This window comes from Furipterus horrens, unplaced genomic scaffold (assembly GCF_987537825.1).
Source record: "Furipterus horrens unplaced genomic scaffold, mFurHor1.1.pri manual_scaffold_2, whole genome shotgun sequence".
NCBI lineage: Eukaryota > Metazoa > Chordata > Mammalia > Chiroptera > Furipteridae > Furipterus > Furipterus horrens.
The window spans coordinates 14,694,218-14,838,396 of record NW_028327172.1 but is presented as its reverse complement, the minus strand read 5'-3'; the positions used below and the strand labels follow the sequence as shown (position 1 = coordinate 14,838,396).

The 144,179-nt window shown below is 39.7% G+C and overlaps 2 protein-coding genes, 1 non-coding gene and 1 pseudogene across 9 annotated transcripts; all 4 read left to right on the top strand.

Moving 5' to 3' along the window:
- The first annotated feature begins 2,109 nt into the window (after positions 1 to 2,109).
- Positions 2,110 to 26,455, top strand: API5 (apoptosis inhibitor 5). Of its 2 annotated transcripts, none has more exons than XM_090262506.1 (14): positions 2,110 to 2,324; positions 7,339 to 7,500; positions 8,599 to 8,692; positions 9,154 to 9,219; positions 9,616 to 9,767; positions 10,822 to 11,028; positions 11,745 to 11,849; positions 14,370 to 14,459; positions 15,853 to 16,034; positions 19,387 to 19,480; positions 20,173 to 20,229; positions 20,648 to 20,724; positions 21,212 to 21,348; positions 25,796 to 26,455. In XM_090262506.1, exons 1-14 carry the CDS (start codon positions 2,256 to 2,258, stop codon positions 25,876 to 25,878), a joined length of 1,575 nt encoding a protein of 524 aa, XP_090118632.1. In that variant the 5' UTR covers positions 2,110 to 2,255; the 3' UTR covers positions 25,879 to 26,455. The 2 variants fall into 2 exon arrangements, with proteins under 2 accessions (XP_090118632.1, XP_090118638.1); XM_090262512.1 differs by having other exon boundaries at positions 25,801 to 25,894.
- Positions 12,103 to 12,251, top strand: LOC150017945 (small nucleolar RNA SNORA57). Its single transcript, XR_016509485.1, has one exon. It is a non-coding gene; the product is annotated as a small nucleolar RNA SNORA57 (small nucleolar RNA).
- Positions 16,595 to 16,935, top strand: LOC150017944 (small nuclear ribonucleoprotein E pseudogene; annotated as a pseudogene).
- Positions 26,456 to 30,513: 4,058 nt separating the features above from the next.
- TTC17 (tetratricopeptide repeat domain 17) lies at positions 30,514 to 124,965 on the top strand. Of its 6 annotated transcripts, XM_090262462.1 has the most exons (25): positions 30,514 to 30,690; positions 47,063 to 47,152; positions 53,059 to 53,228; positions 53,891 to 54,002; positions 54,208 to 54,339; positions 56,509 to 56,618; positions 57,187 to 57,331; positions 57,738 to 57,877; positions 59,336 to 59,496; positions 60,889 to 61,001; positions 61,738 to 61,884; positions 63,199 to 63,314; positions 63,471 to 63,636; positions 64,795 to 64,872; positions 65,010 to 65,234; positions 71,539 to 71,725; positions 87,546 to 87,716; positions 98,248 to 98,507; positions 98,980 to 99,133; positions 102,692 to 102,812; positions 104,868 to 105,027; positions 107,233 to 107,316; positions 120,106 to 120,225; positions 121,862 to 122,005; positions 123,828 to 124,965. In XM_090262462.1, exons 1-25 carry the CDS (start codon positions 30,532 to 30,534, stop codon positions 123,957 to 123,959), a joined length of 3,597 nt encoding a protein of 1,198 aa, XP_090118588.1. In that variant the 5' UTR covers positions 30,514 to 30,531; the 3' UTR covers positions 123,960 to 124,965. The 6 variants fall into 6 exon arrangements, with proteins under 6 accessions (XP_090118588.1, XP_090118597.1, XP_090118602.1 ...); XM_090262471.1 differs by lacking the exon at positions 47,063 to 47,152; XM_090262476.1 differs by lacking the exon at positions 87,546 to 87,716.
- The last annotated feature ends 19,214 nt before the right edge of the window (positions 124,966 to 144,179 follow it).

Here is a 144,179-nt window from a genome sequence, read left to right as displayed (position 1 = left end):
TACTTCTAGGGAAAAGGGTTGTAAAAAGGAGCTTTTGCTTTTTGTATACAATATTTTGTAGTATTTGAATGTATTATGATTACACTATATTCTTATGTAACTTGCTAAATTAAAGGAAAAAGAACTCTAAACTTTGAAAAGATACTCAGTAAGCAGTAGAGTTGAATGAGACCAGAGATAAGGAAACCATTTAAGAAGTCATGGACATCACTCAAACGGGAGGGGGTGGGGACCTGAGCTGGGGCAGAAGGGGTGAGGAAGAGATAAATGTGTGGTCCAGTTAGTATGTAGAATTAAGACTGGTGGTGAAGGGGAGAGAGAGTTCAGGGATGAGAGGCAATATAATTTCATGGTTAAGAGCATGGGCTTTGGAATTCAGCTGTCAAGACCTGAAGCCCAACACACCCATACATCAGTAAGGAACACTGGACTGGTTAGTTCACATCTCTGTGTTCCAGTTTGCTCAGTTGTCAATGGAGATGCTAATATTGTTTCCTAGCCTACAGTGTTTTTCTGAGTAAGTTCACATAAAGTGCTTAAAACTTTGTCATTGCTCAATGTGTTGGTTATCATTAGAATGACTCCTATAATTATCACCATCAGTAGCAGCAGCAGCAGCATCAATGTCATCAACATTATCATCATTAGGACCAATCCTAGACCCTTAGCTTAATGAGCAGCTGGAAATAGAGAAAAATATAAAATGCCTTTAAGCATTCCTCAGGACTGAGAATCGGAGAAGAAAGAGACCACACAGGAGTTCACAGGCCTGATTATTGTAGTGAACTAATAGATTGCACTGGAGAGGGGAGGAAGCAGTGCTGAATGAAACTGCCTGGCAAGTTAGTTAAGAATTAGGTATGAAGAAATTTGTATGAATAGCTACGTCTTAGAAAAGAGAAACACTAGTTGAGTGTTATTCCTCTTTTTAAATTTATGCTTAAAATTTTAGATATATAAAGTTATAGACATGTAAAGATATTATATGTTCATGTTAGCATACTCTTATTGTAATTAAAACATTAAGCCAATGCAGAAATCCCCTGAACAAACACAGCCTCACTTCCTGCCTTAGATCCCCTTCTCTGCTTTTACACATATATCCAACGCTACATTGAATATCTAACTTGGGGGATCTGATTGAAATAGGTCTTTGTTATTGTCTTCCATTACCTCTTTAAAATTTATTGAGGTAGAGCAATTTCATTCTGGTCGAGAAGAGAAATTCTGGCAGACCCATGAATTTTCTGCTCACTTTTAGTTAAAAGGTGGTCCTCCCAATTTCTTCCTTTTTCTTTATAAAATAATATTCCTCTCCACAGTTTGTTGGACTTGCCTATGGTTGTTACTATAGCTTGTTTATCCCAAATTGCAATTCTTCAGCAATTCCAAAAACAAACCCATTTTACTGAAAAAAATAACTGGCTTTGATTTTTAAGGTCAATTTTTTTTTTTTACATAAAGGTGATTATTTTACATTATTTTTGCAACTTTCATTGTTTTAAATTTAAACTTGTAATTTAGAGACTCCTACCAGTAACTGCATATGGTTTCCCTTATTTATTGGTCCCTTGGAATTAGATACAATCATATGGTCCTAACTTTCCTCTGGTGGCAAGCAAAGATAAACAGACTTTTCCAGTAAGCTAAACTTCACCCAAAGACTTGTTTAGATTTGTGGACATTGTTTGTTTTTTAGTGACATTTGAATCTTGTTTTCTTTAAAACAATAAATAAATAAAAACGGGACATACTGGCCCCTATTGCTAGAGATTTATGTTATCCTTCTTGAGACAGGAGGAAATAAGAGTTCATGACTTCTCATACAGTTTGAACTCCCACCCTCATTCTATTTTTCTCCCTTTAAGGTCACTTTTCTGGCCAACGTGAGATCTTTCAAGGGGAGAAACGCAATCGTCTTTGAACGTACGTTGCTCCATTCTAAACCCAAAGCTGCTAGCCAAGAACAAGCCTTCAAAAGAGCGTCGCGCTTGCAGCCTTTTGCACCTCCCGGCGTTAGAGGGCAACAGAACCCCAGGCTGTGCATTGGCTGTCGCTGAAGACCGCTCCCGACGCGCGCGTCTTTACGTAACGTTGGGGGCGGGGCCTCCCTGTGCGCGCAGACTGGCGGCGGGGCTGGCGGCATCTAAAGGCTTAATAGTGCGGCTCGCGGGCTCGGGGAACTTAAGGGGAGGCGGTGGCGCCGGCGAGGACGACGACGACAGCAGGAGCGAGCCGTCGGCTTGTCGCTCACCATGCCGACCGTGGAGGAGCTTTACCGCAACTATGGCATCCTAGCCGATGCCACGGAGCAAGTGGGCCAGGTAAGTCCCCGAGCGGCCTGCAGGGCCCGGCCCTCCGCGGCCTTTCGGAAGCGCTGGCCCGGCCGGGCTGGGGCGGGGCGGGGCGGGGCGGGCGGAGGGCACTGTTCAGCGCCCTCCCGCGAGCTCCCCAGCGCGCCCGCTACCTCTTCGGGGTGGGCCCCTCTCTGGGAGTGTCGGCTCCGGCGTCCCCAGGGCGAGCGCCTCTGCCGCCCTTGGTCAGCCTTTCCTCGCCGTGGCGTTTTCTAACTCCCGTTCATTCTCTTCCCGAGCCTTGCCTTCTGAATTTCTCTTCGGTGTTTCTCTCTTCCGGTGGGGTTCAGTCGCTCAGATTAGACAGAGTTCTCAAGAGGTAAAAAAAATACACAGTTTCTCTTTAAGTAAAAGGAAAAGTGCCTTAGGAGACAAGTTTGTGGGGGAATAAATAAGAGGGGAACTTCCGTTCCGGTCTTGAATAAGCGCTCACGGTTTCATTTCTTCGGGACGGGATTGGAACGCCTACCAAGCGCCCGGACGCGGTGCCGGGGGCTGGCGACACGAGACAGACCGGACCTCTACCGGAATGTCCTTGTAGTGATGGAGACTAGCGGTCAATAAATAGAGAGATCGGTTGTTTGAGTTTTAATGCAAAGTGTTGTGAGAAGTACAGCAGGGCCGTGCAGTGGGAGGGGGAGTGAGAGGACAGCTTTAAGTAGAGTTGTCTGGCAGCAGCGCTGTCTCCGCGGCGTTAGCCGCACGCACACGGTTGCAGCAGGGTCGTCCCGAGGAGCCGTGGCTTCTTCGTGAGTTTTCCAGCCCTGGAGTCCGTTGAACTTGAGAAGTTGATAACTGTGCGTGTGCTTTGTTGGGAAAAGAACCAGGCTCTCCCGGGGGGTAATCCTGATCGTTGTTGTTGGAAATCCCATGCCACGTATATTTTCATTGCTTAGCACTTCGTGTGATTCTTCTGCATACCCATCCCATGGAGCAGGCAGTGAAAGATCCTGGAGTCTAATACCATGAGCAAAACTGTGGCGCTGCCCTCCTGTCCCCTTTGCTGGACAGGTGTGATTTAGGTAGAAACTTTCTGAGCCGGATGATGTCAGAACCTTATTTTAACTTAATTTGTAGTTGTAAGTATACAGTTGCAAGTACGTATCACGATTTTCCTTCCCTACATAACTTCCGTTTCAGGAGGGAATTTTGACATCACCAATGAGAAGTATGCCGAGTCTGCTGGAGATGCGTTAATTGGTTGTGAGGGAGAAATGGCCCGTTCAGACAAGGTTGGAAAAGCTATAGTCAATCGCAGTTTGATTTTGTTGTTGTTCCTAGAAAGAAGTGGTGAAGGTACTTTCATTCATTGTGAACTGAGTTGGAGAAGATTGTAGGAAATCGTTCTACCAGAAACTGACTTTGTTGTACAGCAGCAGAGGAAATGGGGAGAAGTCAGACCAATGATTTTCTGTCGCTCTGTAGACGGTGCTCCCCCAGAGAGGGCTTCTAGGGACACTTAGAAACCAGAATACGGAGTGCGGTCCCATACCCCCACCCTTATGTTTTGCTGGAATGGAGAAAAGGTTGACAGCCACCTACTTGCAGTGTATGATCCGGCACATGGAAGCCAAACGAGAATGGACCTGTTCTATGAAAAATTGAGAATTGCTCGCATTCCCTTCTTACATCACCTTTCATTATAAATACCGGATTAAATTGAGAGCCCTCCTTCAAGGGGTCAAAAACGACTTTCTCAAAGTAAAAATCCGCTTTTAATCTAGGAAGAGTACTTAGAAGCCGTAAGTTTGTGAAAAACAAGCACACCCTGCCCTGCAGACTTTAATGAAGGCCCACAGTGTTATGGATTCAGTACATTTTTGGGGTGCCCGCCGTGTAGCAGACACTGCGTTGGGTGATGACACTGTAGCGCAGTTCCCTGAGGGGGAGATCAGTCCCTTCCTGATACTGTCATGACAGCTGTCAAGCAGCCATTTAAGACCAAAAGACCTCTGCATAACGAAGTGTTGTGATTTCCTCGGCCTCATGCAGTGACTTCTGAGGGCACTACAGCTGGACTAATCATATGCTTACAGATTCTTCTCTCGTGCGTAATGCTTGTTCCCTTTTAGAAAAAAAATCTCTGAAACTGCTCACCAGAAAAGAGAGTGGGGTTCAGGGCACTGCTTGTGAATTTCAGCATACAAAAGCAAAAGCCAGCCTAATGGAAGGGACAACATTCACTTTTTTTTAGGAGAGAAAAAAGTGTTTTCATTCTTAGTGTAACAAAGCCTGATTTTCATGTTAACTTACGACATTTATAGTTAAGCCTTCAGTTTCCTGGTGGGTACCTGTCTGGACACTTCTGATACCATGTTTGAGTTTCTTAGTCTAGAACTGCCTTTTTACTTTTTCACCCTTTGCTCACGTTGCTGCCACTGAGGGGAGTGCCCTTTCCACTACTGTCAATACTAAACACAAGTCCTCTAAGGTTTTTATCAGCTAATTTTCCTCAAGCAGATCAGATCTTTCTCTTTTTGAACCTCCTTATACTATGTATTCATTTATGAATTTCAGGTTTGTATTTTATTTCACGTGAGGACTTTTCTTCCCTTACTAAATTGTAAACTCTGGGAGTTAAGGGTTTAAATCCTTTTACAGTGGACCCTTGAACAACATGGGTTTGAACTGTGATGATCCATATATACATGAATTTTTTTCAATAAATATCTGTGCCCTGGCTGGTGTGGCTCAGTGGATTGAGCACCAACCTGCGGACCAAATGGTCGCCAGTTTGATTCCCAGTCAGGATACATGCCTGGGTTGTGGGCCAGGTCCCCAGTTGGGAGCATGTGAGGGACAATTGATTAATGTATCTCTCACACATTGATGTTTCTCTCTCTCTCTCCCTCCCCTCTCTAAAAATAAATCAATAAAACATTTTTTAAAAATAAAATAAACATATCTGCACTGTTTTAGGTCCATAGTTGGTTGGTGTCCCTAACCCTGATGTTCAGGGGTCAGCTGTATATTCAAAGAATATATATATACACACACACACACACACACACACACACACATATATATATATATATATATATATATATGTGTGTGTATGTATATGTAAAAAGCTGCTTACAAAGATCGTCTTATGAATGAAGAGGGGACCTTTACACACACACATACACACACACACTTAGACCATGAACATGTATTTTCTAATAAGCAAACAGCAATTGATAAATTCTAAATGAAGCAATTTTTAATACCTCAAAACCTTCCCATTCCTCTGTCACCTCTCCCCTTATAGCTCCTGTGTTCTACCTACTTATTCAGCTTCCCTTGCCCCCACTCTGCCCTTGCCATTTCTTCAGGTCTCCTTGCCCTGCTGTGTGTTCCTTTAGCTCCACTGTGCTCTGCCCTGGGCTCCTGGCCATAATAAAGCAAACGGTGGCCCACCATTATTTTAAACTGTTTCAAATTTTTCTGAATTTACTTAATGTTGAAGTGTAGATACTTTACTTGATGTAGTCAGAAATTTTTTTTAATATAAATATAATGGCAAACACCTGTTACGAGACTGTGGCTGTTAGGCTGATCTCAGATTGGATCATATACAGTAATACCCGAACTCTCGTTTTCACTATGTTCTCTTACACAGGAGTACACTGACTTTTCAGGGTGGAAGGGTGTAAACTTTACTGACTTGTACTTCATGAAATAGCATTCTTTTGGTATTTTTTAATGAAATTTATGTTTTTTACAACTGATTTTTAGAATCTTTTTTAGGTAGGTTGGCAGTATATGACCTAACCTTTTGATACATAGAACATTTTATTTCTGATTATAAAAAAGAATGTTCTTAATTGAGATCCTACTATACCTTGATAACTTTGCATCCTGCTTTAACTAAATTTTTGGTAATTCTATAACCCTTTGAATGTTTATTAGTCAGTTCCCTCTTGATGGCCTGAAGTAAGCTCATGTGTCTAAAGCACTTAGCACATTGCCTTACACAGAGTAAACAATATGCTATGTACACATTTGGTATAATTATTATAATGTTTAAGGGTTAAGGTTTTCTAGTAATTAGAAGTTCTATCCATATTCCAAACAGGAGATGTAGCTATAGTTTCAATGTATAGTACTGTTATTTGCCAGATTGATCATTGTGATTTAATGAAAGAACTAGTTTGGAGGAAGGTGAATAGGGGGATTAAGATTGGGAACTATCGATAGTTGACTCATCACATTATGAGTATCTGAGGGAGAGCACTTCTGAATTTTTTAAAGGAAACAATTGTCTTTGAATGTATTATGCTAATAAAAAGCTAAATATGTGACATTAAAAGCTGTCTTAATAAAAAATTAGCTGGCTATATAGAATCAGTTTTCATTTTCAAATTCCAAAATGTGAGGCAAAGAAAAGCTTCCTAGCCTTTCTGGTATTGCTTAATTTCAAGAATGTATTTTCTTCGCCTGCTTTAAGGTGCTAATTGGAAACATGAACATATTTAAGTAAATGTAGCACAGTTCTCTGAGAATTCCGTGATGTTCATTACAATTTTTAAAGCATGATGCAGTCACAAGGCTAGGGTCACTGATCACTAGAATGAACAAGTGTTGGTACATCAACAAGCCTACTTGCTTCTTGCACTTAAAATTTGAGTCATTCACCCTGGCCAGGTGGCTCAGTTGCTTGCAGGTTCGATCCCCAGTCCAGGCGCATACAGGAGGCAACCAGTCAGTGTTTCTCTCTTACATCAATCTTTCTCTCTCTTCCTCTCTCTGAAATCAATAAACATGTCCCCTGGTAAGGATTTTTTTAAAAATTGAGTCATCCTTCTCTCTTTCCCAAAGCACAAATAACTCGTAGGGGGCAGGGAACCAGATGGCAGGAAGGTAGGTGTCCGATTTAATCAGTAACACTTCAAAAATAAGCCCTATTTCAAAGCTTAGTCTTTGTAAAATTTTACTAATTTAGATTCAGACAAGTTTGCTTATCTTTTCGACATTGTGTTTCTTTTCTGCTTCATTCCTTCAGCATAAAGATGCCTATCAAGTGATATTGGATGGTGTGAAAGGTGGTACCAAGGAAAAACGATTAGCAGCTCAGTTTATTCCAAAATTCTTTAAGCATTTTCCAGAATTGGCTGATTCTGCTATCAATGCACAGTTAGACCTCTGTGAGGATGAAGATGTATCAGTAAGTTTATGATTGATGCTTTTCAACAAGCTTTCAGATGTTTTTCTTGCCATTTCCAGACACTTTCTTTATGTAGCTAATGTAATTGAAGTACCAATCATATCATTGCCCAATAAAACACTGCAGTGTGGTCTGGCACAGTGTCATACATCAAGGCTTAATCTACATTTGAGAAAATATATTTGCTCTTTCACCATCTTTCAACTGTGAAAAATACATAGAATTACAAAATACTTTGATATTTTTTATTTGTTGTCCAGTTTAAAACAGATTGTGGCTCACATCTTTTTCATAAATTCCTATACATTGTGCATATGGAATTAGACTAATGTTAGTTTTCAGTCAATTTATGCTTGGCTTAGATATTTAAAATATTAGTAGTATTACATCGTAAAACATAGTTTCAACAATCCCAAATATTTTGCAAAGCAGAAAAATATTTGTTTGTGTAATAATTTTATGTGATTAATGGAACAAGAAGAATTAGCCTTTAGCCATTTTGGCTGCAGATACATACAGGTTCCTGAAAATTTTTAACTATTAATTCATGACTTTTCTAACAAAATTAGAGAATTATCAACATTTCATACAGAATTTGCTAGGTAGAACTCTTATACATATTTTATGGTAAAATAAATAAGCCAAGACCACTTATTTGGAGTGAAGTACACAATATAGTCACAAATGTGTATTAAGTAGTCAATACTGAACATTATAAAGTAGTTACGTACTAGATATGACATCACCACTATATGCTTTCTTAAGGGATACTATGTTATATGCCCAAAAATTGTTAAAACCCAATTGTTGTATACAATTGGTATATAAACCATGGGTTATAATCTCAAATCTGTCTACTCCAGTTAGATAATTGTATTTAATGTCCTTTACTACCACATTTTTAATTTTGTGAAGCTTGAATGTTAAATTGAAGAAAATTATTTCTAAAACTGCTAGAAATCTCATGTTTTATATTTTTGTGACTCATATGCCCCTAATTATGTTTTTTTGTGTGGTTTTAGTTTTCTTTAAAGATTGGTTTTGTTGATTTTATTGATGATAGTATTTGGTCAAATTTTTGTTTGAAATTATATCCAGATTCGACGGCAAGCAATTAAAGAGCTTCCTCAGTTTGCCACTGGAGACAATCTTCCCCGAGTGGCAGATATTCTAACTCAACTTTTGCAAACAGGTAAAGAATTTTAACATTACTCTTTAAATAAATATAGCTTCTCTCTGAAATAATGACTGTGTTTTAGCTTTTTAAAAATAAAATTCTTTTTTTTATTTAGTAGTTTGAAACTTAATGACTTGTGATTATCTAATTCCTGGCGTTGTTTTGTTTTTTAATTCTATTTATAAAAACAAAATTACTGGATTCTCTGGGGGAATTGTGATGCATCATCTCCTCCCCTACCACCACAGCCAATTTTCTATAGTTTCATAATTGTACAATCTTAATATCAAACTTTTCCAGGTATGCTACATCAGGTTCCCTACCTTTTTAAGGAAGATGTATTTTCTTAGTACTTGAGAGAAATACATGTGTCTCAATATAATCTGTGAGAATCTATGTTGAATCTTAAGTTTGAAAATGAAGCAGATGATATTTTTTATTTATTTTATACCTTGTATCACTTTTTCTCTATCTAGATGACTCTGCAGAATTTAACTTAGTGAACAATGCCCTGTTAAGTATATTTAAAATGGATGCAAAAGGTAAGCCCACTTCTTGTTCTGAATTATGTCTGAACTGTTTAGCTAAAGAGGTTTGTGACTCAAAAATCCAACAGAAATAATTGCAAAAACAGATCAAACGTTTTCATTAGAAATCTGTTGGTAAAACTCCCCTGGCCTCTAATAAAAAATTCTTCCAAAACACCTGAGTTTTACTTATTAGTAGTAATGATAAGAAAGGTAAGTCATGCTCAAGTTGACTCTGAATCCATGACCAAACATCTGATCACTTTTACATTTGGAGCTGTAGAAATTTCAGACTAATTAAACCAGTATCAGTGATACACAGGATGTTTATTAACTCACTTGTGAAGAAATACTATAAACTTCATTATGATATAGAATTGACTTGCTAAATACAACTGTTTTGTTTTGCAGGAACTTTAGGTGGCTTATTCAGCCAAATCCTCCAAGGAGAGGACATAGTTAGAGAAAGAGCAATCAAATTCCTTTCTACAAAACTTAAGACTTTGCCAGATGAAGTCTTAACAAAAGAAGTAGAGGAACTTATACTAACTGAATCTAAAAAGGTAAGCTTCGGTCATCATTTAATAGACCTTGCCTAAAGCAAAAGTCCGTGTTAGAAATTAGCAGTATTCATCAATGTGTATAAAATGACATATCCAATTAGAACCACCATAGAACATCAAGCTTTTCTTATCTTGTATTTTGCACTTCAGTTACTTATAATGTACCCTTGTCTTCATCTTAGGATACTCTCTCAGATTCTAGATCATTTCAAAATAAAAATGAAATCACATCAAAATGACCTATGTTTTCATTTTGCCCCATAACACTATAAGCTCTTCTAGGGGTACCCCCAGATCTAGCGAAGTTACAGATGATGAGATTCTCAAGATGTGTCACTTATAAAATGCCAGAGTTTGAGAATAATTCACTTTTTTACATGTTTAGGAAAATTTCAAAATTTCCCTAATAGCACTATTCACTTATTTAGTGGTAAGATTTCTTTAATGAAATAGAAAGAAGCAGCTGTCCAGCTGGGAATGTCAGCACATATTACCTGTGCCCCAACTAGGAATCTGGTGAAATATGAAATGATTGCTTGATCCTTTGGCCATTAAGCAGAAAGGCTTAGACGCACTGATAAAGAGCACTTGCAGTAAGACTTGCAACTAACATATTAGTGTGAATGAAGCTGCTTTTAAATACAGGAAACTGCATCTGATTTACTATGGAATTTCTCAATCTTTATTTTGTTACCACCCCAGAAGAGCCTTTTTAGACTTCTTTTTCCCTTACCAACCTTGCATGAAATTTTAATGCCACAGATATACTGTATATCTTTTTACGTATACATATCTGTGCTTTAAACATAACAAACTCAAATTTTCCAAGAACTGAATTGTGCCCCTTTGGAGACAGTATTGTGCCCCATATTGAAAGTAATGATCTACTCTGAAGTTAAATTGACTGAAGCTAGAAGTTATACTCTCATCGGTATTTCAGAAACATTAAGAACAAACTAACTTTAGTAACTGAAATCGTTTTGTTTACAATTTTAATATTGGTCCTTTCCCATTCAAGTGATAAAGATACTTATTTTGAATTATCTCTTTCCAGGTCCTAGAAGATGTGACTGGTGAAGAATTTGTCCTGTTTATGAAGATATTATCTGGGTTAAAGAGCTTACAGACAGTGAGTGGAAGACAGCAACTTGTAGAGTTGGTGGCTGAACAGGCTGACCTGGAACAAACCTTCAACCCGGCAGATCCCGACTGTGTGGACAGGCTCTTACAGTGCACTCGGCAGGCAGTACCCCTCTTCTCTGTGAGCTCTTTGTTTTACATCACTGGTGTTTTGATTACTCCGTTAGCTTGTATTTCTGTAGATGTTAACTTGAACATTCTCCTCAAACCTTTGCATAAAAGTAGTAACACAGTGGAATCAATATTTAGTTATGGGGGCACAAGTGGGGTTGGTGAGAGGCGAAGGCAGCAAGAAGTTTCCCTGAAGTCTTTCTAAGAGACTTTTTTACGTCTTGAGAATTTTGCACCATACTTTATAGTTTGGCTGAGTTTCTAAACTACTTGCTTTAGTAATTTAATATTTCTTCTTAAGTTTTCTAACAGATTGTTGTTCTAAGTAAATATGCTCTTTATCTCTGGCTTTATCTCTTGCCATGAGTGTTCTGGGATGTGCATACCATAGTTTGGAAAACAGTTTAAATGATCTCTCTTTTGTGAAAAATGTACTGTCTGAAATGCAACACTAATATTTTCTTCAAAATATGACCTGAGAATGAACAGTTCAAAGATGTATATATTTTCCAGTGATCCCGACAAACTACATATTGTCTGTTGCGGTCATTTCTGAGCTGCTCTGGGGTGTGCACTGTATTATAATTGTAGCCGTAGTACTTGATGCCGTGGTGCTCAGTTAGCGTTTGCGGAATGACATTCTACTGTTATATTTGAGGGAATATGTCTTGTCTTTTTTTTTTTTTTTTTTTTTTTTTTTGACAACTCTTTCTTGGATTTTTACAGAAAAATGTGCATTCTACAAGATTTGTGACTTACTTCTGTGAGCACGTTCTCCCTAATCTCAGTTCCTTGACTACTCCAGTAGAGGGTCTTGATATACAGTTGGAGGTAAGAGAAAATTTCTGTATTTAGTACTGAAAAGCCATTCTCATATTTTAATACAAATATAAACCACTACCTTAGATCTGACTTCTGCGACAGTAAGGGTCTAGTGATGACTCGCTAGTAATCTGTCCCAGGAGTAATGATATAGGGATGCTTTGTGGAACCAGTTAAAGGTTGCTGCAATGAGAAGGCACTGCTTATAGTTTTCATTATAGTCAGTTCTCTGCCTTTGTAGCCTTAAAACTTTTAAATAAACCCTCCTCTTCTTGGCGGGGGTCGGGCGTGCGGTCCCGGTCCCCGTAATGTAGGGAGGCAGAGGGAAAGGGCTCCGGCCCCCTCGGCGTCATGTCTTCGGTGCCGACGGTTTCCAGTCCGCCGGTTCTATCCTCAAGCGCCGGGACACCAGAAAAATAAATAAATAAAATAAAAATAAATAAAAAAAATAAAAAAATTTTTAAAAAAAGCAAAAACTTTTAAATAAGGTACTTAATTAATGACAGTTCCCATCTCTATCCACAACTGATAAAGCCAGATTTACACTGGGTTAACACAAAATATACTCTATCCTTTCTCCAAAAGAACTGACCGCTCTTTCTCTCCCCTTTGTATCTCAGCTGTAATGTTCATGATACATTTTTTCACAGCATGTGTAATACTTTACATTTATTTACCTCCCCACATTTAACCAGATTTGTCTCTGTACAGTAGTCCCTCGCTATATCATGGTTCACTTATCGTGGCCCCACTGTATCGCAGGATTTTTAAAAACATTATATTTAATTATTCATTGCAGATTTTTCACTATATCATGGGATTTCACGGTACTGTATACGTATGTTGTTACAGTTACGTAGGTTTAAGAGTGTAGAATAAATGTACGGTTCCTACTGCGCAGGGTGTCTGGAACGTAATTCCCGCGATAAATGAGGGAATACTGTATTCTTAGAATTTAGTGCAGAGCCTGATTTTTAAAGGCACTTGGTGATTGTTGAATCGAACTGAAATATGAAAATGTATTTCCCTCATAGGTCTTTGGGTTAGAAAAGAGTCTCACTGTACCTACACTGTAGTTTGTTTAAAATGTTCGGGGTTCAGCTTATCAAATGGAAATAGGAGCGTCAAGAATAGTGGCAGTTACCAATACTTGGAGTTTGTATCCAGAGACTAAATTTTATAGCAAATGAGGCCTACTCTAAATGTTAGTAAATAATTCTTTGCTAGTAAGCGTTCTTCCTCAGTTTCTTCATAGTACAAATTGTCAAGTTAATTGATGTATCACTTTTACATTTATTTAGCACTGTTGTTATTAACTGTTGCAGAAAGTATCATATACGACATTTGTCCAGAGGTATCCAACCATGTAATATGAAAACTAGAGACATTCAAGAAAAAAGATACAGAAACATTGTACATAGGACAATGATGCCTCAGTCCCCTTCAAAGTAGGCACCTTGGGACTTCACACAGTTCTCCTAATCACCATCAGCCACCCCATCATATTTTCCTGAATTTCATCAACAGCCTGAAATCTCTTTCCTTTCAAAGGTGATTTTAGTATTGGGAAAAGCCAGAAGTCACAAGGCACCAAGTCTGGGCTGTAGTGGGGCTGAGTAACATAGGTGATTGGATATTTCTCCAGAAAACTCTGCACGAGACATAATACATAAATGGGTGTGTTGTCATGAAGCTGCCAATCCCCAGTTGTCCATAGCTTCTGCCTTGTGAATAATCCTGGTAGTTCCCACAGCGGAATATTCAAGCTTAATGCAAAATTTGATACAATTTGTTGCTCTACTCACTCAGTAATTTTGAATGCAACGTCCACACAGTACACACACTCACTAAATGGTGTCTACCGCCCCCACTGACTAGTACAGTGAAGTTGTCATTGTTCATGCATACTCATTTCTGTCCACCCTCCTATGCTGCCAGGTTACATCAATGTTGTGCAAACTGTTACTATGCTAACAATGGCTGAACTTTTTCTAGACAGACCTCATATACTCTTTTCCTCAGTTCTTCTCACCAATATGTTGAAAGTCATGACAGCTGGGTTTTAGTGTCTTGCCCCGCAACTGACGTATATTATAACTTTACCAATCACATAGTCTCTCTGACCTTGAGTTTCCTCAACAGTAAAATATAGGCTGCATCTCTAAAATTTTTTCCAGTTCAAACATTCTGATTCCCTAAACAGGCAATTAAAAAATGACCAGTCTTTTTTTTTTTTTTTTTTTAAGATTTTCTTTATTTTTTAGGGAGAGGGAAATAGAATGGGTAAGAGAGGGCGAGAAACATTGATCAGTTGTACACCCCCAACTGGAGATGTGACCTGCAACCCTGGCATGTGCCCTGACTAGGAATTGAATCAGCCTTTTGGTTTTCAGGCTGGTGCCCAGCCCAGTGAGCCACACCAGCCAGGGCAAAATAAGCAGTTTTAAATAGTTATATAGAATCATTCTTATTATACAAGCCTTGCTCATTCAAGAAATAATACTAATAACAGTGCATTTTGTGTTTTAGGTATTGAAACTATTGGCAGAGATGAGTTCATTTTGTGGTGACATGGAAAAGCTAGAAACAAATTTAAGAAAACTATTTGATAAGTTATTGGTAAGAACTTTTTTCTTTCCTATAGGAAGTATTAGTCCCAAAGTCTAATAGTGTAGTATATCGTCGTCGGCAGCCGTCCGTCTCGAGAGACGATGGTGTAGCTTCTTAAGAGTCTATCTGCACCACCGAGAATGGCTGTGCAGTCCGACTCGGGAGTGACACGGTATCTGTCTCCTCCCGTGTTGAATCGACATCTTGCGATGACGCTGGAGTGTCCTCTCCAGTGAAGCTGAAGCTACAGAGCCTGGGCAGGGTGATATGGAGGGTCTGCTGTTGCCCATGTAGCAGACCCCCCTCTCTTCGTAGCTGAAGGGTCCAAGGGAAAGACGGAGTCAATACAGCTTGGCTTCAGGTGCGCCGCAGGAGTTGCCGGTGTTGACTACAACGTCAAACCGCCTTAGGGACTCCGGCTCCAGATTTTCTGTCGGGGTTTACTCCCTTAGCCTTTCCCCTGAAGAGGTATGCCGCAAGGCAGCGGAGGTTTTTTGGAATCAGAGTTTTCCTTCTCTGAGTGTAGTATGAATGTTTAGATTATTATAGAGAAACAGGTTTTGAAGTTATAGTACTAGACAATAATTCTAACAAGTGTTGTAAGCTATTCAGGTCACAGGTTGTCTACTTTTTTTTAAAAATTGTTTTTAATCTTTGGCATTCCTCCTGTTCTTGGTGCGCCTTAAGTATAATACAGGATTTATATAGTAGGTTTTTCTGCTATTCCTTTATCAAAATATTTTTTACATTTGCTTCAGTTCACCATTCAGGTTGCTGCCAACAGTCTAGTAGCTTTAGCAACCAGGAAATACGGTCTTTAGTCACCAAATTATTTTCTTGTTGGATATGAGCAGTTATGACAGTGATAAGCATTAGGTCCATAGTGTGAATTGAATCATCAAATATCTGTTGCTCTTTCAGACCTCTTAATACCTACGAGAGCATTACAGTATTGATATGGAACGCCTTTGGTCGTACTTTGAATGATAAGAGAGTCAGTACTTAAAGAATATTGACTAATATTCAAAGAATATTTTTGGAGTTACCAGTGGGTTAAGAGCATCAGTTTTTGAGGTCAAAACTAGATTGACTCTTCAGCTTATTAACTTTTTCAACATAGGAAAGATACCTAAGCTTTTAGAATTCCATCTATATTGAGTGTCTAATAATTGTTAGCTACTTTCATTATCATTCTTAATAGTAGTAGCAGCCATAACATAGGTTAATATGGAGAATTGATAGCCTAGATCATTGATCCAATAGGTCTCAAAGAGCTGTCTTACCTAAATTTCTGATCTTGGTAGTTTTTTCATGCCTTAAAAGCATGCCCTACAATTAGTTGAGTTTATGTTTATAATTATTTAGAGCAGATTGCAAATATCTCTATATTTTCATCTGTTAGGAGTACATGCCTCTCCCTCCAGAAGAAGCAGAAAATGGGGAGAATGCTGGAAATGAAGAACCTAAGCTGCAATTCAGTTATGTGGAGTGTTTGTTGTACAGCTTCCACCAGTTGGGACGAAAACTTCCAGATTTCTTAACAGCCAAACTGAATGCAGAAAAGCTCAAAGATTTTAAAATTAGGTGATGTATGATGAAAGTAGTCCAGTCCTTGGCAGAGATGATGGCTATCTGATGCTCCCTGGGTTTTGTTTTCACTTCACAGGAGCTGTCTTCCCTCCCTGCCTTACCCCAGCAGAACAAAATAGAAGAGGCAAGAACAGGGATATAAGCACACAGGAATATATGGCACCTGTACTGTAACAAATCCATAGGGGAGAAAGAACTTTTTTGAAAATGAACTCTGATTCTCCCCACTTTTTATGATTTGGGCAGGTTCCCTAACCTAACTCCCCAGTTTTTCCTCAGCTATAAAATGATAACAGTACCCACCTCAGAGTTCTGGGACTTAAATGAGACAATGACTAGGAAGCTTTGAGCACAATGGCTAGCATACAGTGGGTACTCGGTAAACCGTAGCTGCTGCTGTTATGGAGAAACCCTAAGTTGTCTACATGAAAACACTTTGTATTGAATCATTTCATTAACAGATTCATTCGTTACTGCCCTCTACTCTTTGGTGAAGTGGAGGCTTAATACTGGGGTAAACATTTGATCAGAAGCAGGCAATTTAAGAAATTACTGTCATGGATTAGTGTGGTGTTTATCAGCTTCCACCATGGCGTACAGTGCCAGAGCCAAAAAGCGCAGAAGGTGGTGGTACAGCCCATGAACCTCATCTTCACATACTTGCGAAATAGACCTCAGATTCAGATGTTGCTTTATGAGCAAGTAAATGTGCGGATAAAGGGCTATATCATTGGTTTTGATGGGTATATGAACCTCATATTGGATGATGCAGAAGAGATTCATTCTAAAGCAAAGTTAAGAAAACAACTGGGTTGGAGAATGCTAAAAGGAGATAATATTACTCTGCTCCAAAGTGTCTCCAACTAGAAATGACTTAATGAAGTGAAATTTTTGAGAAGGCAACACAGCTTGTGTTTTTTAGGTGTTCTTTATTGGAAGTATAGTTTTTAAACATTTATTCATATTGTTTTGATTACCCTTTTGTTATTACCAGATGACAGTAAATGCTGTGGGACTTTTTATTTTAAGAAAGAAAGAAGGAGAGAGGGAGGGAAGTATAGGGAAGGAAGGGGACGGGAAAGGAAGGGGAAGGGAGGACTTTAAAAATTAAAATATAGAAACTTCCAGCCAAGATGGAGGCATAGGTAGGCATACATCACTTTTTGCACAACTATAAGAAGGATTACAACTAATCTCAAAACAAAAACAACCAGAACATCGAACTGTATGGAAGTCCAACAACCAAGGTTATAAAGAAGAAATATTCATCCAGATGGGTAGGAGGGGCAGAGACAGGGAGCCGGGGCAGAGAGGATGAGGTGTAGCACAGGCTGCGGCTGGCAGAACAAGCAATCCCACATTTATGTGTAGCAGATAAAAGCTGGGAGGGACACTTGGGGAGTGATCGCAGCCCCAGGCTAGGCCACACAGCTCATGGTTCCAGTGCCAGGAAATTAAAGCCGCATAATTTCTGGCTGTGAAAACCAGTGAGGGTTGGGGCAGTGGAAGAACTGCCCGTCTCTCAGGAGAGTTCATTTAGAGGGGTCCCACGGTCCTGGAATGTACACAAATCCACCCACTCTGGGAACCATTACTACGACAGTAGCTAGAGGGGCACAAGTCACATACAGGAAGTGGGTGAAGTGACTGGGAAAGGGGGGAGTGCTGAGCAAGTGGCATTGTTCCCTCTCTGACCCCTTGCCCACATACAGCACCACAGAGTGGTGAAACGGATCACCCTGCACTGACAATTAACAGGTGCGACAGCTCTACCTAAGACACAGAGGCAAACAGAGAGGCTGCCAAATAAAGGAGACAGATATGGCCCAAAGCTCAAAACTTCAGAGAAAACTAAGCAAAAAGGAGATAGCCAACCTTTCAGATGCAGAGTTCAAAACTCTGGTGATTAGGCTGCTCAGAGAAATAAGATTGAGTATGACAAATACATAAGGGGAGAAGTAAAGGCTACACTAACTAAAATAAAGAACAATCTACAGGGAACCAGTAGTGAAGGGAAGGAAGCTGGAGTTCAATGAATTGGAGCATAAGGAAGAAATAAACAGTCATCCAGTACAGAATGAAGAAACAAATTTTAAAAAACAAGAGAGTAAGACTCAGGGACATCTCCAAAAGTGCCAACATCCGAATCATAGGGATGCCAGAAGGAGAAGAGGAAGAGCAAGAAATTGAAAACTTATTTGAAAAAATAAAAGAAAACTTCTTTAATTTGGTGCAGGAAATAGACATACAAGTCCAGGAAGTACAGAGTCCCAAACAAGTTGGACCCAAAGAGGACCACACCAAGACACATCATAATTAAAATGCCAAAGACTAAAGATAAAGAGAATCTTAAAAGCAGCAAGAGAAAAGCAGAGAGTTACCTACAAAGGGGTGCCTATAAGACCATAAGCTGATTTCTCAAAAGAAACATTGAAGGCAAGAAGGGACTGGCAAGAAGTATTCAATGTGATGAAAAGCAAGGACCTATAACCAAGATTACTCTCTCGAGCAAAGCTATCATTTAGAATGGAAGGGCAGAAAAAGTGCTCCCCAGACAAGGTAAAGCTAAAGGACTTCATCACCAAGCCATTATTATATAAAATGTTAAAGGGACCCATTTAAAAAAAACAAAGATCGAAACTATGAACAGTAAAATGACAACAAACAACTATCAACAACTGAATCTAAAAAAAAAAACTAAGCAAACAACTGGAACAGGAACAGAGTCATAGATATGGGGGTCATATGGAGGGTTATCAGTGGACAGGTGGAAGGGGGAGAATGGGGGAAAAGGTATAGGGATTAAGAAGCATAATCGATAGGTACAAAATAGATGGGGATGTTAAGAACAGTAAAGGAAATGCAGAAACCAAAGAACTTATATGTATGACCCATGGACATGAACAAAGAGCGGGAGGATTGCTGGAGGGAAGGTGGGTACTGGGTGGAGGGGAGCTAAGGGGAAAAAAACATTGGGACAACAATAATAGCATAGTCAATAAAATATACTTTAAAAAATAATAAAAAATAAACAAGTAAAATAAATGGTACCAGATTGTTAAGCAGAGTGCCTCGTAGTCAATAGGATGGATTTATGGTACTGACTGTTCACATACTATGTGAAAACAAACTTTAAAAAGAGATGCAGAACTCTGAGATTTGTATCAGTGTATAGTGCATTCTCAAATCTGTAATTTTGTTTATTTTTAACTGGACTTTGAGGTACGAACAGGTCAAACACTTTTACTTATTAGCAGATAAACACATAGAGATGGACCTGTTAAGGTTGAAGTAGAAAAACAAAGTTGTGATGATTTACTAATTAACAAATACTTCTTCCGTTTAGGCTGCAGTACTTTGCACGGGGGCTGCAGGTTTATATCAGACAACTTCGCTTGGCTCTCCAGGGTAAAACAGGCGAGGCCTTAAAAACAGATGAGGTAGGAATACTGTGTCACATCTCATGAGGAAATTTTTATCATAGCCACCATTTATTACAATTCAGGCTGAATTCATACATTGAAATGTAACATTTGACTTTATTTGAATTGGTGATACAAGTCTCTTGAGATACAGTGTCAGAAGATTGTCTACATTGTTATTTGCTGTTATATTTTTGTCAATATTGAAATATCTTGACTGTGTCTAGTGTTTGTGAACAATGTTACCAAACTTAGATACATAGCAGTCTTTCACCAAGGTTTCATTAGCAGCACATGTTTAAATATTTGATTAGTGGTTGTCATATTTTTAACTTCACCTTTTTCAAACCCAAATATCAACTCACATTAGGAAAAAAGATTAAATTCTATACCAAACTATATGTATGTGTTGGGATATTTGGTTCTCTAATCTCATTTATTTTCATTACTCTTCATCCCAGTCCTAGTGAAATATTTTATATTTTCATCATGTCTTACTGTAACTCAAACTGATTATTTTTAAAACAGCTCCTATGTGCACATTATTTGCTTTCTTTGCCATCTCTACACTGGCTTAGAGTAAAAAAAAAAAAAGGAAAGAAAGATTGATTGTGAAAGAAAAGTGTTATTTACTCTGTTTCTATATGATAATTGAATATGCATTGTAAAAGTTATTGGCATTTTGATTTATTTTTGTTTTCCTTTTGCAGAACAAGATTAAAGTTGTTGCATTGAAAATAACAAATAATATCAATGTTTTAATCAAGGTAATAAGTCTTCCTTTCTTAGCCAGTCCTCCCAGTTAGCTAGACAGCAGTGTTCTAGTTTTGAACTACTTAAAAATGTACAAAAGAAATACTTGTTGACTTTGTTTATTAAAGTTGATAAATGATATTTTATTTGGACTTAAAATCTCATTTAGAAAAAACTTAGCTTCAGTTTCTTATGTTTTGTGCACAAAATGACATTAATAAGTAATAGATGATGGTTTTTAACAAAATTGTCCCTGTTTACTTTTCTCTTGCAGCCTTTTTAGGTCCTTAGTCACCAGCACAGAGCAGGAAAGATAAATTAAAGCTTTCTATCCTAAATTTAATCTTTAAGATAACTCCCTGTTTCTTACCCTCACCACCACTCTCCACACCGTCATATACTTAGAAATCTTGTCTAATTTTGTCTTTTCAGGATCTCTTCCACATTCCTCCTTCTTATAAGAGCACAGTAACATTATCCTGGAAACCTGTACAGAAGGTTGAAATTGGGTAAGAAATATATTTAAAAGTGATTTAAGTGTTCTCATATTTGTGACTTGTAAATATACTACACAGAATGATAATTATTAAATGATTTTTAATAAGATGTGAAAATATTATTAGGAGCACGACTTAGAATATTAAATCTAATTCCAGTTCTTAGAAAATAAAGTGGTAGAATACAATCCTGGAATTTTCAGCCTTGTTTGTACTCCTGTGGCATAACTAGACTTCCTGACATGTTTTATAAAATGGGTTACTTGCGTATAGTCTTTGAAGCTACATACTCTAGATTATTTTAAAGCCTTGTAAATGCTCTCCGACAATGTCTGCGTAATTAGGGCACAGTTAATTTGATGACATCAGGATGTTATTTCCTTTATTCTAATGTGGCTGTCTTCTTTAGGATGTCTTTCGTAACTAATAATGCTAAATACAAATGTATCGATGGCTTCTGGTATGATTTTTTTAATTGCTGTTCTTTTTACTGTTATAGGCAAAAGAGAGCCACTGAAGATACAACTTCCGGCTCACCGCCCAAGAAATCTCCAGCAGGACCAAAAAGGGATGCCAGGCAGATTTATAATCCTCCCAGTGGGAAGTATAGCAGCAATCTGGGCAACTTTAGTTATGGTGAGCGTTTCCGTTTGGGTATAAGCAATATGAGAGATCAGGCAGAAATTGTGTTGTACTTGATTTTCATTATCAATTATATATAGTATCATAACTCTTGTGTGATGTTTCTGAGTTAGCTTGGGAAACTAGAGCTATTGGGAAAACAATTGATTCCATTACTTTCTGACCCACTTTTGTGGACTCATTGAACTGAACATGCAATACTAAACACTTAGAAAAAAAAAATATGTCTCTCATATTCAGAGGAGCCAACAGAAAAAAAAGAATGGAAGTTGGCGTGAACCATTCATTACTGTTTTCCCTGTTCTAGCTTCCACGTAAGGCGTTCTGTGCATTCTCCCTCAGGGTGAGAGCTGTAGCTTATGTCAGGTGTGGTATTAATGATCCTTCCTGGACCTTGTCAGTCTGCTGCTTGTCCTCCCATCTTCTGTACTCTTTCAAAAGGAGAAGTCATAGAAATGGGGTCAGATGTTAAAGCATCATCTGGCAAAGACAATGTGTCCCATTGTGGTCTCCCCCGCTGCCCAGAGTGCAGTCCTCCTGTCAACTTCCGCTATTAGTGCCAGAAGAGCTTCCCACTGGTCTGTTCTCTCCCAGAGCTATCAAATCAGAAGTGAAATTTGTTTCTCATTGACTTACATCCTCATAGATACTTACAAAGAAGAAAAGATGAAAATGTCACTGATTAAGCACATCTTAATAACACTAGCAATCAAAAACGCTGTGATTGGCCTTGATTACCAGTCAGAATTAATTCTGCAGTACAGGATTCCCTGGGCGTTCAAAAGTAGAGTGTTCCTATGAAACCTTTCATAGGCTGAATGGAGTGCAATGAAGCCATTATTATATTTTATTTAAACAGAAAGTTTTTGAGCATTCCCAGACCTAAAAAAATAACCTATCAAATGACACGTAAAACATAAAATATAGTAATACTACCGTACAGTAAAAGCAGAAATGATAAATACACACCATACTTTGTACATTCATCAACACACTCAAGCAATATACTTTGCATTATTGGATGCCGACTAAAACACTTTGCCACTAACAGAACCAATATTAACTGGCAGCTTCAAGATTCTCTCTCGGTGTATAAGTAGCACAAATAGTGGACAAAGGCAGATTCGGTGCACACAGTGTCTTTGTTTTACTCACCACGATCAAAACGCTGAATTACAGCCAGTTTTACACTAAGTATAACACCTTTACAAACTCTGTTAGGTTTTCCTGATACTTTAGGACACATCTTCCTCAGGTATGCACGACGGATAAAGAAAGCACAGGTGCTCACAGACAGTGCAAGGCTGCGGCAGTGTGATACTGAGGTGCGGAGTGTAGCTCCTGGGGAAGAAGTTCGGTAGAGACAGTCTCACTAGGCACTGGGCGCTGCCTCTATAATGGCTCGCCGCAGCACAACGCTGAATACTGTTTTCGCTTTTTTGCCTTTTTTCTTTGAGGCAAACTTAGTCTGGGAAAGATCACCAAACTCTTTTACTTAAGTAATAATATGTAAATGTGCATCTCAACCTCTTTTTTTACCTGAAAAATACGGATAGCAAATAAGAGGGGAATAAATTGTCAAGTAAGAATATTGTGAAAGCATTTTGTAAATGGAAAGATACTGTGTTACATCGTTGCAGCAAATATTATCCTTTATCACCTGTATGACTTAAATGTGTCATAAAATCAACCATTCTTGAAATCAACTGTTACTTCAGATACTATCTTCATTTGATTTAGTAATCAAGAGCTTTGGCAGTACGTAAAGATCTGTATTCCTTTACTTGGGCAAGTCAGTTACTCTTGAGTTTCCATGAGGATTTTACCCTGTGCCTGATATAGTCAGTGATATAATGCATATGGAAAAGAGATGTGGAAAATACAAAGTCTTAGATTGTATGTGTTCTTTTTTCCAAACTATTAATGTGAAAAAAGCAGGGGTTTTTTTGTTGTTGTTTTGTTCTTGTTTTTTTTTCTTTTATTGATTTCAGAGAGAGGGGAAGAGAGGGTGAAAGGGAGAAACACATAGATCAGTTGCATGCACCCCAACTGGGGACCAAACCCACAACCCAGGCCTGTGCCCTGACTGGGAATTGGACCCCACAATCTTTCAGTTCGTTGGATAACACCCAACCAACTGAGCCACACCAGCCAGGGCAAAAAAAGCAGTTTTACCAAGACAAAAATCCAAGAATTACTTATAACTTCAGTTCTGTAATCATGCCTGTTTTCTTTTGTATCTGGTATTTTAATATTTTTATAGGAGTCAACTAGTAATTGGGGTGATTGTCATAAATCTTAAGTGCAACCTGATTTTTTTATTAGAAAATAGGTGTAAATTTTTTATATTTGGGAGTAGAATGTTATCCACTTAACAGGTATACTCGTAGTACTACAGGTGAGAATTGGAGGGCCTTTCTACGTCAGAATTCTTCCACCTTGTTTATGCCAGTCCTGAGGGAACTGACAGTGTGTCAGGAATAAAGGAGAAGCTGTTTCATTTTTTTTCTGGGATGTCAGTGTTGCCTGAAATGTTGGAGAGGGAGGGAATGTTTTGTCTTTTTAAGAATAGATTTTGTTACATTTGGCAAAATCATCATCATTCCACTTTTCTATGTCACCATGCTCATGTTTTGTTTTATTTTTCCAGAGAAGACTAGATTTTTTTTTTTTAAGTCATGTACACTGAGGGGTTGGGAAATTTATTCTTTTTGTGTTACTGGGAATCAGGTAGTGTTAATATTACTACCTTATTACAGTGAACAGGTCTTTTGTAAAGAAAATAAGCTGTAACACTGTCATGGGCCTGAACATGTTTACCATAAAAAAGGAGCCAGATCTGTGATTGTTCTTTGAGTCCATGCAGGCAGATTTAGGCTTTGTTCTTTATCCAAGTTTATCACTTTACTAACCCACGTCTCTGTTATTTACTGTTATGAACACCATGTTATTGCCCACAACTGAATTCAGCTTTCTGGTGCCTTTTCAGTCCAATCATTTTACTAACACATACCCATGTTCAGTTTTCCTTCCGGCAAACAAAGATTCCCCCTTAAACCAGGAGTTCTGAACATTCTGTATTTTGTGACTTTTGTCCTTTACCTTTTACATTTCTAGAATATAAACATAATTTTTATAAAGTATAATTTTACCATGCAGTAGTGTTTTTTTAAGTCAATAACACCAGCTTGAAATCACTGAAAAAAATCACAGAAGTGCAGAATGGTCCCTCAGGACGAAGCCCTTCAAAAAGAATATTTGGTGATTCCCTGTACTGTAATAATAACTATCAGATCAAAACGAAATAGCCAATATAGAAAAGACAACAGGATCGTTTAATACCTTCATACAGCATATTTAATATAGTCATTAGGTATAGCTGAACAACCAAGGGGAAACCAGTTCTTTATATTAACATTGATTGAAAAACAATGGAAAGGGTGGACTTTTGTGGGTTATTAGCTTATAGCTTATAATAATATCTATCTGTGAGGATGTTTATTTGTTAAGTGTGTTGATGTTAACTTTACTGAGAAACGAAGGTTTTATAATGAGTATAGTAGGGGAAAGATGTGCAGATGTTCAACAAATGAGGCCAAGTCTTAGTCAAAATATGCAGGAGTTACAGCCCAGATAAAGGTTGGAACACCATTGAAAGCATTTGTCACTGGGAGCATCTTGCCCTCAGACCACCTCTCATGTATGGAATTAGAAGTTTGAGACTCTTGATTCATTTATGTATGATGAAAAGTCCAGCCTTGCTGGTAACTTCAGTTTTCTTTACTGGAAAGACTCCCCTGAGGAATACTTTCTCTGGAGCTAGCAAAGAGACTAATCAATGAATCAAAGACTTATTGTACCATATGACGCAAGTGACTTGATTTTTCAGTAACCCATACACTGTATGTACACACATCATCACCTTTTGGCAGCACCTCTGGGAAGCTCAGGTAGCTGACAAAACAGTGAGAAAAGCTGTCAGCATTTATATCTACATTTTTCTGAGTCTTGGTGCTTGAAATGTTATGACCAAAACAAAGTGCCTATCAGTTGCTGTTCAGAATTTATATCACCAACTTTCAAAAGCCAGTGGCCTTTTTGTTCATTTCATATGAAGTATATAAACTTAAATAGTCTTATTAATTATCTTTGGTACCTATCACTACCAAATAAAGAACTAATAAATAGTTATAACATTTTGACCTTGATTTTTGTTAAGGGGACACATTTAATTGAGTACCTACTATGACTGTATTTTGCACCTTACCAAATGTTCGTCGGTATATATGTTGCTCTGGTTTTATGTACAGATTGAATTTGTGGATGGTGGAGCTGCATACCAATGCTATTTTTAAAAAGCCTACTGCTACATTCAGAGCTCTTAGAGTTGTGTCACTAAGTCCTGAGCAGGACCTCTAAACCCTTGTTCGCTTTTTCGTAGAGCAGAGAGGAGCCTTCAGGGGAAGTAGAAGTGGCCGAGGTTGGGGAGCACGAGGAAATCGCAGTCGGGGAAGACTCTACTGAATAAGACGTCACATTCTTCAGCATTGTCATGAGCTTAATACACTTAAATTCTACTACTCATTGGATTGCCGGGGATGTCCCTTTAAAAGGACTGCTGCCTTCAGCTAAAAACTTAATGTTCTTTATACCTTTGTATGTATGATCTACTTTTGTAATAGACCATGGTTGTGTCCAAGGTAAAAACCACAGCGATATTTTTGGATGCTTTGTGCGCAATCTTGTTTTTGCAATATCATTATTCATACTTCACATTGTGACTCTTTTACGTTTAAACATCTTAATAATTTGTTATTGAGAGCTCTTCCAGTCTAAAATACAATGAAATTCAGTCTATTTCTGATAAAGATCGTCAGTTTTGAAAGGTTACTGATTTTTTTCTTCCCTGTCCTTTTTTCTTTCCCCCTATGATATATGGAGAAGAGTTATGGTCAGTCTTTAACATTTTGTTTTCATTGTTTTTTAATAAAGCTGCTAGGCAATGGTTCAGCATTCCTACCTAGTGTCCTAAGAGCAAAATATTTATCAGCTTTCTTAAAATGTACAAATGACATTACATTTTTAGGAGAAAGTAAGCTGCTTTGCTTACTTAACTCTTCTCCATATGTTGTGATATAAACTTCTGAATATGGGATCTACTATTTGAATAGAAATGTGTATGTGTAATATACATACATACATAAGCATATGTGTGTGTGTGTATATATATGCATGCTGTGAAACTTGATTATACAACGTAAATCTTTTTTTTAATTCTAGGAATGGGTAATCTTTGACATGGTGATTATTCTTTTAAGGCTGAATCCATTATTAACTTGTTGTCTAGGTTTTCCTCCCAGTAGTGAGGGATTCTGAGTCAGTTGCACTTACATGATTATTGTTATTTAATACTAAGAAAATAAACAAAGGCTGCATTTTCAAAGATGAGTTTGAAGACCCCTTTTGGAGAAATACAGCCGGAATATTGAATCTGATGTACATATAGGTTTCTACAGGATGACATAGAATAGTTTAGAATTTGGGGATTTAATAACCAGGGCAATCCAGGAAAAGTGACTTGATAACATGCTGTAACAATAATGAGGGATGCTCTCTGTTTGCTTCTGCCACTTTGAAGATTTTAACTTCTCAGGTTATTAATCAAAATTATTGTATAAGTTAGCCAATAGAATCTTTAGATAAAAACAACAGATGGGGGGTTTGTGGAGTGTTTAATGTCATGGGCATTTTTAGTAGTATAGGCCCTTTGCTCTGCATTTGAATGTTTCATATATTTTTGTTCTACAGTTAATCTTCCCTCCCCAAGTTTGCTATTCAAATCTGATGCCTGAATGACATTTTCTAGTAGTTTGACGTATTTTTTGAGGAATAGTTGCGATTCCAATACAGGTGTCTTCATTACTGTTACCTTTACATTGGGGAAAAAGCAAAACCCCTTTGTTAGAAGTACTGCACATGTTTATGGGGAAAATATATTTTGAAGACTAGAATTATACAAGTGAGCAAAAGAAGTTGGTCAGCTTGACTATGGAGTGCTGGCAATAATGTAAACATTCCAAAAGACAATGAGCTGAACCTGAGCTCCCTTGGAATCTGAGCAGACATAGGAACGTTAATTGCTATTTGAAAAATGTGACCAGGTAGTCTGGACCTTAGAGGCAGATCAGCCAGTAGCCTAAAGCCATTTCAAGTATAGGAACTATATTGGGATTATAGTTATATAAATTTGAACATTAAGCATAACTTTTCCTCTTGATTCTACTTCAAGTTTGATACTGAGTTGACTAGTTGACTATGTTTCTTCCTTTATCACCTCATTGTTCCCCTTCCCTTTCCTAAGGCAATAGTGCACAACCTAGGTTATTTTTGCTTCAAAAATTTGAATGAAAAGCTTCCTGTCATGGTTTTTTTTTTGTTTTTTTTTTGCAAGACACCTGTTTATCACCTTGTTCAAAAGTAAGTGTTCCCTTATGCTTTTGAAATAAATTTCCTTTTGTAATTTTGTTTTGTGTCTTGATGTGTTATGATTACAGTAGCTTCAGTATATTCATTCAACACTCGCTGCTTTTCATGTGCCAAGCAGTGTGTCAGACCACATAGAACACAAAGATAGACAAGTAACTGCTCTACCTTCAAGGAGTTCAGTCTTGCAAGTTATCTTTAATTTTCATCCTTTTGGATTTATATTTAGAAGCTAAGGATTTGTTTCTTTTAATCAAAGCAAAACTTGCCAAATCATGGAATATTGCCATCCTCAAGTTCATACGCAAAGCAATTTGGAACTTCTTAATTTGACTATCAGCCTTTATTAAAACGTCTTCCTGAAGTAGCACCAAAAATGGTTAAGAGTGTCCTAAAGCCAAAGTTGAAATTAATCATAATTTCCCTTGGTGGTCACATCCTGTGGCTTTAATACCATCTATATGCTGAGGACTGCCAAATTTGTGTCCATCACTTCTTGCTTGGAGTTTCACAATAACGTCCCATATGATCTTCTTGCTATTACACTGGACTCTCCACAGCCTGTTCTAAACACAGCAGCAAAGAGAACATCCACTCTTCTACCTGAAGCTGTTTAATGGCTCCTCATTTCAGAATAAAAGTCAATAATATTGCTCTGACTTAATTTCTGACCTCAGCCGCTACTCTTCCCCTTCATGAAGCTGCCCAAGTCAGTTGGCTAGGCAGGTGGCACACACTTGCTCTAGAGTCTGCAGTAGCTGTTCCCTTTAGCCACTCTTGTGTCTGCTTGCCTAACCGTCACTGTCAAATCCTCAAAGATCACCTCACCTCAAGGAATCCTGTTTCATGTTGCAGTGTCCCTTTCTATCCTGCCAAGACTCCAGATCCCACCTACCCTACCATATGTTCTCTGGAGTATGTAACTTAACATGTTTCTTCTCTGTCTCCCTTAGTAAAATGCACTTGGTATTTTAATACCAGAGAGGTAAGGAATTTTGCATGTTGTTCACTGATAACCCCTATCATCTAAAAACAGTGCTTGGTACACGATAAGCTTTCAGTAAGTCAAAGGTAGTGTTTTAGGCTCTGAGCATATGGTGGTGATCAAGACAGGCAAAGACTTGTCACAGCTCTATAAACACACGGACAGGCACTATGCTTTAAAATAAGATGCTAAGAACAAAGGGACTCCATCACTTGCCACTTTTCTGTTTCAAAACTCTGGGACATTTCTATGTTTAAATTCCTTGGTATCACATACAAGAAACCCTTAATCTGTCACCAATTTCACCTTTTCACACTTGCTGCTTATTCTGCCTGAATCAGCGCCTTTCCAACAAGCCTTTCACCTGGTTGGTTGCTCTCTCTTCTACACGTGCTGTTACCCTGTATTTTAACTGTTAATCTACCAATATCCCACTAGATTGCAGACTGCTCAGTGGTCGTATTTCCATATCCAGCATCTAGCAGAGTACTAGACAAAAGCAGGTAAACCATACATTTTTAATAAAATGAATGTTCATTACTTGTGTTCTCAAGAAAAGCTGCTCTCGGAAAGAATGAAAAAACCAATGCTAATGCTGTGCATTGCTTCCGTAGCATGAAGTGGTGTTTAAACACTAAGCAATTTTTTTCCCCCGCAATACATCAGTGCAGGAAGTGGTCAGGCAAAATTCTCCTCCTTTTCTTAAAGAGAAAACCAAAAGCATAATGAACCTAAATACAAAGTGACACACCAAGTTAGCCCTGAAATACCTAAACCGACATATCTAAGTAGAATCCAGAGGCCAGGCTAGTTGCTTGGACTGCCTGCTGATTGGATTCACTAGACGGAAGAGCTTCTCAAACTTGAATGTACATACCAGACACCTGGGACTGTAGTGAAAAGGCAGAATCTGACGGGGGGGTTGGAGAAGAGCCATGAAACTGCTCTTCTAATAAGCTCGCATGGGATGCCAATACTGCAGGTCTCCAGACCAAGACCTCCAGCCTACACGCTTGCAGCCCAATAACATAGCCAGTAGCCACAGGTGGCTATTAAGTCCCTGAAATCCGGATAGTTCTAATTTAGCTGAGCTGTAAACGTAAAATACATACCAATTTCGAAGACTTGGTACAAAAACAAAAAACAAAACTTGTCTGAATTTCATATTGAACTTACACTATTTTGTACATAATGAGTTAAATAAAATGCGGGCTTTTGAATTACATGTGTGGATCATAGTTCACATTGTATCTCTATAAGACAACGCTGCCGTCGACCGACAACCGTCCGGATTCTGAGGCTTAGGTGCTTCGAAACTTACCTTTTACTTCTCAACTATTTTACACAACCAGAAATAAGATTAAAAACCAAGGTTTTATTTTTAAAATATGTGTGCGTGTATCCACACACTCTTGAGGCGCTCTCATTTTGGCGTAGGCTCCACGGAAAACACCACTTTTATCTCCCTTTGTTTCCCACGCTCCGAGATCGGATCGCACACAGGAAAATAACAAAATACGGTCTCCAGCATGAAACTAGGCCGGGCCAGCCGCCAGAGGCCGCCCTTTCCAGTCGCACAAGCCTAGGTTGACAACTGAGGTAGCGCCCCCTCAGCTCTTCTATACCAAAGCTGACCTCCCCAAGATGGCGGGCGACAGAGGCTCGCTTCCGCTTCCGGTGTGAGTGGCCGGCCCGGGGGCGGGGGCAAGATGGCGGCGGCAGTAGGGGTCCGCGGCCGGTTCGAGCTGCCGCCGTGCTCCGGCCCAGGCTGGCTCCTCAGCCTTTCTGCTTTGCTGAGTATGGCGGCTCGAGGGGCCCTCGCCACCACGCACTGGGTCGTCACGGAGGACGGGAAGATCCAACAGCAGGTACCGGCTAGGGCGCCCCTCTCCGCCCACGCCGGCCCTAGTCCTGGGGGTGATGCTCGGACCCCTGAGTGTTTGGCTCCATGCGGCCCCGCCCCCAAATTACCTTCCCAAAGTCCTCGCGCCCGGGCCCGGATGACCCCCGTGCCGCCCCTTCCCCACTCGTGCCCTGGCCCTCGCCTCGGTCGCCTATAAGTTCTCAAGCTTCCACTCCTGTGGCCGCGCGCAGCGTGGGGAGAGTCGTCCGGCTGCGGGGGTTCGGGCCCTGCGGACATGTTCTTGCGCTCGGACTTTAGAAACCACAGATTCTTTTGCTCTCCCTGTCTCTGGTTCCCCTCGGGCCCACGCGTCACGAGCGCTCCCCGGGGAAGGAGAAAGCAGGTGGTAGCGCCGGGTCCCAGGGTGGTGACAGCTTCGGCACCTATAGGCAGTGGGTTATTTATTGCTGCTTTCCCCGGTCTCCTCTCCCAGTTGCTGGCATTCGTATCTGGTTGTGGTGGTTTTAGCTTGTACAGTTGTCCGTTAGTGTCAATGCCGAAGGAATGCGTGAAAGATGCCTCTGGTGGCGTTGCCTGCATCTTTTCAGCTGGAACTGCCCTCGTTTCCCAGCGTACTTTGCATTGTTTCTTTACCGAGTTGCTGTGACCCTGCAAGAAGGATGTATGATTTCCTGGATTCTTGTGCCTGAGCTAATTCCTGCTTTTCTTACATAATTTTTTGATTGCCCGTGTTTTGTGGATGCTAATGGAATGGAGTACCTTTGTGTGTGTCTGCTACAGAAACTTGGTAAACTTAATGAATTTCAACATTTGAAAGCAATCCTGAAAAGTTCAGCAAGCGTTTAGAAAGTGAAGTGTGTACCCCATGCAGTTTAGCCCACTGATCTCAAAGGTATTCGTTGTGTGAAATTACTCGACCTTAGGACTTTTGTGGAAAGTGAGGCTCACATTTACGTTTGCCATGGAAGGCACATTTTATCTCAAGTATAATGAATGAGTTAAATAGTTAAAAGTCAGCTGTTGGTATTGATGAGCGGTTTTCAGCAATCTGAGAAAAGCCTGACTTCCTTTTGGGAGGTGTTTTCTCTGTACCTGACTTATTTTAGGAAAAAAAAATTCCTTTTCTTGGCCAGACCAGCTGAGATTTAATACATATATGTTTCAGAAACTCTAGAAAACTGCAAGTTCATCTCTTAAGGAAAGAGTGGAAATCTTATGTGACTCCTGGTTACTTCCACCCTTTTTTTGTTTCCTCAGGTTTCCCTGAGGCTCTCACGGAGAGACATGCAATTAATTCACTCTTGCTGCAATTTGGGGAGCCCTGCTCCTATTGGCTCTTCTGCAGTATTGTTTCTGGCCACAGCTATTTATACTCCACGACATTGATTTCTCCTTCCCATTTTGGTTCCTTCCACTCAGTTGAGAAAGTAGCCCATCTGAAGAGTAGAAAGTGATAGGAATGTATTACCTATATGCTGAACGTGGCAATGGGAAAGTCGGATCTGATTTGGTTTCTGTTTTTTTTAACGAATTCCTTCCTCTTGCTCATTGGATATATATGTTTTAGTGGGGAAAGGTATGGGTTGCCTCAGAAAGGAAGAAATTAAAGAATTTTCTGGATCTCTGCCAAGTCACCCCTGCAGTAAGTAGTTAGGTTTACAGTTTGGAAAGCAAGATTTCTTTCCTGCATGCCTTTCTAAATGCTCTTTTCAAGTGACTTTTCCAATATTTTGCTACCTAACATTTACATAAGTTCAGGCAACCATAAACATTTATACCAAAAGGAATAAAGTTGGTGACTGTATTGTAACAATAAAAGGCTAGGGAAGGAAAGTTTGATTTAATCAGGAAAATGCAGCATGTATAAACAGTTGGATACCATGGTCAGCTTCTGAGTTCCACTCTGAGAGCTCTGCATGCATTACCCATGCTGCCCTCCCAGCAATTATTTGAGTGCAGGCAAAATGCAAACCTCAATTACAATTATGGTGAGTTATCACATTTGGATATACTTACTAAAGAACTGCAAGATCCCTTTAGTATGTAGATTTGAATCTACTGCAGATCTATCCATGCATTCAGAAACATTAAAAGCTTAGTATATATATTATATCCTGTTGATATACCAAATGCCTTGTTACTTGTTTTTGGTTATATTATCTGAGTATGATTTCAGTTTTAGTTTCTTAATATCAAGGAAAAAGCTCAGGGCAAATTGAAATAGCAGCTCTTAGAAAACCAGAGTGACAAATATCTTTTGAAACTCTTCCCCTGATAGTTAAACCTGTTTAAATTAAATATAATAGGTCATTGTTTCTGTAGTGAATATGGAGAAGTACTTACAAATTAAACATCTGAATAGCCCCAAATACAGATTTAAATAGGGACATTTGCCATCATTATAGTTAAAGCTTAAAGTACAGTAAGGCGTCCTTCCCAGGAGAGGGAACACTTGTTTGGTTTTTCTATTTCTAGCCTTAGCAGATGATAAAGATAGGCACCCACAAGTTAGATACTGCAGACTTGTGAACATGCATATATGTATATTGGAAGCCCTAGATCTGTAGAGGGGTTGAAATGGGGATTCATTCGGAGCCAGGAAGCAGACGTTCCTCCAGGCAGCCTCCTCACAATCAAAGCTGGGGCTGCTTCTGGCAGTAGCAGGTGCCTACTACTTGGCATGGCAGCTCAGGAAATTGTTCCTTTCCACAGTCCCTGCTCCAGCTAGGAAGCATATCTTTATTGTTTTTAAGCTCCGAGTTTACTGAGCTGCCACTGAACTCCCAGGAGCATTGTCCAGGAAATCCTGGAGCTGGGATGTGAAGAGAATGCTCCTCCATTCACTAAGTTCATTTCCCACTGGGGCCAGGGGATATCTTTTAAAAAGGCCTCTCCTCTCCTTATTCTCTCCGATTCTGTGTTTTTCCCTAAGCTTTGAGCTTTGGAATACAGCAGTCCCTCTCTATATTGCGGTTCACTTATCGTGGCCTCACTGTATCGCAGGATTTTTTAAAATAATGTATTTAATTATTTATCACGGATTTTTCGCTATATCGCGGGATTTTGCGGTACTGTATACGTATGTTGTTAAAAGTTACGTAGGTTTAAGAGTGTAGAATATGTTTAGGAACATAACTGTTTGTAAAAGTGTGAAAAAGGTTAATAAGGGAGTAGGAAAGGTTAATAAGGGACTGGGGATGATTTATAAGTGTGTGGAAAAGGTTTATAAAGCCTTAAAATATATATAAATACTAAAATAAATGTAAGGTTCCTACTTCGCGGAGTTTCACCTGTCGCGGGGGTGGTGGTCTAGAACGTAATCCCCGCGGTAAGTGAGGGAACGCTGCACTTCTGAACCATTGGTGTCCCTGCACCTAAAAGTTAGACCCTCTAGTGTTATGTAATCAGGGGTCCGTCCTTAACTTAGAGTCCATGGACTTGAGGAGTGGGCTATTTTCTATTTTTATCAAAAGTGTCTAGCAATTCACTTGCACGGGAGGTTAAATAAACTTATGAATTAGCTTAAGAGCCTAGATACTATGTAGCACATCATTTCTGTGGAAGAAATTAATGTTCTCCGTTCTAAATTACCAGCTAACAGATGGACTCTTGAAATGTTACCAATTTGCTTATTGCAGACTTATTAAATCAAGAAGTTGTACTACTAGCACTGGATTCATTGCCTCTGGTTATTCTTTCTTCATAAGCCCTCTAAAACAAGGGTTCCCAACCCCAAGTCTGTGATGTGTCAGGAACTGGGCCATGAGCAGCTGGCCTGAGTCCCCCCCTCCCCGTGCATGGAAAAATTGTCTTCCACGAAACCAGTGTCTGTTGCCAAAAAGGTTGGTGACCACTGCTCTCAAACATTAGGTAAATAGAATATCATCTTCTCCAACTCTCTTAAAACATTAGAACATTTATTTTCTTGGCTACTGTTTTCCTCTCCTCCAATCTTAGAATGATAGAATTTTAGATTTGGAGAAATTCTTTAAGAATATACTGTACAGCCCTGGCTGGTGTGGCTAACTGGATTGAGTGCCAGCCTACGGACAGAAAGGTTGATGGTTGGATTCCCAGTCAGGGCACATGCCAGGTCCCCTGCGAGAGGCGACAGAGCCATGTCTCTCTCCCTCTCTTTCCCCCTTCTTTCCCCTCTCTAAAAATAAGTAAATAAAACATTTTTTTACTATATTGTATAAGTCATAGGCAAGAAAGTCACCCAAAGTCACACAACTAATGAATGGTAAAAATATTTATCTGCAGTCGCATACAAGTGAGCACTTTGTAATCAGTAAGTTTGAAATGTTACCCGCCCCTTCACACCTACAAATGAAGGAATTGAAGAAGTAAAAATGGAAATGATAAAGTAAATATCTTCTCTTGGACAGTTTGCTTTACCTCTGCATCGTGTTTTGTGGTGACTTCAGTTGGGGATGGATGGGCAGGGGAGTGTCCCAAACAGGTGTGAATTAATTTGGGAATTACTTAATCATTTTGCCTCCTATCAAGCAAATGTCTTAGTACAGATCCTCCTAACTGCTCAGAACAAATGAGGTTTCTGAAAAAACTGATACCCTGAAGCCTAGCAACATTGGCAAAGAAAAGTTCTTTGATAAACAGCTATTTCATTAGCTATGATCTAAAGCAGAGCTATCAGATTTAGTTGGACAAACAGGCTAAATCTTTACCTGTTGGTTTTTAATAACTTGTAACTGAAGGAGTGGCTTAATTTTGATCACATGTTAAGTAATTTGGTTAATCTGGGAGAGAGCATCCATATAGTACCGTGAGGCTGACAGTTTTATTTCAGAGCTTTTCAAAACTGAACTCATCTTGCTACCATGGAGTACTGTTTCCTTGTTCATGCACTTCAGGGATTAACTTGGACCTGAGAGGTCATAATGGTGATTCACTAACTTGCTAGGCACCTGCTAAACCCTTGTAGTTTGTCCTAGACTTTGGCAGCAAAGTGATTTTATGTAACCCATTATTTTTAGCTATTTCTACTATTATTTTTCTTATAAATTACCCAGGTATTAACTTTGTTTATACTGTAGTTAATAGAAACTTGGAAATATGCAGAGATAAATTATAACTTTAAATACTCTTCCCAATTATTTATTGAACAAGTATTAATTGACTGCTTACTTTATGCTAGTTTTTTTCCATTGGCTACTGTGACACAGAATTCTCATTTTTCTTTAGTGGTGAGCAAAGTACAGTTTCCTCTTAACTTTTTTTTTTTTTTTTTTTTGCCACAAGTCTTACTCCACTTATTTTCTAGCTCAGTGGTTCTCAAACTTTACACAAAAATAATCTGGGTTCTTGCCTAAAATGCATATTCCCAGGCCACATGGAGTTTCTAATTTAAGAAGTTGGTGATGGATCCAAGGATTTCACATTTTTATCAAGCTCCTCAGGAGATTATGATGCAGATGGGTCACAGATCATCCTGAGAAATTTTCAATATTGCTCTTCCTCCAGCTTATGTTCCAGCCTTCTCCTTGTACATACACCTAGGCAATCTCATCCTTTCTCAGGACTTAAGGTACTGTGTATATGCTGAGAATATCCATACTTATTTCAACAGCTAACTTTTTTTCCCAGAGTTATAATAGACTTAAGACCTCTGTAGTAACTTTTAATTCCATATGACTATTCTCTAGGTACATCAAGCTTCGTATAACCAGGTCACAACTCATTTTACTCCTACACCTGTGGCATGCTCTGTTTTCCCATATTTAGTGAAATACCACCACTCACCATCCACTCATCTGCCACATCGGAAATTTAGTTGTCTTCCTTAATTTCTCCCTCTCCCCTCTTACTTACCAACTCTTTCGATTTTGCTTTCTAATTATATCTCACTTCTTCCCATAGCCACAATCTTTACTGTAATTCAGTAATGAAAACTTGAATTATAAAAGTAAAGCATGACATTGTAAAAATAAATGTCTAACATTTTGGGAGTATTTATAGTAATAAAGTGGGAGTATTTATAGTAATAAAATGGAGTCCACCTGTACCTACTTTCACCCCCCAAGGAAAACCACCTTTAATAGTTCGGTACACTTCGCAGGATATGGTCCAAATCCTTTAACATGTCTTATGATCTGGCCTGTCCTTCTCTAGCTTTATCTCTGCTCACCTTGAGTGCCCTACCCTCACTCAAGAATATACACACATACACACTTAACCATACTTAACTTTTGTCAGTGTCCCCAAATGTGCTCTGTTCCTATTTGCTTCTGGGCCTTTGCACGTGTTCTTCCCCCAAGATGGTCCACCTTGGCTAACTTACACTCTTCACAGCTTAAACATCACTTTCTCAGGGAAGCTTCTATAATGCCCAGGTTTGAACAAGCTGTTCTTTCTCTGTGCTTTCAGAGCATCCTGTATTCCCTTATGAAAGCTTTTACCATACCATGTTGTGTCTGTTTACTTAATGTAAAAGCCCTACGAGACTGCTACCTGCTCCGTGAAGGGAATTTCTATATCTGGCTTCTTCGAATCTCTGTCACCTCTCACACTGCTTTATCACATAGGCTACAATAGTATCTGTTGAATGGATGATGTGAGGAAATGAGACAAGAGGTTCCGCCTTTTAGGAATTTACCATTGTCTGAAGGAAGCCTTACCGTGCTCAATAACGTGATAGTCATCTGGAGGCCAGCCTAAAAGGAGCCTCAGACTTCCAGGAATCAGCCGTAGGCCTTCAGAAAAGGTGCAGTACACAAGGTGAGAAGAGCCATAATTTCAGAGATTACTCTTGCCTCTCTGCTGTGATAAGGTGATGTGTGCAAGGGACGTCAACCATTTTGTTGCTGTTGTGTCCAAAAAGCACCTTTATTGCTCAGACATCAAAAAGTGTGGAGAGGCAACAAGAGACAAGAAAAGAGTGAAAAACAAGAAAAGCAGGAAAAAAGAATCAAAAGGGCCCTGGCCAGTATGGCTAGTTGGTTGGAGCATTGTCCTGTACACCAGAAGGTTGGGAGTTTGATTCCCAGGGCACATACCTAGGATGCAGGTTCAATCCCTGGTCATGGTGCATCTGGGAGGCAACTAGTTGATGTCTCTCTGTCTGTCTGTCTGTCTGTCTGTCTGTCTGTCTCTCCCCCACCCCACCCCTAAAGTCAATAAACATAAAAAAAGAAGGGAAAATGAGAAATGGCAGCTGCACTGTTGAGGGGGGTTAGGATCATCTCTGGGCTCAGCAGTTGTTCCAGTTTAGAAGCCCTGGTGGAAGAGAACAGAAGGCAATCTGACAGTGAGGAATAGGAGGGCTTGCCAGCCAGTCGGGTCAAAAATGAGAACAGCTTTGCACTCCAAAATCGTAGGGAGCGGGATGTGAACAGTAACTGCACCTCAGCTATACTCCATGATGAGTCCCTCTGTTGAGTGGCTCTTTTATAGGTAGAGACCTCAAAAGAGTCATGAGTGTGCACAGATTCTCGTCCCTGTCTTTGCATAGGTCTCTTAAACCCACTTCAGTCAGTTCTTTATCCCCACATTTCTTGTCAAGATACCCGGGCCTTTCATATTGCCAAATTCAGTGCTCAGTTCTGAGTCATCTTAACCTCTTAGCAAGCCAACATTTGTCCTCAGACCTTATTGAAATATTTTCTTACATGGCTTCCAGGACATACACTCCTGGCTTTCCTTCTGAATCCCTGGCCTTGACCAATGATTCTCTTCTGAATTCCTCTTTTCTTCGTGAGTCCTAAATGTTCAACTTTATCAAGAGTAGCAATTTCTAGCATGAAGAGCAAGTAATTTCTTAGCTGTTGAGTTTGCCATCACCTGAGTAATGATAAAGTTACTAAGATTCAATACCTGGCACTGATTTTAGTGTCCCTTTTCCAATATTTGATTAACAAATCTGCCTCATCTTGGGCTGTTGTAATAAAATACCATCAATTGGGTGGCTTAAGCAACAGAAGTTTATTTTCTGTTTTGAAGGCTGGAAGTCCAAGATCAGCAAGGTCAGATTCCCATGAGGCTCTTTTTCTGGTTTGCAGATAGCTGTATTCTTGCTGTCAGATGGCAAAGAGAGAGAGAAAGTAAGCTCTCTGGCACCTTCTTTTATAAGGGCACTAATCCCATCATGAGGGTCCCAACTTGGTGACCTCATCTAAACCGAATTACCTCCCAAAGGTCCATTCTCCAATTACCATCACGTTGGGGGTTAATGTTTCAACCTGTGTATGTTAGGAAGACAGTTCAGTCTACAGCACCCATCTAAATAAGAACTTTCAAGCTGTCACCTATTTTATTAATAACCATTATGTCCAGTGTTATTTCTGGTACCTAGTGGGTGTTTATATTAGTTTTCTAATGCTGCTGTTAAAAATCACTAATTAAATGGCTTAAGACAATACAAATTTATTACAGTTCAGTGTGTTAGAAGTCCAACTTGTACTTCACTGGGCTAAAATCAAGAGAACAGTATTATGTATCTTTCTGGAGGTTCTGAGGGAGAGCCCAATTCCTTGCCTTTTCTAGGTGCCCACCCACATTCCTTGCCTCTTGGCTCTTTCTGTTACATCTTCAAAGTCAGCAACACTGCATCTCTGACCATTTGCCCTTAATCACGTCTCTGTCTCTGACTTCTCTGTTCTACTTTTGTTGTTATTGAGCTGGCAGCTTTTTTGTTTTTCTTTCTTAATTTTGAAAATTTAAGTTGATGTGGCTATTTCACTTTTAAGGACCCTTATGATTACATTGGGTTCACCTGATAATCCAAGTTATATTCTCTGTTTTAACATAATCTGAATAGCAAACTTAACTCCCATCAGTTACCTGAATTCCCTCTTGCCACGTAACCTAACATATTCAGAGATTCTGGGGATTAGGACACGGACATATTTATTAGACCATTATTCTGTGTTTAATAAATATTTGCTGCTGGAATGAGAGTCACTTCTGAATTACATATAAAATAACTATAACCGTTCACCTACATTGTTTCTGTATATATTTACAAGAATATAACTATTCAAATGATAAATATCCATGGCTCTTGTGTCTTGATTCAGTATTTCATTCTTTTTCCTTGTAAAATTGTAAATTGTTTACTTTATTCATTATGTTTTTTGTATAGTTCTTGGTTACATAAATCAGATAATGCAGTCTAGTCCTGGTCAGTGTGGCTCAGTTGGTTGGAGCATTGTCCCATACACTGAAAGTTTGTGGGTTCGATTCCCTGTCAGGGTACATACCTAGGTTGCAGGTTCGATCCTGGTCAGGCCCCATACAGGAGGCCACCAGTCGATGTTCCTCCTTCCCTCCCTCACTCCTTTCCCTTTCCTCTCTTTCTAATAGCAATGAAAAAATGTCCTCAGGTGAGGGGAAAAAATGTAGTGTCTAACAGCACTTTTATTATAAGTTGTTAATGTTGAAAATAAAACAAACCTTAATTATTGGTTAGGAAAATGGTCGTTTGACATGAATATTCTCGCAAAATTGTCTGAAACACTACATATCCAAATCCATAGTATAGCTATAAAATATACTTCAAATACCTAGATTATTTTATATGACTTTAAGCACATACAAGTGTGTCTTCCAGGAACTATGAAGATAAAAAGGTAAAGTCTAATTGAGGGTAAGACTTTCAAAAATAGGGATATAAGGCCATAAAAATTAATGTGATGGTCAGGATTCAGTACTTTTATTTAAAGTTTATTTTTAGTTTCAATAACTCGGTATCCTATATAATTGAGACTTTTAATTTCTCATTAAAATACTGTGTAAGTACGCTAAGAGCAATAAAGTCATATTTAACAAAAATATTTTCAAATCCCCAAAGTTCATTATTAATAGTGTTTTATTGATCTTATATAATTAAATTCTAGTAAAAGATCTGTTTATATTAATATTAAAGTTGGGGTAGTTATAGGCAGGACCCTGTGCACTTCCCTCTCAAGAGCTGAGGCTGAACTGCTATTTTGTGAACTTGCACTTCTCCAGACCTGGAAAAAGGTCCAAGGCCTTGATGGCTAAGGCTGGAATTCTGAAGAGAGAGTTGCATGCAAAGTGGGAAACACACTCTTCTGCCTTTCTCATCCCATCCCTCTAAAACTCATCTTCCTGGCCACTGTGTTAGCCTAATGGGGGTTAGAAAGGTGAGGCTTCCTTGGACGATCATTTGAAAATGGCAGTGAACTAGATTTCAGATTAAGGTTAATATCTGAGGGGAGGGAGGTAAGGAACAAGAACGTACAGTAGGTGTTGCCTTTTTGAGGTGTTTTGCCTGTGGCCCCACATCTGTGAGAGAAACTTTTTCTTCATGAATATATAAGGAAAAGCTACAATATTATTCCTCAGACTTGAACTTACACTTGTCATTACAATTTTTTTTTTAATAAAAAAATACATGTTGCATAGTGCCCTAAGGATTCCTTTTAGCAACATGACCCCTAGAGAGAAAGTGAGAAAACTTTGCAAGAGAATAATTGTTACCCTCCGAAGTCCCTGTGCTCAGTGCTTCAAAAAGAAAATTCAAAACGTCAGAGTTTGGATGAAGGAAAGATTTACTGACTAAAGAAGACACTAACCAAGACAAAGGAAGTTCGGGGATTCAGGCTTCTTTTATGTCAAAGGAAAGGGAAATGGGAGGAGCTTTTTTGTGAAACTCAAGCTCCAGGCAGAATTTGTCTACTGTTTAGACTGTCTAAAGCCCGAGGGCTATCCGCCTGAAGGCCCTGGGAACCACACAGGCTTGTGCTAACTTCGTCAGAGAGACTGAACATCCTACTTTTCTTCATGATCACCCAGAATCCACCGCTAGAAACCACCATTTATGAAATGTGACGCATAAAATGTCAGATGTATTTAAAGAGAGGCAGTGAGAAAGCTTTTTTTATAGGTACACAGAAGAAGAAATACATATGGCCAACAAAAAGAGTAGAACTGTGTTTACCCTTACTCCTCTGTTCTGAAAGTGTGTAGAAACTCAATGACTGTTGTTAGGAATTTAAGCTGGCTTAACTATTCGAGAGAAAAGCTAACCAAAAATACAAATTTTAAAGTGCAGTATATTAACCTAGCAATTCTCTTTCTGGGAAGGAAATCATTGCACAGCTATCCAAAAATTCTAAGTGTAAGGGTATTGATCCCAATATTGTTAAAGAGAGAGAATAACTAAAAATCCAAATTTTCGATAAAGAAGGAATTTGGTAATAAATACAATATAATTTTAACCACTAAATATGATAAATTAGATCTACATTTATTGGGAAAGAAATCTGATAAAATTTAGAGAATAGTGAAGAAAGGAAGGATACAATATAGTATATATATTATGATTTCATTTTTGTAAAAATACTCATCTAGACAGCTAGCTATATGTGTATATTTGCAAAGAAGTTACTCAGACATTTTGTATATGTGTGTGTAGGCAGCAGATATTTCTGAAAGTGAAATTTCAAGTAATTTCAATTTCTTTATATTGTCTATAATGTGTTTGTTCTTTCAGTGAGCTATATTTAGCTTACAATCAGAAAAAAAAGTTTTTGTTTTTAAGTTAAACTTTGTTAGAATTAAGTGGCATAAAAACAGAGAGGGCTAACTTTGCTTAAAATACAATTAGCGACTTAACTGCTCAGAAATAAATAGCCACTAATTGGAGCCTTGATTTATAAGACAAATTGACAGTTTAAGAGTAGCTTTGGAAATTGGCTCTGCTCTGCGTAGAGCAAATACAAACTTACCTGGGCAAGTTGAAAGAATGATAATTTCATTCATTTGAATATCAGATTATTTCAGTGGTGCAGATTACACTGGCAAAAATGTAATGCTGTTATGATAGTTTATATCTCATATAGGTAGAATTTGAAAATTTTGAGGAACTTTAGAAATCAGTAGGTTGGGTCCCCTTGGTTTATAGTGGAGGAAATGCAAGCCCAGGAAGGGAAGGTGATTTGCTTAAGGTCACCTACAGCTAGTCATAGACCTGTCAAGGACTTCCTTTTTTTCCTTATTCCTGGTGGCTTAGTCACTTTACTTCCTTTCCAGATAATCATCAGTGAATGATAATAATGCCTTAGGAGATGGAGATAAGTATCTAGCAAATGTGACATCAGACATCTTCATCAAACAACAGTGTATTAACTGCCAAAGTACCTGAAAGCATATTAAGTACGGAGGGTTGAAAAAGAAATAAAAAACATATCTTTGGAGAGACAGACATAACAATAATTAAACAATATAATGCTGCTATAAAGTACTAAGGGAGCTCAAGAGAATAATGGCACCACAAAAGAAATGTTGTATGAGCCAAGTCATTTGGCCTTCCCCAAAAGCATAGGGATAGAGGTGAAAGCCAAGTAGAGGAATTAGCATGTGCAAAGTAGCTGAGGCTCTCAAATGAAGGACAGGGTAAGAAAATATGCCAGGCACAGGGCCTAAAGAAAATTAGGAAGAGGGCCTTTATAAATAGAATCAAAGACTTTCTGTATTGAAAACTTTCCTTGGAATGTTTGAACAAATTCTAAGTGCTACAGATACAGTTTGACCAAGAGCTCAGGCAGTGTAACCAGGATAGGTTTTTCTCTTGTCTTCATTTCTCTGCTTCTTTAACCCCATTCTCAGGCCTCCTGTGGATAAAAGTTGAATTATCCCCAAAAGCTCAAACAGATGTTCTGGATTAGAGTCTTTTTAGTACCAACTGACCACTTAGTTAATTAATGTCCCATCTCAAAAACATGAGCAGGGCTTCCCTTGTGGGGAAGGATGCATCCAGCCAAGTGAGGCAGCTGCTTTACTGTAACTACCCACTGAGTGGGATCGTTTACGGTAGAGGTGAAATCTTGGTTGCTGTGAAGATTTTTATTTATGTTTTCTGTCATATCGTCTCAATATTTAAATAATTAAAATTCTGAATAAAAGAGTTAAAATATTCCATCCCTAATTTCTAACTTAAGTAGAAATTTTTTAAATGAGTGTGGCACAGTGTAAGATTTCATTCATCAGATTACTGTTGGGAAAAGAATGAGTCCCCATGAGTATTGCTTTCATGTGCTCATTTGAGGAACATTTTTAAAAAATAGTATGTAGAAATTATCCATCATATGTGAAGAATAAGTTATACATGAGGGATAGAATTAATGTTACAAAAGAGATATTCAATTTTATGTCATAAAGGACCAGTGGAAAGTGATTGACTAAAACACTTTGTAGAACTCAAATATGTTTATATCCTTAGATTGGTTATTTTCAGTTTAAAATGTTCGTCTTTTATCTAATTTGGCAGTGAAATAATTACCCTCTTATGTGATATTTCCATCTGCTACCATTGAGTTTACTGAATTTACAGAGATAGGGCTCTGGGTCTGAGATGTACATATTAATACTGTCTTGGTTAGAGACAGCAGCATGTGAAATATATGAAAATAAACTGGATATGGACAAGGTATTTACTACTGTTGTATATAATTGGATATATGTACTTATAAAATTGAATTGCCTTACATGGTTTGTCATTTTTCTGTTAAAATAAATTGCTACAGTAACAGTGAAACCTGGTTTACCTGGACCTCTTAAGAGAATGAATCATTTTAGATAATAGATTTCCATAAAGCAAAGTTCCAAATACTTGGTAAATTTTTTCCTGTGGTTTAAATTTTGCTCTAAAATATATTTCATGCTGCCTCTCCTGCTTAAGTAGAAGAAATTAAAAATAATTCCGCATTTTCTTAATGATTCTGGTCATTACAAGCATTATTTGTTGTGCTGTGCATTAATGGAAGTTTGTAGGGTTGTCTCTTGTTGAAAAAGCCATAAAGTGCTTTGAGGTTTTTTTTTTTTATTTAACCTTATTGAGGTGGCATCAGTTAATAAGATTATATAAGTTTCAAGTGTACATTTTTATGATACATGATCAATATGTTGATTGTGTGCCCAAATATTGACTCATAAAGGGCCTGGTTCATGGAGTCTTAATAAACCTTTTATTGGTTTAGTGGATGGTGTGGTGTTTATAATCATCTAAGGAGGAGGGGTGTTTGAAAGGAGAGAAATTCAAGCTGATTGGCATTTGTCAAGGATAATTATCATGTCCTAAAACTTAAGAAGTTGAAGGTACCTCAATAAAAATATATGTCAGGCTATAAATCATGTGCTGCCAACACTTATCTGGCGAAGATCCATGCCATTTGCTGCCATGTGAAAAGAGAAACACAGCTGTAGGTCAGCTCCCTTCCTTCCTCTGCTAATTAGTCACTTTATACCTCCTCTAGCTGCTGTATCTTTGTTGTATTATAAGCTTCAAGGAAATGAAAAGTATTTCCTCATATTTGAATGTTGGCCAAACCCATACTATTCAAATATGATAAAGCCCTGATTACCTAGCATCTTTTTAATCTAAAACTAAGACTATACATTAAATATTTCTCTAATGTAAACCTTCATTTGTCTTATTCTTTCATTCCTCTTACAGTTCTCCAAATATCAGGTAATCAGACTGGCTAGGTATTTGGGAATGGAAATGTCATACTCCCACTTTCCTTCCCCCTCACCCAATTTTTTTCTGAAAATCCTCATCGAAAAATATTTATATAAAGTCGTGTACTAAGTAGCTACCTGTTGAGAAATGGACAAGGTTGCAAAGTAAGCAGGCTTTCTTTGGCTTCTTTATGTATAGCTCTTTTGTACTCTGACCCCTGGCTGTAGCTTTTACATTTTCTCCTGTTAAAAAAAATCTTGGTGTCCTATATCACAAATAATGTATTGTAAAAAAAAAAAAAAAAGATTGATGGACTTTGAATTTAAAGTGGTCCATATTCAATTTATTACAGTAGTTTTTCCCGTCCTACCTGCATATGCCTATTGAGAATATGTTCAACTACTATTGAAAAGAGAAGCAACATTTTCCACCTCTTATTGAGATAAACCTAGCATTTTGCTTGTAGGCCCTTGCTAGGTGTGATTGTTTGAGAGAGATTTACAGCTCAGGTGACCATGTATAGGCCTTGCTATTATAACTTTAGTGCCTTTTAAATTCAGAACCAGTTTTAATGTAAATTCCAATATAGTAGGAAGGCCAGGGAGCAGCGAATTGATCCTATCTTAAAAGCTATGGGAGATGATAATTAGATGACTAGATAGTGATAATTACGTAGTTCAGATCATTACAATGAAAGTATGAGTGGAAGTTACTCAGGACTAGCATTTCTTTCCTCTGCCATCTCCAATAAGGTAAGTGAGCAAAGGCAGGTTAAGTTTTAGTCTGTGCTATTAAAGCTAACTTTATTTCATGCTGTTTTTATTCTCTCTTTTTAAAATAAATTCTTAATGGGCTCTGATATTCATCAAGGTCTGAGCAAGGCTATCCAGAAATTCAAAAGGGGTGTGTGTGTGTGTGTGTGTGTGTGTGACTTGTTTTTCCTTATAAATGTGTTATATAAAAATATACAAATGTGTAAAGCTGACTTCGTTTTGTGCATACACAGACCATGTATACATCTATAGCTATAAAAATATTCATATATAATTTCTTTAAAAACTTATAGCATACTTAATATATTATTTTGCTTTTAGATAGCTATGCATTGTGAACATCTTTGCAGGACAGGAGATGTAGCTTCCTGTATCCCATTCCATTGAATAATGAATTTCCCTATACCCCTATTGATGGATTTAGGTTGCTTTTCTTTTCCCAGCTAAAAGTGTTACAGTGAGCATCCCTGTATGTTATATATCTGCCTACTTGTTTAAGAATGACTATATAGGCTAGTTTCCTAGAGTTTATATTTCCAGGTCAAAGGGTATACACTTTTAACATTTTTATATATGTTATCAAATGACCCTCCAAACAGGAATAAATTTATAAGCCTACTATCAGCATATGAGGGTTCATTTTTTATACATCTTCAACCACATAATTGCTTGTTTATGTTTCAGAGAACATGAGTTGTAAATAATGAATCTCAAGTTTATATTATCTTTCATTTATGGCTTCTATAAATAGCTTTCAAAAATTGGTCCTTTTAGTATTTTTCTTTAATTGCTTGCAAATTTGTTCAGATATGGAATGTGCTATCAAGACAATCCATTTATATTATTATAGGTATGAAATATCTTTTAAGGAATTTATCATTCATTCTCTCGTTAAATATTTTTAATATGAGCAGTCAAGTCAGAATATTTACTTCAAAAGCTTATTCTTTAAGTTGAAGTTCAAGGGATAGCTATTGAACCTGTCGTTCCCTTTGCTGAAATTTATGTGATTACTTAAAATACCCCTTGAGTTTTACTGACCACCTAACACTGATTATAATAGAGATTGAAGAATAATTTAGAGATATTAAAGGAAACTTTGTTAATTCAAACAAATGTTAATGAAATCTGAGCTTTATTTATTGCATGCTTGCTTGCAGGTGGATTCACCAATGAACTTGAAGCATCCGCATGATTTAGTCATATTAATGAGACAAGAATCAACAGTTAACTACCTCAAAGAATTGGAGGTGAGGCAACTGGACATGTGATATGCAGCTAAATCTTGGTGCATTTCACAGGAACTATTGTATTCAAAGAAAAATTAAACTTATTGCTTAAACCTGATTCTTTGACTTTTAAAGGAATTTACTATTTTTAGGTCCTGTTGTTTTTTTTAAATAACATCTAATTAGAGTAACTTTTGAGCAATAATAGAAAAACAGACTACCCTACTCTGGGTTTTAGGCCTGATAACTCATTATATCCTTGAACAAAGTTTCCATGTATAAGTTTGTTTTGGTTTTTTTGTTTGTTTGTTTATTTTTATTTTTAGAGAGAGGGGAAGGAAGGGAGAAAGAGAGGGAAAGAAACATTGAAGTGTGATAGAAACATCAATCGACTTCCTCTCACAGGCCCCTAGCTGGTGACCTAGTCCACAAACCAGACATGTGCCCAGACGCAGTACTGGCGACCTTTCAGTTCACAGACTGGTGCTCAATTCACTGAGCCACACCAGCCAGGGCACATGTATAAGTTCTTCCATCAAGTGTGAAAAGGGGTATAGTCTCTGGGGATATCCTTGGAAGGAAAGCTTGGGTAAAACAGGAAAAGGAAGAATGGTTTTAATATCCTGTAAAAATGTAGTTTTTGTTAATTCCCAAGTAGTAAAAATTAGGGTCTTGAGATTTTGTGTTTTTTATGATTGAGATGAAAATCATTTATTACTTTTCACTTTGAAGGCTTAAAATTGGTTTGTGCTAATAAAATCGGACCTTTTTTGTTTCTGTCATTGATTTCCATAAATTTATTTTGCTTAATAGTAAGCTGTCAGTTATTTGAAAAACTAGGGTGGTTTTCTTTTTTCTCATAAAATCTCTGCTTAAAAGTTACAGTATAAATTGAATTCAAATTTTAAGAGAACTGTAAGTTGCAGAAAAAGTAAACCAATTTGCAAGAAGAAATTTAGAAAATTATTCACAGTAATAAGAGTTGAATCAGAGTCTTAAGAGCTAAGGAATCATGAAGATTATCCTTATTTAAGAGGCAAGGAAACAAATCCCAAAACAGTGAATGGCCTGAATTTCACATGCAAGTTATGATAGAACCGGAGGCAAACACCATTATCTCTTGGCTTAAAAGCTGACATACCTGTTAGATCAGGTAGCCGTTCATTTTTTCATTATGTAAAAATCCCAAGTTTCACTTATATAAATTCAAACTAGCACATCTATCAACAGAAATAGTTATAATTGTATGTTTTTAAAATTTCTGTGCATTAAGAAGGAGGATATTGTAGTATATATTAACCAGCTCTATGTAGGTGGTAGTACATTTGTTTGTTTATTTATTCATTTATAATTCTCACCTGAAGACATGCTTATTGATTTTAGAGATAGGCGAAGGGAGGGAGAAAGAGAGGAAGAGGAACACTGATGTGAGAGAGAAACATCGATTGGCTGCTTCTCATACACGCCCTGACCAGGGATCGAACCCACAACCTAGGCATGTGCCCTGACTGGGAATCCAACCTGCAACCTTTCCGTTTACAGGACAGCACTCCAACCAGCTGAGCCACACCAGCCAGGGCAGGTAGTAGTACTTTTAGAATAGCTCATCATTTTTTAAATAATCTCTAACCTTGTTTCTACCAGTTTTATCACTAATAAATTTGGAAATGTGTATTTTTATGGATACTAGGAATAAGAAAACAGGTATATTTATCAGGCTTCATGCTTGTTCAGAAAGATGCAATGGTATAGAAAATAGTTTTAGTTTTCAGATGCATAGGCACATTGTGTATTTTTAATGCTATTCCATTTTTTAGGGGGCAGTATAACATGTAAAGAAAAGGAAGGAGACTTAAATTAGAGGATGTATATACAAGGGGAAAGTGCATTCACCAAATCAGTGAAAATGCAAATGAAAAATGTTGACTCGCTAATTTCTGGTTAAGGTAGTGTACTGAGTTTATACTTAATGCACCCTTTCTGCTTCATATACACAGCAATGACAGATAAAACGGAAAATAGAAATCAGAGTAAAATTAACACCTCTGTGGAACAGAAATGAAACAGAAACAGGAAGTTCGGAAAGTGCCTAAAGCTACAAACTGGTCTCAAAGGCCAGGAGTAGGCATCAGCTCTGAGAAGTAAAGGAGACTGGCAATATTCCGTGCAAGATAAAGGAAGAGAACCAGGCTTAACTGCTTGAGGACTGGGATAGAGCCATTCTGTTCATAAAAAGTCTGGGGCAGGGGTGGGTACAACAGGAAGACAAAACAAAACCTGATTATCACAAGAGGAACCGAACTATCCAATGCTGCGATAATTGCATCTTCAATTTTCTGAATTCATTTCAGGACAGAATATTACTATGAGGTAGGAGCTCCAGACCAAAATTTTAAGATCTGTTTCTGGATTTGGGAACTGAATATAACATGGAAGCAACCACAGAACTGTTAAGAGAGCAGCTATGGTCATGGAGTGGTTGGGAAGAGAGAGAGATGATGAGGGGCGAAGGATGACTCCAGGTTTTTGATCCAAGAGATTGAAAAGATGGATTGGTATTAGCTTAGATAGAGAAGACTAAAGGATGTGTAGAATTGGGGAGTTTATGGAAATCAATGATAGTTTGGCTTTTGTATGTTAAGTTTCAGGTACCTCTTCAGAGGCGGATTAAGGTCTGTTGAGACCCCAGGCGCTGAAGAAAATATTGGGCCCCTTAAAAAAAAAGAGAGAGGGAAAATAAAAATATAATATTGTGTACTATTTATTTATTAATTATTCATAAACTCCGAAAATCCAGGCACTGATGTAGCAACAGGAATTAATTTTATCTTAATATAATTTCAACAGTAAGAATTAATTTTATTTTAATGTAATTTCAACTTACCTGAATATTTATTTATATGCACAGAAAACTATTTTTAAAACTGTAAATGAAACAAGTACATATCCACAAACTAATTTATGTCCCTGTGTATTTGCATATATCGTAAGTCTGCACTGCAGGAGAATTTGTAAGTACAATATTCCCTCACTTATCGCGGGTATTAACGTTCTAGACCCCCCCATCCCCCCACAATAGGTGAAAATCCGCGAAGTAGGAACCTTACATTTATTTTAGTATTTATATATATTTTAAGGCTTTATAAACCCTTCCCACACACTTATAAACCGTTCCCAGTCCCTTATTAACCTTTCCCACTCCCTTACTAACCTTTACCACACTTTTATCTTTATGTTCTTAAACATATTCTACACTCTTAAACCTACGTAACTTTAACAACATACATATACAGTACCGCAAAATCCAGTGATATAGCGAAAAATCCGTGATGAATAATTAAATATAATATTTTTAAAACTCCCACTATACAGTGAGGCCGCGATAAATGAACCGCGATATAGAGAGGGACTACTGTTGTACAGAGTAGCAAATATGATTCTACTGCTGCAATGAGCGGTAGCGCAGCGGCGCAGGGCCTATGCGGCGTAGTATGTGTATAGTATGCAGCACAGTAAGGAAAATAAGTGAATATAAACATGCTATCAGGTTTTACCGCCTATTGTAAACTTGTACGTAATTAAAATTGCACATATGAAACCAAACTTGGTGTCATTAGAAAAAAAGTGTAAAGTTGGGGTTTTGCGGGGCCCTTCAGAAGTCAGGGCCCTTCAGAAGTCGGGGCCCAGGGTGCGCAACCAGTGCGCCCACCATTAAATCCGCCTCTGTACCTATTAGATATCTAAGTGGAGATGTTGAGTAGGGAGTTGGTTCTTCAAGTGTGGAATGTGGGGTAAAGGTCTGGCAGGAGATATAACTTTGTTCGTCATCAACATGTAGACTTAAAGCCATAAGACCAGATGATACAATTTATACACAAAGTAGTAACAACTAATTAGATATCAGAAGGCAATGGAGGAATAACCTCAACGTATGAGGGGAAATCAGTCAAACTAGAAGTTCATATTTTTTTAAACCATCATTCAAGAGTGAGAGCAAAGCAAAGATGTTCTCTAACATACAAAGGTAGAGTTTACTAACCACATACTCTCACTTAAAAAAAAAGTTAAAGGCATATTTTGCAAGAAGAAAAGTAAACCCAGTGAAAGCTGCATTTTAATTGTCAGTAAAAACATGGATGGAAAAGTTGCTAAATTTATTTAACAATTTTTAGTGTGTTTTAAAAGCTAAAACTAGATAAAATTAACAATATGCGGTTGAGGTGGGGCATGATCATTAATTAATTAAAGCATGTTAGACTCTTTTGTCACGTTCAGGAGAAGGTAAAAATGACTGAATAAATTTAAGTCCTGCTGGAAAATTGATGGGCACACATATTAAAAACTGAAGAATATTGCCACCTTTCAAGTAGTCTTGCCACAAGAAGTAGGAGCCTAGTCAAACCACAGTATTATTTGTTTTTCAATATAATCGGTTCCCTTTGTCAACTTAATATTTTATTTTTTGTTTTAAAAGATTTTTTGGAAAAGGGGTCTAAAGTCTTCATTAGACTGCCGAAGAAGTCTCTGGATCCTGCAGTCAGCATTCAGGAAACACAGAGGGCATGGGAACAGGTTAAATGAACTTAGGAGATGCAGTCAGCAAAATCCTGTCAAGTGGCAAACTCTGCAGGACAGATGACCCAGCTGCTTTAACAAATAAATAACAAGGATTTTAAACTAAAGTAACTAGAGAATACATTAAAAGAAACTTGAGACATATTAACCATTTGCATTGTGTCAGCTTCATTGGATTTTGATTCAAACTGTATTCTAAAAAGAAGGGCAAGAAACAATTGGGAAATTGAACATAAAGGAGATTCTTGATATTAAGAAATTAAATTATTTTTTACATGTGATAATGCTCTTTTGGTTTTATTTTTTTTTAACATACTGCAATATTTACTGATGAAAACATGAACTGAAACTACAGTAAAGGCAAGCACTAAAGTCACAGAAATGCAATCGATAGTTTCTAAACCTACAAATTAAGAGAAGATACTGGAGGAGGGGAAGAAACGTAGGAAGTGGTATCACACACATGGCAAGCAAGAAAAGAGAGAGAAGCAGAAAAAGAATGATAAGCAGAAAGTCCAAAATAACATAGTTGAAATAAATCCAAATAGATCAGCAATCACAATAAACAAATTAAACTCAAACTATCAGATTGGGTTTTTTATTTAGACCAGCTGTATGGTACATGTAAGAAATATAACTTAGGCCTGGCTGGTGTGGTTCAGTGGATTGAGCGCCAGCCTGCAGACCCGGTCAGGGCAGGAGGCACCCTATCAATGTTTCTCTCCCCTTTTCTCCCTCATTTCCCCTTTCTCTAAAATATAAACAAATAAAATCTTTTTTTTTAAAGAAATATGCCTTAAATAACACAGAAAGTACCAACAATTAAGAAAACAATGGATAAAGTTGGCCATCTTAAAAGCTTTTAAGCTAATGACACCATGACCAAAATTATAAAAAAAGCTACAAGTTGGAAAAGATATTTGTAATCTGTATAAATGATAGGGAATGAGTCCACAGAATTACTCCTTATAGAAGTTTCTACAAATCAATTTTTTTTTAAAAGTTACTGGAAAATGGACAGATTTGAAGTCAATTCACTAAATATCTCATAAAACATTGGAAATATATTCAGTCTCATTAATGATTGATTAGTTAAGCTAAATCTATGTTTTGTTGCAGTATATTAATCAATTTTTGCAATGGCAAAAAAAAAAAAAAAATTTCAATGCTATTCTCACCTGTTTAGAGAAGCTTATTTATGTCAACTAAACTAACTGATGGCATACTCAGAATCCTGTCTTCCTTCATAAAGGACTCTCTGACTTCTTTAACATGTTAAATTCTCCTTTCTCTTACATGGTATGTAGATTGAAATATTAGAAAAGTCTATTGTGTTATTTTCTTCTCAACAGAAGCAATTAGTTGCTCAAAAAATTCACATAGAAGAGAACGAGGACAGAGACACAGGACTGGAACAAAGACATAATAAAGAGGACCCCGACTGCATCAAAGCCAAGGTGCCCTTAGGGGACCTGGACCTGTATGACGGCACATACATAACTTTGGAAAGCAAAGACATCAGGTAAAGAGATTCACTTCCCTCCCCGCAAATGATGTGTTCTTGAAAAGACCTTTCTCGCATCAGCAAATTACTTCTCTAATGAGAATAAGCTTCAATCACAGATAAGTTTATTAAAATTTGAAAGTTCAAAGTACATACTATGTATAGAGTTCTTACATATCAATTAAAAATATTTAATACCACAGCAGAAAATTGAACAATTTAGAGTACAAGAAATACAAATGGATAATAAACATGTACAAAACATATTTCTCAGTAGTGATCAAGTAAGTACAAATTAAAACATTTAGATAGTTTTCATCTGTCAAACAAAAAAATAATTTAAAAATTAGTAACTGGTAAAAATGTGGAGAGACTGTCAACAGAAATGTAAATTGATTTAACATTTCTAGAAAGAATTTAGCAGTGTTATATATGTACTAGTTTTTTAAAAGTTCCTGATCTTAACATTCTGTCACCAACCTACTTTCTCTCTCACTCTTCATTTATCTCCTTTAAGTTGAACTCCCAAAATGTTTGACTCGAGCAACAGCTATTTGAAAAAATAATGAATGTTGACTAATTGCTTGTGAAGTTGAGATGTTTTGAGAATATGGTTCAATTAAGGAAAAATTAGACATTTCTTCATACTATATTCGTTGCTTCTTGCTTCTTGATTTTAGCCCTGAAGATTTTATAGACACAGAATCTCCTGTCCCTCCAGACCCTGAGCAACCTGATTGCACTAAAATCCTAGAACTTCCATATAGCATACATGCTTTCCAGCACTTACGAGTAAGTAGAGAGTGTGGGGCTTTATTTTAGTGTATTTTTCAGGATTTAGTTTCTCGCTTGTAAGTACTTTTTTTCCTCTCAGTGTTTTTAATAATTTTACAAACATTCACAAGATTTCTTAAAATTCCTTCAAAATAAATGTTACAAGATACTGAATTACTTGTGGTCTTTTATAATCTCCTTTGTCTCTGTTTTTCTTTTTCAGGGTGTACAAGAAAGAGTTAATCTTTCTGCACCTCTACTACCTAAAGAAGATCCAGTCTTCACATATTTATCTAAACGATTAGGAAGGAGTATAGATGACATAGGTCACCTCATTCATGAAGGCCTCCGGAAGGTCAGTCACCAGTGACCTAAAGAGTCAGGAGACTGTGTGGACAGGAGCTATTTCACTCTCAGGAAACACCTTCCTAGCTTGTTTCTATCTAGAGAGTGATCTTAAGTTATGATTATATTAATAGAAACTAGATGGTTCAAAACTAAGGAGAAATGTTGGTCATCCAGTTCCCTTAACCAGGAAGGGATGGTAAAAAGATTTTTTTTAACTAATTGATTTAAAAAGTTATATACTAATAATAAGCAACAGAGATTATAGGTTTGATTATGTATTTTGAATGAGAAAGAAAACGTAGCATTAGTGTGTTTGCTGTATCTACACACAATACATAGATTATCACTATTAATAAGAAAAAAATCAGCAACAAAATATTCTTGTAATTTTTATTTTAAGGGAACATCTCACTTTAAAAAATGAAATAGGGAATTATGCAACAGGAACTGAGAATTTAAATATACCATTTAGGATAACATGGGAATTAGAAAATGGTTTTTGTTCGTCCCTATGCCTAAGGCATGTCATAAAATGTAGCCTACTTCCTGAGCAGTATTATAGTGGTATTAAGTAAAATGTATAATCGCAACATTTGTATACATACAGTTTATTAAAATACATTGTATATTTATATGTTTATTCAAATACATGATACATTGCATATATGATTATTTTTGTTGAAGGGCTATCAAAAAGGAAATTCAATCCCAAGTGAAAGGATATAGTAACCCTTAACCAAACTACATATAGTGCTCAAGTCCTTAATTACATTACTTGAAAGTCATATACTTTCCTTGAAGATAGTATGTATAAGGCTAATTAACACAGAATTGTACTTCGTTTTAATTTTAAAAATAACTATTTTGAAAATAAAATAATTGGTCCTTGTAAAAATCAGGTTATATTTAAAAATTTATAAAAAGGTAAAGTGAAAATTATAATTTGAAAACTTATAATTTACTAATTATAATATATTCTTTTGTATTTTTATTTTTACACATTTGTATAGTTAAACTTAATTATTCTCATAGGATAAATTTTTAATAGTGGAGTTGTAGGGGTCAAAGGGTAATCACATTCTTCAGGCCTCTGTTGTTAAATTGTCCCCCGGAAATACTAGACTGTGCTAACGTAGCATTTCTACAATAAATATCTGGAGCTAATACCCAGTGTAGCCAGTATTGGCTTTCTTTTTAATCTTTGCCAATCTGTAAAAGGAAACTTGTGTCTTTTTAATTTCTATTTTTTTGTTAAGTTTTACATCATTTCACCTGCTAATTCACCATTATTTTATATTTTTGAATTGTCTGTGGTTTTGGCCCATGGTCTCTAGTTTGTTTGTTTATTTTGCCTGTTTACATTTTTTATGAGCTCCTTATATAGTAAAGATATTAAATGTTAGCTGTTATATATGTTTTCCCAGTTTATCTTAAACTTTATGACTTTTTTTCATGCTGAATTTGAAAGTTCTTTACTTGGGTTTAAGCTTATTTATGTTGAGTTTTGACATGATCCAGTTTAGTGCTTTGACCTCTATGTGGTTAAAATTCAGTGTATGTTAGGGAATGAAGAATCCAAGGCACAAAAGGAGCAAACCTATATGAACTACTTTGAAATTTACTGAAAACACATTATAAATTATTATAGTGCGAAGGTTTGACTGAGATTCTAAACACACATCAGAAAATGACAGAAATTGTCTTTCACAAAAGCATAAGCCTGTCATTTGCTTACACATATACCTTCACTCAGATAGTAAATAAATAGGAAACTTTGAAATACGTTTATTTCAAAAATTTCATGTTAGAGCAACTGCCATCTCTAAGTAGGATAGGCCAGGCCCTAACTTCTAAAATCTTGAAATAAGTAAGGCCCAATAAATTGTGGATACTTGGTGGGCTTCTCAACTTTGTTCCCCCTTGGAATGATAGCCTGTAGTGGGACAGTCTGTGTAGATCACACCTTAGTGTACCCGCGCGACTGACGATCAGGAGGCTCTTTGGACAGGTGTAGTTTATTTTTACTTTGTCTTATGCTTTATCACTACTGTAAGTCTTGCTCTTCTTCATTTTAAATTTTAGAAGACAGAGTAGTAAAGGTGCTCATTTTGAACATTCTGAGCTGAAGAAACTCTTGAGCTGTGTTTGATTGTCATTTTATTTGTTTACTCTCTAGAACTCTTCCTCATGGGTACTGTATAACATGGCTTCATTTTACTGGAGAATAAAGAATAAGCCATATCAGGTAGTGGAATGTGCCATGCGAGCACTTCATTTCTCTTCCAGGTAAGTTTCCTCCCCTTCCATACCTCCTGATTGTCCACATAACTTGGACTCTTAACACATGAAAAAAAAAAAATCAGTAAGAAGAAGTATTGTGTTGTATTCTCCTTCGTTCCTGTTCAAAGAAATTAATCCCATCACAAAAACTGACAGATTTCAAAGTGATAATAGCATAATAAACTTCTGATTTCCATTGGGGGGGGGGATACATAATGTAGATGCCCTCTGATTCACTTGAAACTTCAATGCAAGGACCTTGACTAGAGACATTATAAATTAAATTTTTCTCAAAGCAAATATAAGGCCTAAATGCATTTTAAAATCATAAAATGTCTGCCAAACCTTACTTTTGTGGCAGAATTTGTAGTTATCAGAGTGAGTAGGCATCATCAATTATGCAAAACGAAACATGATTTTCTTAAATTATTTTCTCCATCTGTAAGTATATTCAAAGTTATGTCCCTGAGCTCAGTTAACTTTGAATGTAATTTTCCCTCATCTGATAGTTTACACATTACTGTGGAGCACATACTCATTCCTCACATCTGCTTACCCTCTCCTTCTCTTTCAGGCACAATAAAGACATTGCCCTGGTCAACTTGGCAAATGTTCTGCACAGAGCACACTTCTCTGCTGATGCTGCTGTTGTGGTCCACGCAGCTCTGGACGACAGTGACTTCTTCACCAGCTATTACACTTTGGGAAATATATATGCAGTAAATACAATTTTTTTTTTTATGAGCCAATAAAAAAATACCTTTTTTGCTTCCTTTTTTGGTCTAAACAAGGGAAAGGGGATGGAAATGTATCATAATTTTCCCAGCCTCTTGACAAAAAGGAAGAATAATTTTTAAATAATTTTAAAATAATTAAATTGATAGGCATATTAAATTTCCACATAGTACACCTCTTAAGATAGCAGTACCAAGATAGCACTACCTTCCAATTAAGCCATCATACAGCATGTTTTCATATTGTGGTGATTTGGCCACTGATCAAAATAATATTCATTGTAGAATGAGATATTGGTGTGATCTCATAAATTATTAGGGGATTTGGACAGATGCAAACAAGCTGTCGCTAACATTTTTCGTGTGTGTATGTTTGCTTTTGTCTTTTCAGATGCTTGGGGAATATAACCACTCGGTGCTCTGTTACGACCATGCTTTGCAGGCCAAACCCGGATTTGAGCAAGCTATAAAGAGGAAGCATGCTGTCCTTTGTCAGCAAAAACTTGAGCAAAAATTGGAAGCTCAGCATAGGTAATTGGGAGAAAAAATGTTCCTGAAGCACAAGCGCCATAAAACCTTCGGTTAGACCTGTGGGGGGTGATATCAGCGTTAATATGTTCACGGGAATTTTAAAAAGCACATTTTCACTACTGCTAGTCCTATCCCTTTATCCAAATCAACAAGGTTTAGTATAGGTCAGTGGTGGTATAGAGAAATCTCTTTAATAGCATGAATTCCAGGAACTAAAGAATGTTTGCAGTAAATGCTGTCATTTAGAGCTTTACAATTTGAACATCAGTTACTTTTGTGAAGTCAGATGGAGGGATTATGCTGCTAAATACTCTTAAGTCTATTGATTACGTCTTTATAGCCATAGATAACACTGTCAGTAAAATCACTGCACATGCTATATTTGATCTTTCTCTCCTTTGACTCCTAGGGTTGGGTTATTGCTATGTTGGTTAACAGACATTATTTGGCCCACATTTTAATCAGAGTTGTATAAGTCGTACAGTGATGGAATTCCATTGTACTTGGTCCTTTCAGTATACTTAATAAAAATATTTGATTCCATAGGTTATAGGGCCAGTTAAGAAGCACCACATAACTCAGAAATGAATCGTTCCTTGCTTATAGAATTAACCTTAATGTTTTAAGTCTACTTTGATTATTAGAGAATTAAATGACAATTTGGAACTCAATAAACTTTTGTATTTGCTTATTTTCCAGTCTGTTTAAAGCATAATGTAGTGAAAAGGAAAGAATGACAGCTTGCTTGTTTATACCTGGCTTCTAGTATACCTGATCAGAACTTGCCCTGGCTGAGCTTCTTCCAATATTATGCTCTTAAGAATCGAATTGGTTCTCTCTTATACGATCTGTACAGCTCCTAAATCTCCATATGTTACAGTATAATAGGTAATAAGATTTTTGTGACTAAATATAATCAGGCAGCTGACTTGATACCAGGTGGTAGAGAATATTCCTTTCTAAAGTAATATTTCTGTGGTTTTTCCCAAAACCTATAAAACAAGGAACTAGAGGGTGAGAACAAGGTAGAGTGGCCCTTAAACTTAACCTTGTCTTTAGGCAGAATCAAAGGATGATTCTGGAAAGGCCTTGACAGTCAATGGAACTAACAAACTTTGTGGAGGGAAGCGAGAATTATTAAATGTGTAAAAGTTTATAGTGTATTGCTATGGATCTTTTTTGGCTCCTGAAAAGTCAAGCACACCATTTATTTAATGTCAAGGTAATTGTATTTAAGGGGAGAATTTTGCATCCACTTTTTTGCCCCCAAGTTTTAATAAAATAATAACATTTATTTAGCCTCATTATTCTTGAACTTGTAGTACAGTGATTATATGTTAAAAGGGAAAAATAAAACCTAGAATATTTACTGAGAACCAGAAAATCTGTGCATGTAAGTGGGTTTAAAATTCACAATTTTAAGCTCTGCAACTTTTCCCTGGTGTTAAAAATGTTAAGATCCCTCCAGCGAACACTGAATGAGTTGAAAGAATATCAAAAGCAGCATGACCACTACCTGAGACAGCAGGAGATCCTGGAAAAACATAAGCTGATTCAAGAAGAGCAGATCTTAAGAAATATTATCCATGAGACACAGATGGCAAAAGAGGCACAATTAGGTAAGTACTGCAAATAGATCATTGAAGACAGGTTAGGAAATTCACTTCTAGCTTGCTTTATTTTCATAACTTTCATGTAGCTATAAAGCAGCATAAAGTTGTGCGTGTAACTTCCTTCGATTTTAATATCAAGCGTCATCACAGCAGGAATACCAGCAGGCCTGGGGTGCTGGCTTGGTCCCTGTACCTTTTTTTTTTAATTCACATTTTAAAGCAATAGCCAAATCTTTTAGATCCTAACCTTAATATTGTTTGCCCTCCACGGCTTATATCAGTACCTCTCCAACTTTAATATGCAAGTCAGTCTCCTGGAGCTCTTGTTAAAATGCAGGTTCTGATTTAGCATGTCTGAGGAGGCGCCTGATTCTGTATTTCTAACAAGCTCCTATTTTGATGCGGTTGCTGCTGCTCTGAACACACTGCAACTGGAGCCTATACCAAGTAAAACAAGCCAGACACACCCTGGAAACAAAGCATCCACCCTCTTCAGTCAACACTGGCAGTGAGGCTAAATAAATATCCTTTTTTTCTTGCTCCCTTAAAAACATACATTTTATTTTAGAAGTCATATTTTAGATTAGAATTTATCTCAAGTAGGAATTCGTAATATGGGTCAGTGAATTAGTTTCAGGGAATTCTGAAATCCTTCCCAGAATTATATGTAGAATTGTGTATGTGCAGAAGTTTTTTTCTGGGAAGAGGGTATATAGTCCTTATTAAAATCTCTTAAGGTCTGTGGTCCCAGAATAGAACCACTGGTCTAAGGGAACTTGGGTTGACAGGAGATCAGTGATTCGGTTATATCTAGAATGTTTCTTTTTTGATGAAACCCTAAAAAAGCAGATCTGACAGTTTGACACCAAAGAATAAATTCATAGAATTCCTTATATTACACTTTTCTGCCCTGATAAATATATTGGTCTAGAAAGCCTCTTAATCTTTGAATCTTAGCTGTGACCATTTATAATTCATTTTACAATCCACTTAACAAGTTTTCTGTACTATTTTGGGTGTAAAGAGCAAGTTCAGTCCTTGAGATTATTTACTGCTCAGTCCGTACTGAAATGCAGCCAGAGTTCTTATATATAAATTTGAAGCAGGATTACGAAGTATATAAAGCAGATTCTTTCCAGAGAGATGGCCAAAGTCTTTTGTAATTAATAGATTTTACAATCATAGACTAGAATTGCCAGAGCATACCTTAGTGATTATCTAGTAGAGCCCCTTCTTTAGAAAGATTTAATTTAATTATCCATTCATTCGTGTTCTCCTTTATAAAATACTCGGCCAGGCTCTGAAGAATAGAGTTGAAACTAAATGATTTAGACTTAAGAAAAGCATGCTGACATTGCTGATCTTTCTCATCAGTTTTAATTTTCTTTCTTATTCTAGGGAATCATCAGATATGCCGTCTGGTCAACCAGCAGCATAGCTTGCACTGCCAGTGGGACCAACCCGTGCGCTACCATCGTGGGGACATCTTTGAAAATGTGGATTACGTTCAGGTCTTTTTCTTGTTCTCTTCCAGTTTTTCTAAGCTTGTACCTATCTAAGAGTGATATTGCCCCCACTTGATTCCTTATAATTTGATGCCTGAAATTTTTGACTCTCATTTAAGGTGTTGAGTGTCTGTTATGTTTATGAAGTCAGATTTTATGGAATTACTCTGTTCCTCCATGAATGACATTTCTATTTCCCAAAGAATAATCATCATATTCATTCCTTTTTCCCATGTGTTTCCTACCCTATCCCATCCTGGCCCATTCTCTTATCTAACAAATTTTTAAATTACACAGTCTTATGAGAATATCAAGCATTGTTTTACCTTGGTTCAGAGGAATTGATTGTACAATAGTATGTAATGCCTAAATGGTAACTATATTAAACTCTTTATGAGCCCTTGCTTCTACCCACAGAACACTGATTTTATAGAGTAGTGATCATTTTAATCTAAGTAGGGGAGTGAAATAATGAACAAAACCTCTAAATCAGCTAATCATTAAACGTAGACTAAATTGTAGAAAGGAAGTAACAGGACAGGAGAACAACCCAATGACGTGGTTGATGGGAAGTTGCTAACTGTGCATCATTATCTCAGAGAATACTGTTGGGGCATAGCTCTGAGAATTAGCAAAAGCTCTGATTTCCTACTGATTTTGAGTCTTCACTAAATGTTTTGGGTTAAGTCTTAGTAACAACTCCTTTTCTACTTTCAATTTGATTGAACTTTTCATTTTCCAGTTTGGTGAAGATTCATCAACCTCCAATATGATGTCTGTGAACTTTGATGTTCCCGCAAATCAGAGTGACATCAGTGATTTGGTCCAGTCTTCTCCTGTAGCCCATTCTGTTCTCTGGATCTGGGGCAGGGACTCTGACGCATACAGGGTAAGTTAATGGAGGGTGATGAGGGCGTTTTCTCAAACTGACAAGCTCTTTTAAGGCAGTAGCTCTCAATATCACTCATTAATATGGCCCTATCACAGTTCAGCTTAGTTCAGCACTTATTAAACTTGTATTAAATGGAAGGCATTCGGCGAGGTAGTAGTTAAGCAAGACACTGGGTCCGCCTTGACTTCTTTCCAGTCAGATGGGGCAGATAGACTTTCTGATTTCAGTTCAGGCATTGAGCTCTGAGTTCAGTCACCAACCCTAACAACTTTCTAAACCTGACCTAAGTATTTGCTTGGATATACTTTTTTGATCAACATTCTTTTATTGAGCTCCCAACTATGTACCAGGCTGGTATTATGAATATAGTATGCAAATTCCTTGCTCTGCTGGAGGTTACATTCCAGCTGAAGATGCAGATAATAAACAAGTTAATAAAGATGTATTTCTAAGCTAAGAAATAACTATATGGAAGTCAATAAAAATACCAAGGTATAAGGACAGATCGTATATTTTTCATTCATTATTAAATTTTCAGAATTTAATTGTTTTTATTCTAACAGAATTAATATAGCCACTTAGGTTTAATTATATGTAAAATAAATTTACCATAGTTTGAGCGCATCAGGATATAAGTTTAGCAAGCCTTTATATTTAGAAAAATGAACATTTTACAAATCAAAAACAATTGTTAAACTTTGGCATTGGCAAAGAAGTGGTCTTAGTTCAGGGGAAAATAGTTTTCTGTGCCAGTTCTATAGGACTGTGTGACAAATCACAAACTTCACCTCAGATTGGCTTAAGCTAAAGAAAATTTGCCCCATATTACAGGAAGTCCAGAGAAAAAGCATAATTTGGGTTTGGTTGATTCAGTGGCTCGGAGATGTCACCCATGACCCATTCATTTCCTTTTCTTAAATTTGCCATCACAGTATTGGTTTCATCCTAAAGCCTCACAGCCAGCAGCAACTGGAGCAAGAAGTTTTTTGCTCCTATGTGGCCTAAGAAACTTAAGACTGGCTTTTCTTTCCCAGAAGCCCCAAGCAAGCCTCCTCTTATGTCTCACTGGTTCACCTGACTTAGGCCTGTCCAATCCGGAACCAGTATGTGGTAAAGCAGGTAGAATTACTGATGTAGACTAATTGCAGTAGAAGGAATATTATACAGTCAACCACAATGTCTACATTTATCTTAAAATAACTAAATTATTGTTTAATTATCGTAGTATATTTATGTTCTTTTAAAAGTTTATTTAGCATGTTGAAATACTGAATTCAAAGAAATTGATGAGAAACTGTCTTTCTTTATTAGGACAAACAGCATATTCTTTGGCCTAAAAGAGCAGATTGTACAGAAAGCTATCCTAGAGTCCCTGTCGGTGGAGAATTGCCAACGTATTTTCTACCTCCGGAAAACAAAGGACTCAGGCAAGTGCTGATGGATTTGGCAAAGCACTTGAATCTGCTTGATTGTCATCTGGCAGTTCTTTGAGAGCACCAGCCTTGCACTTGAAAGGTTAAGTCTTTATCTTGACATCACCCAAACTTTGAAAATATGAATCTTGTTCCTTTTTCTTGTGCCAGGATCCACGAACTCGACAGTGATGATTATTCTTCCGAAGAAGAGGCCCGACCCCCTGACTGTTCCATAACTGACTTCAGAAAAAGCCAGACTCTGTCCTACTTAGTCAAAGAATTAGAGGTCCGCATGGATCTGAAAGCCAAAATGCCAGATGACCATGCACGAAAAGTAAGGCTCACTTAGGCTGATGTTTATTGCTGTCCATTCTGGGTGACTTCACAAGCCCCTTAGGTGGAACAAAAATTAGATAGAAGGCAGTTGTTGAGCTTTAACTTTATACAACTGAAGGAGAGAGTTAAAGAAGTGTTGAAATCCTTAAGAAGTCAGTCATGCTGTTGAAAGGGTGCCAGGAAAGTGTTCCTCGGGGCTGCTATTGACGTAAACCACCTAAGCACTGTTCCCTCGCTGAAAAGGCTACAGAGATTAGGAATGCAACTCTCTGGTGCCTGATGCGGGCCATGCTGACCACTCCAGTTTAGCGTTGCTGGTCCAAACTTCAGAAGTTTATATACACTGAGAGCTTTAAAGATTCTCTTTCCCTGGCCTTATCCACCCTGCTTTAGGGTTATGTGAGGTCCTTAGGTACTTGTATGAATTTGATAACCACTTTGCAAACATTTTTATAAATAAGTTCTGTTATGTTGTTTTCTTTAATTTTGTTATGTGTAACTAGGACTGTTTTATTACTGAGTTATAAATTCTGTATTACATACCATTTCACAGATACAGATGAAAAAATAACCTTTTAACAGAAAAAGCAGACCATCATAATAGCCTCCTTTTAAACTTAATTTTAAAACTGTGAATAGTTACTACTTACATTCAACAAATATTTACTGAGGCAAAAAATGTGCTAGGAACTGTTTGGAGTGCTAGGAATGCCAAGATAAATAGACCATGATACCTGCCTTAGAATTGCTCACAGCTGTATAAAAGCTGCAAGAACATAGACTAATTGAGGATCAGGTGCTTTTCCAGCTAGAAAAGATAGATTATTATTGCATCGGGTATTGTATGCTGTTGTCTTTTGAACAATTTCTCATTTGGTTCTGGACACTTAGGTTGACTTTAATGGGATATAATAGGTCACCTGAATATGTATATGGGGTATATATCTTTCAACTTTTCTTAATTATAGGAAACTAGGGCATACATGTGAGCAGGTCCACACCTGTTGGTATGTCTATGACCTCATGTTATATAATTATAAATATTCAAATTAGCTATTCCTGAGGAGCTCAAGTGGAGACTGCTATCTATAGAAATTCTTTTCAAATGTCTTCCTTGTTATTTTCAATTGAGTCAGTCTTCCTTTTTTGTTTTCAGATCTTGCTTTCCCGTATTAATAACTATACTATCCCAGAAGAAGAAATTGGGTCTTTCTTATTTCACACTATTAATAAGGTGAGTCACCTGCTTCAGACATCTGAAATTTAAGTGCTTAGTAATTACAATTAAAAATTAAAATGCATATATTGAAAATCCTTTTTAGAGCAAGTACTGTATTCTTGTACTAAGTAAAGTATTTGGGGGTTTTTCAGCCAAATGCTCCTGTCTGGCTGATACTCAATGAAGCTGGACTCTACTGGAGAGCAGTAGGAAATAGCACTTTTGCTATTGCTTGTCTTCAGAGAGCTTTGAATTTGGCTCCACTTCAATACCAGGACATTCCTCTTGTGAACTTGGCCAACCTTTTGATTCACTATGGCCTTCATCTTGATGCTGCTAAGCTGCTTCTTCAAGCTTTGGCTATCAATAGCTCTGAGGTAAGGTTTTATGCTTCTTTGTAGCTCCATATGCTGTGTGGGGGTAACTCAGATTCAGGGTAGAATTTCCATATTTTGAGAGCTCGTGAAACATATTTTGTTTTGTTTTATTTTTGATGTGTTAATTTTAAATGAGTGAAATATATAATTATACAGTTAATTTTTTTAGAAAATTACATATAAATAAGAGTGACATAGCCGCTAAAAATAAACTGCCACTATTTTATGTTAGTCTGAAATGTCTGGTTTCTCTTTATCTTATTCATCACAGCATGCACGCTGCTTAATATTATACTGTTTTACAACTGGAATTTATAGATATCTTTATACCAACCAGGCCAGAGCACAGTTTAAATGTTGTTTGGGTTAGGATGGGGAGATGGATATTCAAGCCTTGAACCTCCCACAGACAGTCCGTGGAGTTACATCACTGCTTCGCAGTTAATTCATTTCATAGTTTCTAAGCCATCGCTTCCTTTTTTATCATATTTGAGCATCTCTGAAATAAGGATACATGTTACAATTGATGACATCTTAGGTTTGAGGAAATATAGTTATAATAAATATACAGTTTTAAAAAGTGTGCATGAGTGGTTTAGGTTTATTTGAGATATTCCAGAACTAATATTTTAAGTATGAGGAGAAAATATCGCCTATTAAGAGTGTCATTTGAAATGCATAAATTCATAGCTGGATTTTAAGCAAACATTTATGATTGTTATACTGTGCAACAGGTCAAGTCGCTAAAGAAGTACATCAAATATTTATTGAATGTTTGCTATGTGCCAGGTGTGATGGAAACAGTGGGAACAGACTTTCTCTATGGGGGGGTGGGGAAGTGGGTTTCCAGATAAAAGGTTGAATACAGTTGTATTCCCCCTGATACTTTTCACTTTCTACTGCTACCAGCCAAGGCAATTAGACAGTATTCTTCTGAAGAAAAGAGAGCTCCTTTAGTCATTACTTGCCTTTCTACATTTGAATATTATACTAAAATTTTAACTGTTAAAAACTGTGTACTGAAACAAGAATAAAAAGATAAATTATTGAATCAGGTAGATACCCCCAAATAAACCTTAATGTGAATACCTCATCCACACCTGCCAGCATTTGGAAGTATTTCCTTGTTAAGCTTTTCTTCTTTGTAAATATTTCATAGGATTGCAACTCCACTGTACTGGTGATCTTTAAAATGTATTATAAAAAATAACTTAATACTGCATAGTTTTTATAACCATCAATTTAAACGGTTGTATAAAGGTTCAATGGATATTGAACAGTTTACTGCTCTGTTGTTGGATATTCAGGTTACTGATAGTGCTTAGCTACTATCTATTATCAGTATGGTTTTCTGTATAAGGCCTTTTCTGTGTTCCAGATAAATTTCTTAATAAAGATTGCTAGCACTGGAATTACTAAGAAGAGAATGAATATTTTAATGACTGATACAAAATACCAAACAATCCACCAAAAGATTTGGGACAGTATACATTGCCATAATCAAGGTCTAAACTACTCATTTTCCCTGTATCTTCACCAGAATTGAGCAATTAAAATAACTGCTAACTTTTATTGATTGTGTTCTAGAGCCAGGTAACATAGTGAGCACTTTACATGTAATAACTTACCTGGTTCTCACAACAGTCCTGCAAGATAGGATTTACCCATTTGATAGATAAAGAAACTCCAAGAGATTTGCCAGAAGTCAGCACTCAGATTTGAACCCAGGGAGAAAGGCCACAGAGCACACAATTTTAGCCATTCACACCGCCTCTGAACTTACATTCGTAAAACAAGTTTACTTTAAAATTTTCACTTCTCTGTTGTAATATAAATTTGTTTACTTTTTAATTTTTAAAGTAAAAGTTTATATATGCATTTTACTCATTTTGTTAAAATTTAGTTGTTTAATTTTATATGAACTCTCACATAATAGTCTTTAACTCTGTCATGTTAAAAATATTTTTTTTGTTTTCTTGTCTTAGCTTTTAAAAATTACCTTTAAATTTGTCCATCTTCTCTCTTTTCATTTCTGTTGTTAGACTTAACTTCTTCATAAGAAGTTTGACAAAATTACTTCTGTTTTGTTTGTGTTTTCTATGACTTGTCTTTAAATAGTTAACTCTCAAATATACAAAAACCTTTTCCTGTGTTTTCTTCTAGATGTTTTATAGTTTTATAGTTTTAGGTTGTACATTTAGGTTTATGGTCCATTTCAAGTTAAATTTTCTTTATGATGTGAGGTAGGGATCAAAGTTTATTCATCAAAGCTCATATCCACATAGATATCTGGTTGTACCAGCACCATATCTTCAGAGCACTACCCTTTCCCTGTTGAATCATCTATCACCTTTGCTCTGAACTCCAGACTCCTGTATGCAACAGCTTACTTGACATCTCCACTTCAATGTCTAAAACGCACTCAAACGCTAAAGAGCAAAACTAAGCCTCTTACCATTGTTCCAATTTGTTCTACTCTGTCTTCCCCATTTGAGGAAACAGTAAAGCCAGTAGCTCAGGACAAAAACTTGGAACCTCATTTATACCTTTCTCCTTCTCTCAGGGCAAATTCAATCTATTAGCTAATCATGCTGATTCTATTTTCAAAATATAACTAGAATTTCCCTATTTATTTTTGTCTCTACTGCTGTCTGTACTGGCTGGTTTGGCTCAGTGGATTGAGCGTCGGCCTGCGAGCTAAGTGTCGCTGGTTCAATCTTCCAGTCAGGGCACATCAGAGAAGGAAAACTCTGACTCCAAAAAACCTCCGCTGCCTTGCGGCATACCTCTTCAGGGGAAAGGCTAAGGGAGTAAACCCCGACAGAAAATCCGGAGCCGGAGTCCCTAAGGCGGTTTGACGTTGTAGTCAACACCGGCAACTCCTGCGGCGCACCTGAAGCCAAGCTGTATTGACTCCGTCTTTCCCTTGGATCCTTCAGCTGCGAAGAGAGGGGGGCTCTGCTGCATGGGCAACAGCAGACCCTCCATATCACCCTGCCCAGGCTCTGTAGCTTCATCGAGGCTCTGTGGCTTCAGCTTCACTGGAGAGTGCAGATAGACTCTTAAGAAGCTACACCATCGTCTCTCGAGACGGATGGCTGCCGACGACGACGACTGCTGTCTAATCTAAACCACCATTATCTTTTATCTGGATTATTTTAGTAGCCGCCTAACTAGCTTCTCTGATTTTGACATTTGTCCCCCTACAATCTATTCACAATATAGCAACCAGTCAGATCCTTATTAAAAGATAATAATAATAAATGTCATCTGTTTCTTCAGATCTCTGCAGTGGTTCCCATGTACTTTATAGTAAAAGACAATAATTTACATGGTGTAAAAATCCTACGTTACCTTGTTTCTTTTTTACCTCATCTCCATGAGATGAATCCTTTGCCCATTCTATTCTAGCCTCACTTGCTTCGTTGCATTGCCTTGAATGTGCTGGTCGTGCTCCCACCTCAGGGCCTTTGCACTTCCTATTCTCTGTGCTTGGAATACTTCACCCCCCCACCAAGATTTCTCCTCCATATCCTTAAAATCTTTTACAAATACTACTCAGTAAGTCCTTCTCTTATTACTCTATTTAAAATGGCACTCCTTCCCCACTCTAGTATTACTTATATCTCTTCCCTGCTACACTTTTCTCTGTCACATTTTCTTCACAATTGTGTAACACCAAGCTATACAATCCACAAGGGCAGGGATTTATCTTTCCTATTTTCTGTTGTATCCCCAGTATCTAAAGCAGTGTATGAAACATCAGTAAATATTAAGTAATTATTTTCTAGATGAATTGATGAGAATTTATCATTTTTTCCAAAGTGCTTACTAGTTTATCTCAATACAAGGTATTTGCACAGCCATCATTCTGGACATAGCAATAATCACAACACTGTTTTCTAATGCAAAATATGAAGATAAATTTAAAATCAAGGTGTTGGGATTTAATTTTCTGTCTAGAGTGAACCACTAAGTAATACTTTACATGTAATTTGAAAACTACTTGGATTAGGCCTCTTTAATCTGGGATATTTTGCATACCTTGGCTTGGTACATGAGACATTTTGGATGACCTAACAGCCTGAATCAAAAGCAAGTAGTTGGGTGAATCATAGGGATATATTGTGCATTTGGAGAATAAAACATCCTTAGATCTTTTGAAGTATTTTAAATCATAAAGTAAGTGTAGAATAAATGGTTTGTACACAAGCAAATTACAAAAATACTAATAAGCATAGGTGTATTGCAGCTAAAACAACCTAAACTGAATACTTTGGGCTGCTTTTTAAAACAAAGCCCCAACAAACAATTGGAAAACAGAATACAAGAATTATTTATAATAGCTTCAAAAAATCTGATACCTAGAAATAAATCTAAAGGAAGATGTATAAGATTTTTATACTGATTACAAAACATTGATAAGAGGAAGAAGACCTAAATAAGTGGAGATATACATCATATTCATGGATTGGAAGATTCAATATTAAGATGTAAGTTCTCTCCAAATTGACTTATAGATTCACTTCATAGGTGTTGTTTTTCTCTCAGCAATTGCATGTATATGTGTGTGTAAATTGATAAGTTCATTCTTAAGTCCACGTAGAAAGGGATCTAGAATAGCCAAAAAGAATTTGTGTTGAAAGGGAGAAAAACAGAGTTGGGAGACTTATGTTACTAGATTTCAGGACTGGTTGTAATTAAGCCTGTATGGTATTGCCACAAATATAATCAAGTATATCAATGGAACAACAATAGAGAAATTAGAAATAGGGCCCCATGTATATGGTCGCCTGATTTATGACAAAGGCACATCTGTAGTTCAGTGTGGGACAGGGGGAGGACGTTTGGTTTTTTAATGAACAGTGCTGGGGTACTTGGATAACCCATAAAGGGAAAAAAAGAACCTTTACTCCTACCACATTGTACACAAAATTAATTTAAGGTGGATCATGTTCCAAAATGTGAAAGATAAAACAATAAAGCTTCTTGATAAAAAAACAGGAGAAAGTCTTCATGACCTTACACTGGGCAAAGATTTCAAAAAGCACTAACTATAATTCAAAAAATATATATAAACATCATTAAAATTAAGAATGTCTGTCTATCGAAAGATGCCATTAAGAGAATGAAAAGGAAAACCACAGACTGGGAGAAGATATTTATTTGCACTAAATATTTCCCACAAAGGTCTCATAACTTGTATGTATATGTGTGTGTGTGTGTGTGTGTGTGTGTGTGTGTGTGAAGTTCTTCAAATCAATAAGGAAAAGACTCCATTTTTTCAAATGGGGAAAACAACAGGCACTGCAGAAATGAGGATATCCAAATGGCCAATAAGCACAGGAAAAAATATTTAACATCATTACTAATTAAGGAAATGCATATTAAAAACACAGTGGGATGCTACTTCATCATCTCACGAAATAGCTAATTTAAAAAGACTGACCGAGTCAGCAAATTCTCATACTAACTGGTAGGAGTATAAATCTATACATTCACTTTGGGGAACTATTTGGTTTTATCTCCTAAAACTAGGTATATGCCCCCCCACTTAGGAACCACTGCTAAGTGTATACCCAAGGAAAATGAGTACATAATGGCTATCAAAAGGCCTTTACAAGAATATTGATAGGAGCTTTATTTATAATAACCAAAAACTAGAGACACTTCAGTCTATCAGTAAGAGAGTAGATGAACACACTGTGGTACTATATTCATGTGATGCAACATTACACATTATTTTTAAAAGAATTAACTACTGATACACAAAAACATTCAATTTCTTGAATCTTAGTTTTGTGTGAAAGGAGCTACAAAAGGGTACGTATTGAATATACACATAAGAGAACATGCTGTTCCATTCCATTTATATGAAGTTCAAGAAGAGGCAAAGCTGATCTATAGAAGTCACAACGTCACAACAGGGGTTACCTCTGGGACTGGGGTTGACTTGCCCCAGGGATCCTCTTGGAGCACTAGAAATGTTCTAAATATTTTTTTTTATATCTTGAGATGAGTGGTGGTTAAGGGATCTATATGTACATAAAAATTCATTGATCTATATACACTAATACTAGTTTACATTACACACTTTAGGTATTTTTTTATATTAGGAAAAAGGTAAAAGATAAATTTATATTTGTGTTACACAGTTTAGAAATGGCTGGTGTAAATAAAGTGGACAGTTAGCCATTAACTTTTATGAAGTAACAAAAAAAAGAAAAGAAAAACCTATAATGTAAAGGTTTGGTAATTCTCAGAAAATATTAATTTATTAACATTTTGCTGATTTTTTTTTCAGCCCCTGACCTTTTTGAGCCTGGGAAATGCTTACCTTGCTCTGAAGAATATCAGTGGGGCACTTGAGGCCTTTAGACAGGCTTTGAAATTAACTACCAAATGCCCAGAGTGTGAAAGCAGCCTGAAGTTGATTCGCTGTATGCAGTTTTATCCTTTTCTGTACAACATCACCTCTTCTGTTTGCAGTGGTAAGCAGCTGTTAAGTGCTGGCAAAATAATTTCAACCACAATTCCTATTCTGATCAATAACACAGAAAATTATTTTCTCAATTTTCCCCAAGGATATTACATAACTAGTATAATTCTAGATACATAGGAAAGTAGTTATTTATTACTTACCATACAGATGCCGCAGGGTGTTAGGCTTAATTCTCTCCCAGAACCCTAGTTGAGAAAGGCTGACCAAAGTATATTCAGCTAGGGTTGGTAGGCTGTGAGGTTTTTTTTTTCCCTTTTCCCCAAATCTCTGATGTTTTATAATGACTGATATTTATGGTTAGAGATTTTTTTTTTCTGTCCATGAATTCAAACTGTGTAGTGAGATCTGAAGCGGGTTTTCTATGTTCACTCACTGAAGTGCAACCCCTTGGCTGTCAGTGAAGGTGATCCAAGCCTTTACTCACCTCTAAAATAGTGGTATCTCTTAGCATGCGTCAACTTTTCTTCCAAAGCTCCTGTGCAATTTATACATATGCATGTGCATATGTGTATACACCTGGGTCAAAACATTTCAGTTAATATCTAAATTATTGTAAATTTATCAGTTAGAGCTCTCTAAGAGTTCCATGATATTTGTTTAAACTTTACTACAAGAAAAAATTGAATTTGACTTGAATTACAGGAGGTACAGTTTACATATGTGTGGATCCTCAGTACCTCACCATTGTAGAGCACACAGTGGGTGCTCCATTAATGTTTGAATTTAATTGTAGTATTCAAGCAGCGGGGCTATCTGTTCAGCTCCTTCACTTCATTATTAAAAAAAAAAACAAAGAGTGGCACCCACCTGGTTAAGTGACTTGTACAAAAGATAATCAGTAATTACTAGTAGGTTTGGCACCCAAACTGGTTTTCCTATGTCCCCGTACTAGAGTGCCTTAGGATTTCAGTGCAAGCACAAGCAGTAAGTAGTGCTTACATTTTTTAAAAATGTCAGAGCCTGGTCCTTTAGTGTAGAAACCAAAAACCTCTCAGAAACGTAACTCCAAAGCCTAGTCGTAGGGCTAGAGGTCTTGCAAGAATGCTGAAGGTCGTAGACTCTGATTCAGCAAGGCAGCGTAGTGGAGTGCCTAGGACGAGACTCAATCCCTGTAAACTTGTGTCCTCATCTATACAATGAAAGACAATAAAAATCTATCTCATATACCTGTTGGGAGAATTAAATGAGATTCTTATAGGTGTTGGGTAAAAGTAAGTAGAAATGCATTATGTATACAAAGTATTCAGAGCTTTAGCGGTGCAAGTTAGGGATCTTTATCTCCTACACAATCCTAGAAAATGTTTTGTACTTACCTAAGGACAGCCTTGTAAGCAAGGTTTCACTTTTTTCATTGGGCTGCTTATATATTAATAGAATCTGTTACTTTCTTTACCTCCTATCATCTCCCTCCTCTCTTGATTTATTTCTGTTACTAAGAAGAAGGTTTTGAAAGTAATAATGTCCCTTTTCTAAAAAGCCTTTTCCTTACATTAGTTTTATATGCTTTTGCTTAGTGTTTTTTTTTTAATAAGATGCCCTTTTATTTTATTTTTTTAATTTTTGTTTATTCTATTACAGTTGTCCCAATTTCTTCCCTCTTTGCCCTCCTCCACCCAGTCCACCTCCCACTCCCACAGTGCATCCCACACCACTGTCCATGTCCATTGGTCATTCATACATGTTCTTTGACTGATACCTTTCCCTTCTTTCTATCATCCCCCCACCTCTTCCTCTGGCAGTTGTCAGTCTGTTCTGTTTCCATATCTCTGGTTCTGTTTTGCTCTTAAATTATTTTGTTCATTAGATATCTCTTACAAGTGAGATCATAAGCTATTTGTCTTCCACCAACTGGCTTATTTGAGTTAGCATCATAGTCTTCAGTTCCATCCATTCTGTGGCAAAGGATAGGAATTCCTTCCTCTTTCTTTTGCTGCGTAGTATTCCATTGTTTAGAGGTACCACAGTTTTTTAATCCATTCGTCTGTCGATGGGGGCTTAGGCTAATTCCAACACTTGGCTATTGTAAATAGTGCTGCTATGAACATAGGGTGCGTAAGTTCTTTTCATTGGTGTTTCAGCCTTCTTAGGATACATTCCCAGCAGTGGAATAGCTGAGTCCAAAGGCAGCTCCATCTTTAATTTTTTGAGGAAATTCCATACTGTTTTCCACAGTGGCTGCACCAGTCTGCATTCCCACCAGCAGTGCACTAGGGTTCCCCTTTCTCCATGTCCTCACCAGAACTCGTTTGTTGATTTATTGATGATGGCCATTCTGTCAAGTCTGAGGTGCTATCTCATTGTGGTTTTAATTTGCATCTCTCTGATGGTTAGTGATGTTGAGCATTTTTTCATGTGTCTATGGGCCCTCTTTATGTCCTCTTCGGAGAAGTGTGTGTTCAGGTCCTTTTCCCATTTTTTAATTCAATTGTTTGTCCTCCTGGTGTTGAGTCATATGAGTTCTTTATATATTTTGGAGATTAGAACCTTGTCTGATATATCATTGGCAAATATGTTCACCCATACAATCTGTTCCCTTTTCATTTTGATGATGGTTTCTTTAGCTGTGCAGAAGCTTTTGAATTTGACATAGTCCCATTTGTTTATTTTTTTCCTTTATTTCCCTTGCTCTAGGAGATGTATCGGCAAAAATATTGCTACATGGAATATCTGAAATGTTCCTGCCTATGTTTTCCTCTAGGACTTCTATGGTATCACAATTTACATTTAAGTCTTTATCCATTTTGAGTTCATTGTGATGTAATTATGGTGTAAGTTGGTGGTCTAGTTTCATTTTTTTTGCATGTACTAGTCCAGTTCTCCCAACAGTATTTATTGAAGAGGCTGTTTTTACTCTATTGTATGCTCATGCCCCCTTTGTCAAATATTAACTGACCATAGAGACATGGGTTTATTTCTGGGCTCTCTATTCTGATCCGTTGATCTATATGTCTGTTCTTATGCCAGTTCCAGAGTGGTCTTGTAGTATAGTTTGATATCAGGTATTGTGATCCATTCAACTTTGTTCTTCTTTCTTAAGATCGATGTGGCTATTTGGAGTCTCTTTGGTTCCATATAACTTTTTGAATTATTTGTTCTAGGTCTGTGAAATATGCGATTGATATTTCAATAGGAATGGTGTCGAATCTATAGATGATGTTAATTCTTCCAAACTGTGAGCAGGGTATATGCTCAATTTCTTAAAAGTGTTCTGTAGTTTTTCAAGTATAGGTCTTTTACCTCCTTGGTTAAATTTATTCCTAAGTACTTTATTTTTTTGTTGTTGCTATTGTGAATGGGATTTTTTATTAGTTTTTCTTTCTGATAGTTCCTTGTTGGTGTACAAAAATGCCATGAGTATTTGTTTCTTGAAATTTATTCTTATGTTACTCATGTCAAGAGAGGAAATTCAATTGTCTTGAAATTTTTTCCCAGAACATAACTTCAACTAGCTCAAGAAACTACTAACTTGAAATAGACCTTTCTTAAAGTTGTAGTGTCTGATAGTGCAGATTATCCCAAGAATATTATTGGATCCAGTACAATAACATTAAAAAAAAATAATTGGGAGAGGAATACAACTACTTCAAAACAAAGGATAACTAGAAATTCCAGAAAATAAAACTACACGGAAGTCCAACATATGAAGTTATAAACCAGCGGTGCCATTTGGGCAGGTAAGAGTTAAAGAGGGCAGTGCTGTTTGCGGTCCCACCCGGAGCGCGGGCGGCGAGGAATCCCGGCGGCGAGGAATCCCGGCTGCGCAAGCCCCTGGCGGTGCGCGACCCCGGCGCTGGGGAGAGCGGCCGCCGCATCGCCTTGAACAGTGAGGCCCAGGGGGACGGGAGGACGGATCCCAGTCTCCTAGCTGAATAACTGTGTGAATCCATCTTGGACCCCCGCCCCCAAAGAAAGCACCACAGGGCTGCGGAATAGGTCGTGGACAGGCAGGCGCCGGTCGCTGATTTGTGACGCCAAACGGCGCCCGCCGGTCGCTGGGTCATTACGAGTACACAGGCACTGCCCCCGACAGCCGGCCCAAGAAAACAAAACGCATCTGTCAAAATGAGGCAGACAACTATAGAAATACCGGTGACACAACTCACCAGACAGCAGATAGAGAACCTGACAGATGAACAGATAAGAAACCTGTCAGAGGCTCAGTTCTGGGCCATTGTTATCAGGTGGCTTACAGAATTCACAAAAGAGCAGGAAAAAGATAAGAAAGAAGCGAAAAAATTTCATAACGAAAGGAACAAAACCGCATACGAGATAGAAGGTGAGAAAAAATCCAGAGTCCATTTCAACAAACTGGAATATGGAGAAGGAACAAGCAGTCAACCAATGCAGCGAGAGGAAATGGGAAGCAACAATGAGAGGATCAGAAACCTCTGGGACAGCTATAAAAGGCCCAACATAAGAATCATTGGTTTGCCAGAGAATGAGGAAGATGAACTAGAACTTGAAAAATTGAGTGAAAATATAATAAAGGAGAACTTCCCAGACTTGGGGAAGGGAATAGACTTGCAGGTCCAGGAAGCAAGGAGAGTTCCCAAGAGACTGGACCCAGGGAGAACCACTCCAAGACACATTATAATCAAAATGTCAAAAATTAAAGATAAAGAGAGAATCTTAAAAGCAGCAAGAGAGAAGAAAAGAATTATGTACAAAGGGGTCCCAATTAGACTATCAGCTGACTTCTCAAGGGAGACCCTACAGACAAGAAGGGACTGGCAAGAAATATTCAAAGTAATGAAAATCCAAAACCTACAACCACGAATACTCTATCCAGCGAAATTGTCATTCAGAATAGAAGGACAGAGAAAGTGTTTCCAGGACAAAATAAAACTGAAAGAGTTCATTAGATCCAAACCACTGTTATATGAGATGTTAAAGGGACTGGTTTAAAAAAACAAGCTAGGGAGATGAAACAAAGGCAAACTAAACAGGCAACGAGAGTGGAAAAGGAACTGTGGGTACGGGAAGCATATTGGGGGGAGGTCAACAGGGAGGGGGAATGGGGAAAGGGAGGGAGATGATATAGGAATTGGGGATCAAGGTAGGAGGGAATGGAATAGACGGAGAGAGGTTGGGAGGAACTGTATGCACAACTAATGGACATAATCTAAAAGGGGGGGACAACTGGAGGGAGGGGGGCCACCGGGTGGAGGGGAGCAGAGGGAAGGGAAATTGGCACAAATGTAATATTTTAATCAATAAAACACATTAAATCTGAAAAAAAAAAAATAATAATAATTGGGAAGTGCCTTGGCTGCCGTGGCTCAGTGGATTGAGCGTCGGCCTGCGAGCCAAGTGTCACTGGTTCGATTCCCAGTCAGGGCACATGACTAGGTTGCACGTCAGGTCCCCAGTTGGGGGCACTAGTGAGAGGCAACCACACAGTGATATTTCTCTCCCTCTCTTTCTCCTTTCCCCTCTCTCTAAAAATAAATAAATTAAATAAATAAATAAATTATACAAAATAATAATAATAATTGGGAAGTGAGAATACCTTTTTAATTCTTTTAGAAAGAACTCAATAATTAATAATTTTTAAAGTGTAGCTCTTTATACATTGTAGTTAACTAGTTTAGAAGAGAATCTAACACTGCTAGCCCTAAATAAACACTGCTACCCTCTAATACAAGTGTATGCTATAGCAGTTTGTAGGTTTAAAAACTCATTGATGGTACTGAATTAATTTCAGTCTTGGATTTTTCTTTTGATAGTGTTTTTTGTACTTATTTCCACAGTAATCCTGTTCATTCACAGTTGCTTTGCTGAGTCCCAGCTTTGAAAGCTGAAATTTTAAACAAACATCTGTAGAAACCATGAATTTATATTTGAAAACCTAAACAGTTGCAATTGCTCAAGTTATCTCAGAGCTTTTACTAAAGGGTTAAAAAGAGACAAAAACCTCTGAATAATTATTAGAATTTCTATACATTCAGATGATCTGTGTGCTTTTGCTTTTTCATTTTTGCAATATTGAAATAAGCTTCCTAAGTTATTTTACTTGTCTGACATTATTGTCTGAAGTTTTGATTATAACAGTACAAAGGTTTCAAGAGATTGATAAGGCTCATGCTTTCTATATATTAATCAAGGAATTCATAATAGTTTTAATTAGACAAGAATTTAAACTGTCTATCCATTCCATCCTTTTCTAAAAAACTACCAATTTTTAAAACTCTTTAGATAAGCCTTTCAAAATCAAAAATACCTAAGTACTCTTGGGAAACTTTTTAAAATAACTTCTCTGATCACTGTTGTTAATCTCCCTACAAATTATTTTCTTTAAAGAGTCATATTAGTAACTATTTTTACAACAGCTTGTAGTATAATATAATGTCTTGGGTCATATGAACTTAATGGTAAAATTATAGTCAGTATATTAAAATCAGCAAGTATTTTATTGCTTTTCATATATAATTGTGGAATTTTCACACAGATTTTCTGTTTATGTTTCTTGGAATATCTGCACAGGTAATGTATTCTGTTACCTTTGAATACTGATTCATTCAGCTTAAAATTAAATAATCACTATGCTCATAAATTTTTTCTACTTATAAAGATTTTATAGCTAAAAATGTGTCAGTACAGGATTATTTAGTTTGTAGGTTTTCCACACTTTTAATAATCTAGAAATCATTTTACTGACTGCCATTTGCTTGGTACATATGTTCTTATAGCAACTGCTTATCATCTCTCTCCCTTGAATACCATTTGATTAAGCCTTTTCTTTTATAGATAGTTTTACCATTTCAAGGATGCTGGGAAGGAAAAGTTAATTGATTGATTTTTTAATTGCCCACTCTCAAGTTGACTGCAAAAGAGAGGCTAGTTTTGACTAAATATATTATTTCAGCAGTTTTGAAATACGAGGTCTGCCCAGAAAGTATCCAACCATTTACTATGAAAAATAGACAGTTATTGAAGAAGATACAAGAAACATTGTTTGTAGGACAATGATGCCTCAGTCCCCTTCAAAGTAGACACCTTGAGACCTCACACAGTTCTCCCAGCATCTCTTCCACTGTTCAAAATACTCTCCAAAATTCTTTGTTGGAAATGCCATCAGCTGCCTTGTCATATCTTCCCTTTCAAAGGTGATTTTAGTTCCGGGAAAAGCCAAAGTCTCAGGGCACCAAATCTGGGCTGTAGGGTGGCTGAGTCACCTGGGTGATTAGATGTTTCACAAAAAGACTGCGATGTGTTATGTGAATAGGCATGTTGTTGTAATGAAGCTGCCAATCACCAGTTGCATCTATTTTTGTCCTATTTCATCTCTCATTGAGGTAGTGCTCCTTATTAATTGTTTGGCCTGGAGGGTCATACTCATGATGGACAACACCTTCTCAATCAAAAAATACAGTGGACATGGTCTTGATCTTGCTGCAACTTTGCTGCGCCTTTTTTAGGCGTGGAGAACCAGGTGACTTCCATTGGGACAACTGGGCCTTCATTTCCAGATCACAGCCATAGACCCACGATTCACCTCAGTTATGATCTTCTTGAGGAAATCTGGTTCATTGGTAGTGGTCTGAATCAAGTCACTAGCAACTGCTACACAATGTTCCTTCTGCTCTGGGAGCAGAAGCCGCAGAACAGGTTTTGCCATCACACATTCATGCCAAGATCCTGCATCAAAATCTCAGACACAGTAGTTTTGGAATCCCCAGATCAGCTTCTAGTTCTCACACTGTCAGTCGCCAACCTTTGTTGATCGCAGCCTGTACATGTTCAACATTGTCAGGTGCTCTGCTTGTTGCAGGCGTTTCTGAATATGGCTCACTTTCAACAGATTCTCAACCATCTGAAGCATTTGGACCACGCTTTTAATTGTGCTGCACTCATTGCATCGTTCCCGAAAGCCTTCTGAATTATCTGAATAGTTTCTGTAGAGGAACTTTCAAGCTTAATGCAAGATTTGATGCACATTAGTTGCTCTACTTGCTCATTTTGAATGCAATGGCTACACAGTACACATGCTCACTCAGCGGTGCCTACTGCCCCCACACATGTGCATTCCAGTCCACTGTCCTTGGCTGCCAGATTACATACATGTCACTCAAACCGTTCTCATGTATTAACAATGGCTGGACTTTTTCCAGACAGACCTTGTATACACTTTTTTTCCACGTTTACTGGTTGGTTTACAAGTTGTTATTTTATAGCTTGATTTAACTTAAATACAACTGAATGAGTTGCTTTAACAAACTCATTCTTCAAGAATAACACAGCTGACCCTTTTTTTTAAATATGTTTTATCGATTATGCTGTTACAGTTGTCCCAATTTCTTTTTCCTCTGTTCACTTGCGCCCATTTTCTTCCTTCCCTCCAGCAATCCCACCCCTCTTAGTTCATGTCCATCCTATATTATTCTTAACTTCCCCCTGTCTATTTTGTACCAACCAGTTATGCTTCTTAATCCCTGCACCATTTCCCCATTTCTCCCACTTCTTCCTCTTACCTAATAACCCTCCATATCATCCCTGTACCTGTTCCTATTCTGATGGTTTACTTTGTTGATTTTTGTTTTTATTCTTTTAGGTGCTGTTGTTTAAGGTTGTTGACATTTTAATGTTCATAGTTTTGATCCTTTTTCTTAAATAAGTCCCTTTAACATTTCATATAATAAGGGCTTGGTGATGATGAACTCCTTCAGCTTTACCTTGTCTGGGAAGCAGTTCATCTGCCCTTCCAATCTAAATGATAGTTTTGCTGTATATAATAATCTTGGTTTTAGGTCCTTGTTTTTCATCATTTTGAATACTTCTTGCCAGTCCTTTCTTGCCTGCAAAGTTTTTTTTGAGAAATCAGCTGATAGTCTTATAGGAACCCCTTTGTAGGTAACTCTTTTTTTCTCTTGCTGCTTTTAAGATTCTTATCTTTAACCTTTGACACTTTAATTATGATGTGTCTTGGCATGGTCTTCTTTGGGTCTAGCTTGTCTGGGACTCTCTGTACTTTCTGGACTTGTCTGTCTATTTCTTTCACCCAATTTGGGAGTTTTCCTTCATTATTTTTTCACATAAGCTTTCAATTTCTTGCTCTTCCTCTTCTCCTTCTGGCACCCCTATGATTCAAATGTAGGCACATTTAAAGTTGTCCCAGAGGTTCCTAAGCATCTCCTTTTTTTTTTTTTCAATTCTTGTTTCCTCCTTCTGTACTGATTGTTTATTTCTACCTTATGTTCCAAATCATTAATCTGAACCCCAGTTTCCTTCCCTTCACTATTGGTTTCATGTGGATTTCTGTTCATTTCACTTAGTATAGCCTTCACTTCTTCTCTTATGTGTTTGCCATACTCAAGCATATCTGTCAAGCCTGTGAACATCATTATCACCAGTGTTTTGAACTCTCATCTGTTAGGTTGGCTATCTCCTCGTTGCTTAGTTTTCCCACTGGAACCTTAATCTGCTCCCTCTGTTGGGCCATACTTCTTTGTCTCCTCAGCTTGACAGGCTCCTGTGTTTGCCTTTGTGTCTTAGGGAGAGCTGTTGCACCTGTTATGTAGTAAGGGGCAGGGCCTTAGGTTTCTCGTCAGTACAGCACAGCCTGTTTTCCCCATGTTGTGGCGCCATATGTTGGGGGGTGGTGGTCAGAGGGTACAATGCCACTTGCTCAGCACTCGTCCCTTTTCCATGCACTTCTCCCACTTCCTGTATGTGACTGGTGTCTCTCTAGCTGTTGCCCTGGCCGTCGTTCTCAGAGTGGGTGGGTCTGCATATGTTCTAGGAACATGTGGGCCCTCTAAACAAATGGACTCTGCTGAGAGACCAGCAGTTTCTTCCTCCGCCCCAACCCCTACTGGTTTTCACAGTCAAGAAGCAATGTAGCTTTTTATTTTCCCAGGCGCTGGGACCCTGAGCTGTGCAGTCTGGTCTGGGACTGCGATCACTCCCCAAGTGTCCCCACTTTTATAATGTGTGACTGCACTTTCCACTGACCGGGCACAGCCACAACCTTACTGCTGCTGCCACACCGCATTCTCTCTGCCCCGGCCGTGCCCCTCCTACCTGTCTAGATGAGTATTTTTTCTTTCTTTGTTTGTTGAACTTTTATGCAGTTCGATTGTCTGGACCTTCTGGTTGTTTCTAGTTTTGAGGTAATTGTGTTCCTTCTTAGTTGTGGAGGGAGACGCAGCGTGTCTGTCTATGCCTGTATCCTGGCAGGAACTCCCTCACCTGGTCTTTTAAAAAGTAAAATGGTATCTGTTAAATAAACTTAAAATGTTTTTAAGTCTTAAGTACGGTTTCTGAAATGCTCAACATTTTTAAAAAGGACCTTTTTTAGTTAGAAAAATAAAGCTGTCACAGAAAATGAAACTTCATGAGGTAATAATTAGTATCTTCTCTAATGACCAAATTGGAAAATAAAATTTAATAACAAAATATAGATACTATGTCTTTAATATTCATGATAGTGGATTTTTCCAAGCACTTACTACTCTGAAATATTTTCTAAATACTTTCCTCCTTCAACTTCACTAACTTGCAAATTAAAAAGTTACATCTCACAATCTACATTGTTCTAGTATATCTTTGATATGTATAATTTTACTTTAGTTTTAGTATTCTTCACTCAGTATTATTTTTCTTATATTAGAAAATATAACCAGTGGTAGGTTATATTTATGAGACTTCATTTTCATGAGTTGTTTACAGGTATAGCACTAACAATGGTACCGATATTCACCAGATATAATTGAGCATCAAATTCAGGATTTCTCAAGCCTGGTCTTAATTCACAGACATGTCTGCTAAAATTGTTGGCCCAGAACTTTAGAAATTATGAATAAATGTTATACAGACATCAGAATTTAATGTCTAGGTATGCTTAGACATTAAGGCTTCTCTATAAGATGTACTTGAAAACTTTCCCCACTAGAGAAAAAAAATGGGAGAATTTCCAAACTATGTACAGGAGCTGTAATATCTGTTTCCATGTACAGAAGAATTAACCTGTGTTGTCTTCACAGTGTGTCTACTTTTGTAGCATCTATTTACCTAACACTTACTCCCTTTTATAACTTGTTTAGTCTTTCTTCAACCTAAATTTCTGTAAGATTTATAACTTGTAGCTTAAAGCAGTTTTCATGGAGTTCAGATTTTGAAGGAAAAGAAATCCTGCCTTTTGCTGCCCTCCTGTGGACTGTCCAGCATATGCTACCTACAGTAAAAGACTTCTGCTTTATCACATCCTTCATAAGAATTAGTGAAGATGCCTGCTTTAAAAACACACGCACACAGTCTTAAAGTAGTTTTTATAGCGTTTTACATGATACTAGGTAGCTTACCACAATTTATTTTTGTAAGAACAATTAAAACTAGTTAATATATTACAGATTCAAAGTCCTGAAATGCATCCTGCAGCCAAGAGCATGTGGTGACTGAGAGAGGTGGCGAATTGAAGCTCACTTACATACAAACTTTAATATCATGCTGCCTCTTGCCAAGTTAATGGAAATTTTCCCAAACCATGATTTCTGATTATGCTGTTGTGAATAGCCTGTGTTCTCTACTACATGCATCCTGCTTTCCTGCTTCCACGTGTTGGCTCATGTTTTTATATGGTAGTGAATTCACACAAGCTACCAAAATATCCTTTAAAGAGCACATAGTGGACTGTGAGGCTAATTTCTAAAAGTACTAAGTAACTTAGAATTTAGATATGCTAAACAGTTTAATATGAAATAGTTGCCGTTTTCATCTAAGAGACTAGTAGAGATGAACTCTGTATTGCCTCCGGCGGCATCCACCTACCTACACACACACTGGAAGTTGATAACTTCCGAGAGCTAGTTGCTCATACTGGAGATTCTGAGTTGGCAATAGCTAAAAGGCTTTGTGAATAGAGGTTATGTTGGGATAACTTCTCATGCCTTTGTTTTCAGGGAGACAACAAAAAACAATAGCAGCTTGCCGTGTGCCAGGCAGTGGTCTGATTTAATCTCAACAACCCAGTGAAGTGGATACTATTAGTAAACTCAGTTTGCAGATGAGGAAACTGATACACAAAGAGATTTAAAGGAATTGGCCCTGCTTTAAACAGCTAGGAAGTAGTAGAAGCGGGATTTGAACTCACTTTGTCTGACTCTATAGTCTGTGCTCTTACCCACTATGCTCTAATGCTGCATGAGCCTGTCATTGGCTTTTCTTGGCTCACTGTAGTTACTTGGCTCTTACAGATTTCTGATGCCTCTCATTTATTTGTGGCATTTCTTTAGTATAACTAACCCCAAAGAATCCTAAAGTACCCAACTGGGAATCTCTTACTAACTGGAGATTCAGAAGGTAAGGATGCTTATCCAACTCTAGTTAGAAAATAAATCTTCTTGAACCTTTGTAAACAATTAATATGAAAATATAGGAGATTTCCTTAGCCTTAGAAATGGTAGGAGTTTCTGAGAGCTTAGTTTACTCTGAAAACCCATAGCCACAGGATAAATTGTGCTTTTATCTCTAGCAGACTTATGCTTTGACAAGTATATTAAATATTTAGTTGTTTTCCAGAACATCCTTTTAGGATAAGTTAATATTAATAACCCAATTTATGCATGTGATACTCTAACCACAGAAAAGGATGTTGATATGTCTAAGATTTCATAGCATCTCCAGAAGCAGAAATGCCCCTTTGGAGTATGCGTAGTTGGTATTGTCTTGTAGTTTCTTACTTCTCAGAAAAACCAAACTGCCAGGATTTGAATTAGATGCTAAATGCTTTGCAGGAAAGTATAAAGCATTAAGCCCAGAAAAAATGTTCCCAGTTTCACCTGGGACCTTGTTATCTAAAGCATTTCATTTAAATCCTTTTTAAAAATCTTACCTCTCAAGGTTAGTCTAAGGCATAGAATCTCTTCATTTTTGCATCAGCAAAAAATAATAGTCATATGCATAGAAGATGACTTGTTGCTTTATAGATAGGTGTCTTTCCATTTTCCCTTCGCCAACATTTTCTTGAGTTTCTTTAATGAGAACATCATCCACACCTCTATGGGAAGACACGTAATATTTTTACATGGAAGCAGTTTTTTTAAGTTCCCTCTGAGTTGGAGTAGCCCTGTACTGTAGTCCAGAAAATGGAAACTCTCGTTCTTTCTGCAGTGCTTCAGTTCCGCAGACAACTGAAAGGAGTAATTAAAAATCAGGCAGTTTGGCTTTCTGCTATTAGCTGAGAATTATTTAAATCATATGAGAATGCTGAAGCAATCTTTTAACTGTCACCCTAAGAAAATTATGAACAGTTCTGATCTTAAAGCATATAGTTTTTACTTCATCATTTCAGTTCTGCCTACTTCCAAGAAATATCTGAACATAAACTTCTTATTCTTCCTTTTACACCCCCAGTTCTCCCTGATGCCCCTCTTCTGCCATCTCTCTCGGGGAGTTTGGCCCAAATTTCCTGAGTTGGAGGCCAAGACGTTCTTAAAATGCACAAGGTTTGCTTCAAGATGGTGGCTGGATTTTGAGATTGTGCAAGAGAATTAACTTTAGCTTTCGAATCTTGTGCCCATCCTATCTCATAAATTACTTATAAAGCATTTTAAAATATTACAGATATTTAAAAAAGATGAGACCAATTAAATTTTTATAATGGGAAGAGGGTGGGAGATAAAAATAAAGACACAAAAGTTGGAGAAGGAAGTCAACTGCAGAAAACAGCTAGGATTTCACTGGGTCCCAGTGTTAAAGGTTTGACCTTTGCTTTTGTAACAATAAGTTTTATTCTACCTGTGTCAAGGTGAAAAAGCTTTAGAGGTAAAATCACCAAAGCTAAAAGCAGAGGATAGTCACTGGGCATAACATACATGTCAAAATTCTCAGCATTATTGTATCATTATTTCCTTTCTGCTTTTACCAGTCATGCTTATTTATATCCCAATTAAGAGTTGTCTCTGAGAACTATGATGTTCTTCATAGTAGACTTTACACAGTTGGATGTGTAGAATTGGTGTCATTGCTCTGTTTATTTTAATGCACTTATATTCTGTTAGCTCTCCCTAGGCACATGTAAACACACACACACACACTCACACACACACACACACACACACCACCACCACCACCACCACACCCCCCCCCCATACTTTCCTTCTGTTGCTCAGCACATTGTTCCTCCCTGCCTAGAATGCTGCCTTTACTTTTCTGCCACAGCAGTGGCGTTGACTAGTGGAAACCCAAGGGGCTTTGCAGTAAGGTAGAACTAATTCAAATCCCAGATCTGCCACTTACTGTTAAGTTATTTAATTTCACTGAGAATCAGTTTCCTTCTCTGTAAAATGAAAATGAATGTTTCACAAGGTGTTTTGAGGAGTAAGTGGAAGAAAAAAAGGCAAAGGACTCAACAAATATCGGTTTCCTTTCTAGTAGGTTCCCCCTTTTTAAGTCCTACCTGTTCTTCAAAATCAAGATCTACCTACTCAAAGCTTATTCTCTGAAAGTCTGATTTGGCACAGTATGCTCTCTCGTTATTGTTTGTTACTTTGTATTTAGTGCCTCCCCAAATTGCTTGCAAGATTCTTAAGGGCTAAAGGTCTCTTCAGACAGAATCCCGTTTCATCATAGCCTTATTGAGTGTGGTGGCCTCAGATATGTGATAGAACGGATGCCAGTCCCAGAACTACCACTTAGGATGCGATGGTGTAGAATTGGAAAATGGAAGGTGACTTCTCATGCCTGCAGTCCCCTTTCTCTAAACTCAGTGAATTGGGCAAGGTTCTGAGTCCGTTATGTTTCCCTGGCATAATATGGGAAATGACATGAGAAGCACTTTCCTAAAATTGTGGAAATCTATAAGGGAGTCATCAAATCCAGAAAGAGACTTCTTGTATTTCCACTGCTGCAGAGAGAGCTTGATTGGGAACATACATCTCTTTGAGACAACATTCTCTAATAAACTTTTAGAGCATTTTTAAATATTCTGGGAAAGAAGGGAAATTACTTATACACTCTTACACACAGGATTATCCTATAATAGAAACATTGAAGGCTTCTATTCATCATGTATGTTCAGCCAACATACACGTGGAATATAAGCAAGGAAGAGAAGACCTTTTCAGCTAGTCAGATCACTGCCACATCAGACCCAATAGCCGCTACCCAGAGAATGACTGTGAGGAGTGCTGGGTAGTGGCTCTTTATCCATAGCTCCTTGACTCACTGGCAAAATTGTAAGAGGTCAGGCTCACTTAAACATATCAGAGTATCAAAGAGTGCTATGATTACATTCAAGATCTAACATTTTATGCTTAAGTAAATTTTTATGTCCATGACCAGAATTTGTTTTCCAAAAACAAAGTCTTTGCGATATTGCAATCTTAAACATGGATTCTCTGCTACCACTGTCCCCTTTTAAATCCTTGATTTTTCCCTTATAATCCTTTATCATTTGATATATCTTTCATTTTAAGTTATGAAAAAAATGCCACATTTCTCTGCTATAATTCATTTATCTCCAGATTGATTTAGGTAGAAGGCAAACTTTTTTATGATGTTTTTGACTTTGAAAGAACTGTTTCACACTCATTATGAATGAAGTGAGATCTTAGGACATGATCTTTGTTGTTATAGTGTTTCTCCCCAAATACTTGGTTCTTCAGGTGAAACTTGGGCTTCAGTGCTAACCTTGAGTCACGGGTGTTGTGATCTGGCTTTGGGTTCTCCAGCTCACCGATTTTTATGCTCTGCTGGAGAAAAACTGACACTGTTGCCTTTTTGCTCTCTTCTTGATTCTTGGGGACCTTGAGCCATGGGACTACCGAAGAGAGCTGTTTCTAATGTGCTGTATTGTGTCTCTTGTCATTGAGGTAATTGTCATGAGAAAACCCTGGACAACAGCCATGCCAAACAGAAATACTTTGACAACTCACAGTCACTGGATGCCGCTGAAGAAGAGCCCCCTGAGACAGGAACAGAGGAGGACCCCGTACTCTCTGTTGAGAACTCAGGGAGGGACTCAGCTGTCCTTAGACTTGAAAGTAAGTTGATTTGACCTGAGCTGTGCTTCTTGGATAAAATCAACTCTAAGGCTTTAAGTTCAGGCTTTTCTCTGCTCAAAAGATCGTTTCCTTCCTTTAGGAGTCCACTCATTTATTACTCTGTAGTTTCACGATGGTGACCCTCAAATGGTGAGGCAGAAGGCAAGCTTTAGTATGAAAACGCCCTTCACACTTCTTTCTTCTCTGCCTCCCTGTCTTTTGCTAGAACAAATTTGATTTACATACTACTCTTTTTAATGTTACCAGTCTAGTGAGTAAGCCATTGAAAACAAAGCAAGATAAGTTGTATTTATGCTAATCCAGTAAAACTTAAAGATTTGGAATAATGGGCATATCTACCAGTTGTCCCCTCCCCATCACATTTTTATTAACACATTTTGAGTCAATTTCATAACTGCCAAAATGAATGACTTGTTTTTCATACTCATCCTATTCAACCAAAATTCACTGCATTTGGAACTATGCACAACTCCTTAAAATTCTCCCCTGTGACCTGCTCTCGGCTCTCTTCCTGTCTTCAGAACATCTTTTTCAGTTTCCTTCACTTCTTTACTTTGCCCCTCATTTCTTGAGTTACCCAGGGTTTCAACCTTGGTCTTCTTTTTCTTTTCCCGTATGTGTTATCTCTTGGTGTTTCGCATACCTTTGAGTATACCAGTGACTCCAACTCTATATTTTCAGCTCAGCTGTTTCTACAACTCCAGATCTTACTTCCCCTTTTTCAGTGCTGTCTTTATCAGGATGTGCCACATGCACTTCAGATTTAATATATCCATACTTGAGCTTGTCCTCATTTTCACCCTATTTCCTGAACTGCTTCTAAGGTCTGTATTCCTACTTTCTCTTAATAGCATCGCAACTCACCCAGGCACCACTATATCCAGTCACCTCCTAAGGCCGGTTAAATCTTATCTTCATCTGTTCCTTCTCCCCTGCCTAAATTCAGACATTCCCCATTTCTGCCTGGGCTATTGTGGTGGCCTCATAACTAGGTTCCCGGCTATCTAGTCTTTTACTTCAATCTATGTAAGGAGAGGGAGGGAGGGAGGGAGAAAATGAGAATAAATGAGAGCGATAATACATGTAATAGTACAAAGTTTAAAAAGCAGAAGCAACCCCTGTCACCAATTTCTTGTGTATCCAAAGAGTTGTTTCTAAAATCAGATCTGTTCAGGTAAGTTGCTTACATTTAAATTTTTCAATAGCTCTCTATTATTTATAGGGAGAGTCCAGGTGTCTTAGAATGGAATATGTGACGGTTTGCCCCTCGATTTCGTCTTTAACTGAACTGCCTCCCAGTACTGTAGGTGACAACAGAGAAGGCAAACCTTTCACCATTCCCCTCACATACAACGCTGCCCTGAACCTCCATGTCTCTGCACAGGCTGGGAATAGCCATGGTGTACTCTTTGCTTTACATGGACAACTCCTATGCAGCTCCAAGATCCAGCTCACATGTCACCTCCTCTGCGAAGCATTCACCAAGGACTCCAAGCATTTAGTTGTTGCATTAGCTGTCGTATTTCCACTTTCTGTTAGGGCGCATGTCATTCAGCATGAGTCACTTGTGTGTCGTGTCGCCCATCAGGCTATGAGCTTCTTATATATCATGTCTTATATAACTATATTCCTGTTGCACAGTAAATATTTTTTTAAGTAATAAAATGTGGCATTTGGCTTCCTATATGTACGTAGGATTAGCATTTGAGTTGGCCAAAAAGTTCGTTTGGTGTTTTCTGTAAAATGCCTCTAGTAGCGCTTAGATGTCTAACTTCATTTAAAACAGTTTTGTTAGATTGTGTTGTGACAGCTGTCATATCAGCATGCATTAAAAATAAAAATTTATCAGAATTAGTGAATTTTTGTGTAGCCATTTTAATATTGAAGACGGAAGAAAATACGCACATTTTCAGCTCATTATGCTTTATTATTTCAAGAAAGGTAAAAACTCAACTGAAATGCAAAAAAGATTTGTGCAGTGTATGGAGAAGGTGCTGTGACTGATCAAATGTGTCAGAAGTGGTTTACGAAGTTTCATGCTGGAGATTCCTTGCTAGACGATGCTCCATGGTCAGGTAGACCAGTTGAAGTTGACAGCAATCAAATCAAGAACAATCAACATTATACCACATGAGAGGCAGCTGACGTACTCAAAATATCCAAATCAATAAAGTTATTGGTGAAAAGGAAAAATGTGTCTTTTATTTTACAGAAAAAAACGTACAGACTTTTTGGCCAACCCAATTTAGCAATTACCAGAATCTTATTTCTATGTGGAATTGTATATAAAAAATGATGTCTAAAAGCAACAAGCTAGACCTCAAAGGAGAAGTTGTGACCTTCACCTTTGCAGATTTAGAAATAGTTTATCAGTTCTATCAGAAACTGTTGGGCTTCTAAAGAAACTAATTCCCACTTACCAGCTCAAAAGAGATTGGGTCTTAAACTTGATGACCGATTTGTTCCTTTACAAGGAAGCTACTCCTCTCTGGTACCCAACAGACTCATGCGTCTTTCTGGCATCAGGTACCCACAAACCAAATAGACATCATGAGGTTGCTTGATAAATTCACAATTAATACAATGAAAGTGAGTAATGTTAAGGGATGTTTTATTCAGTTTATAGAAACTGTCCCTATTCCAATACAATACAACTCCTTAGTGACCAGAATACACATGACTACCAAATGAGTCTTTTTCTAGCATAACTCAGAATAAAATGCAACTAAAATCTTGTTATTTGTGTCCCCAATTTCTGGTACATCATTGGTAAAGCCAGATTATAACCTAGTGCTTCCATGCTTTAGTCCCATGTTCCTCACGTCGTTCTGTTGCAGTGCCCCACCGAGGGCGCAGAATAGTTGCCCTGGCTGAGACTGGGTGTTCTCCAGGTCCCTTCAGCACCATGCAGACTGTCCTAGCGTGGTTCCTTTACAGATAGCTAATTTAATCTTACTATGATGGTGGCTCTTACTGGTTTTACTGTTTGTGGTTTTTTAAAATTTCCTCCAAAGATATAATACAAAAATTCTTTAATGTCTATGCTTTGCTTTTATTATAACACACTTTATATTAAGAAAGGGATTTTTTTTTCTGTCTCCAATAACCGCATCTTAAGAAGCCTGGTGGTCTGAACATGCTAACGTGTACAACTGCAGTCCCCTTGGGCCTGTCAGTATATAAGGGAATTTCAGAAGAAGGTACTCCCAGAATTTAGTCCTATGGGGTAAAAAAATCAATGCCCTCTCTAGTAACCATAAACTACCATGGTAATCACTGCCTTTTGTGGTACTTATAACTTACACAATATTAAAATTATCTGTTAACCTTGTGTATTTTATTACTAAGCCCATTTGATGAATAAGAGAATTGAGACCCAGTGATCTGAGGCACCTTGCCTAAATTATTTGGTAGGTGGAATAATTTAAATTATTCTCAGGCCTTCTGATTCCATAAACTCCTTTTGCCTGTGGTTCTCAGAAGTAGGGGGTTGATGGATTAGAACTTTATTTTTTAATTGGTAAGGTCATTTTAAAAGAAAACTGGAATCTGCCCTGACCAGTGTGGCTCAGTTGGTTGGGCGTCATCCCACAAAGCAAAAGGTTGCCAGTTCAATTCCCAGTCAGGGCACAGGTCTGGGGTGCAGGTTTGGTCACCAGTCAGGGCGTGTGCAGGAGACAGCCGACCGATGCTTCTCTTTCACATCGATGTTTCTCTCCCTCTCTTTCTCCCTCCTTTCCACTCTTCTAAAGAAAACTAGAATCTGCTATCGCCATTATATAAAGCAAAGAACATTTTAATGTCATAAAGGTACAAAGAGAGTCACAAAATAAAGGTGAGTCTCAGAAATGGACATGGGCAACCTAACAGCAACAGAAATATATCTAGGCCTAAGTGCCCGTGCATGTGTGGTGTGTGTGTATGTGTGAATTATAACTTTATATACGTGTCTTTGTTTTCTTTCTCATTTTGCCACAGATTACTGAAAATTGTGTCTCTGAGTAACATTTGAAAACCACTGCTTTAATTTCTCATTATCTAGTAAAGAATTCCCCCAGAGTAAATCTTAGATGTGGAAGGAAGAGTGTAGATTTTGTAGTCAGAAATATTGTCATGTCCTGGCTCTATCACGTACTTGGTTATTAAATTTTGGGCAAGTTACTTAGTCTTACTGAGCCTTTCTTACATTCTTAATTTAAAAATAAAAAATGCCAGAGTGTTTTTGAGTATTTAAATGAAATAACTTAGGGAAACATTTATTTTAGTGCCTGGTACACAGTTGGAACTAAGTAAATGTCACTTCTGCAAACATAGGCATGAATATTGCTTCTGGGCTTAGAGACAGCTTATGAGCCAAAGTCTTCACAAGCAATACATATAGTATCTGCTCAGTAAACATCCGTTTGATTAAAGGGCGTCCTGACATATTTTCACAAGTGTTGTTAGAAGGAAGGCTCTGTATTTGCTTTTCTAGGTTATCTCCTTGGGATTCTGTTTTCTCTTGCTACATCTAAAAGAAGAGCACCATTGGTGCCAATGAAAACTAGATTGTTTTCTTCTCAGAGGGGAATCATTTCCGTACCTACTTTGGCCTGGAGTAGACCTTTCGAGCTTTCTGGTTGCTGGCATGAACTTTTATGCCATTGCTTACGCATTAAATCTTATAAGCTTTACACTCTTAACTTCAAAACCAGATCACTGCCTTTTAAAGAAGACACTAGGATTCAAGACAGAAGTGCCCAAGGTCCTGTGGTGGTGGAGTCCTAATTTGAAACCCAGTTTGTCTAATTCCATAGTATCCTCTTTCCGTTTTGTGAGACAAAGGGACGTGTTCCTCTATGGTATCATTCCTCAAGGTGCACTGTGGCTTCTTGTCCTCAGAAACCACATTCTAGTACTCAGACCTGCTGGTAGTAATCATGTGAGACTTTCTGGGGGAGAAGATTTTGAAGGAAAGACCTCTTTTGCCATCTCTTTGAGTGCATGATCTTTACCTGTTTATTGTCGGTCTGTTTTGTTTTTTAAAGTAGCTCTCATCTTTCTGTTCTGTGCTCCTCAACCTCTGAAACCTCTCTTCCATGATTATTAGTACTGCTCCTTATCAAATATTGTCACCTTCTTTTAGCCACCTTCTGATCTGCTTTCTCTTAGTAGTGTCCCCAAGTCATTGTCTGGCTTTTGCTACCTCTCCAGGCCTTGGGAGCTCTCTCTCTCCCTGGGTAACCAGCCCATTCCACTTTCTGACAATTCAAAAGCCTTTCCTAATATTGAGCTAAAATAGGACTTCTCATTTCTAGTCCTGTTCTCTGAGGCTAACAGAGTCCGTCTTTCTCTCATTAATATCACGTCTCCTTAAATATTCGAAGATTACTATTGTTCCAACCTATCCTCCCCTCCCCTCATATTTTTGCTTCCTTCTGCCAAATGTTTTCATTTCCTTGAACAGCTCCTCTCATTTGAGGGCTTCTAGTCCCTTCCATAGCCTTAAAGTAGTCTCTCTGGAATTTTAAAAAACCTGTCTAGCAAAATATTTGTGAAGCCCGATTTTTTGTGTGCAGTAATAGATCAGCTACTCTTCCTGCCATGGGGGCCACCCTTGGTTTCTTCAGTCCTTCTTCAGTTAAACATGGTTTCTAGTACTTTCGCCAAGTCACTTTTCTAAAAATGTTCTCTGCTTTCAAAATCTCTTCAACTGAGGTGCCCAGGCTTAACCATGAACCTCCAGGTGTGTCTCAAGCATTGCAGTATTGTACTGGACTTCTTTTCCTTTTTTTCCCTTTCTGTTTTTTCCCCAAATTTTTTCTTTTCCTTTTTTAATTAGGACAACATATGCTTCTCTTTATCTCTCAATATTTCCTTTAGTCCCTGTGATTCTTGACAAATTACCTAACATAGCTCAAACTCAACTGTAAGTTTTCCCAGCACCCTGAGATAGGTTTCATCCAAGTGAAAAGCTTGAACTCATATAATCCTCACTGTGGGTGCTCATAGTCTCTTCCTTTCACAATATTTAATCTCCTTTCTCCAGTGAAAAAGTGATACAATAATGAAGATAAAATAACCAAGATACAGATCTCAGTTTCTGTGTTTTCAGTTATATCATACCATCTGTCCCATAAGCAGCAAGCCGAGTATTTACTTTTTCTTCTTGCTTCAAACACAAGTAAAAACTTTCCGCAATCCTCCTGCAGTCCAGATCACTCCCCAAACCTAAATTCTGTATTTCCAACTGTTTATTGGACAATGTGCGGAGATACGTCCCTCCATCCATTCTAGCCTTGACCGTAAGCTCTAGGATTGATATATTCCAAGCCTTCAGCACATTGTTAGACACACAGCCACAAATGTTTAAACGTGTTAATGAATAAGCATCTGAAATTTTTCAACTGCTGGTCATTGATGCCAATTCTATGTCAACGGGAATCCCCAATTTGAGAGGTGCAGTGAAGAAGGAAGCTTCTTCCATACAAACAGCTCAATGGTGATACAGCACAGCTGTGAAAATAGCAGGGCTGTCAGGTGGCCCCGGGCAGGGCCCTCTTCATCTGGGCAGCGCAGCTCTGCTCTGCTCCGCCTCGCCCTGGTCTGGTCTGCTTTGCTGTGCTCTGACGCACTCTTCGCTGGTCTGCCCCTCTGCACCTGCGCCAGCCTGCTGTGCTCTGGTCTGCTCAGCGCTGGGCAGAGAGACACAGTCTGCAGTGTTCGTGGGAGGGAAGGTGCGCGCCTCAGCCAGAGCAGGGCTGGCTTATGTGAACAGAAGTCCCTGCCCCTGGTCCGTGATTGGTCTTCAGGCAAAAGGGGACTCCCAAGTTCTTGCAGTTGGATTAGTCCAAAAGGCACTGTCCTAACTGGTCAGAACAGAACCGTTCTGATTGGCCCGAGCAGCACAGCTCCAGCTGAGTGGGGAAAGCCTCAGTCCTATTGCTTGAACTAGGATTTCAGAAGGCTCAGGTGGTGGAAACACAGGGCAGGCAGAGTTCAGTGCAGGCTTCTGCCTCAAGTGCAGTTTGCATGAGGGGCCCCCCTGTAGAAACAGCTGCTAGGCTGGTTTGGTTTTGGTTTTGGTTTTTTTTTTAATCAGCCCAGTTAGCCACCAGGAGCCCTTTTTAGTAGGTGTCTTCTTTCTCAGGGTCCACAAACCCCAGTGCTCGATCCTACTGCCCTCCTCTAACTCCGGCACTCTGTCGTCATATTCACGGGTTCCAGAGCTGCATTCACGTAAGACACCCACTGCTTCACACCAGGCTTTAAAAGCTTGAAATCATCTTTGAACTTGCCCTATTCTTTGCCCCTGGTTCCATTTAATCGCCAAATTCTATTTTTCTCCACTGAAATTTTCTCACCTTTTCCCCTCTTTAAAAAAAAACGGTGTTTTATCCTCACCCTAAGTCAGCCTCCCTTTACATATCTCTTACGTAGATTATTGAAATACCTTTTTAATTGGTCCCTTTATCCTCTGTCCTGCTCTCCTTCTCCCCTCCGCAATCCTAGATACACCAACTAATTTACTACTGTTAACTTTCATAAATATTATGGTTCTCACCTTGTTATTCTTCTGCTTAGCAAACAAGAGGCTCTCTCTGCAGTGACTCTTCCTGACTTTCCCAGACATTCTCAATGTCACACACCTTCCCCAGTATTTATTTGCTGATATCCTCTGTACATTTTTTGTTCTAGTTAATTTGGAATTAGTAGTGCCTTCACATATACCTTCCTCATGCCTGTATCAGTCTGTACGTTTGTGGGCGTGTATGTGTGTGCGTGCTTTTTTAGTGTCGTCACTCCAGGGAGTGCCCTCCCTGGCCATCTGTTCTGTCTGAATCCTGCATCATGAGGTCTGCCTTCCTTTAGAAATCATTTTGTGGCTACAATCAAGTGTTTTTTTCCTAGCAGAACATTTAAATGTACTTGTTGTCTCATTGTTTAATGTGTACAGTTTTGTGTCTTCAACTTAATTATAAATTTATTTAATTCCTCAGTCAGATTCCTCAGGTTCCTATTTCTTTTGTTCCCACCTATACAGCTTATACATGTAGATGGGCTCATAGTAGGCTCTAAATAAATAAAGTTTGGTTATATTTTTCTTCTAACTCAGCACATTTATGATCTCCCTGCTCCTCACTTTTATTTAGTGTTGTTCTTTAGGAATTGCTATCAATCCTCCCCAGCAGCCTATAGCAAGTTCCATGGTCTCTCTTTATTTGAATATTGATTTTCATCAGTGAAAGTCCCTTTCTCTAAGAACTTTTTAGCAATGATATATATTACCTAATGATAAGGGCACAGGGAATCATTAACCTTTGGAAACTCTTTGCAATTAAACAACATAAATGCTATCTAAATAGTAAATAAGGCTTCCAAACACAGCATCCATATGCAGCTCTTTCTATACACTGGGGAATTAGTTACCTGCAGTCTCTCTTTGGCCAAAAGCCACTTTTCTTTAAACCCATATTCTTTACTATGGCCAAATTTGTCAAAAAAAATCTTTTCTGTCTCGGGACAAGGTGCAAGGAATCCCATGGTATCCATGGGAGAAGAAGAGAGGAAGCTAAAATAACATGAGGCATACTTAGAGACAACAGCGTTGCTACAAGTCAGAGGGCAGAAATTTCTCTAAGTTGCTGGTTAAGGGCCCCTATAGCAACCCTGTCCAACTGCTTTCCTGGGTTAGCCACTGAGAAATTTGTAAATGACATAGTATACCACCAGTTATGCTAACGACGTAACCTGTCTTTCTGTTGCTTAACGCTCGTTCAGCTGGGTTGACCATACTTTAACCCGTGACAAGGTAAACCTTAGAGTTTAAAAAGTCAGCAGGATAAGGAAAAGGCAGGAGCAGCAGACTCAAGAACCTGACATGGGTTCCCTTTAATTCATTCTGTTCCTGTGATGTGCCAGGTAAAATGTTAGACATTCAGAAAATAGTAACAGGATAGAGACTGGAAATTAAAACACTCGTCAACCCTACTTTTATATTACTGGCCACATAATTGAGGCAAGAAACCAACCATTGTAATCTGAATATTCTAAAGAAAACTCCTATTTTATTTTAAACTTATTTCAGATCTCCATTCGTCATCATTATCAACATCAGTAGAAGCCAGCAGATTGGCTCAGAAAATCTAAAGCAACTTCCCTGAAAGGACAGTAGTACATTTTGTAGTCACTTGTGACAAATAGAGGAGCCCTATAGCTTTTTCAAGGACGAATAACAGAGTTCTGGCGGTACCAACAGCAGACCTTCCCACTCTCTGGAATAGAATGGGGGATGGGAGACAGTGTCACCTGAGTTAAGGCTGACATTGCATCTCTGAATAGGACTCAAAGCTTCAGGTTGTTCTTAGCCATGGTAGTCAGGCATCTTTCTCATCCCAAGCCTCAGAGACTTAATACTGTGCATTTCTAAGATGGATTACTCACAATGGCTACATAGATCGATGTGGATATGAGATTCCTGACCCTAGCCTTTTTAATACCATGTTCTAAATCACCAAACAGTAGCTTAACTCTGATAATGTACACTAGGTTTTGTGAGCAATTAGCCCCAAGCTCTCAGATTGTCCAGTGGGTACATATTACAAAAGCAGGCATTTGATTTTGTTATTTGTTTTTACACCCTTCCTGCTTCCAAAAAGAATTAGAGATAACTTTCTTGGAACACACAATATAAGATTCAGCCATTAATTCAAAATAACGTAAATAATAAAGAATTTTTTTTAAAGGAAGGCACTCTATTAAGAAACTTGGAGTAATTTTCCCCTAAGCTTCCTAGTTAAGCATAGAGGGGAACTTGTAGGGTTGCATAGCCTTCAATGTATAATAATGGAAACATATCAACTTCTCAGGAAAGAGAACTTCTACTAGGCCATTGTGCTCAGAAACATCCATGGGAGTCTTTACATAAGAAATTTGAGCAGCATAAATAATATTTTGATAACCATGTCAGGAAAAAATTACTGTTTTATTACTAGCATATTGCTATTTCTTCTTATATCAGCCATTAGTGAAAATGGGAGTCTTTGTGTGGAAATAGGATAATTTCCCATTAAACAAAACATTATTCACTTAAGGCAATTAGATTATATGGTCTGGACCCTGTAGCTATGGTATTTTATAAGCTATTTGAATAAAGCTTGAAGAATCCCACATTAAATAAATAGTAACCTTCGTCTTTGCCATCTGTGTCTTATATCTGGAGCAAGTTGGTCTTTTTTTGCAAAAAATATACATAAAATAGCATCCTCGTGCTCACTAGGGATATAAGCTATGACTGCCTGCCATCTAGCTGCTGCCATTGTTCTCAGCTGGGCTTTTGACAAAAGGTACGTGACAAAGATGATATTTTATTATGAATTTTGAAGATGCCAAATGGTATTTTTATGCAAGAGGGCCAGAGAAGTGCCTCTAACCAGAGCCAAATTCTTCTCAAAAAGCAAGGTTGGAGTCACTCAGATACTTGAAAGGATACTATGTAATTTTTAATAACATGCTGGCACTTGAATTTCAGGTACAGTGGTTGAAGAAAGCAATGGTTCTGATGAGATAGAGAATTCAGATGAAACAAAAATGTCAGAAGAGATCTTGGCTTTGGTGGATGAATTTCAACAGGCATGGCCTCTGGAAGGCTTTGGGGGACCACTGGAGATGAAAGGGCGGCGTCTGGACCTGCAGGGGATACGGGTACTGAAGAAAGGTCCCCAGGACGGAGTGGCTAAAAGCTCTTGCTATGGGGACTGCAGAAGTGAAGATGACGAAGCAACAGAATGGGTAAGCGTTGCCTACTCAGTTCTTACCTAATTGTAGCCCGGGTCTTTAGGGGAGGTGCCTGAGTTTTCAAAGTGTGATGTTTCTGTTGGACATGTGGCACCAACTTGACCCCACTCTCGTCAGCCTTCACTTTGGAATTGTACTGCAGGAAGCATTTCATGGAACTTGGGTGTTGCTAGCTTTTCTGGGAAGCAGAGGAAGTGGGATGGATGGGTGTGTAGCCACACTCAAAGCCTGTAGATCTGGAACTACCCAATTCAGACATCTTAATTTTCCGTTTTCTCTATACGCTCTTCAATACTAGGTGACTATTTTTATTTCACTAAACATTTTTTATTTAGACCTTTAAGAATTCAACTGAAGGAGAAAACTTGAGCACAGAACTGGTTTTTCTTAAAGCCACCAATATCCACAGCCATTGACAGATTCGATCATTGTTCTCGTTTGTTCCTGACATGTTTCTGTTTTCTAGATCACATTTCAGGTCAAACGGGTAAAGAAACCCAAAGGAGATCATAAAAAAACTCCTGGGAAAAAGACAGAATCCAATCAAGGAGAAAATGGACATCGCTACCAAGCCAACCTGGAGATCACTGGCCCTAAGGTGGCATCTCCTGGGCCACAAGGTAAATTTGAGTGTTTAATATGCCAGTTTCTTCTTTCAGATTTTACTGTCTCATTCTCACAGAGGAGATGTTTGTGATTTAGCCGATGTCAAGGTAAGTTGGCTAAGTGAACAAGAAGCCAGTCATCGATATAAAGTTTGTTTTGACAGGTCACTTTTTTAAAAGGGTATGCCCCCTGTCTTGGACTTTGAAAATTCAAAACGTCTTCCTGAAAATGTCTTACTTAATTTGGTGTACTTACCAAAGCTCAAAGCAGAGGGCACACAGTAAAATGACTAAATCCCAGAATGAACTGTGACTTGTGGAAAAGAGGAAGGACACCAAAAAGGGCATTTTGTCATGACTAGAGTAAAAGGCATGAAGTAACGTTACTCTTGAAGGAACATAGCCTGTGTTAACAGTGCCGAAAGAAAGCAACGCTTCGTTAGGCCTGTCTTCTGTAGCAAGGAAAAACACGCGAACTGTAAAACATTGTGGAGATGGGCGGTGCATTGGATTAATAAATGTAATAAAACGATAGAAGAAGAAAATTTAGGTGGTTATTTATATACAGTTAAGGTGAAAAGGAACTTCCGGTGGTTGAAAGAAAGAAAATAATAATTCTAGCACCAGAAAACACCGTAAAATAAAAAGACAAAGGACTGAAACAAAATGTTTTTTGTGGAATATTTACAGAATGTATGACCAGCGAAGGAGAGCAGTATCATTTAAAGAGCACCAGCAAATCAATATGGAAAATACAGCATTTCAACAAAATGTGTGCGGGTGCATAGGCAGTTCACCAGATGCACACACATGCACACACAAACACAATGGCCGCAAATCATATGAGAAAGTGTGCAGCCTCACTAGCAATCAAAAAAGTGCAGACACAAACAGTGACGTACCACTTTTGCTTATCGAATTGTCTTTAAATATGTAATAAACAATAAGAATTAATAAAAGGAATCATGAGTTCTGGGATAGTTTGACTAGATGTCCAGAAAATTTAAAAATATACCAACAGTTATACTTTCAATAACTTACCCCAAGTAAATCATTTTGCAAGTGCCGAAGATAGAAGTCCAAAGTTATTGATCACAGTCTTGCTTATAATAAAAATTTGGAAACAACCTAAAGGTTGATTTCCTAAATAAAGTACAGCCTGTGCACTGTGCGGGCACGACGCGTGTAGTTCAGTGAGTGGACAAAAGCGGTTTATTCAGCAGCACAGATACACTTCGTTTGACCGTGCTTCGCCCTCTTGCACTTTACAGCTGTTGCGTGTCTTCTCACAGACTGAAGGTTTGCAGCAGCCCCTCATTGAGCATGTCTGCCAGTGCCATTTTTCCAACAGCATTTGCTCACTTCGTGTCTCTGTCACTGTTCAGTAACTCTCAATAGTTCAAACTTCTTATTATTATAAATGTTATAGTAGTGTGTGAAGTTCTGTCGTAATTGTTTTGAGGCACCATGACCCACACCCACGTAAGACTGAAAACTTAATCGACAAATGTTCTGTGTGTCCTGACTGCTCCACCAACCAGCCTTCCTCTCATCTTTCTCCCTCCACTCAGGCCACCCTATTCCCTGAGACACAATAATATAGAAATTAGGTCAGTCAGTAACCCTGCAGGGGCCTCCAAGTGTTCAAGTGAAAGGAAGAGACGCCCATCTCTCACTTTAAATCAAAGCTAGAAATGATTGAACTTTGTGAGGAAGAAATGTCAGCAGCCAAGGTAGGCCAGAAGTTAGGCCTCTCAGGCTAAACAGTTAGCCGAGTTGTGAACGCAAAGGAACAGCTATTGAGTGAAATTAAAGTGCTGCTCCAGTGAGCACACACACAAATGATAAGAAAGTCAAACAGCCCTGCTGCTGATACGGAGAAAGTTTCAGTGGTCTGAATAGGAGATCAAACCAGCCACAACGTTCCCTTAGGCCAAAGCCTCATCCAGAGCAAAGCCCTAACTCTCAGTTCTGTGGAAGCTGAGCGATGAAGCAGCAGCAGAAGGAACATTTGATGCCAGCAGAGGTTGGTTCATGCTCTTCGTCTCCCTGTAATGCCCTTGTGCTACCTCAGAGAAGCAAAAATACCACTTGTCCTTAAACGTCAAACTCAGATGCCATCTCTTCCTTGGTACCTTCAGGCAGAATTAGGTGCCCTCTCTTCTCTTCAGTTATTCTGCACCTCCACGCCAGCACTTATCCTGTTGTATTCTAATGATTTGTTTATATTTATCTTCCTCACTAGAACTGTGAGCACAAGGTCAGGCCCTCCTGTTATTTGTGTCTGTGTCACAATTCCCAGCCCCTTATAATAGATGCTCAACAAATATTTTTCAAGTAAATTTCTTAAACAGAAAAATAAGTTTAATTGCAAAACTTATGGTTTAGTTCTTTACACATTATTAACTTGAAGTGTTCATTTGAAACTCAAACTTCGTTTCTATTCTATTAAAATCTAAATCAAAACCCTGCCTGTACCTCAAACAATGTTCTACTATTGATAAATCCCTGCAGTACAAAAAAGAGCTATACAGAACCAAAGTTCTCCTTCCTGCCCATTCAATTATAATTCCTTCAGAGGAACCCTTCCCAAACCAAAATTAGTTCTGCTTTTTTCTTGGGAACTTGATCCAAGTAAAGGGCCTACACCCAAAAGGTAGCTCTTGGGAAGGGTATCAGTAAACAGAACTTTAAAAGCCCTATGTAGCTTTAAATAGCATGGTGACTAGGGGCCTACATGTGAGTCAACAGACCTGCATGGTCATCCCAGCTCTGCCACCTACTAGCCAGGTGATCTTGGGCAAGTCATTTGAAATCTCTGAGCCTCCATTTTCTCACCTGAGAAATTAAATGAGGTTTAAAACCTGCCTCATGAAGTCGTGAATGTAGAGCATTTAGCACAGAACCTGAACACACAATAAGTGCTCTGGAAATAAGTAACCTCTCATTATTATCGTTATTCCTCACCCTGCAGCTTTTCTTTACAGCACTGGTTCTCTTCCAGGAGTGATTTTGGCCTCCCAGAGGGCATTTGGCAATATCTGGAGACACTTTTGATTGTCACATCTGGGGGAGGGTGCTACTGACATCTAGTGGGTGGAGGCCAAGGATGCTGCTAAGCGTCCTCCAGTGCACAGGACAGTCTGCACAACAGAGCATTATCCAGCCTACAGTGTCAGAATGATCGGGCTGAGAAACCTGCTTTTGAGATACGTTTCTCATGGTCTGTAAAATAAAAATGGAGAGGGTTGAAAATCAAGTTCGGTAAGAAGGTTAACATTGAAGAATATTTTAACCATTATCATGTTGATTAGTCTTAAATCTAGTGAGGGACTCATTTATTTGTACTTGATTAACTGCCTTCGAGAACAAGGCGTTACTCAGAGATGATCTTTATTCTCGTTCCTGTGAAGGACAAGATTTTAGTTCTCTGTATGGTACAAATTCTGAAGGCTAGAAGAATGACTAGCACCTTTAAATACACCAGTCTGGGTGAAGTAATCAGCAGGGTGTAAGACACTATAGATTCTGTTCCTTTGCAGCTGTGTCATTGATGACATGCTTCTTTCCCAGGAAAAAAGCGTGACTACCAGAGTCTGGGATGGCCCAGCCCAGATGAGTGCGTCAAACTCCGCTGGGTAGAGCTGACTGCCATTGTGAGCACCTGGCTTGCAGTTTCTTCAAAAAACATTGAGTGAGTATCTCAAACATCTCCCTCCTCCATGGCATTCATGTGCCGGTGAGCGCACTGGGCCTGAGCTGGCATCAGGGATGCCCTTTTGGGCAGGAGCTATTAGAAGAGTTGTCCTTTGTAGAGCTGGTGGTTCAGAGGATGCCCGTTGCTGACCACAGCCCACAGATGGACGTGGCCAGCTGCACTCAACAGTAAACGCACCCCCGTTCTCGGTGCCTCTGCCCACACTTGTGACGGATCCGGACTGACTTATTTTGACTCAAGACTGGATCCCTCTTAGTTAGAAGCAAATCCGGATTTACAGACGCGTTCAAAAACATAAGGCTGCCGCTCTGATAACTGCTTTTTCCCTCCTCAGACACTCATTCTCTTTTGCTGGCCCCTTTTCTAACCTTTAAGTTTGAAGTTCCCCAAGATGTACTGCTAAACCTTCATAATCACCGTAGTCAGACTAATCTACTCCCAGAACTTACAGGACCGCTGATATATTAATAATTCCCAAATATGAACCTCCAGATCAAGCCTTTCTTCAAATCCCCCACCCCCCTATCCAATTATCTGCCAGGGCTCTTTGCCTAGATAGCTCTCAGGTGTCCCAAGTTCAGGAAAACTAAACTCATAATTTTCTTGCACACTTGCCTTCCAAAAAAATCATCATTGTGTTTGTTTTCTATTTCTTATTCTTAGTCAATAATTCCAGCAGGGCTTAGGTCAGAATTTTGGGAGTCATCCTTAACAAGCCTCTTCCTTACCCCTCGAATCTAGTCTGTTACACGTCTTATCATTTTTCAAATGCAGCTGCTTTTCTCTATCTCCATTGCTGCCTTCTTAAACCAGACAGCCATCGCCTCCCCTCACATTTGTTCAGTAGCCTCCTAGCCGGGCCTCTTGCTTTATTTCCCTCTTGGCTCTCTTCAGTCCATTCTCTCCATCGTGCTCAGAATTCTTCATCAATTACAAGTCAAATAGTTCTTAAATTGGTCTCAGAACTTCTTTCTGCTATTTACAGTGGTTCACATTGTCAGTCTGCTCCTGCGTGTCTTTTCATCTCCACCTCTGCCCCCCCCCCCGCCCCCCCCGTCAGGACCTTCACACGTGGTGCGTCCTTGCCTGCGTTCTCATTATTCTCTTTCTGCCTGGTTAATGCACACTCATCCTTCTGGTCAGAACGTAAATCTTACTTCTTCAGGGACTTCTTCACTAACCATCTCCCTCCTCCAGCAGCGAAGAGGAAATAGATACCCTCCTGTAGTGTAGCACTGACCTTTTGCCATGTTTTTTTCTTTTATAATTTGTCACATCTGTAATAGTTAAGTCACAAGACTGTGAGCACCATAACAGCAGGGACTGGGTCTGTTATGTTAGCTATGATAGCCCTGGTATTAAATAGCTAGGACCAAAATTTGTCAGTGCCAGTTTGCCATTTCGGTATATATGATAGTGCATAATATTTAGCCTGTGTCTAGCAAGAAAGTGATCACTTTGGGACCATGAAAGGAAATAATTATATATGTAGATCCAATGGACAACTGTTTTGTATAAAATTTACTATCTAAACTTTCTGTGGAGACAAGTATGTTTCTATGCATAAAGGGAAAATAAAACAGTAACAATTTATGGGTATTTATAACTATCTGTACTCTAGAAAAAGAAATCCGACCAGAAAACCCACCTGGTTCCAAACCCACCTGGTCCCAGTAAGGAAAAGCAGCCAGCAGGACTGAGCAAACCAGGTGCCATGGTGTCTAGAAGAAAGAAGGCAGCTGAGGTGGCTGGGAAAATCGCTGAGTTCAGGACTCAGATCCCAACATTGCTCCTTTATCTGGGATCTGTTCTTGATTCATACATTCAACAGATAGTTATTGCCAGGTACTGGTCCTTGCACCTGTGTGAGAGATCAGACTAAATAACTTCTGAGCTCTCTCCCAGTCTGAGATTATGTGGTTCCAAACAGTCCTCATTATATATGGAAGGTATGATCAGCTGAGTATTAATACTCTTTCTCCCCACCCATTCAAATTTTCCACGGCTAATGTGGTGATCTCTGTGTTTCAGCATCACAGAACACATAGACTTTGCCACTCCGATCCAGCAGCCAGCGATGGAGCCTGTTTGCAACGGCAACCTCCCCACCAGCATGCACACCTTGGACCACTTGCATGGGGTTTCCAACCGAGCCAGCCTACACTACACAGGCGAGAGTCAGTTAACAGAGGTGAGTGCTCACTTTTATTCAGTTGTTCTGTTGTTTTTAGCCCAACAGTTTTGGAGCAACTGATAGCAGAAAGCACAATGGCCAGGCCATGGTTTTTTGCCTTCCTTTGGTTGGCTGTCATTTCAGTGGCTTCAGGCTAAGCCTCATTTCTTTCAGGCCCTGGGACTGAGCTTGCTTTCTTTTTATGTCCAGGAAGCTTTAATTCTGATTTACTCCTTGAGGTTGGTAGTGTTCTGCTTGCTATCAGACAGAGGCTCTTACAAGAAATATTTGGGACAGTTAATTCTCCTGTTAACATTCTAAAAGAGGAAAGAAAGGAGGACAGACCCAGAATATACCTAACAAAGAATATATCAAGAAAAATTGGGAAAACATGCCACAAATGTCCAACAATACAGGATTTGTTAACATAAATGTCAGTATAGATGCAAGATAGTATACAGTGGAGTCATTAAGAAAGATGTATAGGAGTACATTTAGTGGCTGAAGAAGTTTTCAGAATATATATATATATTATGTGAAAATGGTGACAGTATGCAGTGAGGTCCCATATTTTGTGAGAAACAGTATGTGTATATGTAGAAAAATTTGAAAGATATATGAGGTGTGTCCAGAATGTATCCAGCCATGTGATAGGAAAAATAGAGATATTTATTGAAGAAGATACAAGAAACATTGTACGTAGGAAAAGTCTCCTTCAAAGTAGGCACCTGGGGACCTCACACAGTTCTTCCAGCGTTTCTTCCACTGTTCAGAACACTCTGCAAAATTCTTTGTTGAAATTGCCATCAGCTGCCCAGTCATATTTTTCTGAATCTCATCAATGGTCTGAAATCCCTTCCCTTTCAAAGGTGATTTTAGTTTGGGAAAAAGCCAGAAGTTGCAGGGCACCAAATCTGGGTTGTAGTGGGGCTGAGTCCCTGGATGATTTGATGTTTTGCTGAAAAACTCTGCACAAGACGTGATGCATGAGCAGGTGCATTTTTGTGATGAAGCTGCCAGTCACCAGTTGCCCATAGCAGCGGCCATTTTCATCATATTGCATCTCTCAGCCAACTGAAGAGCATTGAGGTAGTGCTTCTTATTAATTGCTGGGCCTGGAGGGCCATACTCACGATGGACAACACCTTCCCAATCAAAAAACACAGTGAACATGGTCTTGATCTTGCTGTGACTTTTTCAAACCTTCTTCAGGCATGGAGAACCAGGCACCTTCCATTGGGACAACTGGGCCTTCGTTCCCTGATCATAGGCATAGACCAACAACTTATCTCCGATTATGACCTTCTTAAGGAAATCTGGTTCATTGGTAGCGGTGTCAATCAAGTCATTAGCAACTGCAACACAATGTTCCTTCTGCTCTGGGAGCAGAAGCCGCAGAATGAATTTTGCCACAACACATTTCATGCCAGGGTCCTGCATCAAAATCTCATACACAGTAGTTCTTGGAATCCCCAGATCAGCTTCCAGTTCTCACACTGTCAGTCACCAACCTTTGTTGATTGCAGCCTGTACACATTCAACATTCTCAGGTGTTCTGCTTGGTGCAGGCCTTTCAGATGTGGATCACTTTCAACAGATTCTTGGCCATCTTCGAAGTATTTGTGCAACACTTCTATTTGTGCTGCACTCATTGCATCATCCCAAATTATCCAAAGTTTCCATGGAGGAACGTTCAAGCTTAACACAAAATTTGATGCAGATTCGTTGCTCTACTTGCTCAGTCATTTTGAATGTCTCAGCCACAGAGTACACATGCTCACTCAACAGCATCTACTGCGCCCACTAACTAGTACAGTTAAGTCGTCATTGTTCACTCATGTGCATTCCAGTCCACTCTCCTTGTCTGCCAGGTTACATTGATGTCACACAAACAACTTCTGGACAGACCTCATATATGTAAAGATATTAACAGTAGTTGTGTCTAGGTGACAGGGTTACAAACAGTTTCAATTTTCTTTATTCTGTTTTCTAATGTTGCTATAATGAATGTTTTTTACATGTCTATAATGTTTGTTGACTGGGAGAGGACTAAAAGGATGATATAATGGCCTTAAACGTGTCTGTCTGACTAATGGGACCACAGGAGGTACCCCAGAGAAGTAACTTGCATTAGTAGGATAGTGCCCAACTCTGTGTCAGCAGTGCTATGTAGACCCTGCCTGATTTTCACTCTCTGATCTACCATCTTCCTCCCTGTACCAGGTATTACAAAATCTGGGCAAAAACCAATATCCACAACAGTCCCTTGAACAGATTGGCACCCGAATTGCCAAAGTTTTGGAAAAGGTAAGTAACCCTGTAGGAAAGCTGGGAAATATTGCCCACTTCTAACTTCCAGATTTTTTTGCCACGAAGTGGCTCTAACCTCTCCTGTCAGGTTCTTAGCATTTGGTAACTAATGGGATAACATGAAATAACCCCCACGGAATGTTTCAGTCACTTTTCCATTACTTTTCCCATCTCTTGGTTAGTATTGCGTATTTTTTTTTTGCTTCCTTGCTTACTTTCTGTGATGAAACCTACCTAATCAGTTTTCTCTTCTTTACCCCAGCCTGGGTGTACAGAGGTGGTAGTCCTAGGAACTGTGGAATCTTAAGTACACGAAATAAGTCAGATGTTCTTCTCATGGTGAAGAATATTTGTTACTTCAGATTGTGGATGAGAAATACATCTTTTAATACCTTTCTCTCTTGAAGTCATGAAACAACATAATTATAAAACTACATTTTCATACAGCCTACAGAAAATATACCTGAGTCTCTTAAGACAACTCATCTGCCTCTATGTGATACTTATGTAGAGAGGAGGGTTTTTTACATTAAAATTAATTACTTTATGGTTCCATATATCTCCACTTTATTACTATATAATATCGAAGAATATCATAATTAAGAGAATCAGCTCAGCTTCTAATCTGACATGGCAGTATGGGAGGGATAGGATAATCCCATCAGTTTAAAGGCAAGGAAGTGGAAAGAAAACACAAAGTAGTCACTGATCCATGTCAGTTCTGAAATTCATCTGGACCTATGTCACCCCCATTCCAGAAGTAGGGACTATTTTGGGCAATTGAGAAAGTTTCATTTTCTAACCATGCAAGAAGCTTGAAAACATTTTTTCTAAATCCTGTTTTAAAACTACACAATTCCCTATTTAGTTCTCTCTCTCTTTTAATACCATATTATACATGACTTTAAAAACTGTCTGTCACGCTCATCATTCTTGCTGGAAGTCTTCTTCACCGGGTCTACAACTTCATTAGGTATTCTTTCTATATTGCAAGATACAGCTCCACTTATTTGTTTTGCCCGTAGACAATAATGCCTTTTTCTCAGCTTCCAACGATGAGCTCCTCGGAGCTTGTCCAGTCTCTTTTAATGGTCTCGTGGCTGCTCTTAGCAATGTCTGCAGCCCCTTCCCAAAACTGATGCCACGTTTTAATTCTATGTTATGGCAACACTCCGTTCTTGACACCAAATACTATTTCAGTTATTTATTTCTGCCTTAAAAACCACCCCCAAAATTTACTGACTTAAAAGTATTTGCTCAGGATTCTGCCATCTGAGTTGAGCTTAGCTGGGCATGGCTTCTGGTCTCTCTTGGCGTCATTTATGCACCTGCAGACATGTGGTGACTCCTCTGGGACTGGCCACCAAGGCAGGCTTTACCCACGTGTCTGGTGACTGACTTACCCAGAATCGCTGGAATAGCTGGACATGTTCTCTCTCTTTGTAGTCTCTCTAGCAGTGTAGCTGGACCTTTTTGAAAAGTGGCTCTGGGCTCTGCAAGGGTGAAAGCAGCAGTGACAGAGAATGTGAGGCCCATCTTTAATTTATCACAGTTCCCTTCAGAGGAGCAACAAGACTGACAGCTTCTCCTTAGAAATAATGGAAACCAGAAGCCAAGGTAACAGCATCTTTAAAGCTAGCAGCAAAAACATCCTCCAGATATTAAAGTGAAATAAAGATGTGTTCAAACAAACAGAAATTCAGAGAATTTGGCACCAGTAGACCTGCACTGAAATAAAAAGTAAAGGGAAGGGAGTTCTTCAGGAAAATGGTCCCAGAAAGAAATATGAACATGTAAGAGGTAATGAAGAGCACTGGAGAGGAAAATATAAATGAATAGTAGCTATACAAAACAGTACTGTATTACCCTGAGGAGCTTCGGTTTTATAGATGCTGAAATTCATAGGAACAGTAACAAATGATGAGAGGGCAGTAAATGGAGTTTTGAAGTCCTAAGGTTTAATTGATATCAGCCAACTAGTTAAAATGATAATTTGCATGTTTTAAGGTATAGGCTAACTAACTAAAAAAGGTTTTTAAATGCAATTTAATTGAAGGAAAATGGAACAACAACATAAAACATTTGATTAATTCAAAGAAATTCAAAGGCACATAAAAATAGAACACAAATAGTGAATATAGAGCCAAGTTTATCATTAGTTAAGTACAAAAGATTATATAATTTAAGCGTTTAAAACTTCTGGTCAAGATGGCAGCGTAGGCAGACATGGCTCGCCTCTTCACAAAATCACGTCAAAATTACAACTAAAATACAGAACAACCGTCACTCAGAACCATCAGAAATTGCATTGAATGGAAGTTTGACAACTAAAAAATTAAAGAAACTACATCCATCCAGACTGGTAGGAGGGGTGCAGACATGGAATGGGCTGGTCCCACACACACGTGTGGTGGATAAAAATGGGAAGGACTATATCAGGACCCAGGAGTCGCAGCCCCACACCAGGCCAACAACAGTAGAGTGGATGAAGCTAAGAATCAAATCAATGATTTGGAACATAGGGAAGCAAAAACGACTGATCAGAACAACAACAAGAAAATAGAATCCAAAAAAAGGAGGATAGTATAAGCAGCCTATGGGACAGCTTCGAGAGGTCCACCATTTGCATCATAGGGGTGCCAGAAGGAGAACAGAAAGAGCAAGATATTGGAAATGTATTTGAAAAAATAATGAAAGAAAACTTCCCTGATTTGGTAAAGAAAATAGACATGCAAGTCCAGGAGGCACAGAGAGCCCCAGAAAAGAGGGATGCAAAGAGGTCCACTTCAAGACACATCATAATTAAAATGCCAAAGGTTAATTATAAAGAGAGAATCTTAAAAGAAGCAGGAAAAAAGAAGTTAGTTATCTTCGGGGGGGGGGGGTCCCATAAGATTGTCAGCTGATTTCTCAAAGAAACTTTGCAGGCTAGAAGTGATTGGCAAGAAATATTCAAAAACATGAAAAGCAGAGACCTATAGCCAAGATTACTCTACCCAGTAAAGATATCATTTAGAATCGTAGGACAGATAGTTTCCCAGCCGAGAAAAAACTAAAGGAGTTCATCATAACAAACCGTCGTCGTCGTCGTCGGCAGCCGTCCGTCTCGAGAGACGATGGCGTAGCTTCCTGAGAGTCTATCTGCACCGCCGTTATTATAGGAAATGTTAAAGGGACTTATTTAAGAAAAAGATCTAAACTATGAACAACAAAATGGCAGTAAATTGAATCTAAAAAACAAGCTAAGCAAACCAGAAGAATAGAGACAGAATCATGGATATGGCGAGTGTTTTGATGGCTGCCTGATGGGAGAGGGATGTAGGGGAATGGGTGAGGAGGGGAAGTTATTGAGAAGTACAAACAGGTAGTTACAGAATCTCCATGGGGATGTAAAGTACAGTACAGAAAATGGAGTAGCCAAAGAACTTATACGCATGACCCATGGACATGAACAATGGTGTGGGGATTGCCTAAAGGAGTGGGGGATGCTGGGTGGAGGGGGTAAAGGGGTAAAATTCAGGACAACTGTAATATCATAATAAAATATAATTTGAAGAAAAAAGACAATAGAACAATATTTAAAGTTTTTATTTTAATTCCAACCCTCAAACTACTGTTTTTACTTTTGATATTGCCTTATTTTATGTGTGTATGTTTTTATATCCATACAATAATGTATTCTGGAATATACACTTAAAACATAACAGTCATTTTCTTATATTTCTATATCATTTTATAATTGAAATTTATTTAGTATTATAAATATTCTATTATGTTTACAAATTATAATTATCAAGCAATTCTCTAATTCTGGATTATAAGGTCATTTCTTGTTTTTAGGTACTAGAGAAACTGTACTGTTTATCTTCTACAGATGCCTTTTAGCTTTTATTCAGTTATTTCCCTAGAATAGATTCCTAGGAATAGAGTTCTTTAGTCAAAGGGTATAATATCTTTATGGTTTTGGTCTCAGTTCCTTTTAGAAAACAACTACTTTCTGTATCTGCTCAACATTCTAATGATTAAAAAAATGTAGAAATTGTAAAACTTCCCTATTTTACCACAATTTTGATTTCAGCTCTTTAATCTCAAATTGATAAAAACTATTATTCCCTTAAGTTTAGCATCTCATAAGTACATCTATATCTGTCATAAATTAAAAATAAATCAGTTGCTGAATTTATAATGATCTAAATAAGGTATATCCTTTATTATATAAAATAAACCCCACATATTACAGTCTCTTTTCTTTACTATTTCTAGAAAGTTTATAGCACTAGTATTTAAATTCCTATAAAAATCGTAATATTTTCTTCATATATGGTAGGTTAATTTAATCATATTCACATATGTAGTATGTTTCATAGTTTAAAGATTGATGTTTGTGCATACATATGTATATATTTTGTTAATTTTAAAAAGGAAAACCCCAACTTTTATGTGAGCTATTATATATAGACCTGGAATATTTAAATGAAATTTTCTGTAAGCTGCATTTTGTGTTCAGGTAGGTCTTTTTCACCTAATTTTGTGAAGGAAATAGACATACATATCCAGGAAGCACAAGAGAGTTCCAAACACGATGACTGCAAAGAGCCCCACTCCAAGACACATCATAATTAAAACACCAAAGGTTACAGATAAAGAGAGAACCTTAAAGGCAGCAAGAGAAAAGAAGTTAGTTACCTACAGAAGAGTTCTCACAAGATTGTCAGCTGATTTCTCAAAGGAAACTTTGCAGGCTAGAAGTAATTGGCAAGAAATATTCAAAGTCATGAAAAGCAGGAACCTACAGCCAAGATTGCTCTCCCCAGCAAAGCTATCATTTAGGCAGATAAAGAGCTTCCCAGCCAAGAAAAAGCTAAAGGAGTTCATCATCACCAAACTATTATTATATGAAATGTTAAAGGGACTTATTTAAGAAAAAGATCAAAACTATGAACAGTAAAATGGCAAAAATACATATGTATCAACAATTGAATCCAAAAAACAAACTAAGCAAACAAGAAGAAGAGAGACAGAATCATGAATACTGAGAGCCTTTTGATGGTTGCCAGATGGGAGGGGAGTGTGGGGAATGGGTGAGGAGGTGAGGGGATTAAGAAGTACAAATAGGTAGTTACAGAATAGCCATGGGGTGTAACGTACAGGACAGGAAATGGAATGGCCAGAGAGCTTATACACATGATCCATGGACATGAATAGTAGCAGGGGGATTGCCTGAGGGAGTGGGGGGTGTTAGGTGGAAGGTGGGCAAGGGGGTAAAAATCAGGACAGCTGTAATAGCATAATCAATGAAATATAATTTGAAAAAAAGAGCCCTGGCTGGTGTGGCTTAGTGGATTGAGCACCAGCCTGTGAATGGAAAGGTCACCAGTTCAATTCCTAGTCAGGGCACATGCCTGAGTTGCAGCCCAGGTCCCCAGTTGGGGGTGTGCGAGAGGCAATTGATCATGTATCTCTGGCACACTGATGTTTCTCTACCTTTATTCCTCTCTCCCTCTCTCTCTAAAAGTAAATAAAATCTCTTTTTAAAAAGATTATATAATTTAAGCATTTGGTATGAAATAGATATTTTTCAATCCAACTGTGTGCTGCTTATAAGAGAAACACTTTAAATATTAGGGTACAGAGGGTGGGAAGTACAAAAATGGAAAATAATATGCCATGCGAACAATAGAAAAAGAAAGCTGGTATAGCTACACTCTTGTTAGGAAACCCAAACTTTGTAGCAACCAACATCGCTAGCACTAGAAGGGCTAAAATGAAAGGTTGACAGTGGTAAATGTCAGTGATGGTCTAGAGCAACCGGAACTCTCATAATTGCTCGTGGGAACACGTATAACAGGGTGCAGTCATTTTGGGAAGAAGTTTGGTAGTCTGTTAAATGTTAAGCATACATGACCCAGTAATTTTACTGCTGTTTATTAAAGAGATATGAAAACATATGTCCGCAAAATCCTTATTTAAAGAAAATGTTCACAACGGGTTTATTCACAATAGCCAAAAAACCTAGAAACAGTGAGCTGCCCATCAATAGAAGAATGGATAAACGATGGTATATTTATACAGTGGATACTGTTCTGCAAGAAAGATCCAACATTCATATTAGTGAATTTCAAAAACGTGCTAATAAGAGACTTTGGGCACACAAAAGTGCATAGTGAATGATCCCAGCTCTTTGAAATTCTAGCACAGGCAAACTAACCTATGCTTATAGAAATCAAATCAGCAATTGCTTTGTGAGGCAAAAGGGTTGCCTGGGAAGCAGTTTGAAAGGACTTTCCGAAGTATTGGAAATTTTCTGTCTTCAAGTAGTAGTCAAAAACAAAATGTTACACGTAAGAGCTGAGCATTTCTCTCTGTGTAAATTATACTGGTCTTTTAAATGAAGGCTAAATAAATATTTTAGACTACCCAAAACTGAAAGATGCATATTACCAACAAACTTGCGCTAAAAATCACTAGGGAGATTTTTTTTTTATTCAGAAGGAAAACTATCTGGGATGGAAACTCAGAAATACAGGAAAGGATGAAGACCAACAGAAAGGGTAAATATTAAACATAAAAGGGTATAACTATACAAAGTAACAGCAGTAGGGTTCTTCCGAGGTTAAAATTGATGACGACAGTAATCCAAAAGGCAGAAGGGGGGTTGCACTGACCACTGCAGCCAGTCTTAGGTGCAGTTACACTTCACACTCACAGTCGCCTCTCTGGGGCTTGCACTCAGAAGGACAGTGATAAGGAAACCAGAACAACTCCAGGTGTGCACCTCCCTAGACACGTGTAGCCTTGAAAACACAACTAGACAAAGGCATTATGGGAAAGAAAATTATAGGGTAATCTCATTCATGAACTTAGGTATCAAAACCATAAGCAAAATACTAACAGACTAACTCCCAACAGCTTTTTTTTTAAACAAGATTTTTTTTTTTATTATTTTTAAAGATTTTACTTATTTTTAGAGAGACAGGAATGGAGGGATAAAAAGGAGTGAAACATGGATCAGTTGCAGTTGCCTCTTGCATATCCCCAACTTGGGACCTGGCCCGCAACCCAGGCATGTGCCCTGACTAGGATTGAACCAGCAACCTTCAGGTTTGCAGGTCAGCATTCAGTTCACCAAACCACGCCAGCCAGGGCCCAACAGCATTTTTTTTTTTTTTTTTTTTTTTTTTTGAGATGCACCTTGATCAAGTTGGGTTTAAATTTTGAAAAATCTTAAATTACGTTCATCAAATTAAAGAAGAAAAATTATGAAATCATTTCAGTAGATTGCATTTGATAAAATGTAATACCATTCATGATGTAAAGTTCATGCAAATTAGACAAGGATTTACTTAATCTGATGAGAAAAAAAACATTTACATCAAAGATGATTCTTAATGGAGGAAACATGAAAATAATTCTTTGAAACCAGGAAAAAGATTGACCACCATCACCACTTGTTTTCAACCTTGTACTGAAAAGTTTTAGCAAGTACCATCAAGAAAAAGAAGTTCATGGCATAAGTAGTAGGAAGAAAAAAAATTCAGAAATGATATGATTGTTTACATAGCAAACCCAAAAGACTCTACAAATTGTTAGAAATAGCATTTTTATCAAGGTGGCTGCCTGTAAAGTCAATAAATAAAAATAGCAAAAAAATAAAATAAAATAAAATAATTTTTAAATATATTTGCATTGATACAAAAATAAGTTCCCAATGATAAGTCAAACAAAAATATGTGTAAAATCTGTGTGCAGAAAGTGATAAAACCTTATTGAAAGGCATTTTAAAAGACCTAACTAAACAGACAGGTATATAGTGTTCATGGATAAGAAGACACACATTATAAACATGTCAGCTTTCTCCAATTTGATTTATAGCCATTGCTGTTACTAATTAAAAAAACCAACAATATTTTTATGGCACTTGAAAAGCAGATCTTTATATTTACATGGAAAGGTGAGAAATAGGCATGATACTCTTGAAAAGAAGAATAAGATTGTGAGAATTGCCTTTTATGAAAAATGGTGTAATGAGACCTTATGCCATTAGCTCAAGGGAAAACTGAAATCACTGGCAGAACCACATAGAAAAACCAGAATAGGCTCATACATACAGCAGTGAAAGATCAGTCAGAAGAAGAGGACTACTTAGGAAGTTGTGCTGGCGCCGTTACTTAGTTAATCTCAATCCTCACCTCATATCTCACAAAAAATCAATTCCGTGTGAATTAAGTAAGGACTCGAGTATCAAAAACTAAACTTTAAAAATTAGAGTAAAATGTGAGAGAGAATATCTCTGGCCTTTAAGAGTACAGAAAGTGTTTTAAAGAAGATAATAAAAGCATTAAATATAAAGAAAATGTTAATAAGTTCAACTACATCAAAGTTTAAATTTTTTTAAATTAAAGATGTTTTGCCCTGACCAGTGGGGCTCAGTTGGTGGGGCGTAGTCTGGCAAAGCAAAAGGTTGCCAGTTCCAGTCAGGATGCGTGGCTGGATTGTGGATTTGGTCCCCCCCAGTTGGGGCATGTACGAGAGGCAACAGATCGATGTTTCTTTCCCTCATCGATGTTTCACTCCCTCTCTTTCTCCCTACCTTCCCCTCTCTCTAAAATTAAAGTATTTTTTAAAAGATATTTTTAAATTTAAGAGATAAGCTGAAGTGAGAGAAAGTATATATAACACATTTAACCTACCAGGATTAATATGTAGAACATATAAATAAAATTATGAGAAAGATAACTAATAAAACAAAAATGCATAAAAGATATTAACAGACACTTCATAGAAAAAAGAGGTACGTATGACCAATAAACACAAAAAACAGTTCTCAATTTTATTAATAATCAGAAAATGCAAACTAAGACCCCTACTGATAATAACCAAGGATTACAGAGGAAACTGATTAAGGGGTATTTTTAAACATCGCTGATGAGATCACAAACAGTCACAGCACCTTTCGGAAACACTTGGCATTCTCTTGTTATGTTGGGTATTTGCATATCCTGTGACCCAGCAATTTCATTCCTAGGTACTCTAGCCTAGGAAACTCCGAGTACATTTATTTGCAACGAGAGACTTAAAAACAGGGAAGGACTCAAACCCTCATCTATAAAATATGAATAAGTACATTACAGTGTATTCCCTTGATGGACATGTAATTGTGCGGCAAGGATGTTGAACTAAAGTTACAGCAATATGGATGAATCTTTGAAATAGTGTGTTCAGTAAAAACCCCAAGACCCAGTAGGCTGCTTAAAGGTATTACACCGTTTTTATACCAAACCAGGAGAGGTAAACTAAGTATTATATTGTTGAAGCAAATATAGATGTGTGAGTGATAGAACAGTGTTCATACAATGGAATATAAACACGACATTTAGGATAGTGTGTGCCTCTGGAGAAAAGGCCAGAGGCTGGAACAGTGTAAGAACACATAGGTAGACGCAAGTTCATTCTTTGATAGGATGGCACTTTCTGGGATATTCATCGTTTTGTGCATTACAGCATTAAGTGTATATTTTATATAATTGCATACTATAAATAATTATATAAATATGTTCTTTTGTATGTGTCAAATATTGGCAGTAAAGAAAGGTAATTTTATTTTTTAATAAAGAATCCTTTGGGGAAGCCAGTCGAGGGATCACGTCACTATGAAGGAGGAACAAATGAAGCTAGCTTCAGATTTCTCTGCAGCAGCCATCCACGCCAAGAGGCAGGAGAGCAACCCCAACATACTATTCGAGGAAAAAAAGAATGAGCCACGATTTTGTATCTAGCCAGCTGTCCTTCAGGCTTCAAGGCTGCAGAGAGAAAATTTTGAACATACATCATTGTGTTAGTTTGCTAGGGCTGCCACAACAAAATACCACAGACTGGGCGGCTTAAACAGTAGGAATTTATTTTCCCACAATCCTGGAGGCTGTAAGACCAAGATCCAGGTGCCAGAAGGGTTGGTTTTCTCTGGTCCCCTCTGTTTGGCTTGCAAATGGGAGTTTTCTTGTTGCCTCTTCACATGGTCATCCCTTTGTACACGTGACCATGGTGTGTCTCTTTTCTATGAATCCTTCATACCTGTGCAGTCAGATTGGTCTCATTTTAACTTAATCACATCTTTAAAGATCTTCTCTCCAAAATACAAGTTACATTCTGAGGTACTAGTACTAGACGTTGAGACCTCAAGTACGAATTTTAGGGGAACACATATCAGCCCATAACCGTTCCATTCCTGTGAATTCTTGTTGAGGAGACTACTAGAAAATGAACTTCAGCCAACCAGGAGATGACTGGGGAAACCACACAAAACTCATGCCGGTGATCAGTCAGTATACTTACCTGGGGAACCAACACAAAAACAAGGGTAGGCAGTAGGGTGACAGGGCAAAATACGAACTCTAAATGCCCTCACAACAAAGAATGATAAGATTACCAAAAAACTGGGCTGGAGAAAAGAAATAAGTTAGGAAGCATCACAAGTTTTCTGATCACCTCATTTGTAATTGCTGGGGATTAGAGATCCATTACAATGGGCAAATGAAAGAGAGAGGAAAATCCAAAATTAGACCTAAATTAAGTACTAGAATTTTGTCTATGGTAAAGGCAGCATCAGTGCAGGGAGAGGTGAATTATTCATTAAATATTATTGGGACAACTTAGTAGCCATCTGGAAAAGATAAAATTGGAGCCATATTATTTAATTTACACTAACTTAAATTTCAAATGGATCAAAAATTTGTGAAAAATTAAACTATGAAAGTTGTGTAGCCCTGGCTGGTGTGGCTCAGTGGATTGAACACCTTCCTGCAAACTGAAAGGTCACTGGTTGAATTCCCAGTCAGGACACATGCCTGGGTTGTGGGCCAGGTCCCCAGTTGAGGGCATGTGAGAGGCAACTCTCACACATCGATGTCTCTTTTCCTCTCTTCCTCCCTCCCCCTCTCTAAATGAATATATTTTTTAGTTATGTAAAATTCCTTGATAACCATGAAGTAAGCAAAACCTTCCTAATTACAATTGAAAATCCAGGAGTCATCGGAGATAAATTAATAAACTAAACTAGAAATCAAAACCTATGTTACATAAGCACCATAAGTCCAAAGATATACTTCAAAAAACTGAGGGAATGTGTCTATAATTCGTATCACAGGCAATGGACTAATCTTCCTAATATATAAAGAGCTTATCAAATAGATAAGGTAAAAATAAAAACCTCACAGAAAATTAACTAAACATAAGAACAGATACTTCACAGAAAAATACAAAAAGGATGTCAAATATGAAATGATAATCATCTCCACTCATAAGAAGAATTACAGATTTAAGCCACATTTTTCGCCTATCAAAAGTCCAAGGGTTTAATAGTGGACTCTGGTGAGCCTATAGGAAGCAGGGACATTCACTTATTTCTGGTGGGTGATTAAAGTGTTAAAATCCTACGGAGAACAATATGATGTATCCCTTGTTGCAGCATTCCACACCTGGAACTGTATCCTGCAAATGCACCTGCACAAATGCAAAATTACACCTAGACAGTTATTTATACAGCATTATTTGTAGTAGTAGAAAAGGGAAGAGAAAGGACTATTCATTAATAAGGGTCTAGGTTAATAAATAATGGTGCATCCATACAATGAAATACTATGCAGCTGATAACAAAAGAATGATGGAGGAAGATCTCCAAGGTGTACTGTTTAGCGAAAAAAGCAAAGTGCAGGTGACTGTTACCTCTTATATATGTAATGAGTAATATTAAAAAAGAGTGAGAGTATGAGTCTGTATCCATGATTGTATAAGACAAAATCCTAGAAGGTTGCATAAGAAACTAAACATAATGTTTACCGATACACAATAGAGACAAGGATGGGAGGGAGACTTTCCATTGCATAACTATAATTTCCAGTTTTGAAACATGTGAATGAATTAGCTGTTCAAAAAGTTAAGTAAACTTAAATTAAAGAGAACATGGACATGAAATATAGATCTGCTGTTTAGTAGTTGAGGTGATTTGGACGAGATACTCAATCTCTCTGAATCATAGTTTGCTCATCTGTAAAAAGGCTGAACTAGTAGAATCAAGCGCATAGGTTGTTGTTAGGATTAATGAGAGGATGAACATAAGGTATATAGCAGGGTGCCAACACCTAGTAAATATTCAGTTAAACAGTTATTAACTCGTTAGCTTTTTTTTTTTCCATAGATTTTAGAGAGAGAAACATCAATTTATTCTTCCACTTTGTGCATTCATTGGTTGACTCTCGCATGTGCCCTGACTGGGATCGAACCCGCAACCTTGGCATACAGTGTTCCCTCACTTATCGCGGGTATTACGTTCTAGATCCCCCGCGATAGGTGAAAATCCGCGAAGTAGGAACCTTACATTTATTTTAGCATTTATATATATTTTAAGGCTTTATAAGCCCTTCCCACACACTTATAAACCATTCCCAGTCCCTTATTAACCTTTCCCACTCCCTTATTAACCTTTTCCACACTTTTATAAACACTACTTACATTCTTAAACATATTCTACACTCTTAAACCTACGTAACTTTAACAACATACATATACAGTACCACAAAATCCCGCGATATAGCGAAAAATCCGCAATAAATATAATATTTTTTAAAATCCCGCAATACAGTGAGGCCGCGATAAGTGAACCACGATACAGAGCGGGCCTACTGTATCGGGACGCCAAGGGCCAGGGCCTCGTGCTGCTGTTAGGAATCTTGGTCATAAATTAGCATGTTATTTAAGAGAGCTCAGCTTGAGCTGACCGTTTCTTTGCAGAACCAGACGTCCTGGGTCCTCTCCAGCATGGCAGCCCTCTACTGGAGAGTGAAAGGCCAAGGCAAGAAGGCCGTCGACTGCCTGCGCCAGGCCCTCCACTACGCGCCGCACCAGATGAAGGTGAGTGGGGCTCCAGACGCGGAGTTCTGTGCCTGGGGCCTTCCCATGGCCCAGTGGTTTATTCAGAGGTTGCGGCTTAGCCAGTAAAATGGCAAAAGCCTAGGGCAGGGCAGAAGAACCTGAGACGGCCCTCAGACCAGCACCGAAAGCCTGGGAGCTGTACGCACTGTCACGCCCCCTGCACCTCAGCAAGCTGGAACATGAGCAGGGGCTTCCTGGTCACCGCAAGAGATCACATCATTTCATACACCTTCTACTGTAGTCAGACCCACCCAACAAACCGCAGATATGTGGCCCAGGCAGGCCACCACCCTAGAAGCCGTTATGGGTTTAGCTGACCCCCTGCCTCTTATACTTGTATATGAAGAAATGGAAATTGGCTTGTTTCTGTGTCTGGAAGCAAGCTTAAGTCAGGAGTAGAAGCAGTACATCAGCTAGTTCCTGTTCTTTGCCTGCCTTCACCTTTTGCACACACACACACCACACACACACAAAACAGCTAAGCCCCTATAACATCAGGCTTTTCCAAAACGTCAGTTATTCTTATGATAACTGAGAATGTACAATCTTTTAAGAGCACATTTGTACCCACGTGTGCTGACATCCACACTGATCTCCAGATCTTACGCTTCCTGAGACACAGCTGATGTCTTCGTTCATAAGGGTGGGCAGTGCAGGGAAAGGCGCAGGGGCACAGGCTTCCCTGTCGGGCATTGCTGCGCTCTCGCTGCAGCTCTGCCTCGCACTAGCTCTGTGACCTGTGGTCTTAGGCAAGTTATTCAAGCTCTGTGACCTCTTGTACTCGTAGGCACTCTTATGAGTGTCCAGTTAGGACAAAGACTGATCCCTTTTTTCCTGTTTCTTCTGTATCTCCTCTAGAACCCAGAACAGGGCAATATAGATAGTTGCTCAATAAATGTTTGTGATGATAATAATGTTGCTATTGTTTCAACCCATCCTGTGCTGTTTACTGTCAGGCAGTAGGGAAGGGCCAAGACTCTAGATCAGGGGTGAGGGAACTTTTTCTGCCAAGGGTCAGATTGTAAGAAATTTAGCCATGGCAGGCCTGACAGCCCCTGTTGCAACTACTCAGTTCCAGCATGGTAACAAAACAGCCACAGAAATACGTAAAGGGGTGGAAATACTGTTACCAAAACAGGCAGCAGGCTAGATATGGCCTGTGGGCCAAAGTTTCTAGTCCCTGCTTCAGGTGGTACAGTGGTCTTTGAAGAAAATAGTTTTGTTCCCTGTCAGCATGGCTCAAAGTGTGATCTGTAGACAGGTGTCAGTCCATTAACAGTTTATTACCAACCCAAAGTTAGGCAAGGAGCTTGCACCAGAATGGAAACCACTTCACTCAGCAGGTTGTTAACTTGGCTAACATTTTTGTTTCGCTTGTGTTTTGAGGCAAGACTTTGTCCGTGAAAGAAGTAACGCGCTGGTCTATACCCGTATTCTGGGGCGAGCTCCTTACCTGGCGCAGACCAGTAGCAAACAGCAGACTGGCACATCGCGTTGCCCTTCGTCCTTCACCGGCAAACACCGGCTGCATTGTTTATGGTCACAGGAACCAAGAACGAAGGCTCAAAAGCCTCTATTCTTCCCCCACCCTCTCGCCATTCTCCTTCCTCCCCAGGACGTACCCCTGATCAGCCTGGCCAACATCCTACACAACGCCAAGCTCTGGAACGACGCTGTCATTGTGGCCACCATGGCGGTGGAGATCGCGCCCCACTTTGCCGTGAACCACTTCACCCTGGGCAACGTCTACGTGGCGATGGTGAGACTGGCGTGGGAGCGGGAATGCCAGCCCGGCCACTTCCTCCCAGTGGCCCATCTCCTTTGGGTTCAAAACGTATTTGACTGTCAGTGTCCTCTGGTGTCCTGTAAGTTCTGTGTCCAAAACTGCTCACACCACCAAAGGCCTATTTTATGGATAAGGGGTTTGTGAGTTCTTAAAAATAGTAAAGGAAACTCATCTAAGTAGTTGCAACTATGTAGTTCGCCATGAGTGTAACACGAACAGCAGAGTCAGACTTCCCTGCGGTTTTCTGGAGACCACCTGTTCCCCAAAACCTCCCCTGACGCTCCACACGGACGTGTACACGCTTGTGCTCTCTTCCAGGCTGGGCCCGGTACCTACCGTTGCACTCACGGTGCCCTGTGCGTATTTCTGTTGCCGTATTTTCACCTTGTTTTCTAATTTTTTATTCAAGTATTTGTCTCTCGCCCTAGCCTAGGAGCTCCTTAGGGAAGGAGTGCTCTTCATCTCCCTGTTCCCAGCACCTCACAGTGTTCAGCACACAGTAGGTGCTCACACAGTGTTCAGTGAATGGTGAAATGCTGCTAGTTCCGTGGGCTGCCGCGGACAGAAAATGGCAAGCCCGTCACCCAGAACTCGCATTCTGGTCAGAAACGAGGACCGGTGTCAGAACTTCAGGTTCTAAGGGCTCCCCAGAAGCTGTCATAACCGAGTGTAACACGAGAAATCACGTCATCCACTCCCGTCTGAAACTCGGTCTCCTAACAAAGGGCTGTTCCCGGGGTGCGCTCACTAAAGGTTCGGAAAAGGAGCAGCTTCAGGCCAAGTTTCATGGGTCATCCTTGACTTCAAAGGCCGGAAGTGTAATATGGCCAGGTCGGTGTTGCTGAATGTGCAGATTTCCCTCTCTGCTTCCTGAAACTGAAGAATCTGTTTTCATCCCCAGCAAATGTGAAATTTCTCCCCTGAGGATTTCTTTCTCTCGTTGGCTGGAAGGAGTCATTTAACCAATTGGTTTGAGCTCTTCTTTGAGAGTATTAGTCTAAGTAAAAGATAAACACCTTCAATGTGGCAGTGATCTTTCCAAATCATGTTCATATTTTTTTTTAATCTTCACCTGAGGACATGATCACTGAGCTTAGAGAGAGGGGAAGGGAGGAAGAAAGAGAGGGAGAGAAGCATCACTGTGAGAGAGAAACATCAATCGGTTGCCTCTCAAACACGCCCCAACTAGGACTGAACCCGCAACCCAGGGATGTGCCCTGACCAGGAATGGAACCTGGGACCCTTTGGTTTATGGGATGACGCTCCAACTAACTGATCCACACCAGCCTTAACCATGTCCATATTTTTAAATGTTAGGAAGAATAAAAACTATTTCAAAATTTACAAGCCTAATTGAGATACCTGAGTTGACAAACAATAAGCATCTGTCAGGCAGAGTTCTAGAGGTTCCTGTGAGGGTTAAATGGAAGAATTTCATAAAGGCCCTAGCACAGTGCCTGGCACACAGCAGGAACTCAGTATGTTAGTTCTTACTATTCCTGCCACGATTATTCCCATAGTTGGGTCGGACCTCTGTAAAGTGATCTTCCCCTCTCCGTCTGGTCCTTGGGCTCTGCTCTGGTTTTCTTGGTGATGCTGTACTTGGGGTGGAGGTAGTTGTTTCCCTCCAGGCCTCAGAGTTTCTTTCAGCAATTTAGGTCCATTGAGAAAACACTGGACATTGTCACTAGCACAGAGGTTCTTTTCCATGGGGGCGGGGCAGGAGGGAGAGCCTGAATGTGTAGTTAGTCTGGTGGTAGTAGCCCTCTCACGTTATTCCCTTTGCCCCTCGCAGGAAGAGTTTGAAAAGGCGCTGGTGTGGTACGAATCAACTCTGAAGCTGCAGCCTGAGTTTGTCCCGGCCAAGAACCGAATCCAGACCATCCAGTGTCACCTAATGCTGAAGAAGGGACGGCGTTCCCCATAGTGCACCCCTCCCCACCCCCCATGCTCCTAAAAAAAAGAATAAGAAAAGAAACCAATCGTTGTCAGTATCTGCTTTTAATGATGTGTGAAAATAACTGAGTAAGATTTGTAACAGGACTTTTACTCCGTGGGAATCAGTTTGTTTTTGTTTTTAAGCTCCTTCTTCCCCCGGGCAACCTCAGAAACACAGATTTCTTAAAGGAAAATGCAGCTTAAAGACATTGTGTAAATACTGAGCCAAGACATTTCTGGAGCTGTGCTCTGTCTCCAAAACCTCGAGGCCTTCAGGGCTTCTCTCAGCGGTCCAGCCGGCCTCCCCCTCCGTGTGGCGAGGACTAATCGCACGCACCTTCTCCGCTTCCTGTCGTGGCCTCTGTGCTCAGTGGACGTGCAGAAGCCCACCCGGTGCCCTGCGGGGAGAAGCGGCGCCCTTCGCCCTCTCCATTAGCTCTCCGTGCGTCCCGGTCGTGTCCGTCCCGTGCTGCTATGGTACAAGGTCTCAGAGGTAGCTTGCAGGGCAGGAAGGGGAAAATGATTTCTTTTTAAACAAAATATTTACAACAGCAAAAACCCTTAGAATAACCTGACCTTTGTGATGTTATTTATGTTGGGGGGTGGGGGGCTGAGAAGGGGAGATCAGCAGGGTACAACATCTATATCATTTGTACTTTAATTGCAAATCACAAGGAAACCAATAAATTGAAGTCCTATATAACAGGTTTATATATATAGAATATGTATATTTGAAGCCCTCTGCAGCCTGAGTCTATGTCTTACTAATTCTCTGCTCACTGCGCTACCCTTCTCGGAATAAGGTGTGAGTGCGGCTCGGCTCGCTCTCCCTGAGGCCTTCAAACTTGGCTCCTCAAGAGAGTGATGAGCCAGGGTCAAGTGTTTCCGTACAATGCTGTTACCTCTGGCCCCAGGAGAATCAGAAGCTCCAGACATGTTGGAAGATTCAAGGGCACATACTGAGAACAAAATTAAAGTTGTTTATGAGCAAAATAGGTCTTTAGTGTGGTTATTCTTTAGAACCAGGCTAATTCAAACAGCTGTGACTGACACCCGCTGATCACTCTGGATGATCCAAGTCCTGCGTAGCCTTTATCTTTCCTTCCATAACAGCAAGGGGAGTGGAGAAACAGCCCCTCGCCGGGCTTTATAGTTGATGAACTTATTAGCATGAGACCTTTGACTAGGAAAGAAACACCATCAGCAGATGTTCAGAGCCGGGTCTGTAATTGGCCACAGAAAAGGAAGAGGCCTGTAAGCCACAAAGGTCCCCTCAGGTGAGCACTGATTCTGAAGTTCCCCCAGGTAAGCTTCATGGAGAACCTTGGTGAGGGTTATCCCAATATAACTGAGCCTCCCCTTTGGGGCAAGACTGCCACTGAAGACAGGATTTCCGTAGACTCCAAGGACAGTAACAGACACCAATCATACTGGGTCAGTGATGTTGGAGCATGTGGTTCTCCCTAGGGGCAGATGAGCAATCAGACATACCTGTGAACTCTCTGTCCTTTATTCAGCAAGAGTCCAACTGATTCCAAACAGTTTTGTCAGCTGTATTTTGAGAACAAGATCATTTGTTGCTGAATAAACAGCCTTTAATCAGTAGCAGAATTATTTGTGAATTAACATGCGTGCTCCTTGCTTCCCCACGTCATCACAACTTGGTGTTCAGTTTCCTGAAACAGTTTTTTTGGAGTTTTAAAATTTACATAGAATGATATTCACTCTTTGGTGTACAGGTCTATGAATTTTGAAAAATGCACAGTCATGCAGCTACTATAACAAGACACATAATTTCCATCACCCCCAAAGGACTCTCATGCTGCCCCTTTGTAGTCAGACACACCCTTAACACTTGGCAACTGCTGACCTGTCCTCCCTAGTTCTTCCTTTACCATATTGTCATGGAATAGAATTACATGTTCCATAGCCATTTGAGTCTGACTGCTTCCATTTAACATACGGCACTTGAGAGTCAGCCCTGTTGTTACGTGAATCAGTTCATTGCTCTTTATTGCAGAATAGTGTCCCATCACTTTTCTTCACCTGTTGGGAGACATTGGAATGCTTCCAGCTTTGGGAGATTATGAATAAAGCTGCAATAAACATTCACATACAGGTTTTTGCATGCACTAGGTTTTCATTTCTCCTGTGTAAGCAATTCAGGGGTGGTTTTCCTGTTGTAGATGTATGGAATTCCTGCTTGTTCCAAAAGTATTCAAAAGTTTTCATGGAATAAAACAACGTAAGCCTCACAGCAACTCACAAGTCTAGGTACTGTTCTTACTCAATTTTTAAAGTGGAAAAGGAAGAGTGAGATTACATAACTTGCCGGAGACCACAGGTGGGAAGCGATGGAGTCGAGGTCTGAGCCCAAGCAGACCCACGCTCCATGCTCTATTCATCCACTATCTCAGTTAATCCTCCCAACTAACAAAATGATAGATATTATCCCTATTTTACAAATGAGAGGACCAAGCTCACAGGTGAAGTAACTGGTTCATAATTACACAGTATGTAGTGGAGTTCAGATTCACACCAAGCTCAGATTTCCTCAATTAGTGCACCAGATTAGTTCCCTTAACTGCTCTGCTATACTTCGCTGTATAAATTATTTCTAGTGACTACTTCATTCTTAATTGTTCCTTATTTACTTTCAGGTGTGTTGATCTTGTCTCTTCCATATGTGTTCATATGCCACATGTCTGTGCCTCCTACCACTAACTGCACTATATTATATAGTCAATAATAAATGCTAAATAATTGACTAACAATGCAATTAATACGTTTCTCTTCTTCCTGCTGTTGGAGGTCTGAGGGCTTTCCACCCACATCTTACAAATTTTTAGAAAGTTAATCTCAGGGAAATGAAATATCTTGTTTCTCTACAATGGAACTTGCACACACACACTGGAAGTTACACACACACACACACTTCCTGCCTCAGGCTCCCTACACACACACCCCTTCCTACCTCAAGCTACACACAAACACACACATACTTCCTGCCTCAAGCTACACACACACACACACACACACTTCCTGCCTCAGGCTCCCTACACACACACACACCCCTTCCTACCTCCAGCTACACACACACACACACACCTTCCTACATCCAGCTACACACACACACACACACACTTCCTGCCTCAGGCTCCCTACACACACACACACACCCCTTCCTACCTCAAGCTACACACACACCCCTTCCTACCTCAAGCTACACACACACACATGCACACACACACACACCCCCTTCCTACCTCAGGCTCCAGAGGAAAGTCTAGTCTGCCCTGCACTGCCCATGGGCCCTGCACCACTGATTAAGGAGAAGGAAGGGGCCAGTCTGGTGGGGCCAGCTTTGTACAGATAACTCCCCTTTGCTGGGCCTCCAGCAGCTCCACTCTGACGCCTGTGCCTGCCATCATCTCCCAACCAGTGGCTGAGCCAGCAGATGGCAAGACTGACTTCCAGCCACAGCTTTATATGGTTGTTCTAATGGTCAGACTTCCATTGGTCAGACATGCCTCCCCTGGATCCAATCCCATGTTTTCTTTTTGTGACGATGTCACCGGGCAAGTCCAGCTCTACTGACAAACGTTTAATTGTTGTCCAGCCATGAGGCATGGTTTCTGCCCCCGAAGAGCCATGTCTAGGCGAAGATACGAGACTGAGAGAATTAAAGGACACAGCATCTACTCCCACAGAAGCCTGAATGTTGAAGACTCAGAAACAGTCTCTGATGGATCTACTATACGAGTCCGCCGGGACAGCATATACTCGTCCAGGGGCACCTACCTTGGTTTGGACACTCCAAGCAGAGCCCTCCCTGGCTGAGCCCCTGCCTGCTTTTCCATGCTTTCCTTCTGTCACTCTCTTTCCATTCAGCAAACACAGACTGAACAAAACACTAATTTGGCAAGAGATATGCACCCCTGTGTTCCCTGGAGCTTTACCTATAGGAGCTAAGACATGGAAGCAACCAACGTGTTCGGCCATAGATGATAAGACATAGAAGATGTGGTACATATTACAATGGAATATTACTTGGCCATAAAAAAGAATGGAGTCTCATCATTTGCAACAACATAAATGAACCTATAAGGTAAGTAAAATGCTAAGTAAGATAAGTCAGAGAAATACGAATAGCATATGATTTCACTTTTTTGTGGAATCTAAAAAAATAAATAAAACAGAAACAGACTCATAGATACGGAGTACAGACTGCTTGATGGTTGCCAGAGGGGAGGGGCTTGGGGGGGATGGGTGAAAAAGGTGAAGGGATTAAGTACAAATTGGAAGTTACAAGAGAGTCACAAGGATGTGAAGCACAGCATGGGAAATATAGTCAATAATACTGTAAGAATTACGTATGGTGCCAGGCGGGCACTAAACTTATCAGTTACCTAACCACTATGTTATACACCTGAAACTAATATAATATTGAATGTGAACGGCAAATGAAAATGATAAAAATTAAAATTAAAAAGAAAACACGGATTGACGACCTACCCTGCGCCAGGCACGGTGCTGGCCACGGCAGGGAATCCTGCAGAGCGGGGAGTCGAGTGTGCGTGGCGCAGAGCCGGATCATGAGCAACAACATAACATCATAAGCAGAGCTGAGTTTGGGCTGCATCCTGAGGCAAAAGGAGAGCCACTCCCCAGCCTGTACCGCGGGCTACGATTTAGTGTTTCCCATGCACATCAAAAGTCCACATTTCCAAGCCTGGGATCATGCTGCTCCCGCTACCTGAAGGCCAACTCCTCCCAGTCTTCCCCTTTCCTTCACTTGCTTAATTCCACTGGTTTTGTGAGGTATTGTCTACCGGTCACAGGATGTCATGCTCCTACAGCACCTGCGATAAACCCCTTTGGGAACATTCATCAACACACTGCATGGAAATGAGCTGTATATCTTGTCTCCGATTAGATGCTTAGCTCCATGTCTAATTAATGTCTGTATCCCCTGCCCCAACACCATATGTATCAATTGCTTGATACAAAAAATAGTTCCTGGACAATTGAACTAATGGTGAATAGAGACTGGAAAGGGTAGCTATTGAAAGGGAGAGGGAAGACTCAGGGAAAACTCTCTCGGACCCCAGCCCCGCCTCTGAGCTGCCCACTGCTCCTGCACTTGGAACAGACAGGCGCACACTACGCCACCGAGAAATGTTAGCTCTCCTTAATAGCAGAGATCTTCAAACCTGCTGTAAAATCTTTTCAAAATTCTAGAAATAAGTTACCTTTTCCTTTTGGGTTAAGAGTTTGGTTCCATTTCTGGAACCTGATTTAAAAGATTGAGTGTTCAGGACAGTGGTTCCTGGCCTGGAAGGAAAGGAGCTTCCCCACAACAGCATTTAATAGAAATAACCTGAGGAAATTCTTACCTTTCTGTTTTTCACTTGGGTGGATTGCTTCTGTTCTTACAATTCACTGTTGGAAAACAAAGCCCAGACCCTTGTTCAACGTAAGACCCAGCCAGACCCTTACCACGTGCTGACTTCCCAGACAGATTGGAGCCCTGGGCTTCTTCACTGAGGCCACTCCAACAGTTTGAGAATGTCTTTGGAGTCACTCACCAGCCAGGGTCCTTGGGAGAGGCTAGTGAGCAGTGAGCCCAGGGGCCGCTGGCTGCGGAGGTTGGAGAAAACCAAAGGGAGGTGGTTGGAGCCCAGACCTGCACACTCCAGTTCGGTAGCCACTAACCAATCAGCCTGTTGACATTTACATTTCAATTCATTGAGATGGAATACAATTAAAAATTCAGCTCTTCTGTTGCACTAGACACATTTCAAGTACTCAACAGCCACATGCGGCTACTGTAGGATGGTGCAGGGGTGAAACATCCCTGCCACCAGAAAGGTCCATGGGGAGCGCTGCCCTAGACAATGAGCTCCATCCACAGCCCCAAGGGCACTACCACCCAGACCCCAGACGAGCCTGACAGGGAACTCACCCCAAGAGAACACCCATCAGAAGGCCCCAAAGCCCATGGGTCCCTTGAAGCTGCCCTCTCCTCACCTTCTCCTTCTTAGGAAGGAATTGTTCCTCCTTGAAGCTTGGTGGGACTTGGGAATTAGGGCTCCAGATGAAATTGGGCATGAAATGGACAACACCTGGTTCTTTGACTAAAAGAGGACTTCAAGGTGTTCTGAGGGCCAGCTGCAGGTCCGGCCACACCCTGCTCCTTTGGGCTTCATCACCTTTGAATTGGCAACCACCTCTGACCTCGGGTGCTCCTTCCTTCATGTTTACTTACAAACAGCAGGCACTGTGCCAAAGCTGGGGGTGCCTTCTCCCTTAGCCCCCACTTCTACTGTTGGCTTCACCCACTGGGACTCTGCCAAGGGGCCTTGTCATGGTCGTGGGAGCAGATGGGGCCCTTGCAGTACTGTCTGGGAGGATAGATACCCCTAGAGTAAGATCGCTCCAAGGCCTCTTCTACACTTTCCCCCGGTGTCCCCAGGGGATTGAGTTTTGCTGACCCCACCCCCCCCCAGGGGCCTGATAGGACACCCCTCATTGTCTTTCTCCACCCCACAGTCATTCTCTCCCTCTCCTACTCCCCCCCCCCCAACCCCTGACATCCCCCCCACCCCCGGCTTCCCTCCTGTTGTGTCCTCAGATCACTTCCCAAATGAAGGACTTGAGCTAGAATCCTTAAAGTCTTCTTCTGGGCAACTCAGCCCAAGCCAAGCCAGAGGCCAACCAACTTTGTGCTGTACACAATGGTAAGCGCAGAAGAAAACAGATAAGATAAATAAATAAACTCAGTTCCTCCCTCATGCATTCGCAGTTACACGGGGGAGGCAGGCAGGTGAAGAGGCAATCAGGAGGCGGTGGGGTAAGCAGCACTGTGAGGGACAAGACAAGGTGTGTGGAGGCCTGAGGAGGACACCTGCTGACCTGGGCGTGGAGAGGACCAGAGTGGTGCCTGTGTGTGTGTGTTGGGGGGTGGGGGGCAGGGTGGAGTCGCGCTGAGTTCAGACAAGAGAGGAAGGGATAGGAACTCCAGAAGGGAGCACTCCTGAAGACAGTGAATGAGGAACCATTGACACCTTCCAGGCTGGGAGGGTAAGTGGGTTTGGCCTCTCCACAAAGGCCACATTGGGAGTGATGTGAAAATAGACCAGAGCAGATGAGGTGCAAGCTGGAGACCACCCGGGAGGCTGTGGTGGGAGTGGACAAGGAGAGAAGGAGCAGGGACTCCGCGGGGCCCAGGTCCTGGGGGCAGGCAGGTGAAGGATCAGAGGAGCGTTGGTGGAGAGGTGCAGGGCCTGGTGATCACTAAGCACAAAGACGGGGGGAGACTTAAAGCTTCTTGAGGATATTTTCCTTGCCACAGCCCTGTGAACGTGGTAGATGGCAGGTGCTCATAATATTTCTAGCATGATGAATGAATTTCCTTTATAAACAGTGCCCAGCCTTTCAGATAGCTAGACAAGGGAAAATTTAATGAAGTCTCTGATGAAAGAGACTTTGTATCAGTCAGCTATCACTGTGTGACAAACTATCCCCAAACTCAGTGACTTAAAACCACACAATCTATTATTGTATCTTACCTGTTTGGGGGCTGACTGGGAGTAGGCTGATCAAGGCTGGGCCCAAATGGGAGTCAGGGGTTCTGCTGACCTCACTGGGGTCACTTCTGCCTCTGGAGGCTGGTTTGGGTGTTCTTTCCTAGACTGGGCTCAGGTGGGCATCTGCCCTGAGGTCATTCTGCTCCTCATCTCTCACGTCCTCCCGGGACCAGCGCTAGCCCAGAAGTGTCTTGGCAATGGCAGCGGGACTAGAGAATAAGCCCAATCATGCGAGGATTTTTGGATGCGCTGCTTGTGTCACGTCTGCTAATAGCCATTGTCCAGGGGCTGGGAATTACAATCTGCCCTCATTGGGAGAGCACCGCGAAGTCACATGGCCATGGGCGTGGACACAGGGAGGCGTGAAGGACTGGGGCCATCGATAGCATCTGCCAAAGCCTCTTCCAAGTGCTGCCTTCCCTGGGCCAAACAACATATTTGCTTTGTGCCCTTTGTCCACACCACAGCTCTGGCAGGATTTGTCACTTGGAATGAATTTAGTGTCACTTTGGGTGAACTTCTGGGGTATCACTTCTCCCATTTTTCCCTCTGTTATAACATTTCCCACATGGATTTATAGCTGGTTCTTTGGGTGTCCATCTCCCTGTGTCGCTGGGAGCCCTGGTCTTATTCATAGAGGACACAGAGTGGACATCAATAAACATCCTGAATGCTCTATGAATGATGGCAAATTCCTGGCCACCATCATTTCTCTGACTTCCCACACACATTCCTTTGACCCTTGACCTCTGTTAGTTCATCTATTAGGCTTACAAATTATTATAAAAATCACATGGCTGTCTGTTTACTAATCTTTCAGAGCCATTACAGTAGGCACCTTAAAAACTTTTATCTGCGCCTGTTCCACTCTGAATTCTTCAGGAAGTATCAGGAACTCCTCCAGTGATGCTGTCCTGGTCCCTTGAATACTCCTGAGGGTGACAAATCTTTGCCTCAGTAGGTTGCGTGGAATTTTCGGAAACAGCCAACAGTCAACAGCTTTGGATTCAAAGCTAGTAACTCAAGTGGGTTATGAAGCTGGGTCCTTCTGGGGACAAAAAATGAGACATGGTCAGGAAAAAATAAGCCTGAGATTCTTCCATAGTTTAAAGCTCCTCTGATGGAAGCGGACAGTATCATCTGAACACGGCTATCCCTCCCAAAGTGGCTGTGGTTAGAAGGCCCGGGCAGCATTGGATGAGAAAGTTCTGCTTCCATTCCCTTTTGCTATGGTTCTTATTCTTTTAAATCTTTTGATCATCTGGTGAATGCTCAGACTCTCCGTCCAGAAAAATGCTCATGAGGCCATATTTTGCATATAATTTCAGGGGGTCCATGGACCAACCCAAGGATCCCAGGTAAGAACTTCTGTGTGAAATGAACACACTCACTGGACTGAAAGCACCAGAGAGCAACAATGAGGTTTCTTTGGTTTCTTACCTTCTGCCACACACCCCACAAGGAGCCCAGGCCAGAGCTAGGGCTTAGCAGAATCTCCAGAAATAGTATGTGGACGATTTGTGCCATCTTCTTCACTCTGAGATTACACCTCTGGGGGTGAGATCCCTATGGCCAGCTTGTCCCCTCAGCCCTCCCGCCTTAGCTGGTCAGCCATGTCTGAGTGTGGTGAGGTTTTCAGAATGTCTGTGTTTCAACTTCCACAAAGTTCTTGCTGGGAAGGCAGGAAAAAGCAATGTTGCTCCAGTGAGACTTGGTTGCAGGGGTTTGTGGTGTGGACAGACAAAGAATGATTTTACTTTGGGTGCACAAGGGCCAGGCCAGGCCAGATCCCCTTAGTTCCCAGACCCAGCTCTCCTGGGTGCCCCTCCCTTCAGATCCTTGCAGTGCTCTGAGCAGCCCCCAAGGGCATAGGAGTGGGAAGCAACGGCTATGAGGCCTTGTGGCCACAAGAGGGACCCATTTGTTCTGAAAGGACCAGACGTCTGGCTGGGATCGTGACTCCCGCCTTCATCCAACACCCACGTAGGCTCCTGGTCCTATTGGGTGCTGACTACGAAGTAGGGACAGAACATGAGGTGCAGGGCTGGGCCTCTCTGCTCTGGAACCCTGGCTCACGTGGCCACCAGCTGAGGCAGGCTCTCCACCAGCCACCTGCTTCTACCCAGGCAGGTGCAATGGACAAGTGGCCCAGGACATCCTCTAGGCCTGCGCCCCCTCCCAATGTGGAGCTCTCTGGCCTTTCAGAGGTGGGATTCATCCCCTTAATGTTTTCTTTTCTTTAAGACAAAAGAAACCCCAGTTCAAAGGAGAATGTGACAAAATGCAGACAGGCAAACGACACCTGTAACCAGGCCGTCTCAAAGGCAACCTTGGCCACCACACAGGGGACCCTCCTCCCCAGCACCCTCGCAGACTAAGCTCCTCAGGAGGCTTTTAGTGGGAATTGGGGTGCACTTGTGTCTGTGGGGTTTCTCAGCAGTTTGTGTAGAGCTGGCAGATACCTCCCGGGCTCCGGGTCACAGGTGCATGGAAGGAGACATACGTGACTGAGGAGGGAAGGGAAGCCCACCCACAAAGGGCACGTTGTGCCAGGTCAGTGCTCCCAGGGGCCCTGCCCCATTCCACGCGCGCATGCTAAGGCCGGAATCATTCCTGCGTTAGTGCTAGAGAAACTGAGCCTCAGAGAGACTGTCTTGCTCTAGAAGCTGACGCTGTCACAACCCCCAGGGCCTCTCAGGGGTGTGCGCTCAGACCTGGAGAATGCAGCCCCCCCCCCAGCACCCCTGCTCCCCCTCCCACCTGTGCCCACAGCATCTGCACACCCAGACCCAGCAAGACAGCCCCAGGGAGGGGCCCTGCGGTGAGCTGTCCGCCCGAGGCCTGAGAGCAGGAAGAGCCGGCACTGGGGGAAGGTCCTCAGCAGACACTGCAGAGAGGCCACGGTGCTCGGCAGGCCTCACTGTGTGTGCTGGGAACTGTTCTCGCCCCAGGGTCTCCCTTAGCGGCTCTGGGAAATGGGTCCACAGAGACCCTGACCCTCTCCTCTGGAGAGGGGTCCCAGCCGACCTTCCCTGGACGAGCAGACAGCTCTGAGAACAGGCACCCCCAGCTCACCCCCTCTGCTCTCAACCTCCCTTTCTTAGGACACCTCTTCCCAGACTCAGCCCTGAGGCCCAGGGAGAGGCCTCCCCTGGTTGCCAGGGCAACGGCTCCATTGTTCCCACTGCGGGAGTTTAGCAAGCAGGCCCCCTTAGTTCCCGGACCCGCTCTCCCCACCATTCTTGAGGCAGTGCAGCCCGCAGGGCCCCATTCTCTACTCCGAAGGGCCTCTTTGTCAGGTCAGGATGCAGAGGAGGGGGAGACAGGCTGCGCGGTCACCATGCCAACATCGCATTGCCCACATCCTCGGGGGAGAGACGGGGAGGGGCCGGGGCAGTCAGACGGTGGAGGCTAGTGAGCAAGTGGCTCTACCTCGTGGATCACCTGTCGGGGGCTCCTGCTCTGGGCACAGCCACAAGCCTCAGGGCCGGCCCGCTGGGGGGGAGCGCTTCGCTAGCTCTCTGCTTTTACACCCACTTTGTGACATTTGGGCTGGGTTAAGCAAAGCTTGGGGCTTAGACTTTCTCTGGATTACGCACCCTGGATTTTCAGCCCGCGGGCTGAGTTGCGGCTGTGGGACAGGAGCCAGGCTGTGTCCTGACACCCCGCCTGAGGGGGGCCATCATCCCTCACCCATTCGCTCATCCACATCCTCTGTCTCATTCGTTCAACAGCATCTGCAGAGGCTGACCTGGGCCCTTCCCGCAAGTGACGTGTTACTGACACCACTTTACAGGAGAAACTGTTACCCAAGAAAATAAATGGCCCAAGGTGCTCAAAACGTCAGAAGTGGGATTCCCTCTCAGGTGCGCCTGGCTCCAGCATCACTGAGGTAAAGTCAAGAAGAGAATCTCTTGTCCCCACCACTGTATGTCTTGACTACTCTGTGCCTAATAGGTGGCTTATGGACTAAAAGCCATTACAAGGAGTTTAAGGGCAGGTTGTCTTGAACGTAGTAGTTCTGAATTAGTATGTGGTGAATGGATAGATAGATAGATGGATGGACAGATGGACACAATCAGGGTCACTTCTCAGGATATTAAGGCCAATAGCCTAGAAGACAACCATTCACTCATTTGTTTGTTCATTTGCACATTCACCCAGTAAATAATTACTGAGGACCCCTGGTGCCAGGCATGGGAGACATGATCAGGACAAGACAGAGATCTGGTTCCATGTCTGGCGAGAGAGGCAGGAAGTAAACTGCCCCCACAATGCAGGGCGGTAGAGCTATGGCGGTCAAGTGCAGGCTGACCTCAGTGGCGTATCTCATCTCCTCAACCACTGAGTCACAGGCCCTCTAAGCTGAAACAGGTCTCAGTTCAGTTTTAACCAGCTTTGGTCATTCCATGTGTCACCGTCACCATGTTTGCCATAGCCATACGCCACTTTCTGTTATTTCTTTAAATGGACTCACTTATTAAGCTCTTAAGAGATTTACATAATATGGAAACTTTATGTCACTACCAGACATGAAAGGTCAACATCATGGGAAAAAATCAATTCATTGTAATCAAAACGATGTTATTAAATTTGTGGGAGAAAATGGTGCTGGGATGGGTCCTGATTCTTAGACCCGGGCTCTTATTTAAAGGGATATTAAGGAAGGTGTTAAAACATGAGCACCAAGTGGTTCCCTCCCACAGACTGAAAAGGCTTGAAAGAGAATTAAAAGGGTAGGAACTGTTCTTAGTGGGCAATTTAATGGTATTTAGGGGCTGGCATGCCCCTAAAGGTGCTTCAGGTGAACCACTGAATGGGATTCAAGGAGTCTGTCTCCCAGTTTTGCCAACACTGATGATCCCTGCCCCATCCTGCACAGCTTATTATGTCCTTGTGTCCTTGGGGACTAAAGGAGAGTGGGGGTGGGGGGTGAGCTTCTGGATGACCTCTTCCAGCCTTCCAGGTCAATGCTGTGAGGTCCACCATCTCTGCCCCACCTGCTCCTTCCAGATCAGCAATGTGTGGTCTACTCCCTCGGGTGCCTCCACACAGTCAGCTGGCCTCCCCCTTGAGAGGGGCGTCCCAAGGGCAGAAATCTCCCCCTTCCTTCATGAAATGCTCAGCAGGGCCTCAGCCACAGCAGTGACTCACTGGCCTTCTCCTGGATACTGCAGCTGACTGGCTTTTGACATTTTCCTTTTCAAGCACGTTATAAGAGAAAAAGACAAACAGGCTAGTAGTCTGCAAAAAAGAAGTAGGATCTGCATCTCCAAATTCTTCCTCTGCTCCCACATGCATACATACACACACCCCTGTTGCCTGTGCCTGAGTCCCTCATTAATTCTTCATTCCTTTGCATTGAAGAATTATTCCAGTTAAAATTTTTTCAAAATTAAGAAGGCAATTTGCTTATCATGCATTCTGATTCCATTTATGTGAAATATACAGAAGAGGCAAATATAGAGAGACAGAAAGCAGATTAGGGTTTTATAGGGCCAGAGGTGCTGGGGACTTGGGGGTGATAGCTAAAGTGATAGGTTTTTTTGTTTGTTTGTTTGTTTTTTGGAGCAGTGAAAATGTTCTAAAACTGATTGTAGTGATAGTTGCACAACTATGTGAACATATGAAAAATCATTGAAGTGTACAATTTAAATGGGTGAAGTGTAGGGTGTGTGAATTATATCTCAATAAAGGAGAGAGAGAGAAGTGTTTCATGGAATAAAGTTGTTTTTTTAAGATATGGTTTTGGCAGAATGAATGGCAAATGCCACAGCACAATTTGATAGTCACAAAGAATTTAAGGACTATGAGGTAGGCTGGCCACTTCTAGCCATTAAGGAGAGTTTAAAAAAATAGAATAACAAGCTTAAAACTTTAAATTTATGGCTCAGGATACAGTGAGAGAACCAAGGACTTCCAATAACTGCCCTAAGAGAACATCTTATGCTTGCCCTAAAGTAATAGCTTAGCTCTTAGAGTTAGTGAGTGGGTGTAGCCAAAAATCAGGTATAGATTCTTAGCCTGTAGGTTGCTGATTGACAAAATAGATTAAATTTACAGCCTCAGAGGATCTCTTAAGTTAGGGCCATAGTGAGGAAAGACCAGAGTTCCCCAAATTAGAATGGTGATATTGAGGAGAACCCAGTTAAATTGGAAGACCCTGAACCTCATAATTCCACTAGGCTTCTCTCACCAGTGGAAACAGCCCATCTTACCCAGCCAGGAGGCTGGTCCTACCTTCCTTGAAGGCTCTACTGCTATTTCCCCCTCCATAACTCACACATCCCTCAGATCCAATCTCAATATGCCCAGTGTGCCAATTATAAAGTTGGCCTAAAAATGCTTAGATGTCAAAATTTCCAAATTTATATATCAGTGAAAACCTGGGGCATAGTCCCAGGAATAGGCTTTAATCATGCCTGAAGACAGAGAAAAGAATGTAGTTTTAAATCCAGCTGGATTTTTCAATGTGGTTGTGATTACCAGAGACTCTGAAGTTGATGTACCAGCTCAGGAATCTGATAAAAGTTTTATTGTTACTTCAGCTGGTAACCTGAAGACTGAACTCAGCAATAGTCAAATGAAACCAAGATGCCAAAAAAAAAAAAAAAATTATCAGGTATAATGTAGGGGAAATCCAAAAACTTAGGGAGCTAGTTACATTGAAGTGGATTTATCACGTGTGACTGGCTTATCCCCTGAGAGGGACTACAGGACTCTCCTGTCATCCAGATAGAGAGAAATACGCTGATGACTGATGAGGAGAGAGAGGCAGCATCAGTGGCCTTCAGAAGGGCTATAGTTACAGTCTTCTCTCTGCTGGGGGTGATGATGGGAGACACTGCTATTGAAATGTGCTCCTGCACTTTAATGGGGATAATGAGATCCTAGCACTGGCTACACAGTAACATGTAGTGACCATAAGCAAAGTGGACGTAGAGGGCAGCAGGGCCAGAGCAATAGTCAGAACATACTAACACACAGGGATCTTTGGCGATGGCCCATTGATTGTGAATACCAAGGACTAAAATATATACAGTGTATTGTATTAAGGTCCCACCTAATCTGCAGAATTTAAAACAAAAACAAAAACTAGAAACCTAGAGATCTGACAAATGAAGTCTCAGGACATCAGAGGGTGATAGGTGTTCACTAAATTTTCGGACTTAAATTAGGTGAATAGGAAAAAAAGGTGTACTCTGTACCATAGATGTTGCACATTTATACTGTAAATCTTCCTCCCGATTTTCCTCCAAGGAAATTGTGGTCATTTAGCGGAGTGAGTGTTCACTGGGAAAAGAGAAAAACAAGATTTTTCATGGCTTATTACTGGTTCTGAAATAATGCTTATTTCTGGTCAAAAGGGGTTCGGAGCCAAACCATTTCACAGTGAGTCAAATATAGTCATATTCACCTTCATTATTTCTCTAGGTCCTGAATGTATACTTGGAATACACTTAGCAACCTGCCTGACCTATGGGTTCAGGGCTGTCGCGATAGGAAGGATCAAGCGAAAACTCCTGGTGAGTTTCTTTCTAACAAAATAGGGCATCAAAATCATTGCCATGTTCCTAGGAGGACCACAGAGATCAGCGCTGCCACAGAACGCTTGAACACTGCAAGTTTGGTGACGCAATGGCGCGCTGGAATCAGCTTGGACAAGCTCGTGAGGACTGTGATCATTTATTCACGAGAATTGTTATGAGATTGTCAGCATTGCCTTGCAAATTCCTCTTTAGTGACGTCACTTTGGTAGCTCGAAAGCAGCCACAGTGGGACTATTGAAACCATGGAAATTGGCAAATACTACAAATTAGGAAATTTTTTTTCCCTTTGAAGAGTCAGTTTACCAGCAAAACCACTGTTGATCCCTATTACATCCTCATTTAACTTACCTGTTTGGCTTGGGCAGATATATCTAAGAGAATGATGGCAGATTATGTGAGCGCAATCAGACTATGATTTCAATTGTTCTGCCTTCCTAGATCTGGTCTATTTACTGTACCATATGCCTACCATGGATGGATGGATGAATGGATTCATGCATGCTATTCACACTAGCTAAGATATAAGTAGAAAAAACCTAAATGTCTGTCTATGGATAAATAAATAAAGAAAATATAGTATACACACACACACAATGGGGGACCCTAAAAAAAAACAGGGTTATCTTCTGGAGGTTGGGCCTCTTGCAATACAGGCTTCCCCCACTAGGTGAGTGTTCTAGAAACCCATCTGTGTCAGTGTACCAGCTGGTGTTGTTGTGAGAGGCTGCGTTCAGCTTCAGTGAATTTTTTTTTAAGACTCTTTCAGCACATTTGCCCATTTCATGATGGGTGATTTATAGCGCACCTGCCCACACTGTGCTGAATGTTCAGCAGTTTTGGACCAAAAATTGGCTGACCCCCATGCTCCACCCTCCCTATTCACTTGATCTCACCCAGAGTGACTTTTTTTGTTTCTCTGATGAAAAAAGTCCTCAAAAGGAAACATTTCACCCGTGTGAAAGAAGTAAAACAAAAAACGGCTGATGCAGTAAAAACATCAAAATTAACAAGTTCAGAAATTGTTTTGAGCAGTGGAGAAAAAGTCTCAGCAGGTGTATTGCAACAAATGGAGAGTGCTTTGAAGGTGACTGAAGTTTATACATGTAAGAATAAATACACAATTTAAAAAAAAAAATTCCAGGTGTTTTTGGATCCTCCCTCATAGTCATTAAACAAAAGAAAGAAATCTTGCCATTAATGACAACATGGGTGACCCTGGAGGCATTGTGCTAAATGAAATAAGCCAGAAACAAAAAGACAAATATCACATGATGTCACTTATAAGTGGAATCTAAAATTGTCAACTGATGGAATGAGTTTGTCCAGCCTTTTGGGGTGGGGAAGTGAGCTTAAATAAGGAGATGTTGGTCAGAGGATACAAAGTTTTAGTCATGCAAAATGATTACATTCTAGAGATCTAATGTACAGCATGGTGACTGCAGTTAACAATACTGTATTGTATACTTGAAGTTTGTTAAGAGTGTGTAGATATTGTGTTCTCACACATGGAAGGAAGGAAGGAGGGAGGGAAGGAAAGAAGGGAGGGAGGAAGGGAAGATGGAGGGGAAAGAAAAGAAAGGAAATTATAGCTATAGGAGGTGGTAGGTATGTTATTATTTTGACTGCAGTGATAATTTTACAATGTATACACATATCAAAACGTCACATTGTATATCTTAAATAAATACAACTCTTATTTGTCACATACCTTAGTAAGTTGAAAAAATTATTTATAAGGCTAAGGTAATTGCTTCCAGTCTCATAATGACAGATTAACAGACTGTCCAATGGAACTAAATTGACCCATAGCCCATATTATTTATCATGCATTATTATTGAATATAATGCACAAGCTCATTCTCTTTGATGGACTGTAAATACATTTGGATACTAAATTTCTTTGCAATTAATATAAATATAACTAAAATGTATATGCTACTGTACCAATCAGGAGTTCTATGTCAGCTGTAAAATGAAAAGAGGACCCCCTGTATATGTCCAGCTCACAAAATGACGTGATAATCAGATGAATTTGTATATGTAAAGAAGCATTGTAAACTTCAGTGTCCTGCCTGGCTAAACTTAGTGTCACTTCCTTAAAGGAGGTTCGCTAAACTTCCACACCTTATCAGCATCCTAACTATGCCTTCGTTGAAAGTCGTAGTCATTTTGCCAAGGATTTATCTTAGGTTCTACCTACACATTTGTATTTGTGGCTATATGATTAATATCTTCCCTCCCCCCACTAGATTAAAAACACCGTGAGAATTGGAGGTCTGTCTGTTTTACGCACCACTGACGGGGGGTGGGGGTGGGGGGGGGCGGGAGGGTCTCTCCTGGAGTAAACGGCATACAGAAGAAACTCAGTAAAGATTTCTTTAAATAAGTAAATGAACTGAGTTCTACTTCTTGACCCACTGCAATGAGACCAAGTTATTTGGATGAAGGAAATGTTTACCATCATAGAATTCATGTCATAAGTCTCATCTAACCAGATCTTGGTGATGGCTTTGAGCTTGTATTAACCTCAGGTTACAGTTTCAACTTTGTAGCATTTAGTTGATTATTGTATTGGTCAGGGTACCAGCAGGAAGTAGGAGACACTCTCAAATGGGGTAATTGAGCATTTAATAAAGGGGCTGGTTAACAGTTTGGGCAAGGTTAAGGAAAGCCACTTGTCCTGCGGGAATCTGGTACCATGACAAGCCCTGACACCAGGATCTAGAGAGAAGAGCTGTAGCCAGTCGCCATCTGACAAGAGCTGTGGTCCTTAGAAGAGGGACGCAGCCAGTGCTCAGTGACGCAGCTGGGAGGGGGCCACAAAATAAACGTTCCAACTTTATCCTCTTTCCACCTTCCAACCTCCTCCTGCTGGTTGACTTGGTGGCTGAACTTTATAGAAGCCAAGGGGGCCTGAGATCCCACAGATACATAAAGATAGGTCTCCAGGCAGAATGGCAACTGGATGGAGAGAGGACCCAGTGGAGAGAATAAAGATATCTAGCCCAAATCTGAGTCCACATAAACTTCACTGAGAACCTCTTTGCTTCTTCTATTTTTTTTACTGATGCCAGGCCTTTTCGCCACAATATCTATTGCAGATGGACATTTTCCTCTCCCTCTTTCTCTCAAATTCCAGTTTTAAGTTATGTTGAGCAGGTGGGAGGCTTCCCTGCCGATTCCCACCATCATGATCCCCTTCCGATGTACTCTGTCTTTGGTAGAAGTCTATTTCTAGGATACAAGTCTTAGCTCAAAGACCCAGTTCCGATCTTTAACACTAGGGGACCATTACCCCGGGGCTTGCTGTCTGTCAGACTTACCACATGCAAGAACAAGAGAGATGCAAATACATTTCTCTCCAGCCCCCACCTCACCTTCTGTAATTTCTGCAGTTTCCCAGGGCTTTCAAGTTACAAGGTTCCATTGGAAAGTAGCTATTATCCATTTCCCGGTCATCTCCCTTAGGCCCAAAGTATGCCAGGCAACTGGATACTTCCACCTCAAGGACATGGGCCAACACACTTCTTTCTCTGGGGAGCAGGTCCCCTAGACACCCTCATGCATCCCCTTCCAACTCTGGAATCCTGGGGTTCAAAGGCTCTGTCTCCTCATCTCTCTCTCTCAACCTCTGGCTCCACATTGCCACACCCAGCCCACCTGATCTTTCTCTCACCTGACCTTTGTGTTCCACGCATTTTGCCTCAGACCAAGGACTCAGACTTGAAGCCTGCTTGCTACAGACAATTCTGAACCCGTATGACCATAGGCTGAATATGCCCTCCCTACCTGAGTTTCAACATTTCCTTTTATAAATAGCTTAGAAATGTCTAAGCTCTCGATTGTCCCTGAGGAACCCATGTCACTCCACCCCTCCCTTCATTTCTGGAACTGGTCCCCTCCATTTTCCTCGGTGGCCGCTGTATTTCCGTATTCCTCTGCCCTGGCTTTCTGAGAGGTGGTGCCCTTCTGCTCCATGCACCTGCCCTCTGGGTCAGCGGAGGAGAACGGCTGCGGGACTGGGCTCTCCTTGTCTCCCTGCCCAGCAGAGGCTCAGGAGGATGGAGCATCTGGGAGGGGCGTCCCTGGGTTGGCGGTCCCTGTCCACAGCTGTCCTCCTAGCAGACTAGTGGGTGGGTGGGTCTCCAAAGCAGGAAACCCCTTTGCCCAGGTCGAGGTTTTGGGGTTCAGGGGAGTGTCGGGATGGGAGGGGGCCAGGTAAGGGTGGCTGCCCTGCTCTTCAGAACCTGGGACTCTCGATGGCCCCTCCCAACGCCCCAGGGTCCTGCCAGCTGGGGTTCCTACTCCTTTGCTGGGATGACCTTTTTCTCCCCTCTAAATCACTTAAACATGAAAAAGAAGAAGGCAAACCCCGAACTCCAAACACAATAAAAAGCAAAGACAGGGGGAAAAATAACGAGGGATAAAAGCTCTCCGTCCCAGCTACAGACAGAAACCCGCTCTGACGTCCTTGGACGCCCGGAGGGGTTAACCCTCTGCTGCCCGCGGGAAGCCGGCTCCGCCCCGCACCCTTTCCGCGGAGAAGGGTGCCTGTCGCCTTCAGTCGGGCTCGAAGCAGATGGCTTTAGTTCTCTGTTTTGGCCACACCTGCAGGAGCTCATCTGCAGCCCCCCACCCCCAACCCCCAACCAACCTTCTGTCTCAGCGCCTCCTTAGTCAAAGAAATCTCCTGATGAGACTGAGCCATAAGCCAGGTTCTTTGGGGGCATGAAATGGATGTCGTGTGTGCTTCTCACCACTACTTGCCTTCTTTCTCACAGACTCTCCCCATGAGCAGAGACAGTCGCGGCGCCCGGTGCATCCCATCTCCGTGCCATTAATGACAGCTTCTGCTGTCATGTAGGCAGGAAGCAGTGGACAAAGGACCCCCGAGGATGGAAGCCACACCCCTTCCCTCCTCGCAGAGCCCCAAGCGGGCTCCTCCAGGGAGCAGAGAGCAGAGATTCTTTCGAGAGCCCCCATGTTCTGAAGCAGGTGCCAGATCCACAGTGCCGTTTGCCAGGAGCGGCATTTTCACCCACTCCATTAAAATTACATTTTTCTGCCTTT

What these genes read in the sequence shown, in the direction of transcription:
- API5 (XM_090262506.1), top strand. Translation starts at nt 2,256, where the DNA reads ATGCCGACCGTGGAGGAGCTTTACCGCAACTATGGCATCCTAGCCGAT. An exon ending in AACTCAACTTTTGCAAACAG is followed by an intron (nt 8,693 to 9,153) that starts GTAAAGAATTTT and finishes TTCTCTATCTAG; the next exon opens with ATGACTCTGCAGAATTTAAC. An exon ending in ATATCAATGTTTTAATCAAG is followed by an intron (nt 20,230 to 20,647) that starts GTAATAAGTCTT and finishes TTGTCTTTTCAG; the next exon opens with GATCTCTTCCACATTCCTCC.
- TTC17 (XM_090262462.1), top strand. Translation starts at nt 30,532, where the DNA reads ATGGCGGCGGCAGTAGGGGTCCGCGGCCGGTTCGAGCTGCCGCCGTGC. An exon ending in GCACTTCATTTCTCTTCCAG is followed by an intron (nt 56,619 to 57,186) that starts GTAAGTTTCCTC and finishes CTTCTCTTTCAG; the next exon opens with GCACAATAAAGACATTGCCC. An exon ending in GCGAGAGTCAGTTAACAGAG is followed by an intron (nt 105,028 to 107,232) that starts GTGAGTGCTCAC and finishes TCCCTGTACCAG; the next exon opens with GTATTACAAAATCTGGGCAA.